We start from the raw sequence: 144,179 nt of genomic DNA on the forward strand, positions 1-144,179 counted from the left end.
TGTAGCCTGAACCAGTGTTTCCCAACCAGGGTGCCATCTGGGTAGCCGTAGTGTGCCACGAGCAGGGGACCAGATTTGCCCAGGATCTTGGGGGCTCTCGTGCATAGGGGGCCTTGGAAATAATGAGGGGCCTCTGATGTGATGGGGAGACCTCTGGCATGATGGAGAATCTCTGATATAGTGGGGGGCCTCTGATGTGAAAAAGGGACTCTGATGTGATGGGGAGCCTTTGCTAATAAGGGGGAGATCTGATGTAATGGGGAAATCTGATGTGATGGGGGAGCCTCTGAAGTAAAGGGGGACTCTGATGTAAAGTAAAGTGGGGCTCTGATGTGATGTTGGGGGGGGGGGGGGGGTTTCTGATATGAAGGGAGATTCTCATGTGAAGTTATTTTTATCAAGGCGGTTATGTGCATTGTCCCAAGCTCAGGTTTCCCATTAGTAAGTAACATTTACATTTTTTACATTTTGGATTGGGTTGCCTCAAGATTTTACATTGTTTAACCACTTTACCACCGGAGGATTTTGCTGTCTTACGTCCAGGCCACTTTTTGCGATTCGGCACTGTGTGACTTTAACTGACAATTGCACGGTCGTGCGACGCCGTACCCAAACAAAATTTATGTTCTTTTTTTCCCACAAACAGAGCTTTCTTTTGGTGATATTTGATCACCTGTGCAATTTTTACTTTTTGCGCTATAAACAAAAAAAGAGCGTAAATTTTGAAAAAATAATATTTTTCAGGTTTTTTTTTTATATGAAATTCCCCCCCAAAAAATTTAAAAATCTAAATTTTTTTAAATTTTTGGCCAATTTGTTCTCTGCTACATATCCTTGGTAAAAAAAATCGCAATAAGTGTATTTTGATTGGTTTGCGCAAAAGTTATTGCGTTTACTAACTAAGGGAAAGATTTCTGTCATTTTTGGTGGGTTTTTTTTAACGAGTAATGGCGGCGATCTGCGATTTTTTTTGCGGGACTGCGACATTGCAGCGGACAGATCGGACCCTTGACTGACATTTTTGACACTTTTGGGGGTACCAGTGACATTACTACAGTAATCAGTGCTATAAATATGCACTTTTACTGTAAAAATGACACTGGCAGGGAAGGGGTTAATTTTATTGGAGAGGGAGGGGTTAATGTATGCCTGGTGCTTACTGACGTGTGTGGGGGGGGGAGGTGACTGAGTGACACAGGGACAGATCGCATGTTCAGCTATGTTGAACCCTGCAATCTGTCACTGCCTGTTACTTAGGAGATCCGCCCGCTGTGTTTACACAAGCGGGCGGATCTCCACACTCGATTCCCCGACGATCGGGGAAGAGCAGCTGCGATCGCCGCTGCTCCTCCCCTGGCCCGACTCCCGCTGTGACTGAACACAGCGGGAGCAAGCCCCCGGCGGCGCGTGCGCTGCCCACAAGGGGAGGAGTCCAGCGACGTAGGTCTACGTCGCTGGACGATAACGAGCCACATTGCTGCAGTAGCAGCAATGTGAGCAGGCGACAAGTGGTTAAAAGGGTGCCATGACTGAAAAATATTGATAAATGCTTAAAGAATAAGAGGGTTTTAAGGGTTCTTCCATGGTTAAAAGTTTAAGGAGTCTGACCTAGGGTAAAATGGGAATCTGGATATCAAACATGCAATGTCTTTAAATATAATAATTATGTATAACATTTTCAGCAAGGGGAAGGGTCTTTTGTGAAGCTTACTTATACATTGTCATTATATATTTTTCTATAATATTTACATGGTGTTTTATAATATATATTTCAGGTTAGGAGTCGGACCATAAAACAAGGAGCGTTCTCTGTAAAAAAAAAACATTGGCGCTCATAGGCAATGAAATCACACCCTCTAATCATTGATATTAATGGCTCGTTTCCACTGAGCGGCACGGTTCGGTTTGGTATGGAACACAATTTTTGCCGTTTCCATTGTCAAAAGTTGTGAATGGTACCCTAATTCCGAACCGTACCGTACCAATTTTTGGGACCCTTTCGTTGAGGTACCAACCAAGCACAATAGTACCGTACCAACAGGGTGGAGCTACACTGTTGAGGAACTGTTGAGCTGAGGTACTGTTGGCGGTGGAAACGCAAGTCCGATCAAGGTATACCGTTCCGAATCGTACTGAGCTGTACCAAACCGTACCGCTTAGTGGAAATGAGGCATTAGAGACAATAAACTTCCCAAAAGAAAATATTGGTGATTAGTGGCAGAAAACACCCCCCTACCAAAGATATGTGATTATTGAATCTAACTCCCCTTCAACCTTAATCATTGATGATCGGTGTTATTAAAAAGCACCCCTCAGCATTGGTGCCCAGTGGACACGTATGTGACAGATATCTGTGTCCCATGTTCCAGCCTCATTCTTATTCCTCCTGCGGAGGCCACTGCTTGGACTAAATAAAGACACTACAAGTCAAGAGATCACTTTATCCAACAGTGTCTGACGGGTCCAGTGATGGGTACTGGAACAAATGTTGGTTCCAAGACATGTCCTGGATTTGGGGATTGTTCAGACCCTATAACAATCACGCAGGAAATGGGATGGTAGGGGGATCTGGTTAATGCAACATTATCTATATTTTTGTCTTAGAGTTTTTTCTTGTGGTAAGATTTATTGGGGTTGGTTTACTAAAGGAGTAGATAAGGGCTTCTCAACCAGAGTTCTATGGAACCCTAGAGTTCCTTCAAAGGTTCGTAGGGGTTCCTTTAACAATGAACATTTTCTGACTATCAGACAAGTTCACACTGACACCATTGATCTTTTTAGCTATCTGTAAGGGGGTAATTCTTCCCAATAATCACAGGTGTAAGGAGCATTCTTCCCACTGTCTATCACACTAATTTATCATGAGTTGTAGATATAGTAAGTTTTAGCAGGAGTTCCCTGAAACCAGAAAGTTATTTCAAGAGTTCCTCTTCTGTTAAAAAAAGGTTGAGAAGGGCTGGAGTAGAGCATGTTCCTGCTGCAAAGTAAATGTGTTCACACCAAGATGCAGCTAATTACCTTATATACCCCCCAAAAATTATAAGAAAATAGAAAAAAAAAAACACAATTTGTGTTTGAGCATAATTGGATAATGTAACGTGAACACGGCTTCACCTTGTATGCTAAGGCTGGCAGTGTAGTGACTTCGTGGTTAGCACTTTTACCTCCACTCTGGGGTTCTTGGTTCAAATCCCAATCAGGATACTATCTTCATAGAGTTTACATGTTTTTACTGTGCTTGCATGGGTTTCCTACTACACTTCATAGACATGGTACGTAATTTGGCCCTAGTTTCTGTATGCATGCAAGATAGGGACCCTAATTTTCAGTCTCTTTTAAGGCAGAGACTGATGTGAATGTACAATATGTAAAGCACTGCATACATTTTCAGTGCTATATCAATACCTGAAATAAATAAATTCTACAAGATACATCAACATCATTGAAGCTTACGCCCATTTATAAGTGACCAAAATGCTGGGGGCTTTGGTCCTGCTTGCATACTCCATCCCCTATGGAGCACCCACACGGCCAAGAACAAAAATCAAGATACGTGCCTTATTTTTCCCAAATGTCTTCAGTGAGGTTTGATAATGTCACTGGTCCTCTTGGACCTTTTTTTCTTCCCAGTGGTGGCCAGAACTTGAATACTGGTGAGAAAGGTGTGAAAAAAGATGTGGGGCTGTGTCCTGCAGTGCGTCCATGGTAGGGGGTAGAGCCTTGATGCCCAGGGCTAACATGAAGTGGGTTAAATGGGTATTTACAGGATGCAATGTGCCTAACATGAGCCAATATGAGGGCATAATAGCTAAACACTGCTTGCTGCCTAGATGGAATTTGCTGATTCCCTGCCAGGCCAGACTCTGATACAAAGGTTAAGCTCCCACCTGCTGATGGATCTGTTGTTTCATTCCTTCCATGGGTTGCCTGTCTGGCCTGGGATTCTTCGAATAGTCACTTTTTCAGATCCCTTTTGCAGCATATTGATCCTGTTGTGCCAAAGCCTGGTGGTCCGAACATTTCCCCCGTAACCAGTAGCCTCATTTGCCATAACAGCCCTGGTATTAGGGATCTTCCGAGGAGTGGCCGAGTACCATATGTACCTTTCCATGACCCGGGGACCCTGGTGATCGACACATTTCCTCTGTACCTGGTAGCTGCATTTGCTATAACAGTCCTGGAAGTAGCAATCTTCTGGGGAGTGGTAGAGTACCATTTGTACCTTGCCACGACTTGTTGCAACTTCAGATGCACAAGGGCAGTGGTCGCCAACCTTTTAGGGACCACTAAACTCACAGTTTTGAGTCTTGCAGACAACTAACATGAATTTTACATGCCTTATACACACACAATGCTCCAGCTCTCAGATATCAGTGTCCTTTGTCCATTTTCTTTAGTATGCTATATTCTAGCAGCAAAAAAATGATAGAAAAATAAAGAAAATTGTGCATGTATAAAATGTTTTCTCCGCCATTGGGTAATTTGGCTTGCTTGTATTTGTAGTGCACCAGTGGCGGCCCATCCATTGGGGGCGCAGGGGCGTCGCCCCCCTCCCATCCATGCGTCCAGCCCTCCTATTCTACATGCGGGGCGCTGAGCGCAGGGATTGCAATAGGGAATTTTTTTATCTTTTTTAAGCACGTGATTAGAGCCAGAGGCTCTAATAGGCTTCAAAAAAGGGTGGGCTCGGGGGGCAGAGCACTGCACCCTGAGCCCACCCAGTTGTATGGCAATAGCGAATAAATATTCACTGTTGTCACACTGACTCTCCTCCCAGCCAATCAGGAAGTGGGTTGTGAGACCCCTTTCCCGATTGGCCAAAAGGAGAAGCGATCTTACTTGCCATTGGCCAGGAAGTGGCAGAAGACACATGGCTGGAGGAGAAGCACAACTTCAGCCATCCAGCATTACCCGGCTCAGACAGGAGGAAGGAGGAGGTAAGGAGGCAGGCCATTCGGGGGGGGGATGTGTTGCCTGCCTGGGGAATGTGTTGCCTGCCTGCCGACTGACCGACCGACTGTCCGGTGGGGGGGGGGGATGCATTGTTTTGCCGCACCCCTCCCCCCCGAATTACCAAGCACCAGCCGCCACTGTAGTGCACTTATCCCTCCACCAGTATAATACTCACCTCACAAGATGGACCTAATATATATCAGGTCAAACATGATTTTACCCTTTTACATATACCTGTATCCTTTCAGGTAAGTATGGATCTTTCATTATTGGTGCATAGGATTCTTCAAGGTTAATCATCATCCTGGTTCCTCTTAGCTTTTTCTCCCATATAGGACTCAAAATAGGATAATTCTTATAGTGCCTATTGTTATTTTAGCTTTATGTTTTTTTTTTTTTTATATATAAGGATACACTCACAATGTATATATATATAAAAAAAAAAAATTGCCTGTATACATTCCAATGGATGCAGCCTCTGTGTACCTTTGTACCTCAAACAAAATGACGCTCTGCTCACTTCTGCTGGCAGTGTGATGTCTCTGTCTCCTGCCCCTATGCGTTACGTCACTATTCCACTTGAATTTGTCGGGGGTGACATAACGCGCATTTAGAATAACACTGATAACAACAATGGGCAGTAAACATTCTCCAGAATCCCTGGGGACCACCAAGAGTTTCCCATGGACCATGGATGGTCCATGGACCACTGGTCGTGACTGCTGCACTAGGGGACCCTTATTTGGGTAACAAGTGCCTTGGAAAGGCTTAGGTGCCAGCTGAAATGCAGAACAAGTCCTGGGGACCAGGAAAGCTACTTGGTAATGACAAGACACCCTGGTGTTAGGGTTCTGGTGCAATCAAATGACCCTAGCGCCAGTGCCCCAAGTCTTCAGATAACCCATGTTATCACAGCTTTGGGGTACCTGCTGTCTTGAGGGACTTGAAGTACTGAGTTTCAAACCTCTCCGAAAATACAGTTAACAGGGCCAAAAAGTCATGGCTTATAGATAGCATGTAAAGGAGAAAAAAATTACGATCCATGAAATGCTTTTGCTGCTAAACTCGAGATTGAAGTCAGAAAAGACACTTCTTTACATCTTTACAGATACAGTTTGAGCTAGCAGCCTACCAACATGAATGAGAAATGTTAAAATAAAGGTGTGTGTATGCATGTGAAAACCCGTTTTCGACAATATATTTAATTTTTACCAAGTGGGAGTTGAATGAATCCGCAGATAATTTAGCAAAAGCCAATAGTTTCATTTCTACATATCTCTGCTGTATCTTCCTCTGCCTAAGTAGCTGAACTTTCATTTTCATGTTCCTTGTTAATAGGTCATCTTGTGGTTTTTCACACTCTTCGTCTCTTCTTATATACAGTAGAGACAAACAGAGAGCGAGATGTGGGACTTTTAAGATGCAGTTTTTGGTAAGTAATTTTACAACTCTATTAGAAAATATAGATATTTATTAATCAAAAAAAATACAAATCTATAAAATCATTGGCACATCAAATGCCACTGTCACACACAAGTTTCCTGCAGGGGGGAGTATAAAGGACCAAACCCTACATAGATAAATGAACAGAGAATTAGAATAAGGCCAACAAGATATTAGGCTTGTAGTAAAGCTAAAAAAAATCCTACTGTAATCCATACTCACTTATTTAAGAATAAAGCTAAACAAAGGGGGAGCAAGGATGTCCGCTGGAGGCTTTAGATGTCTTGAAGAACGTTCATGGAAACTGTAACAACCTGTATATGTGTATATATATATATATATATATATATATATATATATATATATATATATATATATATATATACACATAATGTTCCAATGCTATAAGTAAAGGTAATTAGGGTTGCGTGTAGATAACGTTCCCAAAGAAGTGAATATGAATTTAGTAGGTAAACGCAACATATAGAGTTGCATACTTTATACATTTTCCAGCACAATAAGCTCCTATTTTACCCACAATAAATTGTTTCCCACTATACCTTTAATGGGTCAGTACTGGGCTTGGTCTATCCAGGATGCCAAAGTCCTCAGGAACCCAGCCGGTCCTATAATCCTAATGGACCCAGTAGATTCTATTGAGGGATAATATTACAGGCTGCACATTAATTCATCGTTATCTTAGTCCAGGGGTCTTCAAACTATGGCCCTCCAGTTGTTCAGGAACTACAATTCCCATCATGCCTAGTCGTGTCTGTGAATGTCAGAGCTTTACAATGTCTCATGGGATGTGTGGTTCTGCAACAGCTGGAGGGCCATAGTTTGAGGATCTCTGTCTTAGTCTATAGTTGTATAGGATATAGGCGTATAAGGTTAAGTTTTAACCTGCCTGCAGCGTATGGACCATCCAGCTCCCTGTGTTCCTAAAGTGTGGCCTCAGCCATGGGGGTCTATTTGTACCCCCCTATCCCGCCAGCGCATACACATCATGACAAGATGCGGATGCTAGGATGGGGGACCCCGCATGCCCAGGAGTGTCCCCTGCATGCATGGAGGCCCGTGACGCCGAGACACCCAGGGGCGGGGATACGTCACCAGCAAGTCCCGCCATGATGACCAGCCATACCCCCCCCCCCCAAGTGCTGACGCCCGTCTCCCACATACCTTAGGCCAAGACGCAGCGGGTCACACAGGACCCAGGCCCCCCACCTTGACATACGCCCCCCTATGGGCGGCATGTGGCTGCCTCACACAGGCAGGGAACCAAGGCCAAGGGTCTCCCAAGTAATGACACCCGGATAGTACCCTCACCTGCGAGCCAGACACATGCCTCAGGCGTCCGTGCGGGGACTCATGGCCACAGTAGGTGATCCCAAAGGCAGGCATTTCAAAAAAGGTTGGGAAATAGTTGATAAAACCCTGCTGGGTAGAAAGATATATAAACATTAAATAGTGTTTAAATCATTCCCTTTTTTGGGAATATTATCTACATGCCCCCTCATTACCTTTCCTTATGGCATTGGACCATCATGTAGATAGAGATATAGATAGATATATAAATATATAGATGTTGTTACAGTTTCCATGAACGTTCTTTGAGACATGTAAAGCCTTCAGAGGACATCCTTGCTCCCCCTATGTGTAGCTTTATTCTAATATAAGTGAGTATGGATTACAGTAGGAATTTTTTTGCTTTACTTCAGGCCTAATATCTTGTTGGAACAAGAGTTAACAGGCGCATTGGCTGCAGGCCCTAAATAAGTCAATTTAAAAGCCCATTAAGGAGGGAATGTTATATGGTAGTATGGTGAAAATAGGAAGTCCAAAGACAAACTAGGGGAAAGAAAAAAAAAAACAGTCAAGCTTGATATATGGAACCTGCCATTGCTGGTCTTCTCCAATAAAAACAGTCAAGCTTGAGATATGGAGCCTGCCATTGCTGGTCTTCTCCAATAAAAAAAAAAAAAACAGTCAAGCTTGAGATATGGAGCCTGCAATTGCTTGTCTTCTCCAAATAAAAAAAAATAAAAAAACAGTCAAGCTGAAGATATGGAGCCTGCCATTGCTGGTCTTCTCCAAAAAAAAAAAAAACAGTCAAGCTTGAGATTTGGAGCCTGCCATTGCTGGTCTTCTCCAAAAAAAAACAATCGAGCTTGAGATATGGAGCCTGCCATTGCTGGTCTTCTCCAAAAGAAAAAACAGTCAAGCTTGAGATATGGAGCCTGCCATTGCTGGTCTTCTCCAAAAAAAAAAAACAGTCAAGCTTGAGATATGGAGCCTGCCATTGGTGGTCTTCTCCAAAAAAAAAAAACAGTCAAGCTTGAGATATGGAGCCTGCCATTGCTGGTCTTCTCCAAAAAAACAGTCGAGCTTGAGATATGGAGCCTGCCATTGCTGGTCTTCTCCAAAAAAAAAAAAACAGTCAAGCTTGAGATATGGAGCCTGCCATTGGTGGTCTTCTCCAAAAAAAAAAAAAAAAAAGAAAAAGAAAAAAACAGTCAAGCTGAAGATATGGAGCCTGCCATTGCTGGTCTTCTCCAAAAAAAAGAAAAAGAAAAAAACAGTCTATTATCTATAGTCTGCTATTGCTCGTCTTTAAAAAAAAAAACAGTCAAGCTTGAGATATGGAGCCTGCCATTGCTGGTCTTCTCCAATAAAAACAGTCAAGCTTGAGATATGGAGTCTGTCATTGCTGGTCTTCTCCAATGAAAACAGTCAAGCTTGAGATATGGAGTCTGTCATTGCTGGTCTTCTCCAATGAAAACAGTCAAGCTTGAGATATGGAGTCTGCCATTGCTGGTCTTCTCAAAAAAAAAAAAAACAGTCAAGCTTAACCATTTACCGCATACTAACGTATATTTACATCGGTAAACTTTGCGGTAGTATACCGGGATGATGCCTCTAGCTAGAGACACCATCCCGGTACCATGGTTTAGTGTCAACGGTCGGCTTTCCGTCGGTAATGACCGATGCGGCTCGGGAGCCGCTTGATATTTACCCGGGTGAGCGGGAGGGGACGTCCGTGACTTTGCTCGGGGCTCCCGTCCCACCGGGAGCCCCGAGCACCCAGCCGGCACGTCCGCCGGCTGGATGGAGTCCCGATGAATGCCAGAAACGGCTTCGATCAGGTCTCCGATGACGTAACATGGAGGCGGCGTCCATGACGTCACTTCCGGGTTACTGTGCTGCAAAAGGCGGCAAATTTAAAAAACGTCTGTATGCAAAAACGCAGTTTTTGGCGTTTTGCATACATGGAAGTGTAGTGGAGGGGTCTAGGGTCTTTTAGACCCTCGATCCCTCCATAAAGAGTACCTGTCACTGCATATTGGTGTCACAAGGGATGTTTACATTGCTTGTGACAGCAATAAAAGTGATCAGATTTTTTTTTTTAAACAAAACCTGTAATAAAGTTAAAAAAAAATAAAATAAATAGAAAAAAAAAATTTTAGCAGCCCCCGTCACCGTTAGCTCGCACACAAAAAAAAACGTATACGGAAGTCAAGCCGCGAATGAAATCACTGTTCAAAACACACATGTGAGGTATTGCCGCGATCGCCAGAGCGTGGGCAATAATTAAAAAAAAAGAGCTACACTCTAACTCTAAACTGGTAACCGTTACATAAATTTAAAACGTCGCCTATTGAGATCTCTATTGACTGTAGTTTGTCACCATCCCACGGGGGGGGGCGCAATTTTAAACCGTAACATGTTGGGTATCTATTTACTCAGCATGACATCATCTTTCACAATATACAAAAAAAATGGGCTAACTTTACTGTTTAGTATTTTTTAAATGCAGTGAAATGTGATTTTTTTCCAAAAGATTGCGTTTTTAAAGACCGCTGCGCAAATACCGCGTGGCAAAAAATATTGCAATGACCGACATTTTATTCTCCAGAGTCTTTGCTAAAAAAATATATATAATGTTTGGGGGTTCTAAGTAGTTTTCTAGGAAAAAATACTGATTTTAACTTGTGAACAAAAAGTGTCCGAAATAGGGCTGGGGCTTAAGTGGTTAAGATATGGAGCCTGCCATTGCTGGTCTTCTCCAAAAATAAAAAATAAAATGCTTGTGGCTTGGCTGGGGTGATGATAGATTTCAATAGTTTGAATGTTCTAATGATGCTCATTTAGTATCTGTCCAATCTGTGGTCGCCTCTCTTCCTTCCTCCTCCAGTCTGACTTCTCTAAACTGCACTTATCTTTCAGACCTGCTCTGTCTACAACGTATATTGGCAAAAAAACTTCTGGTTCCTACAGATGCAGCATTGCAGAGACAAGCCGGAGTAATGTGCAGGCTGTGGGTTCAATGCCAGATAATCATCTTCATCTGTAAGTATAGAAACTATTACTCATATTATTACCAATTACTACTGGATTCTCTATGCCTTGTTACAAATGATTACAAATGCAATGGGGATTTTATGTATGCATATTTATTTTTTTATTCCTAAAGGCACTTTAAGCATTGTGGTTTGGGTTTGGGTGAGGTTTGGGTTTGCCCCTACCATGGTTTTGAGGTGAATCCTTTCATATAAAGTGCTAGTACATCAATATATGTAATAACCCCTATTCAAAATTCATATCCAAAAAACAGTACAAAGCAAAAATACCGCCTTACTACTGAAAGTGGTAGTGCAACAAAATCTGTGAACAAAGTGCATCAATACAATAATCAGAAAACAAAAAACTGTTATGAGCTCAGTGCGGTCTAAACAAATGAAAAAATATGAAAAAATATATATATGTGAAAAACCCAATTAATTAATCAATAAAATATATATTATTCATATGCAAATCAAAAAAACACATAAAATTAAAACGCAACAATAGCAATCATTAAAAATAAATCAAATAAAACACAGCAACGCTTAAGATGAAGCTCCCCTATCACTGGTAAATGGGGTCTTTAAAATATAATGTATTAAAATTGAAACATTAAAAAATTTAAACGTTTTCACATTCCTAAGAAAAACAAATAAAAATATTTTGTGAAACAGTGTCCAATATTCCTTAAAGTCCTCCGTGAGGATGTCCAGCGACGAAACTAGTAGGACGGGGCCAGTACGCCGAGCATTGCCCCACAGGTCTGTCTTACTCGCGGATTCAGTACACGGCCGGAGGCGAGGAGGAGGAAAACAAAATAGCAATGTTTTTAAACCCCCAGTGTCGGGCAGTGTGACTTTTTATGTTTTAATAATTACGTGGAGTTTTTTTTATGGAGTTACACTATATGGATTCTCCTTTCTTTCAAATTACTACATACCCTCACATATCCTTATAAAAAGTGCTTGTATGGGAAGATGGAAATTATTACTTTTTGAAATAGGATCTAACCTGCTGGAAATTTTATGTAAAAAGACGTATTTTCTGGTTTATAATCTGACCAACCACCCCATCTGGTGAGTCAGTTTGGGGGATATGGCGGAAGGATCACATCGGGTGTATTGCACGAATTGTTCACAGAAGAAGTTGTATATGATGTTATCAGATGTTATATGATGTTATAGACACCTTTCTTTGACACTTTTAGTATTCACTTGGGGGAATATTGGATTGACACTGTTTTACAAATTATTTTTAATTTTATGTGGTTTTTGATTTGCATATGAATATTATGTATTTATTGATGAATTAATTAGGTTTTACACATATATATATATTTTATATACATTTGATTTGCATATGAATATTATGTATTTATTGATGAATTAATTAGGTTTTACACATATATTTTTTTTATATACATACATATATATATTTTTTTTTATATATTTATATATTTTTATATAAAAATACATATATATATTTTTTTTTTTGTTTAGACCACGCTGAGATCATAACATTTTTTGTTTTCTGATTATTGTGTTGATGCACTTTGTTCACAGATTTTGTTGCACTAGCACTTTTAGTAGTAAGGCAGTATTTTTGTTTTGCACTGTTCTTTGGATATTAATTTTGAATAAGGGTTATTACATATATTGATGTACTAGAACTTTAAGTGAGAGGATAACATCAATAATTACCTACTAGGGGAGTATAAATTTGCGCTGATATATTTTTAATTAATTTTCAATGTGGGATCACCTGCAGTGAATTAGCAGCTTGGACTCCTCCGTAGTGGTGTATGACCATTGATTATCTTGGTGCCTGATCCTTCTTTGGTATAAATGTTATTCAGGTGAATCTTGCGTGTTTGAGATTTACAGTCCTGTTGAATTTTTTTGCAGATTCACTTGGAAGACTTTTTTTTTTTATTATTATTATTATTATTTTTTGTTTATAGCATGGAAGGGTATATTGAATTTTTAATTCTACTGCACTGTATGGCTTTTGAACCATGGAAAGCAAGATTATAAGGGCCAATAAGGGAGCGTTTTCATAAGTTAGTCCCCTCTCACTGTAAAAGGGGGGCACAGAGCAGCTATAGTGATCTTGAATTGAAACCTAATGTAGAAAAAACTGTTAAACTGCATAAGGAAAGATCAGGACAGTTAGGAAACTGTACTTTAATTCTGATCGCTAGTTCTTTTGACAATCAACCCCTGTGCTGCCTGGGGGGGGGGGGTGCAAAAATTGGCTTTTTTTCCAGGAGGGAGTAGTTTGGGGTTTTCAATTATTTAGGGGGGGGCTGTACCTGGTGGGAGCTCCTGCCAGGGTCCCCTCTTTCTGCCTGTGCTCTTTTCTGAGGCCTAGGGATCCCTCCTGGGTCCTTGGAAGCCTTGTAGTGTTGCACAGGGCCGCCATTTTCTTGTAGTCTGTGTGCGTAATGCACAGCGGGCATGTTTGTGTAGTCCGGCGGCCATTTTGCGGTAGTTTGCCATTGAAAATAGCGGCAGTCCTGACAGTGGAGCCCTCTGGGTGGCGATTTCAGCGGTGGGAGCCCCTCCTCATCCCCTGGTTCTGACCCCTGGATCGTTTCACTTCCTGATTGCGGCACGTGTAGTGCAGACTCACTGATTGTATCTGTGCATGAGACCTTAAAAATGGAGGACGCAGCTGAAGCTGCGACTGAGGCGTCGGTTCCCTTTGGCACTCCATCCAGAGCGGCAAAGGTGTTACCTTCCCCTCCTATTTTGACAGATTGTTGCTAAAGAGTGGGAAGGACCAATACGTCCCCTTGTGGTCCCTAAGCGATTTGCTAAGCGGTACCCCTATGAGGAGTCCCTTCCTAAAAAGTGGACTGTTCCACCAGTGGTGGACCCTCCAGTCTCCAGATTAAACAAGGCAGCCATGATTCCGGTTGAAGAGTCCCCAGATTTTAAGAACCCGGCTGACAGGAAGGTGGAGGCTGTGGCCCACAATATGTACACTGTGGCTGGTTTGGCACTGAGGCCAGTAGTTACCATTGCCCAGGTGTCGCAAACTCTGACTGAGTGGGCTAAGCTTTTACGCTGTGACCTTGAGTGGGAACAGCTCCCCCCTGCCTTTGCTGAGCTGGTGGACCAGTTGGTCCAGGGGCTGCAGTTTATCTGTGATGCCTCTTTGGATGCGGCACCCCTAGTCACTAGGCTCTCTGTTTCAGCAGTGGTCCTTCGGTGTATCTTTATTTGGCTCAAATGCTGGTCTGCAGACCACGAGTGTGCGCAATTTTTAAACCGTAACATGTTAGGTATCCATTCACTCAGCATGAAATCATATTTCACAATATACATAAAAAATTGGGTTAACTTTACTGTTTAATTTTTTTTTAAATTGAGTGAAGTGTATTTTTTTTCCAAATAAATTGCATTTGAAAGACCGCTGCACAAAGACCGCATGACATAAAATATTGCAATGACCGCCATTTTATTCTCCAGAGTCTTTGCTAGAAAAAAAAAAAAAAAAAAATATATATATATATATATACTGTATATATATATATATATATATATATATATATTTATTTATACATATATAATATTTTGGGGTTCTAAATAATGTTCTAGCAAAAAATACTGATTTTATCTTGTAAGCAACAAGTGTCAGAAATATAGAATAAAAAAGTGCAGCTCAATCATAAGACTACACGTTACAACAGCAATAGTAAAATAATAAATCCAAGTCCACTTTGTAAGGAGACAAAAACTCCAATAAATCATATAACAAATAAGTGCAAGGACTCCAGTCTGTAAAGTGCATAGTAGTAAGAACAGTCTTTCTGTAGGTAGTAGGAAGCAGAGACCAGGGTGCTGATGTGACAAAATCATGCAATGATTATTTTAAGTGCTCTTATCGTCCCACCACCAAGGTATTCTCTGCCTCTCACCTTCATATACTGACCCTACAGGGCCAACCAGCATTGAACCAGGTTTCCTGATATTAAATCTCTTCCTCTATTAGGGGTTTCTATCCCAGGGTTCCTCCGCAGTGTGTATATGCAGGGCGAAAGAAAAGATCTAATGCTCTCCGTATACTGAAGGGTATTTATTAAAGTTAAATATTGCACTTACATACAGAAGTTGAGTAAAAGCATCAAATAAGCAAGAAGAGTGTGCATCGGCATGTTTCTGGTATACTGAGATGGCTGCGGCCTGTGGGTCACGTGACTTCCCTCCGTACGCGTTACGTCCTTGAATGGGCGGGAGTTTGTTAGCGATGAAGTGTCAGAAATAGGCTTGGTTCTTAAGTAGTTAAAGAGAAACTTCACCCCCCACCCAGGTTAATTTTAGTATTAAGATATGTTTGAGTATAAGGTATGAAGAAACAAAATGCTTATTGGACTCCATACATTTAGTTTGGTGCTCCTCTCCTTCTAAATATTCAATTGGGTTTTCTTTAGAGGCCCTCTTGAATGCAGAGGAGCTGCCAGGCAAGGACACTGCACTCTTTTACAAGCAACTAACCATGTCCTACCATTTCGAAATTTAGAATCTGACGACTCTCACCCGCACCTTCTAAATTATTCTGTCCCTAGTTGAGGCCTCCTGTAACTTAAGAACAGTTTATGGTCTAAGTCAGCGTTTTCTTCGGGGACACTAACTTTTAGGCATAAACCGCTAATAGTCCTTGAGGATTGAACATGGAAATGCTGATCTGCAGTATAATCTGTAAAACAAATTATTTCTTCTCTTGCAGATTTAATGACAGAACACTCTGGTAAGTTTATGTTTTTCACAGGTTTTATTTTTTACTAGTAAAAATTGCAACTTCCGAAAATAAAAATAATCTTACATGCTTGTCACATGCTCATGAATCTCTTTTTAATCTATAGCTTTTTTTTAAAGGACCTTTCCCATCTTTAAAATAATTCTATGTATGGTTTATGTTTATTATTTACCCTGATTTTGGTGACATTTGGGTGGTGTGAAATCTATCAAAGTCTTCAGGTTTGCTTCTACACACTGCTTTTCTCACCCAAGGCTCCCAGTTGTAATCAAACGGAGCTTCAAGTAGTCATTTTATTGTGTTCAGCATGTATATATATCACCCATGGTTGACACCCCATGGGCATGGCCAGTGCTAAAGCCACACATTTGAAAAATAAACTCTTTGTCTCTTGGCAACCATTTTTGGAGCTTTTTTTTAGAACACGAGTGTGGTCTGACTGTGGCCTTTTTTCTTTTACACCCATGTAATGGAGGCTGTTAAAAGTAGCACAGATACTGGGCGAGTTGATTCTGCAAACCAACCTTTTTTGAAGTATTATTATTATATAGGGTTTATATAGCGCCGACAGTTACGCAGCGCTTTACAACTTGAGGGTAGACAGTACAAATACAATACACTTTAATACAGTATGAATCAGAAGGCTCTGCTCGTTAGAGCTTACAATCTAAGAGGGAGGGTCAAGAGATACAAGAGGTATAAACTGTGGGGAATGGGCTGATGGAGAAAATAAAAGTACAGTTGTTAGGTGGATGCCAGATAGGTTTCTCTGAAGAGATGAGTTTTCAGGGATCGTCTGAAAGTAGACAAAGTAGGAGATAGTCAGACAGATTGGGGTAGAGCATTCCAGAGGATGGGAGAAGCTCAGGAGAAGCCCTGGAGGCGAGCATAGGAAGTGGTTACAAGGGAGCTAGAGAGCAGGAGGTCCTAGCAGGAACGAAGAGAACGAGTTGGTCGGTATTTTGAGACCAGATTAGTGATGTAGCTGGGCGCCAAGTTATGGATGGCTTTGTAAGTTATGGTTAGTAACTTGAATTGAGTTTGTTGGTTGAGTGGCAGCCAATGGAGGGATGACTCTGCCTCCAACCGCCCCCCCCCCCCCTTCCCCTCCCAAGTCTTCCTCTCTTATCCTTAACATATTTTCTCTAAAACTTCATTGTTTTTACTTGACCTTGAATAAGACATTTAAAGAGGTTGTAAACCCAAATTTGTTTTTTGTTTTTTTTTCTCACCCTGAGAAACACATAATGAGCTAGTATGCATCGCATACTAGCTCATTATGAAATACTTACCTTAGAACGAGCCCCCGCCGTGCAGCCCGCTTACCTGTATGACGGGCGACATGTTCAGTCGCCCGTCTTCCAGAATCGCGGCATCCGGACATCTGATTGGCCAGAGCCGTGGGGACGTCACTCCCGCGCATGCGCGCGGGACCAGACGGTCACGGCACGGGGCTCTGAAGGAACGGCACCAGCGGCCGTTCCTTCAGAGCGCATGCGCCAGTGACGTCACTGGCTGCATGTAAGGTAAATATCTCCTAAACGGTACATGTATAGGAGATATTTACAGTACCTATAGGTAAGTCTTATCATAGGTTTACCTATAGGTACAACTTGCAGAGGAGGGTTTACTTCCTCTTTAACAAATATCTGCAGTTGTAGCATCAGATGGTGGTGATGGTTGGCATTGCCAACACCACCATCTGGCATCAGCATAACAGTTCTGCCATATTCTTCTGCTGTTCAGTAATATATCTCTTGTCAAATTCTACATCACATTCTAAATGCTATGGTAGTCAACCTCCAGAAAGTGGCTAAACTTTGCACATTTTTTTTGCCTTTAGCGATTATACCTGTTTAGGTTGGAATCGAATCCTGTTCAACCTATTCAACTATCCAAATTGTGTACACATACTTTAACTACCTTTTATGTATAGACAGGTACACTTTTTTCTTGTTGGCTAATGTACATTGTCTTGTAGGATATGCAAAGAGGCCTGTGGTGATGGTCACTCCAAACTATAATAAGATCCTCACAGGAGAGAAGATAATGATGACCTGCGATGTGGAGACTGATGCACCGGGCTGTTCCTGGTACCATAATAATATTCTGGTATACACAGGATGGGAATATGTCATTTCATCGGCTAAGATAACACACAGTGGAGATTATCAGTGCCAGAACCATGCTGGAGAGAGAAGTGAGGTTGTCACACTGAATATTACCAAAAGTGAGTTGATCCAAAGTGAAAATGCCGTACTCCCTGTTCCCAAATGCTTATCATTAAAGAACCCTCAGTGTTCATCTATGTGTTTTAGGAGTTGCTTTGAGGTGGGAGATGTATCATATAAGATGGCAGTGTCTAAAAGTACAAAGGTTTTGAATCAGAATTTTCACATTAGCCCAAGCTACAATTCATAATTGACCCAATTTAAATGTTATTATGTAAAGGGTCTCCAAACTTTCTAAACAGAAGGCCAGTTTACTGTCTATTGTCCTTCAGATTTTACAGGGCTGGATTGTGGCCAGTGGGAGTAGAAAATGTCCCAGTGTCAATGGGAGTAAACAATGCCTTAGGCTTGGTGGTGGTGGGTGTAAAAATGTTTTACCGGGGGTCAGCAGCAGGAGGAGGAATAGTGGCCCATAATTGGTATTAGTGGAAGGAATAGTGCCCCATCATAGGTGTCAGAGGGAGAAATAGTGTCCTATCATTGGTGTCATTGGGAGGAATAGTGTCCCATCATTGGTGTCATTGGGAGGAATAGTGTCCCATCATTGGTGTCATTGGGAGGAATAGTGTCCAATCATTGGTATCAGTGGGAGGAATAGTGTCCCATCATTGGTGTCATTGGGAGGAATAGTGTCCAATCATTGGCATCAGTGGAAGGAATAGTGCCCCATTGTTGGTGTCTGAGGAAGGCATTATTCCCCATCTTTAATGTCAATAGGAGTAATTGTGCCCCATCATTGGTATAAGTGGGAAGAATAGTGCCTCATCATTGGTATTACTTGGAGGAATAGTACCCCATCAATGGTGTCAGTAGGAGGACTAGTGCCCCATCATAGATATTAGTTAGAGGAGTAATACCCCATCATTTGTATCAGTGGGTGGAATAGTGCCCCATCATGGGTATCTGTGGGAGAAATAGTGCCCCATCATTGGTAGCTGCAGGAGGAATAGTGCCACCTTTTTGGTATCAGTGGAAATAATACTGCTCCATCATTGGTGTCAATGGGGGGAATTATGCCCCACTGCTGGTGTCATCGGGAGGAATTACAGCCCATCTTTAATGTCAATAGGAGAAATTGTGCCCCATCATTGGTATCAAAGGAAGGAATAGTGCCCCATCATTGGTATAAGTGGGAAGAATAGTGCCTCATCATTAGTATTACTTGGAGGAATAGTACCCCATCAATGGTGTCAGTAGGAGGACTAGTGTCCCATCATAGATATTAGTTAGAGGAGTAATACCCCATCATTTGTATCAGTGGGTGGAATAGTGCCCCATCATTGGTAGCTGCAGGAGGAATAGCGCCACCTCTTTGGTATCAGTGGAAATAATAGTGCTCCATCATTGGTGTCAATGGGGGGGAATTATGCCCCACAGTTGGTGACATTGGGAGGAATTACAGCCCATCATTGACGTCAATGAGAAGAATAGTGCTTAAAAGGGACAGATTAAGGCAAGCAAAGGGTCGCTATTTGGAGACCACTGCTTTATGCTATTCAGCCCTGTTGTTGTCCCTCAACATTTATACAGAGAAGTCTGAGCTTTGCTGTCATGTGAACACATAGAAATACATGAAAACATGCAGGGCAATTCGGAACATTGGGGAGGAAAAATGTTAAAGTTGGTTTATTGCTGAGCCTTTTCCGTTTACTTGAAATAAATAATTTCTGGATATAACCACTCATAATAAAAATAGCAATCGTCAGATTGTGGAAAACCATGACAATACCCATTGAAAAGGAAAATCTTGTAGAATGTAGCGAATTAAAAAAAGTTCTCTAGTATACTATAGAACACTCAGAAAATCTTTCAAAACTGGTTAAAAGCACCCAAGATAATTGTAATTGTAAAATTTATATGATTTTTCCCCAACAATTAAAATTAACTTTTTTGTCTGGTTTTGGTATGATACTCTTTTGTCTATATCTTTGGCTCTTGTAGAAATGTCTGATTAATGCATAAAAAAATGTTATGTATTCCTTACTGTACACATCAATATTGTTAATTATTTTCTTACAACAAAGTTAAATAGACAAATTAGAAATGAAAATGATAAATTTCTATTTGTTGAAAATGTTCCTATAATGCACTTTTTCCACAAATTTGCATTGAAAGGCTGACCAGAGTTCAGCTTTAGGCTACGGTCACATCTTGGCGTTGCTATTTACAGGCGTTTTTTCAGGCGCTTTTACAGGCGTTTTTGTGCAGGCGTTTTTAGATTGACAAGTGACCAATGGAAAAAAATAAAATCGCCTGTAATGTGCCCAATAAGAAGCTCATGTACTTTGTTGAGCGCTGGGCGTTTTACTTAAAACGTCAAAACCCTCAGATGTGAACAGGGGCCATTGAAATGAATAGGATTTGTCTTGTTGGGCGTTTTTTGAGCTGATCCTAGAGCAGAAAAACTCCCCAAAAATGCCCCAAAACGTCTAAATGTGAACTCAGCCTTAAGCTTATAAAAGTAAATCTGTTGCACTTGTGGCATGCAATACTAGGAGATTCTAAAGGGGTTAAAATTGTTATGGAACTTTGAATCCTGTATTTTCCCCTTTACAAAACCAAATTTATCCCTTGGTATTACTCTGATGTTACTTTTGTGAGATAATGGATATAACAGATATCATGCATGATGTGTTTCAGGTAAGGTCGTCCTTCAGGCTCCAGTCTATATATATGAAGGTGATGATGTGTCTCTTCGATGTTACTCTCCATATCCTGCCATACAGACAATATTTTACAAGAACAATCAGATGATCCCGACTAACGACTCTGATCTACTTCCTATAAAATCTACAGACTTGACTTCTAACTACAGCTGTTCAAAACAAATCCTGTCTACTTTCTATAATACTTATACTACTGATGAAACCATTATAGCCTACACAGGTAAGTATCATTATATTTGTTTATATATCTCTTTCCTAATGTGTTAAAAAGAAATGAAAATTATCTACTTAAAAACAAGAAAAATTATCTTTATGAGCTTATGAAAGTCAACAGACCAGGCTTTAACTCAAATTCTTTGCCATGATCAGTGCTAACAATAGGTCACCTTTGGTTATAGCACATTGCGACAAGGTACACTGTAAGCATGCCTGAATGAAGTTGGCAAATAACATCAGCACAACCCCATACGCCTAGTGCCAAGCGGGGCCCATTGTAGATGGGACTCAATTACCCATGATTATAGGGTAACCCATTTGTGAGACCCACTAGTGTGCAACTAGTGTAGGTAAATGTATTTTGTCGACTCCTGGTAGCTGTGTGAGTCTGTAATTGGGTAGGTTTAATCCAGATTAGGCTGGAGGGCGCTGCAGATCAGGTTCCTGGTGCCTCCCCCTGGTTCAAGAAGCTGAAGACAAGGCCGGCTAGTGGGGAAAGGAGGCAGCAGGTAAGGCCAACATCCCTAAAAATGGAACACAAAAGAGGAGGAACCCCCTGTGGGACTTTCAACTGTCTTTATCCTAATTAAAAGGAAAAAGACCATTGAAAGTCCCACAAATGGTTCCTCTCCTTTTGTGGTTCTAGTAGCTTGGAGAAGCTTCTGGAAGTTAGTGGGCACAGGGTAGGAGGTCCTGATCTGCATACTTGAGGCACCTTGTCTATATGCACAATTATTTGACATACCATTATGTTAAATTCCAAGAAGGCAGTATAAGGGCAGGCTAGGGTAGTATATAGACAGGTTTAGGTAATATACTGAATATAGACAGGCTAGGGTAGTATATGAACAGGCTAAGGTAGTATATAGACAGGCTAGGTTAGTATATAAACAGGCTAGGGCAGTTTGGGGGGGGGGGGCTAGGGTATTATATGGGCAGGCTAGGGTAGTATAGGGCCAGTCTGAGCAGCCTGGGGGGGGGGGGGGATTTTCATCATGACACACAAAACTGCTGGAAAAGAAAATCTGTGCATTCATTTGCTGGGTAAATAGAAGAGAAGGAGAGGTGGTTAGGGTTCAATTGTCTGCCCCTTTCAAAGTTCTACCTGGATCCAATGGACCCAGCGGGACCCCTGGTAGGGCTGGCCCACATACATAGTAAAGCTAACTGGTATCATAATATATAGGATGGACACCAGAAGTCAGGTGCAGAGGGTAGTTCTGCAAAAACGAATCAGGCACCATTGGGCACATAGTCCCATGTCTGGCGGAGTCTGTATAGGCCCAGCACTGAAGCCACTCTTCAGAGCTGTGGATTGGAGCTCAGGACCAGAAGCTGATTCAGATGAATATGTAGCATTTCCTTACCCCTTGTAGATGAGGGGAACCCTCAGATGGCTAGGTGGGCTAATATTTTAGATCTCAGGGCAGAATCCTTTACCTTGTGTGGGGTGAATAGAATTGGCTGCAAGTCACTTTAGTAGGTTCATAGATTTTAATAAAGCACGAATAATCTCAAGGAGAGAGAGCTAGGTCACAGGATACCTTAAATAAAAATTGTCTCCAGTTTTGTCTTCTAGCAACAGTCAATACAAGCTGTAGGCTTTTAAGACAATGCCTGCAATTTGTGTTGGTAGATTGTTAAACACCAACCAGGTAGAACACGTACCTCCCAGGATGAACACCCATAACCTCCTACTATGTATACCAAACTCTCCAGGACACTATTCATTGCTCCACACAGGCAGCCATCTTCCTGCTCCATTACTTCTATATGTACCCTCCAGCAAAGCAGCATAAATTCCCTAATTATTTGCAATAAACCTTCTAATTATTTGCCAGAAAATAATAGGTAGTGATAACTCAGGAATATGATTTCCTTTTGCTCTATCTGCCAGGGTCATTTCCTAACAACAGGCAAAAATAGGCAACAGTCTGGAATGCCAACAAACATAGAAAAACAACAACTAAAGCTCGGACTAACTCCAAAATAGCTCTCACAAAATTTAGAACAAGATCACTATGTTACTCCCACTAACCAACAGTGTAAAGGGGCAGAAAACACTCTGACCACTAATAAAAAGAAGCACAAGATCCACTGACCACTGATGTAGAGGGGGCAAAAAAAAAAAACAAACACTTCTCACCAAAGCAAAAGCTATTGACCACTACTGTAAGGGGCACCAAAACCACTGACCAACAATGTAAGGGGGCACCAAAACATTGGCCACCAATCTAAAGGGGCAATAAAATCACTGACTACCAATGTAAGGGGGCATAAAAACTACTTACCACCAATGTGAGAGGGACACCAAAACACTGACCACCCACTAAAAGAGGGAAACTACACTAACTAACTTAAAATGGGGCACTACAAACGTTTGACCACCAACTACAAAGGGGCTCTATACTGACCACCAATTAAAAGTAGTAAAGATAAGACCTCAAGGGCAATTGAGGCCAGCTAAAGTGCTTGCTAGGATTAAACCAGGGATGTCCAAGGTTTGGAGATTGGTAGGCGTTTATATAAAGTGCTATGTGCTAGCGTATAATCGGTCAGATAATTATATAGAATTAAAATAAACTCATGGAAATAAATGATTAAACCAGTGCTAAAAGTGGATGAAGGCAAAAATAAAATTCATATAAAGCACAGTAAAAATAAATGAATATATATATCATATGAGTGCCTTAGGTGCAAAATGTGCAAATTAAAGTCCAAGTAAAAAGTTCATATGTGACTTAGGTGAAAATACAAATAGATCTTGAGTGCCAATAAAAGAAAGTGCAGTGTGTTGAATCCTCCAATGATCCAATGGTACTTGTGGTGTCACCATGAGAAATAATAGGGGGATGCACTCACCACCAGAAGTAGTGGGTCTTATATACCATACGGTATTAAGACCTATATACGCCTTAAGGCCGCCTGGGCCAGGTAGGTCACTGCTGGGCTTTGTAGTACCATGGCGATCCGGAATCCCTCTCCTGGATGGCCTGGATTCTCAGGGTCTGATCAGGGTAAAAGGGTAAGGGCTCTTTCACACGGTCCGCCTCCGTAGGCGGATCCGTGTTGCTCAGCAGGGATCGATCCGCGATCCCCGCTGAGCCGGTGCGGATGACAGCTCCGTCTCCGCTTGCAGAGCGGAGAGGGAGGTGTCTCAGCACCCGCTGCCCTCTATGGGGGATCGGAGGAGAGTGGACCGCTTGTCCGCTCTCATCAGATCCGCTCCGCTCCTATTACTGAACGGATGGAAAAATAGGGTTTCCATCCGTCCAGATTTCACGGACAGGATCGGATGCGGATGTCAGCGGGTGTCAGCGGAGGTGTCTCCGCTGACACCCGCTGCCCCATAGAGCTGCATGGAGGATCCGATCAGATCCGCCTAAAAAACTGACAGGCGGATCTGATCGGACCGCCTGTGTGAAAGAGCCCTTAAAAAGCTCCAGATAGTGCAGTACCGTTAAAATAAATCTTTAATATGATAAGCAGGTTTACAGAACATAAAAATCGGGAGAATCGTCAGCCAAAAATGGTGCCTGTTGTTATCACAAGAAAGCCGACTGTCCGCCGACTGTCCGCTCTAAAAAATGGTACTGGGGTGATGCTTGCAGGCAGGACTGCTGTTAGAAATCACAGGGCCCCCGTAAAGCCTACCTGGCAGGTCCCGCCCTCCCCGAATTTATCAAGACAATATTTTTTACTAAAAATACACTAAAATCTTTATTAGCGGACACAAACATAACAGAGAACCTGTGTGAATTAGCCTTTTTTTTTATGTTTTTTAAATTTTAAAAAAAATTACACATTTTTTTTTTCAATATTAAAAATGTTTACAATCATTTTATTTTTCTATTTTTTTAATTATGTATTACTACATTTAATTATTATTATTTTTTTACAATTTGTTATCTTTTTACAGGACAGGGAAGCCTGCAGTGCTGCGGGAGGGAGGGTAGAGAGGGGGCACAGTGAAAGGGGGGGGCACACGGGGAAGAGGGAAACAGAAGCAGGCAGAGCAGGGAGGGGAATGATGCCCTGCATCTGTATCTATCTCTGCAGCAGCTGAAAGCTGGCAAGAGGGGGAGAAACAGGCTTTTTTAGCTGCTGCAGAGAGCTGCATAGGGCTTCTTTCTGTTATTGCCCCTCCTCCTGACCGCACTGATTCCCTATGCTGTTGGGGCCCCCCCTGTGTGCCCAGGCCCCCTACAGTAGTGAGTGAGTCAGTAGTAAGTTGTGACTGGAAATCTCTACGTTTTTGATCCCCTACAGTAGGACCGGTGGTCCCCCCCTTTCAGCGGTCCTGCTTGCAGCTGCAGGCATTACCCCGGAAAACAACCCCTTCAAGCCGAAGATCGCATATTTGCGTTGTATTGGAGTGAAGGGGTTAAATGTATTTTTAAATGCAGATTATTGTGATTTTAATACTGCTATTTTCTGTTTGTTACTACTTTACATGATTCTTCAAATATTTCTGATTTTGAATCATGATGAATCATTAATTTATACATAGATTTATCTGTTTCCTATGATGCCTTTAAACAGAATTATGTAATGTATTTTCATTATTGTCTTCCTCAGTGTCACATCCTGGAGATGGTGATTCGGTGACCTTCACACCAGAGTACAACAAGTTACTTACAGGAGAGAAAATAACGATGACGTTCAATGGAGGATTTGGCGTAACGCCTCACTGGTATAAAGATAATGAGAAAGTGGCAGAAGGACAGAGCTATACAATCACATCTGCCCAGGTTGGGCACAGCGGGATCTACCAGTGCCGGACAAAAAGCAGACATAGTGACAAATTCAGGCTGGATGTCAGTGATGGTGAGTTATTTACGTACTAATTCCCATTTTTTTAAGAACAGCTATTATTATAAAACTGTATGCAGAACAGCAGCGTTAGCTGAATGGGGCAACATTTTTAGACACATTGTTAGTATAACTTCCTAAAACCTTAAAGAACTTTTGTTTATTTATCACAGGGGTGGGGAACGTATGCGGCCCGCAAAATCATTTGGTCTGCCCCACCAATGGCACTGCAGGCAGCCGGGCAGCAGCACTATTTAATTATGTGAGGGAGGACTGTAGAGGCACACAGTGTCACGTGTTTGGCCTTCACCAGACATCCCAAGTCTCCCGTGTGCGACCTGTGGCTCACTGACACTCGAAAGTGCCGCGCAATATACTGGCTGTCAGCTGAGCTGTCAGATGGAAGTCCATGCTTCCTGTATAGTTCCGGCTCCATCCTGACAGTCTGAGGCACATGCGGAGTAATATCAAATGTCAGGACTGGCCGAGAGAAGAAGCATCGGCTCTGCAGCATAGTTCCTCCAGCCCGGTGCCGCTCCTCACACGCTCGCTCCGTTAATGTCATCATGAGTCTTGAGCCAGCATTTCCCACCAGCAGTACAAGCCAGCAGTAGCCACAAGCAGTACCAGCCATCAGTACGAGCCAGCAGTACCTACAGCAGTACCAGCCAGCAGTACCCACCAGCAGTACCAGCCAGCAGAACCCCCAGCAGTACCAGCTAGCATTTCCCACCCGCAGTACCCACCAGCAGTACCCACCAGCAGTACCCACCAGCAGTACCAGCCAGCAGTACCCACCGCAAGTACCAGCCAGCAGTACCCGCCAGCAGTACACACAGCAGTACCATCCAGCAGTACCCACCAGTAGTACCAGCCAGCATTTCCCACCAGCTGTACCAGCCAGCATTACCCACCAGCAGTACTAGCCAGAAGTGCCACCAGCAGTACCAGCCAGCTGTACCCACCAGCAGTACCAGCCAGCAGTAACCACCAGCAGTACCCACAGCAGTACCAGCCAGCAGTATGCACAGCAGTACCAGCCAGCACTACCCACAGCAGTACCAGCTAGCAGTACCAGCCAGCAGTACCAGCCTGCAGAACCCACAGCAGTACCAGCTAACATTTCCCACCCACAGTACCCACCAGCAGTACCAGCCAGCAGTACCCACCGCAAGTACCAGCCAGCTGTACCCACCAGCAGTACCAGCCAGCAGTAACCACCAGCAGTACCCACAGCAGTACCAGCCAGCAGTATGCACAGCAGTACCAGCCAGCAGTACCCACAGCAGTACCAACCAGCATTTCCCACCAGCAGTACCCACTAGAAGTACCAGCCAGCATTTCCCACCCACAGCACCAGCCAGCAGTACACACCAGCAGTATCCACCAGCAGTACCCATCAGCAGTACCTGCCAGCAGTACCCGTCAGCAGTACCACTGCTGAAAGCTAGGTACAACAACCTCCCACTGCTTGAGTTCTACAAACGTTACATAAGGAATGATGAATTCCCCACTTTGAGAAGATATGCATTAAAATATGCATCTGTGTTTGGAAAAACTTACTGCTGCGAGCAGTTCTTTTCAAAACTTACCGCCGCAAAGAGTTGACTGCGCTCCAGACTGACCGACGCAAACCTGGAAAACCAGTTGGCAGAAGCAACATCATCAATGCCAGCTAACATCACACGCCTCACAAAAAAAGAAGCAGTTCCAGCCATCAGGGGTGAGATAATTAAATAAACAGAGAGAGAGAAACCAGCGCTATGGATGTGAACTCCTGAGCCTCTGAGAATAATTTGGGTTGCAGCCACCAACCAACCCCTACAATAATAGGGGTTAGAGTATAATATGGGGGAGAAAGAGTTGGAAATGGCGCTACCCAGAGTATGTGTAGCGAATACACAAAATAAGTGGGTGTAATTTTGTGGAAAATTAAATGTTTGACCAAATATAACAGGCTAATTTTTAAGTTGATCATTTTGTATAGCCCGAATGATGTTATAAATATCCAAATGGCCCTTGGCAGAAAAAAGGTTCCCCACTCCTAATTTATCAACAAGTCTGGCAACTGTGATCTATATCTGCACAAAGGTACAAAGCTACAAGCCTACAGAGGCACACTAATGGTGGACATATGCTCTGCGCTAAAATGAATATTCAGTTCCACAAAACGATGACATTAGACATTAGTCGAGCAAGACCTGGCTGAGTGATGAATAACAGATAGTGACAAATTTGTTTGACCCAAGTCAACAGATAGTGTTGGAAAAATAAATTGTTCATACAGGGTCAATTAATGGCTTTTTTTTCACTCTTGTGAATCACTTATGATCAATGTACATGTGAAAGCATGAAAAATTCCATCAATCAACTCTGTAGAATACATTTTTTCCTTCTGCCGCAACGCACTCTACTTGTGTCTATTGAAACCTGTTGCTCATTGCTCTGACATGGAATTTTGTCTTACTCTATCCATGCCCAATTCAAATGTTTTGTAGAATCTAAGATCAATTGTTCAGTTTTATCATACCATGTATGACCACTCTAAACTCAATGCTTATCATATGTTTGAGGTAGAAAATGTATATTTTACTTGTACAGATCTTTTTTATTCCTCATAGAGCCCCTGGTCTGATTCTCTTGCCAACTACAATGTTCTTGTCACCAACACTACTAACCCTTCTGGCTCCAAGTCATCCCCTCCACTCATCTCCTTTTCTCCTGCCTGGTGAAAGTGTCCCAAAATTGGGAATTTAAAGGGTTAAATGTATGGCGTCCAAGAGATTGTATGGAGTGAATCATTTTCTAATTAAATCTTCTTGATCAGTTGTTGGCACTTGGGGGCTCACCATATCTGTTCTCTACAGCAGCTGTATTGATCTACTTGGTTTTCTTCACAGGATAGGTGTACATTTCTCATGTGCAATACACAATAATAGATGAGTTTTCTGTCCTTTCACCACCACCTGCAGTCTTCAACATCTGTTAGATATCAGTTTGGTATTACCATATGACGGCAATGGTTGTAGGTTCAGTTTTCATAAGCAGTGAACCTCTGTAGTTAGTGTCACCATAACCTTTACTCCAGTTTTCCAGAATGAATTTATCTATAATCTCTCCCATTGATACAACTCCATAGCAGGCATCATATGGCTCTTGTTCCATTCTATTAAAGATCAGTAGTCAGTGGGGTTCTAGTTAGGTAAAACGTTGCTCTATGTGATATTGCCAAACACAAGGCCCACGGCTAAATGCAGCCCGCCGGGCCATTTCATATGGCCCTTGCACCCACGGCTATTTTCAGCGGAACGTTACAGAACTCTGTGCCACCTCTGGCTCTTGCCCTCCACTCCCCACCCACCACCTTCACTTGTAGACACAAAAGCCTTCTGGGCTTTCATCGACAGCTTTCCTCTTGGTTGCTCTCACAGTTCCCTGCCTACCCTGCACTCATGCTGGGGACAAAGGAGATGCGGGTGCAGTATGGGTTGGGGCATCACATGGTAAGCTGCGCTGTGATCTATATCTGTGCCTTGGTGCAGAGATGCCAACCAATGACCTCCCTGAATGTGAGAGAGAGAGGCGGAGCCGCCTACACTGCCGGGGGATACTAGACCTGGGCCAGGTGGGTGAAATCCGAGGAAGCTTTTTTTTTGGGGTGGGGGGGGAGAGGGTTGTGTAGGGTGATGTGTGAAGTGGTGGGGGATAGGGGAGATTGGTGCAGAGGTCAGAGCTGAGGAGGGGTGGAAGTGAAATGTGGACAGTCTTTGAAAGAGAGCTGAACCCTGTATACTGTGCATAGCACACCCCTAAACCCTGCACTCTGTATGTAACGCACTCCTCAACCCTGCCCTTTGTACACATCACACCCCTAAACTCTCCATTCTGTATGTAGTGCATCCCTGAACTCTGCACATAGGCCACCCCTGAAGCTGCTCTCTGTACATAGCGCATCTCTGAAGTCCACATATACCGCACTCCTGATATTTATTGCCCCTTTAAGATCTTACCACTGTTAGTACAATTTGGCCACACCCACTGGTCGATGTGGTTCGGCAGGGGGGAGGCCGTGGTTGAGTTCCTGAACCTATTCTCTGAGCAAAAAAAGCCATGGATAAATGTATATAACCAGCCCTTCGAGGGCAACCATAATGCTAATGAGGCCCACCATGAAAATGAGTTTGACACCCCTGCTTGTTATACCTTATATGTTTGAGTATAATTTCCCAAACTATAATTATAACGTGTTTTTTTTAGTCAATCAAATTTCTTTTTAAAAGCATACACCAAGCGATATGAATGCAGACTAAATAGGGAATATATATTTATTCACAAGACATGTATTCTCAATAAATAGTTAGATATGGGTGACATAAAAAACTAAATAAAATCTTACGTATAATACAAAATTGTTTGCAACACTAGTTAATGGGTTTTGCTCAGCAATATAAATGAAATGAAAGGTTTCATTTCTCCCAGACTATGTAAAAACCATATACTGTAATATAGACATTAATTATCAGACGAAAGCGTTTGCGATTTGTGTAGCCAACAGTTACTCCTCTGCAGTCGGAGTGAGAGTCAAACTACGTAAAACGTAAAACTAGTTTGCTAATATACAGTATAAAATAAAGTTAACAAAAAATCTACGATGGTGGTTACATCTGGGGAATCCTAATCTAAATATCACGAGCACTCAATATTCAGTATTCAAATAATCAATGACAAAATCAATAAAACACATTCACCCATCCAAAATGGCTGCTGGCTCACAATGGTCGTTACCAGAGATGACTGCCTTTCCCAAAATGCTGGCTGGTTAGGAGGAGCTTGCATCTAGCGTCCTTAAAGTTTCGGAGTAGTGTGTGGATGTGTGTGTGTTTGTGTCCTGTGTCCTTTGATGAACAAGTATGATCTCCTATATACTGTTTTGGGACAATAAACTCATAAATATGATAATAAGAAGGTGGAACTTCTTTCCATTGGTTAAGGCAGATAAAAATTAACTTTCTTGTGTGATTAGGCATGGCCTCTTTTAACCACCAAGTGTATCCTATGGGAGAAATATGTGTTCTGAATTATTCTTATAAATGATTTGTTGTAAGAATGTCCATTTTCTCATGGTACAGGCATAGCCATATGATATTTCTAATATACAGTAATGTGAAATCTGATTGGCTGCTATAGGTTACTGTACATGCTCTTTGCTTAGCTTTACAGAATCAGCTTGCCTGTAATAGAGATGGTCTGATGATAGGTTTGTATTGCAGGTCCGCTCATCCTGCAGGCTCCTCCTCTTGTGTATCGGGGTGTTGATCTGGTTCTAAGATGTCACAGCCGTCCTGGGTATAGGGTCATCAATACGACATTCTACAAGGATGGTAATGTCACACAGACTTCAACTAATGATCTTGCTACATTTGTTATTCTACAAAACAAAAACCAAGTTGTAAGATACAGATGTAAGAGAACTTTATCCTGGGATAAATACGTAACTTACACAGATGAAGTGTCCCTACACATCAGAGGTAAGTGCTCATCACAGTGAGTGCCATGAAAGTGTCTGTAACAATAAATGTATTTCTGGGTCTCTGGTGTGAGCATATCCAACAATTGTTTCAACATATTGGCAGAATATGTAGGATCTACCACCTACCAGATTCCCAAATAAATCCTTGAGCCTCCATGTTTGAAAGATAAGAAATCCAACAAATGAAATAGGTGGGTCAAGGACAGTCAGGCAGGGGTCGAAAGGATTAGATGATCCTAGATATCCTAAAGCCAATAAGTGGAGCAGGCTTTAGCTTGCTGCAGCTTCTAATGCACATTGTGAGTAAGTCATTTCAGTACAGGACAGGAGCCCATACAACTGTACAAGACTGAAGGAAAGGCCGGGGGTCAGCTTTAAAGATAAAAGCCCAGTACACCAGAAAGATCATTATATCAACAAATGTAGATATTTAATTTATTTTCTCAAGAGTAGTAAAATACATTTTAACTCCAAAATTATACATTTCTCGTGACGACAAATTAGTCATAACTGTGTAGTGTTATTGTTAGGCTGATAAAAGACATACGTCTATTAAGTTCAACCCCAATAAAAAAGGAAAAAAACTGCCTTTGATCCAGAGTAAAGCCCCGTACACACGCAACGATTATCACCAGGAAGAGACACAGCGGCCATATTTCTGGTGGGATGCGCGAGCACCCGACCGCTCGGAGGTGGAATAAGCAACGCTCTCTAATTGCGGCAGTCCAGTAAGTGTATACTTATCCTTTGGGAGCAATAAACGTTTTAGCAGTGTACACTATGTGTTGGCATTTTGTTTCCTCACATGGGGAGCCTGTAAGGACCTAAGGACTGTCCGCTTGGTGGATGACATCCAATGAGGTGGAGTGAATGATCCCGGCTTTCCAGTGCTTGTACCATTGGCGTTTTTTGACCTTTGTGATGAGGGTCAAGGGGATCTGGTAAGGATCAGTGTGTGCGGTGCCTGGTGGTGGTTTCCCTTGCTGAGGATCTTCACATCTCTCCCCTTCTTTTGGAAGTTTTATTTCTATGCATGAGAAAGAACTTGAACTGTTGCTTTTTTATCCACTCATATCAAGGACATTTCTTTGATTACAGCTACCAGATTAGCGCCACATTTGTATTTATATTATTATTGATCTTTCTGTTCCAAAGATTTGTGTTGGCTGCTTTTCGCATACTGAATTTTTAATATATTTTAGCGCAGCAATTATATGTTTTATATTCCCTGGATCAACTTTACCTATAAATGTTAGTACCCATTAATATTATGTACACCTAGGAAAGAATTCAGGCCTTTTTAAAAGCAATCTACTTAGTTGGCTAGAACCACCTCTGGAGGGAGCCTATTCCACATTTTCACAGCTCTTACTGTAAAGAAACCTTTTCATATTTGGAGACAAAATCTCTTTTCCTCTAGATGTAAAGAGTGCCCCCTTGTCCTTGTCAAGTTCACTATATGGACCCCTTATGTATTTATACGTGTTGATCATATCCCCCCTTATCTCCTCTTCTCAAGAGAGAATAAATTCAGTCCCTCCAATCTATCCTCGTAGCTGAGCTCCTCCATGCCTCTTATCAGTTTGGTTGCCCTTCTCTGCACTTTCTCCAGTTCCCAGATATTCTTTTTGAGAATTGGTGCCCAAAACTGAACTGCATATTCCAGATGAGGAATTACTATTCATTATTGTACAGGGGCAAATTGATTTCGCTCTCTGCAGTCCATGCCCCTCTTAATACAAGAAAGGACTTTGCTTGCTTTGGAAACTGCAGCTTGGCATTGCATGCTATTATTAGGCCTATGATCTACCAGAACACCCAGATCCTTCTCCACTATGGATTCCGCCAGTTGTACTCCCCCTATTATGTATGATGCTTGCATATTTTTAGCCCCATGTGCATAACTTTACATTTATCAACATTAAACCTCTTTTGACACATAGTTGCCTTTTTCTTCTTACCACCTCTTAAGCCAAGTAGTGAAGGAAAACTTCCACAATGGTACACACAGAAAGCAAAAAATAGCCAGTGCTGGGACAAGATCCTTCATCAGGCAAAAAGGTCAATGTACACTCTTCATGATCTCTGAACTTCTGCAGCAGCATAGGTTGCAGGTCCTGCCCATTTTTTGCTTCCCTCCTGCTTTATCACCCAATGTGGCAGCCTCTTCTGCTCACCCCTCAGCCAAGCCCTGGATGTGTGACCTTTCTATTATTGTGGAAGAAATAAAAAAATAAGGAAGATTAAAAGCTGCTAAGACCAGGATGGGTGGTGGCTGCTCTCCCAACCATCTGAGTGCATTTGATTGTGTCTTTTTTAATATTCTGTGACATTCTGGAGCTGTATTGTTAAGGCTGGCTTGTTTAACCTTCTCTGACTGCTTGCTGGTGCAATCACACATGTACAAAGATGAAGTGGCTAGGGTAGGGTGACCAGACGTCCCCGGTTTCTGGGGACAGTCCCCCGGAATTACACTGTCCCCAGTCCAAGTCTGTCCCCGGTTTTGTCCCCAGATTCAGGGCCAGATTCATGTAGACAGGACAGCCCATGCTGGCTGAGAAACAGCCTGGTGGCTCAGATGCAGACGCCCCCTGCTGGACGATCTCACTGCCGCTCCTGCTGCTGTTCAGTGGAAGAGAGGCAGAGCCGAAAATTGACTGTGTGGAGGGCTGAGACCGGAAGAAGAGCAGATGGGGATGGGGAGGGGGGGGGTCTGTTTGTACACAGGTGAGGGCAGTGGGGGAGAAGGGGTCAGAGCTGATGCAGCTGCATGGAGAGATGGAGAGTTTAGCCGTTTGTTGGGGGAAGGGCTAAGAGGTGGCTGCAAAGATAATCTGTGAGAGGAGAGAAGGGTGCAGAGGTGAGCTATGGATGTGGGGACAGAAGTAAACCTCTGAACCCTGCACTCAATGCATAACACTCTCCTGTATTATGTAGTCCTGAGCCCAGCACTCTGTGTATTATGTAGTCCTGTGTCTAGCACTCTGTGTATTATGCAGTCCTGTGCCCAGCGCTCTGTGTATTATGTAGTCCTGTGCCTAGTGCTCTGTGTATTATGCAGTCCTGTGCCCAGTGCTCTGTATATTATGCAGTCCTGTACCCAGCGCTCTGTGTATTATGCAGTCCTGTGCCTAGCACTCTGTGTATTATGTAGTCCTGTGCCTAGCACTCTGTGTAGTGTGTAGTCCTGTACCCAGCGATCTGTGTATTATGTAGTCTTGTGCCCAGCGCTCTGTGTATTATGCCGTCCTGTGCCAAGCGCTCTGTGTATTATGCAGTCCTGTGCCATTTGCCAATAAAAAATTAAAAAATATGTCCCCAGATTTAATTTTTAAAATCTGTTCACCTTAGGCTAGGGGGCAAAATATGTAAAAGGAGCAATGTTGGGGGTGGGAGCTAAGAGATAGCTGCACGGGAGAAGGGGTTGGTGGGGCTACAGAGGGTAAGTAGTGGCTACAGGAGATTTACAAGAAAAGTGGGGAGTGCGTGGGGAAAAGAAATTGAACGTATATGAAACTTTATGGAATTTCTGTTGCTATGTAAAGTAGAACTACACCCATAAATTTAACTGTTTCTCAAACCAGTTACATCCAAAGCATGCCTGTTACAGTTGCTTGTGCTCTCAACCAAACTGTTAAGCCATCAAATGGCTGATGTCATAACTGATCACATGTGCAGCACGATGGCAACTGCAGATCAAACAGAGACTTAAGCCTCGTACACAAGCATCGAAAATCGTCAGGGAATTTTCATCCGACGACCGATCTGCCGATTTTCGGCTTGTTAGTATGATGCTTCCGACAACCAACTCCGACTTTTCGGCAGAAAAAAAATCTGGTGTGCGGGCTATAAAATTTTTGTCTGCCGTCAAAACACGTCCGATTTTCGTGCAGTCAGTACAGATTTTGACAGGGAAAAATCTTATGAGCAAGTCTGGGCATGGTCAGAGAAGAAAGAACACAAAGAAAGCAAACCAACACATGACATCACTTCTGAAGTAGAATTTTGTCATGCGGGAAAATTCGTGTGCAGTCTAGAGCACATTCCAACCAACAGACACCACTCTGGACAAAAGTCAGACGATCGGTCGGCCGATAATCGTTGCATGTGTACTAGGCTTAAGATGGTAGCAGTTTCCAATTCTTGCTACTTCTTGTGTCACTCTTTGCACCTGGTCCCCTGAGTCTTTCAGAATCCTATTAACTTCCCTGAAGGTGAACCTCATTTGGGAAAACATATCTACTTAGGTGGGATGGGGGTTAAATAGGTAAAATTTCTATAATTTATTTCTCAATTTTACATTTCCTTCCTAGAGCTCTTCCCAAAACCAAATATTTCCATAGAACAAAATCCAGTAAGAGAAGGTGATGACATAATATGTAACACAAGTCTATGTCCTCTTAAAGAGGGGACTTTACTGAAGTTTGCTTTCTACAGAGATGGACAAGAGGTGTCGGAATTGAATTCATCCAGTAAAGTCCTAAATGTCAGACTGGACGATTCTGGGAATTATTCCTGTGAAGTGAGAACTGCAAACAACACTGTAAGGAAAAGAAGTGCAGAATTATATATTCAGATAAAAGGTGAACCTATTGTTGTTCTTGAATACTCACTTTATTTGTAATTTATTGTAATGTATTGTGATATTAATAACTATTAATCGTACATAAAAAAATAAACTATAGTATCAAAATGTTTAGCACATCAGCTTATATACCTAGAATTTGCAAAATAACTGAAATAAAAAGCAACATATATAAAGTCCCGTGAAAAACAATCTTTACAAAAAACGAATTCATTGCAATCAGCAGACGGTATTCATATTTTGCTAAATCGTATATAATTCTTGCAGCATTGTCACACAGTTCACCATCAACTTAAAGGGTCAATTAAACTAAGCCTTAGATCTCTGTTTTTGGTTAACTTATAAGTTGAGACCATCACAAGATTTCCATCTCATTTATACTACCAGTCCAAAAAATAAAGATTATATTGATATACCAATTCATGGCAAAGTGGCCAAGTACAGATACACTGTTTCCAACACAAACGGTTCAGTACATCTTGTACCTAGACGTAATGGGAATTAAACATAGACACAGTGGCTCAACAGAAACTTCAGAAAAATGAAATCAATAATAAATCCCCAATTTAATCCCAATTAATTTACAAAACCATGACTACCATCCAAACTAGGGATGCACCGATCTGACTTTTTTGTTCCCGATCCCGATCTTTTGCTTTGTGAAATCGCCGATCCCGAGTCCGATCCGGAAGTACTGTTTTGTGAGCTTATGACAAAATAATACTTCAGGATCGGTATCGGCAGATACCTTATAACAATTGTGCATTCAAAATCTAAAATGTCATGGGTTTAGTCTTTAAGAGGTTAAACTTCCCTCCTCCGGCAGACAGAACGAAAAGATACATTGTAATCGTTGTTTACTTAACTGGGAGAGTTGAAAGGCATTTGCAGGAGGCTCTTTTTTTTTCTTTGACAGCTGTTCTCTGCTCCCTCACAAGCTATAAAGAGCAAAACCGGATCGGCCCGTGGATCTGTTAATTTTACCGATCCCCCGATCCCCCTATCGGGGCCGATATCCGATCCGAATATCAGATCGGTGCATCCCTAACCCTCTGAAATCTAGAAGCTCAGCATCTAGAGCAGCCATTCTGAACCAGGGTCCTTTAAATCCTAGAGTTCCTCCAGAAGTTACTAGGGGATCCTCAAGCTGTGGCTGATTAACATTCCATCTGATGGTGTTTACATAGATCCAGGAACTAACACCACTTAGCAAATCCTTTAGGTTTTCTTTAGGGTGGAATTTTGACCACTACTGTAAGGGAGGCATTCTTTCCACTGACCACTAAATATAAGAGTAATTCCTCCCACTAACCCCAAATTAATTTATTTTGGCAAGAATTCCCTAACACACATGTGTCAAACTCAAAGCCCGCGGGCCGAATCAGGCCCTCAAGGTCATTTCATGTGGCCCTTGCACCTCTCCTAGAGCTGCAGTAGAGCTCCAGCCCTCCTTTGGACCTCCTCGTGACCCTGCACTTACTACTTCCCAGCTCTGCCCCCAGCTTCTTCCCAGCAGCAGCACAAGGTAAGGGGTGCACTGTGATGTAAGGGAGGGGACTCTTGACATCTGATGTAAGGGGGTTGGTATACTCTTGACATCTGATGTAAGGGGGTTGGGATACTCTGGACATCTAGTATTACAGATACAGCCGGCCCTTTGAGGGCAATCATAATGCTGATGCGGCCCTCAATGAAGTTGAGTTTGACACCCCTGCCCTAACACCTGAAAATTATTTCAAGGGTTCCTCTGGAGTAAGAAGGTTGAGAAAGGCTGACCTAGAAAGGTTGTGTTGGAAGGTAGAGTCATGTCATCTGAATTTGTCTGAAAGTGTATCCCTTGTATAAGGTGATAGACTCAGGGCACACATTTGGCTGTGACCAATCAACAATAAACTTGCTTACATGTTCAATTTAATAAACCAACCCCATAATAAGAGATGTTCTTGGGGAAAACTCATGTCCTTGTAGACATTAAGCAAAACATAAAACATTGAAATCCGTGGATGCAGAACCTTCCAATAAAAGTGTTTTTTTTTAAACAAATTTAATTATACAATTGAATATTGCTTCATCAATAGCTAACAGAGATTTTAAGATCAGAAATCACGGTAGCTGTCAGTAGCCTCTTGTACCAATCATTGATTTAAAGACCCTCATGCAGCTCCCCCTATGCAGCTATGTATCTTAATAATAGTTTATATAGGTACATTTCGTAGTGGCTTTTCTTTTACATTTTTATCTTTTATAATGTTTTATAGAACTGTTTTCAAAACCAAATCTTACCGCAATGCAAAATCCAGTGATAAAGGGTAACAATCTGACCCTGATATGTAACACAAGTCTCAGTCCACTTAGACAGAGGACAGAACTTCAGTTTGCTTTCTACAGAGATGGACGGGATGTTCAGAGATACAATTTGTCCAATCAATATGAAGCTCAGTATACCCTGGAGCTGGAGGTTTCTGGGAATTATGCCTGTGAAGTGAGCACTCCGACCAACAGTGTAAAGAAAAGAAGCGAGGAGGTATCCATCCAGATAAAGGGTGAGATTATAGGGATCCTGGGATCACAGATAAATGGATTTACATCACGGGACACAGAGCCATCAATCATTACATATGGGTTATATAGCCACCTATAGGTGACACTGGCAACCAGTCAGAAATTATGTCCCCCCTCTATAACCCCTCCTACACAGGAAGTACCTCAGTTTTGTAGCAAGCAATAAAGGCCCTATAGAAGAAGGGAGGGACCTCTGTGTCCCGTGATGTACTTCAAGAAATGGATTTTACAGGTAAGTATGTATTAAAAATCCATTTTTCTTTTCGTACATCATGGGACACGGAGCCATAAATCATAACATATAACCACAAAAAGGACTACACAGCTGCCTGCAGAACACTGTGACCAGGTGCAGATTCCTCCTGGGTCCCAACATCCATTCGATAGAAAAGAGTGAATGTATGCACCGACGACCAGATCGCGGCCTTGCAAATCTGAGCCATAGAGGCTTGATGGTAAAGTAATAAAGAGAATGTGACCAGCGCTACGGACTATATGTTTGGGAAAAAAGATACCAAAGATAGAGGTGTAAGCTGCCCCAATCAAACCTTAAGTGTAAGGTGCAAGTGTTAAAAAATGTGAAGATTGGTGATGGCGCTACCTATGAAATAAAAGCAACCATATATAGTGCCCCTAGTGACGTGAAAGGGGATATATTGGTAGAGTGACCCACAAATGGTGCGATATCTAAAATTTAACAAAAAGGAAATGAGAAACCTTAAGAAAATAGTGAGAGATATGAACAGGGAGGAACTCATCAGGGATAAAGACAAAAAAGAAAAGAAGAACAACTATGAACTTGCCTTTATTACCGGCTTCAACAGACAGCACAAAGAGGTCGAGAGAATAATTAAAAAACACTGGCCCATTCTCGCAGCAGATAAAACACTGAAGAAAATTTTACCAAGGAAACCTACCTTTATATACAGAAGAGCCCCAACTCTAAGAGACAGACTGGTGAAAAATGTGATTAACCCTCCAAAACGGATCACCCTCCCGACTAGCCTCAATGGCTTCTTCAGATGTAAGAAATGTCTACCGTGTAGAACGAACAAAAAACAGCCGAGAAAGATCACCAAATTTACTTCCAATACCACAGGAGAGGTGTTTAGGATAAAAGATACTATTACTTGTACCAGCTCCTATGTGACATATGTCATTGAGTGCCCATGTCACTTACAGTACATCGGAAGAACTACCCGACAGTTGTACGTTAGGATACGTGAACATGTCAAAAACATTAGAAAGGGGTTTGAGAAACACACTCTTTCCAGACACTTTAAAGAGGTACATGCTCAGGACCCTTCGGGCCTCATTTTCTATGGGATAGACAAGATCAAAGAAGACTGGAGAGGCAGTAATAAACGCAGAATGGTTTCACGCAATGAAACCAAGTGGATTTACTTGATGAGATCTCTCCGGCCCGAAGGATTAAATACTGACATAGACCTGAAATGTTTTATTACAGATACATAAACATCCTAACTTTTTTACCTTTTATCCTCCTCCTACCCAATTTTATAACCAGATGTTTTATATACAGAAATGGGTTTTGGTTTTTTATCAGGTTTTTATTGATTTTAATCAATTTTTTCCAATCGTAGGACATACTGTTTTTATGCGTTTTTCATAATTTGTCCGATACACGTATGTCTCGACCACCCTTCTCATCCAGCATCCTCGTGATTCCTTTTCACCATCTTAAGTATATGCATTTCAGTGCTTCATCCTCATTTTTGAACACATCTTTGACTTCCTCCAATTATTACATCTATGTCCTCCTCTATATATTCATATGTTTTTAACAACTTATATTCCCCTTTTCACTTGGCACTTTATCGCTTTTAAACTATACAAAATACATTCTCCTGGTTTTTTAGTTTTTTCAGATTTTTTAGTCCTAAAAAATTTTTTTTAGGTTTTTACTTATAATGCTCCGCACTGCACGTCTTTATTTATTTATTTATTTATTTTATTTTATTTATTTTTTAATGTATTCACTATACTTCCCTCCCACATTAGCACCTACCTTTGGATATACATCCAGACTTTTTTGATATATTTTTTTATATTTTATTTCCCCTTTTCATGCCATTTGGCCCTCTCATCCAGCATCACTGCTCACTGAGACATTGGTGTATACCATTTACTTCTTATTTTTACCTGGTAGCAGGTTTTTCGTGTGTTTTTTGTTTTTTTGCCTTCTCATCCAGCATCATGAACATTGCCTTAATCTTAATCCTTGCCCAGTTAATATTAAGTGATATGGTTCTTATCCGTATTGAACTATCCTCACTTATGATGCTATACCAATATGGCATCTATTTTTGATTATGCTCCCTGTTCGTTTATACAGACCGCATTAGAACCTGTCCTGGATGGTTCGAGGAATTTTTTTATATACTTTTCATTTTTCTCTTTTCCTTTATACATTTTTTATTTTTATGGTATAGGTCTTTTATGGTATATATATATATATAATCCTTCTTAGAAATATATACTTCAGATATGGCCTTCCCGTTTTTACTATTTATTTGTATGGCCTTTCGTTTTTAACCTTTTTTATATTTTTCTACAATCAGGGCTTTTTAGCATGTTTTTTGAATGATCACAATAAAGTAATGTTTTAGAATGCTAAAGGCTCATAGCACACTCGGACTAATCAAATAGATCAGATATGATGAAGTATGGCCGTTCCCCTGCACATCCAGAATGAAGCTAGTGGCTGAGCAGTATGGCTTCCGGAGAGGGAGTAGCAAGATGGCGGTGTTGTTCCGTCCCCTCCGTTGCCTGGATACGGGCGGCTATAAATATTCCGGGAGTACGCTATGTTGACGCCGCTCCAGTTGACGTCATTGTGACGAAACGCGTAGGACGGAGTCTCCGACGTCAAACGTCACTTCCGGTTGTCGGCCGTGGAACGTGGAAGCTTCCCGGCGAGCACGATTCTTCTGATCCTGATCTACTGAACGAGTGAGTTTACTACGCCGCTTTTGTATGACTGTATGATTCAACAATTCACTATGGGGCATTCTTCTTTTCATGTGAGCATTCAGGGCACCCGCCGCTGACCTTTTGACTGCTCGCCTATTACGAAGAGGAATCTCCCCATACAACAGCATACAGGTTGTACGAACTTTCTAACGCCTAGTGGCCACTCGTGGAATTTCACCCATCCACTTTTTTTCACCAATTTTTTTCACTTATGTTTACACACATGTATGTGGCACATTTATAGTTCATTTGGAAATTACTCACATACTTGTGGTTGTGGGTATTTTGTCACGTTACCAGTTTACTTTATTTCTTGCATTTATTGGTTGATTTGAATAAATCTTTGTTCCCACTTTTCTATTTACAATTTATTTTAGATATCGCACCATTTGTGGGTCACTCTACCAATATATCCCCTTTCACGTCACTAGGGGCACTATATATGGTTGCTTTTATTTCATAGGTAGCGCCATCACCAATCTTCACATTGATGGTAAAGTGCCCTTAGAGGCACCTACTCCTCTGTAAGAATGTGCCTTTACAGGAAAAGTTGGAACCTTCCCTTCTAAATCATATGTCTGGGTAATAACCTGGCGAATCCAATGAGAAATCGTAGACTTAGATGCTGTCAACCCTTTCCTGGGCCCTTCTGGCAGCACAAACAAGAGATCGGTCTTACGAATCTGAGCTGATCTTTCCAAGTAAATCCTAAGTGCACACATTACATCAAAAGAATGCAATAACTTTTCCTCCTCTGAGTGAGGATCTGCAAAAAAGGAAGGTAGTATAATGTCCTGATTCAAATGAAAGGGGGACACCACCTTGGGCAAAAAACCTGGGTGTGGACGTAGAATCATCCTATTTTGATGAAAAATCAAGAATGGCTCTTTACAAGAAAGAGCTTCTAGTTCTGATACCCTTCTAGCCAAAGTTATTGCATTCAAAAAGACCAGTTTCCTGGTCAGAGGAACCAGGGGAACCTGCCCCATGGACTCAAATGCCGTTTTTGTAAAACTGCCAGCACCAAATTTAAATACCAAGGACATTATGGTGGCTTCATAGGTGGAAGCAAACATAACATTCCCCGGACAAAGGTCTGAACCAATGAATGGGAAGTTTTCTTCTTGGAAGAAAACCGATAAGGCTGAAATTTGCCCCTTAATAGTGCTTAAGGCTAATTTCATATCTACCCCTGCTTGAAGAAAAACTAGAATTCTCCCGATTATATATTTGTGGGGATGCCATTTACTGGCTTCACACCAGATAATGTGGGATTTCCAGACCCTGTAATAAATGTTTCTACAGACTGGTTTCCTAGCATTTATCAGGGTATAAACTGCAGGGCCAGATACACCCCGCCCCTTCAAGATTAGGGCTTCAATAGCCAAGCTGCCTAATTTAGAGACTGTAAGGCAGGGTGGAATATCGGACCTTGAAATAGTAGGTCCTGATGCAGTGGAAGGGCCCAAGGCCTTGTCACTTTCAGCCTTTGGATTTGTGCATACCAAACCCTCCTCGGCCATGTCGGAGCTACCAGGATTATTGGCTTCCCCTATAGCTGGACCTTGCCCAACAGACGCGGTATCAGCTGCACCGGAGGAAAGGCATAAATCAGGGAATACTCCTTCCAAGGAGTCACTAAAGCATCCACTCCAACTGCGAGTGAATCCCTGGTCTTGAACACAAATCTCTTCAACTTGTTGTTGAACCTAGATGCCAACAGATCTATGTCTGGGTCCCCCCAGTGTAGGCAGATTGATTAAAAAATCTCAGGATGTAAGGACAATTCCTCCGGAAACATCTGTTGACGGCTCAGAAAATGTGCCTGCCAGTTGTCTATTCCTGAAATAAAAACTGCTGTCAGGCAGGGCACAAACTTCTCTGCCCAGGACAGGATGACATCTACCTCTTTCTGGGCTGACTGGCTCTTTGTGCCACCTTGATGGTTGATATAAGCCATAACCATAGCATTATCATATTCAACCTGACAGGGTGACCGTGAAGTCTGGGCATCCAGCATTTCAAAGCTTGACTGACTGCTTGGATTTCCAGAATGTTGATGGGGAGACCTTTCTCTACACAAGACCATTTCCCCTGTACAATGGCTTCCTCCAGAACCGCTCCCTAGCTGAAGAGACTGGCATCTGTAGTCACCACCTTCCAGGTTACTGGAAGAAAGGATTCCCCATTCTCCAGATTTCTGGTCACCAACCACCAATTCAGACTCTGACATTCTCTTATTACCAGAGAAATGGACCACTCCGGAGACTGAACCCTTCCAGTCCATGTAAACAGAATGTTGTTCTGCAAGGGTCTGGAATGGAATTGAGCATAGGGAATTGCCTTGAATGCGGACACCATTTTTCCCAATAACTTCATGCAAATATGTACAGAAGGATATCTCAGCCTTACTACGGACTGAACCAGATCCTTCAGGTCTGTGACCTTTCTTGTTGGCAAGAATACCTTTGCCTGTTCTGTGTCCACAAGGAAATCCAGATATTCCAGACACTGGACCAGCTGTAATGCTGACTTTGCCAAGTTCAGAATCCAATCCAGACATTCTATGAACTGTACTGTCTGGAGGACATTTCGTCTTAGAGCTGAAGCAGATCGATCTATAAGTAATAGATCATACAGATATCCTTTACAGATATCCCTAGGGACCTTAGAACAGCCAATACTGGAGCTAGGACCTTTGTGAACACCCTTGGAATGGTGGCTATACCGAATGGCAGGGCCACAAACTGAAAATGACGGTTTTCTACTGCAAAGTGTAGAAACCCTTGATGAGTCTGGACTATAGGCACGTGAAGATATGCATACTTGATGTCTATGGATGCTAGAAATTCCTCTCCCTACAGGGAGGATATGACGGAATGAACTGACTCTATACGGAAAGTACGAACGTTCAAATACTGGTTTAGAGCTTTGAGATACAGAAAAGGTCTCACATCCCCGTTTGGTTTGGGAATTATGAACAGGTTTGAGTAAAAACCCCTGAACCTTTCATTCTCCAGAACCTCCGTTATCACTCTTTGGTCTCTCAGCTGGTCCAATGCCAGAAAGAGAGATCTTCTTTTTAGGGCATCTTGACCGGTATACTTGACCTTACAAACCGAGGATGAGGGAACACCCGAAATTCCAGTTTGTACCCCTGCGAGATAGTAGAAATAACCCAGTTATCTTGGATCATTTCAACCCAAAAACCTTCAAGAACCAAAGCAGCCTTCCCCCACCCAAGTGAGTGGGGGTGCCCCTTCACAGAGTAGGCTTGGAGGAAGACTTGGCTGATCTCTGGGCCCAGGGCTTTTCCTGTCCCTGCCCTGAAGGCTTGGTTCTGGACCCGGATGGCTGAGACCGTCGCCACCATCTGGAATTGCAAGCACTGGTAGTATGAGTGCTGGGGATCTTAAAAGAGGGGCGCTTGCTCTTCCTTTTTACAGGTAGCAATGTACTCTCCCCCCCCCAGATCTTTTGGATATACTTATCCAGATCGTCACCAAAAAGGTGTTTTTCCTGAAAAGGAGACCAGCCAGCAACTTTTTACATGGTAATTCTGCAGACAAACAGACAAACCAAAAGATTCTGCGCATGTGCACTGTCATCAGAGCAAACCGTGACATTTGCCATATGGAGTCCGTAAAAGCATTAACTGGGAAACAAAGTGAGAGGCAGATCTGACAGATCTTCCACAGACTCTCATTGAGAAGGAACTGTCTTGGACACTCGCTTCATATGGTCTTTAAAAAAGGTTGATAAACTCATATGGCCAGTAATGCTGGTTGTATCGCAGATCCTGAAACAGCAAAGGAGGCTTTCAATAAAGATTCCAACTTTTTATCTGCTGGATCTTTAAAAACCTAAGCATTATCCACAGGGAAGGTTAAACTCTTGTTAATTGAAGAAATGGCAGCATCCACAGTGGGTATATTCCATTTTTTAGTAAACTTTTCCTCCATAGAATACAACAGAGAAAACCTTTTAGGAGGTACAAAAGTCCTATCAGGATGATCTCAATCATTATACATTTCTGGCTCCAAGAGCGGATGTATGGGAAACATCCGAGGACTATGAGGACGGAGAAATGAACCTACAGAAGAAAAAGAGGCTTCAGCTGTCTCTAAGGGAGGAAATTTGTATCCAGACTGGACCATTTCATTAAGAGACTGAACTAAAAATCTCTGGGTTTGAGAGGCTGATAAAGATTCCTCTGACCCTGACTCCCTAGAAGTGGAAACCTCAGCTTGACCTTCCATAGGGTCATCATCAGCTACTTCTTCCACATCCTCTGCCCAATCCTGAACTGATTCAAGGGGTGGCTCCGGTGAGGGGGATCTATCACGTTTCCTCCCTCCTTGGGATTCTGCAATCATGCCAGCAATCTTACCCTCAAGGCTGGCTAATGCCGATGCCAAATCGTCCTTAGTGACATAGGTTGCAGCACAAGCACCTGGAGTGGCTACTATGCCTGACAACCATAATGGTTCAGATTGGCTAGTCGCCTCTGGCTCTTCAGGGGGAGTAGACACAGAGGAAGTATGGCTAGGACCTTCAAGGCCTGACCATTGCATCACAGTGCTCCTTCCAACTGTGCCCCCAGCCCTCTTTCGGGCAGACATTGCTTTATAGCAAGACAAACTTGAGGTATTAACTTCAGTGTAATCAAGGCTTTTGCCAAGCTTATACAGCTTATCACACACAGCACTGATTATCCCAAGATACAGGACCTGTTTGTGCCAGTAACATGCACCCACAGTGACTCACGCAACCCAGCTGTTCCTGCTCTGTGTCCCCTTTAGCCTCTGACAGAAGCTAGCGCATTGGAAACAGTTCCTTATAAATCATACCTATTTATGCTGTATTGCGCATGCAGCGCGTGCTACGTGGTGTCCACATGCACGCCAATCACGTTCAAACACGCCCACCATGCAGCATACGCCTGTTTTAAAAGGCGAAAATTTGCATGTGCATAAATGGGCCTTTGCCACTGACACGCTATTAAGGGAGGAGACTAACGCGCAGGCGCTTTCGCGCCAAGGCAAAAACAGGAATATGGTGTAAGAGCAGCTTAGGCCAAATTTGGTTTGTCAAAGCTCATACCTTTTAGGTGATCAGCCCAGGGTGAAAACAGTGTGTCAAACAAATAAGCGAAGAAATAATGTTTAAACAATGTTTGCATCAATCCCACAACTGCACAAGCTCATATTATCACAATTGGCATAATTGGCACATTTAATCCCTGAGGAAAAGCCAGATCTTTTAACAAGATGTATTTGCATAGCTTAACATCCATAGTCTTATGCAGAGACCCACATGGCACTGGGTCTTTGTTATGTGTAAATATTTTAAATTGAACCAGTCCTGACCACCACAGAATCCAATGAAGAAAAGTTCCTTTATTCACATAAGTGGTACAAGGTACAGCAGGGTAGGACAGTAGACGCATTTCACACGACTACTATGTGCTTGTTCACTAGGTTGCAATCTGAGTTTCAGCACCCACCTTGAATCGTGGACTATGACTAGCCTAAGCAGTGTTATCTCTCTTCAATGCCCAGTTATTGCCTAATGTCAATGTTATTTCTGCCTTCCCTTTACTAAAATGTATCTTTCTTCCCCACATGTGTAGAGTATGAGCACAACAGCACAGCAGCTAAAGTCAGTATTTTGGTTATCATCATTCTCCTTATCATCATCATCATCCTCCTAATTGTCCACAAAAAGAAATGCAAACCATTGATAACTTCTACTTGCAAAAGACAAACAGCAGACCCTCAAGAAACAGGTAACTGAAGACTTCCTCCAGCTTTAACATATATAAATGTACCCAAAAACTAAATTCTGTATATTAACTTGGGGTGAAGCCAACTAACACTATTTATTATAAATATAATGTATTTTTATTTGATTTCTAAGGAATTCCTCTCCCAATACATACAATATACACAACTGTTCGTTTCCTAATAACCACAAAACCGAGAATGGGGAAAGACATACAATAGAGGCAATTTCAATGTGCCCACAATACCATAATGATAAAAATGGAAAAAAGGAATAAAGATACATCAATGCCTACTTATATCCAAAGTAATGACTCATAGCATATTATAACAGGAAAATACTGTACATAATTCTAGACTGGCGTCATGGATCAAACTACATGATCCAAGACTGCTGTCATGGATCAAAGCGTTTTGCAAAAAAAAAAAACGTCATCAAGATCCACACTGTTCAATGACAATTGATGTAACTATATACTAGCAAAAAAATCTTCAAGCCAAAAGTAATCCGCAGCCCGGTTAAGATAATCAAGGAACCGTGAGATTTCAAGGAAACAATGAGCATTACGATGATGAAGCCCTCTGTTCAACATTTAGAGCTTAGACTTGTTAAAAAGGAGACTTGCCATTAATGATAAGTTAGCAAAAAATTTGGGGGAGCATACCCATGTATTCCTAAAGCTGCTGCAGCTATGAACCAAAAAACATGTGTATTAAAAAAGAATAGCGCGCAAATGCAAAAGAAATTACTACCAAATCTGAAGACAATCCATAAATAAAAATGGGGATTTGGTCCCACCATATGGCCATATAGTGCTCAAGCCCACTACTACGTCAAAGTACCCCATTATCAGTGGGTCCTACACTATCCATGAAAAACGATAAATGCTACGTTAATTGTGGAAAATATTCTCCACCAAAAATTAAGTTTAACAAATCCTGAAATTATACTTGCAAAAGGAAAATTAATTATTCTCATCTCATAGAGTAAACTAGTAAAGGGGTCCATTAATTCACTCACTAATTCACTCTGGGAGTCTACACATCCCAGAAAACATGCTCCTCATCCTTAGATATAGACCAGTTGAGTTGTGTGAATTTGGAGTAATCAGGTGAAGTGGCCCTTAAGAGAACCTTTAACATTAAGGGTCATGATGCTGTGAAAATGGTGTTATTTTCCAGTGCCCTCTGCAACCACATAAAGGTGGGATCCCATTTTTGATGGTGGGGGAAGGTGGGACAAGAAGAGCAACAAATTCTGCCAGCACTACTAATCTTGGGGTAGAACAAGAACTGTCAGAATAAGTATTATTATCTTTCAGACCTCCCCAGGAGCAGTGCGGGGCTTCCATCATTGCAGCTTTTGGTGCCCAGAATAACCCGCCTACTGCAGAATTACCCCTTTTACACAAAAAAATATTTTTTAATTGACCACTGCAGCTTAGAATATGTGATAAGTAAATTGTGGAAGATTTTCTTCACCAGTAGGTTCAAAGCCTTTGATGCCCAAACTAAAACTAACCCCCTAGTGTTAGGATAACCCCCTCCCCCCTTTTTTTTTATATAATCTTTATTTAGGAATAGCAAAATAACATGGTAATGATAACAGTTTTCATCAAAACAGTTTTATGATAGCGTAAAGGGGAGCTTGGGGGAAAAAATAAATATGGTTTCAGTATACTCATATCATTGTCCAGCATATCAGTACCTTATGGGTTCAACAACCAAAAATTATAACCAATTGCATTGCGAATCTGTCCCTCCTGCCATCCACTGAGGAGGGGGGCGTCAAGGCCTCCGTCATACCTCCTCTGACAAAGTCAAGTCTGGTGACAAGGGGGACCAGATTCGCCTTCATGTGCAGTTCTCCATCAGGCATAACTTCGACAGGGACCTTTCCTACAGTAGGTTATCAAAACATTTCGATCTGGTGATACATGAACAATCAAAGGGGGGGAGAAGAGAGGAAGGAAGAAAAGGAAAAAAAAGGAGGGGGGGGGTGTGGAAAGGGAGTATGAAGAGTATGGCACGTACCTTTGCTTTTGTTATGAAGGTATTACCAATCTCTCACACCTATGACCACCACTGCAGCACAAGGATGAAAGATGAGATAGCCCTTCAGAGACTAGGATACAGTCCCTTGTTCATGACTCTCCCTAAGTGTTGGTTCTGCCAGCTCCAGTATTGCTATGCCCAAAGTGGATGAGGTAGATGTAGGGTCAGAGTTATGCTCTGTCCAGGAAGCCCAGATGTGAGCACGTCGTTCTCTTGTGCCCCTGCATATCGCTACCTATTCCTCAGCCTCCCTTATCTCCTGTAACTTCCGCACCCCCTCCTCCCGACTAGGGACCCAAGTAGTCTTCCAGTGAACTGGAAGTAATTGTTGGCCTCCGTTCAGTAGGTGGGGTAGGGCACTTCTCTTATATTGGCCAACCGGCATTGGGGGAATGTGAAGGAGAAAGTGGAGTGGGGAAAACTGGATATCCAAGCCTAGGATTTCTTTTATCTGGTTTCTAATGTCTTTCCAAAAGGGCCTGACCACTGGGCATTCCCACCATAGGTGTATCATGGTACCCCTCTGAATGCGCCCTCTCCAGCAACGGTCCAAAACGGAGGAGTAGATCCGAGACAAGGCCGCAGGCACCCGATACCAGCGAGTCAATATCTTATAATTTGTTTCTTGTGTTTTAGACTCTATGGACTTAGAATGTGTGAGCCGGTATAGGTGAGACAGCTGTGCCTCAGAGAACTCCATCCCAAGATCCCTTTTCCACTTGCGAATATAAATAGGTTTAGTGTTAGGCGTGGCAGAGCTCAGCAACTGGTATAATTCAGAGATCATGTGTGGGATAGGTTCGTCGGCAATGAAAAGGTTCTCAAAGGATTTGAGTGTGGTGATATCCCTGATAGTTCGGCCCTGTGTGGCGAAGAAATGTCAGAGCTGCGTGTGTCGCCAGAAGTCCATGGGAAAGCTACCATGACACGCTCCCTGAGGGTCTCTAGAGTCGGGAGGCTACCATTCTCCAGCAGTTTGCCACAGCAAACGCTGCCATCCTCTGCCCATTTCCCAAAAAAGCCTACCTGTTCTCCAGCAGAAACCTCCAAGGGCCACATCGGGGGAGCCAAGGAATAAAAACCATTGATCCTATCCCACACTCAGAAGACCTGAGACATTAGGGGTGAGGTAGTACTTGACAGCCCTCTATGTTCCTTCAGTAACCATAGGTTTCGACCCACCATCCACTTTTCTAAGGAGACCCACATCTTGGATTTGTGGAAGTGCCAATTTAAAATCCTCTGTAGGACAATGGCCCTATAGTATCTCTTGTGCGTTTCAGCACCCGCATCGCTATCCGGGGTTTCTTGTCATTCCAGAGGAACCTGGTAATTAAACTAGCTTGGGTTGAGAAAAAAGAGGTCGGGTAGGGGAACTGGTAACATCTGCAGGTAAAAAAGCACCCTTGGGAGAACATTCATCTTAAGAATGCTCACCCATCCCAGCCAGGTAAATGCAATTTTTGACCAGCTGTCCAACAAGGTGGGATAATTACTATTATACAGCGTTTCAAAGCTGTCGGTCAGTTGGATACCCAGGTACTTAATAGAAGATTTGGCCTAAACAAAGGGGAACGCCGCTTGTAGGCTAGTGGCTATTGATGAAGCTGATCATGACGTGGGCTCAGAAGAACCTGTCCAACATTTCTACGGTGTACGTTCTGGGTGTTGAGGTCTTCCAGGTAGATTTTTTCTCTCGCTGTTGTCATGGTCTTACCTTCTTGCTGTTCTCCTTCGTTTGACATGTGCTGGCGGCCATCTTGGTTTCTGGGTTTCCTGTAGCCTCCCACCCTGCGGCTCCTCCTTCCCACTGGGAGGAGCTGGATGCCTAGCTCATATATATAGGAGGTCTGTGGCTTCAGTTCCCTGCTTGGTCCTCCTGTGTTCACATGCTACTAAGACTGCTGCTACTTCTGGTTCCTGTTCCTGGCTTCGTCTGACTACCCTGTTGGTTCCTGATCCTGGCTTCGTCTGACTACCCTGTTGGTTCCTGATCCTGGCTTCGTCTGACTACCCTGCTGGTTCCTGACCCCTGGCTTCGCAAAGACTCTGCATCGGTTTCGCCATCCGTTTGGACTTTTGCTTTATAGCTTGTTTTTCAATAAAGCTGTCTTATTTTCACTTATCTGTTGTTGTACGTCTGGTTCATGGTTCCGTGACATTAGGACCAAGCCATGAATTCTGACGGTACAGGGCCATCCTCGCTACCCACGCTGGTGGCCAGACTTGATCAGCAGGATCACCTGTTGGGTCGGTTCGCCGTGGCGTTGCAAACCCTGCTTGAACGCACGGTACCACAGGCCACGAATTCTGACGGTACAGGGCCATCCTCACTACCCACGCTGGTTGCCAGACTTGATCAGCAGGATCTCCTGTTGGGTCAGTTCGCCGTGGCGTTGCAAGCCCTGCTTGAACGCACGGTTCATTTCGCTCCCGTTGCCGATGGGTCGGTTGTCGCTCCTGGGTCCGCTCCTACTGCCGCTCCGGTTGTTGTGCCAGAGTCTACCCCGACACCTGTTGTTGCGCCCGCGGTGATTCGGGGTATGTCCGGTTCTGCCCCCCTTCCACAGCGCTTTGGGGGAGAGCCAACTCAGTGCAGAGGTTTCCTTAACCAGGTGGGCATTTATTTCGAGTTGCTGCCACATGCCTTTCCTACTGAGAGATCAAAGGTGGGCTTCTTAATCTCGCTGCTCTCGGACAAGGCCTTGGCCTGGGCCAGCCCTTTATGGGAGAACAACAATCCGGTGGTTGCCGAGTTTTCCGGTTTTGTTGCTTCTCTTCGGAAGGTATTCGATGTGCCGGCTCGTGCTGCCTCTGCTGCGAAGCTCCTTATGTCCATCAGACAGGGTTCACGATCCGTAGCTGAATACGCCATTGAGTTTCGTACCCTGGCAGCAGAGGTGGGCTGGAATAATGAGGCTCTGGTCGCTGCTTTCTCTCATGGTCTCTCGGATGCCTTGAAGGATGAGGTTGCAGCTAAGGACCTACCAGTGGAGCTCGAGTCTCTTATTTCTTTCCTGATTTTGATTGACACCAGACTCAGGGAGAGACCTTCCTTTAAGGAGAGTCTGCGGAGGCCTCCTAACAGATTTTGCGCCTACCTTTGTTGTCCCACCCGTGCCTCCCTCTCCTCCCACGCCTCCTGGGGATGACTTGTCTGGGGGTGAACCCATGCAGCTGGGGTTTGCTCGCCTGTCCGAGGGGGAGAGGGTACTCCGGAGACGCGAGGGCCGATGCATGTACTGTGGTCTCGGTGGGCATTTTCGGTTGGCATGTCCGAACCGTCCAGGGAAACGCTCGCACCTGAGATCCTGTCGGGGGCAGATCTTGGGTGGAGTCTCCTCGTCCCCGGTTTCCCGTGTTGACAAACCACTGATCACTGTTGTCCTTTCCTGGGTCGGGGGCTCGGTGACGACCCAGGCGTTGGTGGACTCTGGTGCTGGTGGTTTGTTCATTGATAGTGTGTTCGCTGCCGCCAATTCCATTCCTCTGCAGGCTCGAGGTTCTCCTCTGGCTCTTGAGGCGATAGACGGCAGACCCCTCCTGCCGCCACACGTGACTCATGAGACCCTTCCAGTGGGGTTAGCCATTGGTGCCGTCCACAGAGAGTCGGTCTGCTTCCAGGTTATTTCGTCTCCACACTACTCGGTGGTATTGGGGTACCCCTGGCTCCAGAAGCATAATCCGATTTTCGATTGGAGATCGGCCGAGATCCTTTCGTGGTCACCGCAGTGTGGGACTAGTTGCATCCATGGGCCTGTCAAGTTGCTGTGTACTTCCTCGGACTCTCTGTTGCCCCCTGAATACGAGGAGTACCGGGATGTATTCGATAAGGTGCGCGCGGTTGTCCTACCTCCGCACCGCCCATACGATTGTGCCATCGAGTTACAATCTGGTGCCGTTCCTCCTCGTGGCAAAGTCTATCCACTGTCGGTAGCGGAGAATGAGGCCATGGAGGAGTACGTGAGGGAGGCGCTTTCACGTGGACACATTCGCAAATCCTCGTCCCCGGCAGGGGCTGGATTTTTCTTTGTGAAAAAGAAGGGCGGTGAGTTGAGGCCTTGCATCGATTACAGGGGTCTCAATCGCATCACGATCAAGAACGCTTACCCGATACCCTTGATTTCCGAGCTGTTCGATCGCCTTAAAGGGGCCACGGTCTTTACCAAACTCGACCTGAGGGCGGCATATAACCTCGTAAGGATCAAGGCGGGCGATGAGTGGAAGACCGCGTTTAACACCAGGACCGGTCATTATGAATCCTTGGTTATGCCCTTTGGGCTGTGCAATGCGCCCGCAGTCTTTCAGGAATTCATCAACGATGTTTTCCGTGACCTGTTGCAGCAGTGTGTGGTGGTCTACCTGGATGACATCTTGGTATATTCTGAGTCCATGGAGACCCACATTCTGGATGTCAAACGAGTGTTGCAACGGTTACGAGAGAACAAGCTGTTCGGTAAGCTTGAGAAATGCGAATTTCACCGATCCCAGGTAACCTTCTTAGGTTACATCATTTCCGCTGAGGGGTTCTCCATGGATCCTGAGAAGGTTTCGGCTGTCTTACAGTGGCCCCAGCCCAGTGGTCTTCGCTCCCTGCAGCGCTTTTTGGGCTTCGCCAATTATTATCGGAAGTTCATCAGGGACTTTTCCATGCTAGCCAAGCCTCTCACGGATCTGACCAGGAAGGGCAGTAATTCCCAGGTCTGGCCGCCCGAGGCCATCCGAGCTTTTGAGGCTCTAAATTCCGCTTTTGTGTCGGCTCCGATTCTGTCGCATCCCAACCCTGGGTTGCCCTTTGTCCTCGAGGTGGACGCGTCTGAGACGGGAGTAGGCGCCCTTCTGTCTCAGCGTAGAACACCAGAGGGTCCTCTGCTTCCTTGTGGGTTTTACTCCCAGAAACTGTCTTCCGCGGAGTGCAACTACCAGATTGGTGACAGGGAGTTATTGGCCATCGTGCAGGCTCTTAAAGAATGGAGGCACTTGCTCGAGGGTTCGGTGGTTCCGGTCCTCATCCTGACGGACCACAAGAATCTGACCTACCTCTCTGAGGCCAAGAGATTGACACCACGTCAGGCCAGATGGGCTCTGTTCTTGTCACGTTTTAATTACGTGGTCTCCTACCTACCCGGTTCCAAGAACATCAGGGCTGATGCCTTATCACGGCAGTACTCCGACCTGTCCAGGGAGGAGTCGATTCCGACTTCGGTCATACCTCCGAATCAGATCCTGGCTGCCATTCGCACCAGCCTGACCTCTCCCCTGGGTGAGCAGATTTTGGCGGCTCAATCTGGTGCTCCCTCTGGGAGACCCAACGGCAGATGTTTTGTGCCTGAGGAGTTGCGCACTCGGTTGTTGCGAACCTACCATAACTCCAAGACCGCGGGGCATCCTGGAAAGAATCAGCTGTCCTGGGCTGTTTCACGTCTGTTCTGGTGGCCTTCCCTACGTTCCGACATCGCCGCATATGTAGCGGCATGCTCCGTTTGTGCCCAGAGTAAGTCCCCTCGGCACCTTCCGTTGGGCCTTCTGCAACCCTTAGCCACCGGGGAGCGCCCATGGTCACACCTGGGGATGGATTTCATTGTGGACCTCCCTGCATCCCGAGGCCATACGGTCATTCTCATGATTGTGGATCGGTTTTCCAAAATGTGTCACTGTGTTCCTCTCAAGAAGTTACCCTCTGCACAGGAGTTGGCCACGATTTTTGCCAGGGAGGTCTTCCGGTTGCACGGTTTGCCCAAGGAGATTGTGTCGGATCGGGGGAGTCAGTTTGTGTCCAGGTTCTGGCGCGCCTTTTGCTCCCAGTTGGGGATTCATCTCTCCTTCTCCTCGGCCTACCACCCTCAGTCCAATGGGGCCGCAGAACGATCCAATCAGGCCTTGGAGCAATTCCTTCGTTGCTATGTCTCCGATCACCAAGACAATTGGGTTGACCTCCTGCCTTGGGCTGAGTTTGCCAGGAACACGGCGGTGAACTCTTCCTCTGGGACGTCTCCCTTCATGGCCAACTATGGGTTCCAACCTGCCGTGTTACCGGAGGTATTCTCTCCCCAGGATATTCCGGCTGTGGAGGATCACCTTTCCGTCCTACGTGCTTCTTGGGTACAGATCCAGAAGTCCCTTGAGGTCTCTGCGCAGCGCCAGAGACTCCAGGCTGATCGCAGACGAGCGCCTGCTCCTTCCTACCAGGCCGGAGACCGTGTATGGTTGTCCACCCGCAACCTCAACCTTCGAGTGCCCACTCCCAAGCTGGCGCCTCGCTTTGTTGGTCCCTTCCGAGTGCTTCGCAGGGTAAACCCGGTAGCCTATGCCCTTGCGCTTCCTCCTGGCATGCGGATCTCCAACGTGTTTCATGTCTCCCTGTTGAAGCCTCTGGTGTGTAATCGTTTCACTTCCTCGGTTCCTCGGCCTCGTCCGGTCCGAGTGGGCAATCGTGAGGAGTATGAGGTGAGCAATATCCTGGACTCACGCCTGGTCCGCGGTCGGGTGCAGTTTTTGGTTCATTGGCGTGGTTATGGTCCAGAGGAGCGTTCCTGGGTTCCCTCCGCAGATGTCCATGCTCCTGCCTTGCTCCGAGCCTTCCACGCACGCTTCCCTCAGAAACCGTTCTTTACTCCGCGGAGGAGGGGCCCTTGAGGGGGAGGTACTGTCATGGTCTTACCTTCTTGCTGTTCTCCTTCGTTTGACATGTGCTGGCGGCCATCTTGGTTTCTGGGTTTCTTGTAGCCTCCCACCCTGCGGCTCCTCCTTCCCACTGGGAGGAGCTGGATGCCTAGCTCATATATATAGGAGGTCTGTGGCTTCAGTTCCCTGCTTGGTCCTCCTGTGTTCACATGCTACTAAGACTGCTGCTACTTCTGGTTCCTGTTCCTGGCTTCGTCTGACTACCCTGTTGGTTCCTGATCCTGGCTTCGTCTGACTACCCTGTTGGTTCCTGATCCTGGCTTCGTCTGACTACCCTGCTGGTTCCTGACCCCTGGCTTCGCAAAGACTCTGCATCGGTTTCGCCATCCGTTTGGACTTTTGCTTTATAGCTTGTTTTTCAATAAAGCTGTCTTATTTTCACTTATCTGTTGTTGTACGTCTGGTTCATGGTTCCGTGACAGCTGTCCACCGAACAATGAGTGTTTCCTTTAATGCGGACATCTTCAAGTGAATTCCCACGCTGGGAGTGAGCCTCAAGGTGAATCTTTTTGCCTTCCCATGCAATTACAAACTGAAGAAGTTTTACATGAGGGGCTAATGCCCCCATGCCTTTTGGATAGATGCTCTGGCCGATCAGTGGAGGTTGTGCAAGGCATGCCCATTCCCTCAGGTCCCTGTCATCCTCAAGTTCCTTCGAAGGCTTTATTTAGAGAAGGTGGAACTAGTAGTAGCTGTGAACCCATTCTGGCCGAACAGGCTTTGATTTCCCCTTCTTCTGCAGCTCGGTCATCAAGATCCGATACCTCTCCATCTCAGATAAGATCTTCTTCTGCAGGGGACATACAGTACCTACACCCATGTCCAGCTTGGCTCCACCTGAGGGTCTGGTTCTTGAAAGGAAGAGGTTAAGAGGCGTTGGCTTGATCCCCTGGAGTTGTGTCCGCCCTGGCGGGCGCTAGAAGAACCAGTACCAGTGGGGTCTACAGCAGAATCTGGATGAAGTTTGCAGAATTTGCCACAGCCTTGAGTAGGTCATATATCGCGTCTAAAGTACATGTCATTATGGATTTTCTCCAGTCCAGCCTGGATCTTGGCCTGAGCGTTAATTTTCGCACTATTCAAACCTATCCCCTCTCTGCCTTCACCAGCATTGCATGGTCAAATCATCTATTGGTGGACTGGTTCTTTAAAGGGGCAGTCAGACTAAAGCCTCAGAGAAAGCCAAGATTTCCTAAGTGGGATCTTCCTCTCATACTTGACTTCCGCATTGTACCTTGTCTCAGCACCAGGGGGTTCAAATAAGGACTTGTCTGTTAAAGCAGCATTCCTTGTAGCCGTCACCTCGGCAAAGAGGGCATCCAAGATTACATCTTTGGGGTGCAAGGAGCCTTTCCTGACCTTCTTTCCTGACCGAGTGGTGTTAATCCCAATGTTGGATTCAAAACCTAAACTGACGTCAGTTTTCCATGAAAACCAGGAGATTGTCCTTCTCATCTTTAGGACAGCGGAGAAGGGCAGTTCTCACCCCCTTTATGTGGGGGAAAAACTACAGGCCTCTCTGAGGGCCACAGCCTCCTTCAGACTCTCTGACTGTCTCTTTGTACTCTTTTCAGGGAGGAACAGAAGAAAGCAAGCTTTTTTTTCTAGAACCATTCCTGCCTGGATTGTGCTGGCCATCCAGCAAGCGTATAGGGCCAAGGGCTTGACTCCTCCAGAGGCAGTGACAGCGCAATCAACGAGGATGGTGTCTACTTCTTGGGCGGCCTCTCCCCATGTGGTTCCTGAATGGATATGCAGGGCGGCATTCTGGTCATCTAATAATACATTTTTGGATCACATTCACTACTGCATCAAGCCTGCATCTTTATCTTCTGTTAGCTTTGGCCTTAAAGTGCTGTCTGTTTAATGGTAGAAAATGAATCCGTTTTTTTATTCAGCAATTCCGCCTGTGTTGTCTGTGTGGCTAGTTAGTTCCCAAATGTATGCTACCATGAGAGCCTGTCAGGAAAATGGAAATTTCTAATCCTTACCGTAATTTTCTTTTCCTGATGGACTCCATGGCAGCAGGAGTTCCCTCCCAGTGTCATGAGTAGACTAGTTATAGAAAATGGCCTTTGGCTCAGCCTGAAAATATATGAAGGTGGGGTCCTAAGGGGTAGTAGCAAGGGCAGAGCTACCCCAAACATATGCTGCCATGGTGTCCATCAGGAAAGAAAAATTAAGGTAAGTATTGATAGGAAATTTTCTGTTATTTCATCCATTTGCTACATCCCAGTGTTGCTTTTTGCAGCCTCTCCCTGTCTACTTGCTCTCCAGCAATGGTTGCACAGCATTTTCAGAGTGGGTTTTCTGATAGTTACAGTAGTGGCCTGTATAATGTGACACTTGTTGTCTCCATCAGAAGTCTGTGACAGCTCATGAGCCTTATTGGGAGACAAGAACAGAGTGCTGTCACCCTTTGACCGGAAGTGCCTAATCAAGGACCTCCATGGTGTGGTCACCAGGTATTATTTTAAAGAAAGTGGCAGATTAAAAAAAAAATTGAAGATGGCTTTTAAAATTATATATGAGATTTTGGTGATTAAGTTTACATCTACTAGAGGTCTGTAATAGCAAAAAAACTTTTCCCCAATACAGGCTTTTAATATTGACATTATTACATAATAATAATGACATTATTAAATAATATTTGAATTTGTCGATTTATTTTTATAATCATCATCACCCTACTTAAACCTTGTAATAATAATTTTATTTCAGAGTCTCGCCCAGGACTCCCTGGGGATGGGGATGTGTGTTACGCTGATATTAGGTTCATCCACAAAGGTAGACTACTCAAGCTTTCGACAAATAAATGAATTAATTGCTTTGATGGCCTTACAGGTCTGGATTAAAGGGAGTATACGGTATAGTGTATTTTAACCAGACCGGAAGATTTCCCCCCTTAATGACCAGGCCATGTTTTGCGATACGGCACTGGGTTACTTTAACTGACAATTGCGCAGTCGTGCTATGCTGTACCGAAATAAAACCGATGCTCTTTTTTTTCCACAAATAGAGCTTTCTTTTGGTAGTATTTGATCACCTGTGCGATTTTTTTTTTTTTTTTTTTGTGCTATAAACAAAAAAAGAGCAACAATTCTGAAAAAAAAAAATATATATACAGTATATATATATATGTATATATATATATATATATATATATATATATATATATATACATATATATATATATATATATATTTTTTTTTTTTTTACTTTCTGCTATATAACATTCCCAATAATAAAAAAAAAAAATCAAATGTTTTCATCATCTTAGGCCAATTTGTATTCTGCTACATATTTTTGGCAAAAAAAAATCCAAATAAGTGTATACAGTAAACCCCCGCTCCATCGCGGTTCAGTTTTTGCGGTCCCGGTATATTGCGGTTTGTTCTGTAATGTTATTTTACTATATAAATCATTAAAAATTAAATATTTTTGTGTTTTCCATAGCTCTTGCTATGTCTCTCAGTATCTTTTATGTGTTTAAATGAGTTTCTATTGTTTTAAATGTGTGTTTGAAGACCTTAAAATGCTTTTAAAAGTACAGTGACAGTAAAAAACCATGCCTACAGTGTAATTTAATAGGGTTTTTCTATTTCGCGGATTTTCACTTTTCGCGGCTGGGTCCGGAATGTAACCCCCGCAATGAAGGGGGGTTTACTGTATTGATTGGTTTGCGTAAAAGTTATTGCGTCTACAAACTAGGGGAAAGATTTATATCATTTTTCTTTATTTTTTACTAGTAATGGCGGCGATCTGCGATTTTTAGCGGGACTGCGACATTGCGGCGGACAGATCGGACCCCTAACTGACATTTTTGACACTTTTGGGGGGACCAGTGACATTACTACAGTAATCAGTGCTAAAAATATGCACTGTCACTGTACAAATGACACTGGCAGGCAAGGGGTTAACACCAGGGGCGATCAAAGGGTTAAATGTGTTTTTAGGGGGTGCTTTATAACTGTGTGGGGGATGAACTTGCTGAATGAACACAGAGACATGTGTTCCTAAATAAGAGGAACACAGGATTCTTGTGTTCATTACTGACAGTACAATGGTCTGCCGTGTTTACAATGGCAGACCGCCAGTTCTGTCTCCATGGAGAGCGATCGCGGGGAACATCGCGCCCACCGGACCTGCTAATTGGCTCCCCTGGTAGCCAATTGGTGCATACGTGCGCCCCCACTAGCGGACCCATTACGTCGTTTTGAGGGACAGAGCCGACCTGCCGTATATGTACTGCTGGCGGTCGGCAAGTAGTTAAGTGGCTACATTTTATGTATTGAAGTGTTTAGGATTTTAAATGCTCTTTTTTTAAACTTTCCTATTGATACATTTAGGCTCCATGCACACTATCGTTTTTTAAGCTCCTAGAAGCTGTTATGTTTTTTTTTCCTGCTCCTACTCCTAGAAGCTAATTAGTGTTATCCGGGTAAGTGTCCATGCACACTCCATTAGGCTATTAGCATTTTTTTTGAGCTTCAGCATCCAGGAGCAGTTTTTGTAGAGTTTCTTGGAGTGTTTTCTCCAGCAGATACGCTCCTAAACGCTACTAATAGCGTTTTTTTAGCTTTTTTGCAAAAACGCTAATAAAACCATAATGCTCCAAAAAGCTCCTAAAACACTGCAAAAACCACACTACAAAAAGTTATTACCAGCTTTTTTTCATCCAGCATTTTTTCCAGTGTTTTTTTAGCTAGTGGGCATGGAGCCTTAGGTTTTTTTTTATTCCTAGAAACTGTATTCCCATAGAGAGTACTTTTTACATCCCAGTTTTTATTATAGTCATTAGTAGCTGGGAATAACAATTTGTATTCTTCTAACTTTTTAGCTCCTGCCGCACACACTACTTCCAATGAAGACTTATGTTATGTCAACTTTACAACCAGCAAAACGGGTAAGAAGCACTCGTGCATTATGGGTGGCTAATTATACTTTTATCTGGGTTATTATTTGCAACCGAATAGTGGAACATTCATTTTGCATGGATTTATTCCTTAAACTAAACCTGTCAGCCCTTTTTTCAAGTTTAAAGCTAAAAGTCCCCCATAAGGTGCCCCATGTTGCTTTGCAAACCATCATTAGGTCACTGACGGATCCTACTTGAAGGCTTTGCCATTAGGTTTTTAAATATGTCAACCCTTTTTTTCTTTAGTTTGAATCTAAAACTCACCAATAAGGTGCTCCCTTTTATTTTTTTTAAGCTTGGAAACCATCATTAGGTCACCAGGAAGGATTAGAGCAGGGGTGTCCAAACTTTGGTCCTCCAGCTGTTCAGGAACTACAATTCCCATGAGGCATTGTAAAACTCTGACCTTCACAGACATAACTAGGCGTGATGGGAATTGTTGTTCCTGAACAGCTGGAGGGCCATAGTTTGGACACCCCTGGATTACAGGAACTGAATTTATTCTCTCTTGAGAAGAGGAGATAAGGGGAATATGATCAACATGGTCCATATAGTGAACTTGGTGTTGAGTTATTCACTTTAAGATCATCACAAAGGACAAGGGAACACTATTTACCTCTGGAGAAAAAGAGATTTTCAAATACAGAAAGGTTTCTTCACAGTAAGAGCTGTGAAAATGTAGAATAGACTCCCTCCAGAGGTGGTTCTGGCCAACTCACTAGATTGCTTTAAAAAAAAGTTCTGGATTCTTTCCTAAATGTACATAATATAACTGGGTACTAACTTTTATATGTAAAGTTGTTCCAGGGAAAATCTGATTGCCTGTCGGGGGATCAGGAAGGAATTTTTTCACTTGCTGTAGCAAATTGGATCATGCTTTCCTGGGGTTTTTTTGCCTTCCTCTGGATCAACTGTTTGTATAGGATTGTGTATATGGGATTGTATGGTTTAATTGGTTGAACTAGATGGACATGTGTCTTTTTTCAACCTTATTAACTATGTAACTAAAGAAGCCCACTTGCAGACTTTGCCAACAAATCGTTGACATCCTTGACTTGAGAGTTTAGTCCCTTAGTTGAGTCCTTCCCCTTTCCACTATCCTACTATAAAAATGAGAATGACTTCACAGCCAGTGATGATGTTCTCATTGCAGAGTACCATGGCAGTAACTAGAAATGAGCTGGGGGCAGGGGCTGACTGGCAACTTTTGGCCCAGGGGGCCAGTACAGTCCAGAGGCCCATGGTGCATTCGGCCCCCCTCCCACTCTCCCTCTTCCCGGCCTCCTCCTGACCCGCATTCCAGGCTGAAGCTCTGTTCCAGGTACTCTCTACCCATTGGCCTAATCCAGGTCCCCAACCTGGCCAGAAGGGGGGTGTTTGGGGGAAGCTGGGACATCCAGGTTGGGGCTGCCTGGGGAAGGAGAGTCTCCAGTGGGGCATCATGGAATCGGCTTCTGTTCAGACACAGTTTACACCATCCATGCTGGGGGGGGGGGGGTGTGCGCTTTGTCCTTGTCTTCATCCTGCACTCAGAAGGGTCAGCAGTGGGGACTTTTTACTTCTCTTCACCAGGAACCATTTAGGCATGTCTGTGGCAGAAGCAGTGCAGCCTTTTTACAGGGCATCAGAGCGGCCCAGGGGGGAATTGCCCCCCTGCCCCCTGGCCCAGTCCTCCCCTGGCTGGGGGATGAGGGGCTTAGCCCAAATGTTGGGCAAGTCAAGGTCTTAGTGCTGTGGTGTGCAGGAGAGCTCCCCCAGTGCACCTAATAGGGTTTCAAGTTACAACAGGATAAACAATTAGTTCCAAAAAATTTAAGAAGGCTGAAAGGTTCACTTGTAGCTTAAAAGAGAACAGAAGTCTAAATGTTATCACCTTATATGCTCTTTAGTACTGAGCTCAGCATGTTCAGAATAAGATCTGAACCTGTGTTTGCAAGCCCACCAGGAAGTGGTCACCTGTAAAGGCCAATCATCTGCTGTTGGGGCATTCACAAAAAAAAAAGCTGGAAATTTGTGCCAGGGAAGGAACTTAGAGACAGATAAGCAGAGAGTTTGTCTATTCACAGCACAGCTCTGCATGTTTCTTCATCTCTCTGCCTATGTGGAGGGGGGAGGGGCGTACCTTTCCTCCAATCAGCTCACACACAGTGTAAGCCTAGACTTCCCTCCCACTGCTGGAACAGAAAGAGACGTTTCCAACGCGATGTACACTTTCTAAAGAATATAGAAAGCTGAAGACAGCAGATATACGTCGATTTGTCTAATCTCTGTGTATCATCTGAGACTGTACACTTTGCTGGGTATATGTGAGGGTTTACATCCAATTTAAATTGGCAGCTGTGGACAGAGTCACCAAAGAGCCCCTGTCCAACACCAATTTTTGGGGCCCCCTATTCAATCATTGGCCAAGTAATGTGTATTGATTGATTGCTAGATAGACGTGAGCCATGTCAAGGTCTTTATGACATTGGAAGAGGTCCTAGCACCTATCTGATCTACTTCTAGTATAAATGGGCCCCTGAAGCCCAAGGGTCCCTTTTTCAGCGACACGGTCTACAAAAATGATATATCCACACCTGTAATTTAGTTCTGATATAACATTCTTCTTTGTCTTTTTGTAGCTTCTTCCCCTAAAGTTGCTGAAACAGTAAGTAACATTATATATAGCTATAGTGCTAAAATATATATTTACATATTATTTGGATTTTGAATACAGCTACTGTATTTATGATTCTCTGGATCTTCTACTCTGTAAATAGGATTTGTAATAATTTCTTTCATGTATTGCACATTCACATCAGTCCTTACCCTCAATGAACTTACAATATATGGTCCCTTCCTCAAAAGTTTGCATATCCCTTAACCACTTAAGCCCCGGAGGATTTGGCTGCTCAAAGACCAGGGCCTATTTTGCGATTCGGCACTGCGTGATTTTAACGGACAATTGCGCGGTCGTGCGACGCTACACCCAAATGAAATTGACGTCCTTTTTTTCCCACAAACAGAGCTTTCTTTTGGTGGTATTTGATCACCTGTGCGATTTTTTGATCATGCGCTATAAACAAAAAAAGAGCGACAGTTTTGAAAAAATAACAATATTTTTCACATTTTTTTTTATATGAAATTCCCCCCAAAAAAATGTAAAAATCTAATTTTTTTAACATTTTAGGCCAATTTGTTTTTTGCTACATATTTTTTGGTAAAAAAAAAATCGCAATAAGCGTTTTTGGATTGGTTTGCGCAAAAGTTATTGCATTTACTAACTACGGGAAAGATTTATGTCATTTTAATTGTTTTTTTTTTAACTAGTAATCTGTGATTTTTTTTGCGGGACTGCGACTTTGCGGCGGACAGATCAGACCCCTGGCTGACATTTTTGACACTTTTGGGGGTACCAGTGACATTACTACAGTAATCAGTGCTATACATATGCACTGTTATTGTAAAAATGACACTGACAGGGAAGGGGTTAACTTTATTAGAGATCCAGGGGTTAAGTGTGTCCCTAGGGGCGTGCTTCTAACTTTAAAGGGGCGTGACTTTTGATGTAACCACAGAGACATACGATCCTACATAGCAGGATCGTATGATCTCTGCAGTTACACCAGGGAGAATGACAGGCGGCTTTGTTTACATCAGCCGCCTGCCTTTCTCCCTCTCCAGCGGGAGATCGCAAGTGACCGGCGGACATCGGAGCCGCTGGTCACTCGCGCGGTGATGGCAGTGAACGAGCGGGGGCGGGAGTGCGCCTCCTGCGGCGGCGCTCGCCCCCTACAGGCTCCTGGGCGAATGACGTAGCCCTACGTCGGTTTGCCCAGGATCGGCTGACTGCCGCAGTAAATAGTCGTGCGGCTGTCGGCAAGTGGTTAAAAAGAAAGACCAGTTTGCAAAACTTGTCACGTACCTGTATGTGTGCACAGTATGTATTTTTTTTTACAGTTTTAAGCATATATACAGTGTTGTGAAAAAGTATTTGCCCCCTCCCTGATTTTTTTAATTTTTTTTGCATATTTGTCACACTTAAATGATTCAGATCATCAAACGAATTTTAATAAAGCGCAAAGATAATCCAAATAAATGCAAAATGCAGATTTTAAATGATGATTTATTTTATTAAGGGAAAAAAACTGTCCAAACAGATCAGAAATCAGGAAGCGGGCAAATACTTTTTCACAGCACTGTATAGTCTATTATTAACATTAGATTAAAATTTTTCCTTTTTACTTCTCTTGCTTGTGTTAGGACAGGCTTTTGAAGGATTCTTTTTTCGTAAGAATATTTATTGGTATTATTAATAATGATATGTATTTTTTTTTTTTTTTTTTTTAGAATAATAATAATAATGCAATCAGTAGTATGAATATTAGAGTATGAATATAATTAGAAACACAGAAGAGAAAAGATGGGGCTTTCTAGGCCAATTGGGAGGAGGAGGAGGATCAAGAATACCATACAATTATAAAAAATATATTTTTATTAAACACATATTAAAAACATGTATAACCCCGGGGCATGAATCCCGTACACATATACAAGAAAAATTAAAAAACACAGGTGCAGAAATACTTTCCCATAAGGGAATGCCGAAACTCAAATTAGATGTTACAGGGTCTCTGGTGGAACACGGTCTAGGGGTCCCAGCAAGCCGACGCGTTTCACATGGGGCTTCCTCAGGGCCAGAGAGACCAGAAAAGACCAGTATTTCCCACTGTGTATAGGACCATGGCGGACAAAATAGACCGACGGACCACTGAATTAGGAACTGCAACGGTGATGACCGCAGATTGTGAGATCGCACTAATCTAGAAGTCTTCAGATATGGAAATACATCTTTACATGCTTATACTCATATTGAAAATTTCTCCCATTTATGCTACCAGGGATTAAGTGGTTACTTATGCCTCGTACACACGCATTGATAGTTGGCCGTGAATTTTCAGCCAACGTCCGATCGGCCGACTTTCTGCTTGTTGGTATGACGCTTTCGACAACCGACTCCGACTTTTCGGCCGAATAAAATCTGGTGTGCAGGCTATAAAATTTTTGTTGCCCGTCACCACAACGGCCGATTTTCCGTCAGTCAGTACAGATTTCGGCAGACAAAAATCAGATGAGCAAGACTGGGCATGCTCAGAGATGAAAAAACACACGGAAAGTAAACCAACACATGACATCACTTCTGAAGTAGATTTTTGTTGGCCGAGAATATTCGTGTGCAGTCTAGAGCACATTTCAACCAACACAACAACACTGGACAAAAGTCGGCCGATCGGTCGGCCGATAATCGTTGCGTGTGTACGAGGCATTAGTCTGCGATATGGGCAGCATATAATCACAATGTATTGGGGTATTTCATTCGAGTTTTGCAAATCCGACTAACAGAGAATTAGACATAGCCAAGTACTCCAACCCGATAAGTTCCAAGGTTAGTCTGAGGCAGGTAAATTCAATGTATCATCCTCATGATATATTATAATAGACACCAACTCCCGCACTATACGGCAGAGTGAGGCTGGTGTATGGGGTTTCTGTCGGTATGCCTGCCTATGAATATAATTACCCTTTCAATATTAGGCATCATATCATTATTTAGCACATGTGCAATATACCTTTAACAGACCTTATTAGGTACAATAGACCTTCAACAAATAGGTTTAGCATACAATTTACACCAGTGGTTCTCAAATCCGGTCCTCGGGACCCACTAACAGGCCAGATTTTAAGTATTACCTTGGGGGATGCAGACTAGAATACTGCAATCACTGAGAAGCAAATGAGATCACCTGTGATGTAATTTAGTTATCTTGCAAACCTGGCCTGTTGGTGGGTCCCGAGGACCGGATTTGAGAACCACTGATTTACACAACTGGTACACTAGGGTGAGTCAATGGCCAAGTCTAGTGACCGAATATACTGAAGCTACTGTATATTCACACTAGAGGTCAGTGACAGAATGGAAGAGTCCACCATTTGTATCTATCCACAATCTTCTCTGTTTTCCAACAGGTTGTCTACTCTGAAATAAAACCCAGAACAGAGACATGAAGATCATCTGGTGATGGTGTCTCTACCAGCGCTTGGAGGCTTCCAGTAAAGTTCAAGATTCAGCATGGCGTACTCAGAATCACCGGTAGATTTTCATTATGAGATTTAACCCCAAAACTCAAAACTGAACAATGTACAAGTCGTAGACACAGGTTAAAGATCGGTTCTGCATCGAGTGATTGCTTATTTAGAGCAGTTTTCTCAAAACTATGGCCAGTGGTCCAGTTGCGGCCCTTTCATTTCCCTTATCCAGTCCTAGAGACGCTATTCCTATCACTGACACCAATGATGGGATATGATCCCTCCCACTGACACCAATGATGGGATATGATCCCTCCCACTGACACCAATGATGGGATATGATCCCTCCCACTGACACCAATGATGGGATATGATCCCTCTCACTGCGACCAACAATGAGGTACGATTACTCCCACTTACACCAACAATGGTCAGTATTCCTCCAATTGATACCGGTGATAGGGTATTGTTCCTCCTCCTCCTATTGACTGAAGGGGCTATTTAATTTTTTATGCCCCCTGATCATCAAGCTGAAGGTATTAGGTACTGACACCGGGGCTCTTACTACTCCTTTGGGCCAGTCTGGGCCCCAATATATGTCTGAGAGATAATAACCTGGATCTTTGTTTAGAAAGTGTTAAGACCACTGGTCTGGAGGAACATGTTCCATAACAAGGAATTTCTCGTTCAGTCTTTTTATATGCAGGTCATATGCTGATGTAATTTAAAGTTGAATTCTGTGCTAACTCTAACTCAGGGCTTTTTTTCTCAGAGAATAGGTTCAGGAACTCCTCCCTTTCGAGTCACCCTTTGATCCCGCCCCCTACCCACCTCCAAGCACCGTTCCTTGGTTCCACCCCTTACCCACCTCCCAATGCCGTCCCATTTTAGAGAGTACAGACCCAAGTATTTTGTGATGCTAAGTATTTTGTATGGAATTTGTTAATGATAACAAGAAAGACAGTAAAATAGATCTAGCAACAATGGACACTCCAATAACAATAGATCCACCCCAGCATCAATAGACCCTGCAGCAGCCAGCAACAAAGACCCCCTGCAACATAAGATCCACCCCCAGCAACAATAGATCCCTATCGGCAACAATAGACCTTCCCAGCAACAATACCCCCCCCCCCTGAAAAAATAGATCCCTTACAACAACTAAAGGTTTCTCAGTAGCCAGCATTAATAGACCCTACAGCAGCCAGAAACAAGACCCATCCTCAACAGTAAATCCCTCCCAGCAACATAAGACCCACCCTAGCAACAATAGACCCCTCACAAGCAACAGAAGAACTCCCCAGCAACAATAGACCCCCCCTTCCTACACAAAAATAGATCCCTCCAGCAACAATAGATCCCTCATCAGCCAGCATCAATAGACCCTCCAGCACACCCCAGCACCTGCTATTACATGCATTCAGTGCTGGAGGTGCCGGAACTGCATTCCACCGAGTTCCCCTGAAAAAAAGCCCTGCCCTAAATACTCCCAAAACTGACCCTTCACCCCTCCTAACACCTATGCTCACTAACCTGTGTAAGCAAAAATGTATATACTTACACATTTTCAGGCTGCTCTGGTCCAGTCACATGATCTTCCATGTATCAGACAGCAGTAGCTGCAGGGGAGAGGAGAGAGCACTCCAAGTGTTGTCATCCATAGGCTTCAATGGCCCACTTGTTGCCTCTGCAGCAGTGTTGGCTGACATAGGGGATCTGTATCACGGGACCGGACCAGGGTGGCCTGAAAATAGCTAAGTATATACATCTTTTTTACACAGGTTAGTAAGCAGAGGTGTTAGGGGGGGTAAGGGGGCAGTTTAAGAGTAGTTAGGGTTATCACAGAACTCAACTACATTACATTAGCATATGACCTACATATAAAAAGACTGAAAGAGAAAGTTGAGTAATTAGGGTTATCCCTGAATTCCACTTTTACCAAAGATATGATATGAGATATGTTTTTCTAAATGCACATGTAGCCTTGTTTTGTGTATGTAATTTATATAGTTTGGTTTAATAAAAGGCATTTTTGGCCATTAAACTCCAGTTTTGGTGTCTTGTGTATTACTTGGGTAAGGTAAAGGGGGGTGTGTTGGTCAAGCAGTCATAGTGACAAAATCATCTTTTATACCCCAGTCAAGTAAGGCCTGGAGTAAGGAAAAAGAAACCTAAAACGGAGGGCCAGCAAGACAGGGATAAAAGGAGGTTTGGATCGGTAGGTTTTAAAGTAAATAATGAGGGGACACCTACTGGATTGGAGGAGTGGAGAAAACAGGAGGGACTGCAGGGGACGACCTGTAGAATGATCTTGATGGGGTCTTCACTCAGGAGAAAGACTGGGTCGGGACAACTTCTCAACCTCCCTCCCCTTTTGTGGTTAATTTTTGGGCATTTTTTGGGCTACTTCCCTTGGTGCAAAACATAAAACCGTAATCTAGGGATACTAAACATCGTCCAGACCAATAAGCTGGAGGATGGTACTTCCTTGTGTCTATGTACCATATGGTCAAGTGTATTGGTGTGCCCCTTTATCCAGATGCAGGTGCAAGTCCCTTTAACTCAATTCCCCACAATCCTCTGGGCTCCCAGCATCCCCTGAGTTCCAGGACACACCCAGGGAGTATAAATGCCAGCTCCGCCCAGCTTCCTGTGCTCAGAGAGATCCTGCCTGATGGAACAGCAGTGACTGGGCAAGTGAGCTGTCCCCAGGTGCTGGGTCCTCATTCGACCAGTCTGGTGTGTGGGCCACCAGCAGTGAGCACAAGAGCACGCAGCATCTATCCAAGCCCCAGTCACTGGAGAGGACTCTGTTACAGTCCATGTGGAGAAGTTGTCCAAGCAGTCGGTTGGTCCTATCTACGGCCCCCAGAGCCTCCTGACCGAAGTCAGCATCAGCAGTGCCAGTGTTAAGTCTGTGCCAGCAGGAAATCCCCTCAGCTCACAGTCTGCTGAATGAACGATTGATCTATGGAACAAGTGAGAATCTTCTGCTCTTTATCCTATCAGTAAACTGAGCTCAGAGCACCCTACTGCCATCTAGTGGCCATTAGTAGAACTGCAATAGAATTGTTTTCATGTGTGTTATGCCTGTTTCTCCCTTCCTCATATTGCTGTTTTGTACTACAAATCCCTGTCCACATTATCTCCTGTGTAATCTATGTTCTACATTGTTAAGTAAAGTAGAAATTGCACATCACCACTGGTCTGATCATGTGGTTGATACCATTATATAACACTAGTAAAGACTGGGGAACCTAGGAATCCAAGCATTATAGGTACACAATGGAAAAAATAGAGGTGCCAGACTGGTCACCCGTAGAGAAGGTTGCAAAAAAAGGCTCTACTCTGGTTAAAGAAATGCAGAAAAAGCTTTATTGAAAATTGCTGATTGACAGAGACACTAAAAAATCTACAGCTGACTGGTAAACCCCCCCCCCCCCCCCCCATAAACTTGACGCTGCAGATAAACCTACATTCACTCACATACACACATAAACAGGCCCCGGTACTCCCACCCTGAACCTCTTCTAATGCTTTTTCTGCATTTCTTTAACCAGAGTAGAGCCTTATTTTGTAACCTTCTCTAGGGGTGACCAGTCTGGCACCCCTATTTTTTCCATTGTGTACCTACTTTCCTTGGTGGCTTGTCATGGCAGGTGACGGGGTACAAGGTCCATGTATGCGCTTTAAATGATAAAGGGACACGTCTTGGGTATGGATCCCTTTAGTTTGTTTGGGTTGTACCTGCTAGTAGTGGTGTTGTCTTCAAGTCTGTGTTTTTTGCAGCTGGAGGCCTAAGTTTGGTTAAGCAGGTACTTGAAGTTGTGGTGCCTACAAGGACCTTGGAGCTTCATATTTTCGCACTGTACTGACTGTTTGTATATTTTTTATATGTAATTTATACAATTTGGTTTATTAAAAGGCTGCTTCAGTTTCCTCCTGTACAGGTACGGTGATTCGCAGGAACCTGCCGACCTGCCACTGTATAACTGCGGTGGCTGGTCGGCAAGTGGTTAATTAATTCTGTAAGTAACCAAATATATTCACATAATTGTTACAAAATACTTAGTGATTTATAATAGAACATGGACACATTTTACTCTCTCTAGTGAAAATGTTCAAAGCCATAAGTTGTTTTCATACCTAGTTTATTAGTATTAGTAACCACAAGCTCAAAAACCATTTGTGCTTTGCAGGCAACAAGCCACAAGTGTCCCTTTTTGAAGCAGTTGAGGTTAATTTACGAGAAGTACAGATGAGTTACCAACACATCTTGCACAATAATAGGAACGTGTAAGCCTTCCAGTGGTGCACGGCATTGCTTTGCACAGCTAGAGAAGATCTCATGCACAATGGGCATTTAGGTCAGGTGCATGAGGCTTCAACCTTTAGCTGCGGGCAAAGGACACAAGTGCCCTGTTGAACTCTATGGAAGGCTGCCAACAGCTATGAATGGACAGGGATGGACGATGCACCTTACATTTAGGGCAGTAGGCACTCAGGAACAAATGCTTGTAATACAAGTAGTCCACCTTCTGAACATTCCACCCTGGGTGCATACTGCCCTAAATGTAAGTACCATGTGGTGCACTGTGCAGCCCTAGAAGCTAGAAAAAAAAATAGTGCATACATGGAAGGAGTGCCAGACCAAAGGATAAAAGAGTCCAATTTCATTTACTGGTAATATGCCAAAAGACAGCCAACACATGTCGGGGGTCAAAAAAACTCCCTCTTCATCAGGGCTCCAGTTAAAAATGAGAACCTTGAATGGACTTGAAGTAAGGCTTCCTTGTGTGAAGGGAAGCTAATTCCTGGATTCAGTGCCGAGACAAGGACATTTAGCTCCCAGGGTGAAGATGCCAAACTGTGCCCCCCACTGCACACACTTAGCCCCTCCTTCACTTGTACACATGCTGCCCCCCCCCACCCCATGCACACACATGCAGGTCCTCCCACACCTGCACACACTCAGCCCCCCCCCCACACACACACACACATACAGGTCCTTCCACACCTGCACACACTCAGCCCCCCCCATACACACACACATACAGGTCCTCCCACACCTGTACACACTCAGCCCCCCCCCACACACACACATACAGGTCATCCAACACCTGTAGACACTCAGCCCCCCCCCACACACACGAACACATACAGCTCCTCCAACCCCTGCACACACTCAACTCCCCCTACACACACACATACAGGTCCTCCCACACCTGCACAAACACATACAACGCCTCCTACACACGCACACACTCAGCCCCCCCCCCCACACACACACACACATACAGGTCCTCCTACACCCGCACACACTCAGCCCCCCCACACACACATACAGGTCCTCCTACTCCCGCACACACTCAGCCCTCCCCACACACACACACACATACAGGTCCTCCCACACCTGCGCACACTCAGCTCCCCCCCCCATACACACACACAGGTCCTCACACCCCTGCACACACTCAACCCCCCCCATACACACACATACAGGTCCTCACACACCTGCACACACTCAGCCCCCCCCCATACACACACATAAAGGTCCTCCCACACCTGTACACACTCAGCCCCCCCACACACACACATACAGGTCCTCCCACACCTGCAGACACTCAGCCCCCCCCCCCCACACACACACACATACAGGTCCTTCCACACCTGTACACACTCAGCCCACCCCCCCACACACACACATAATGGTCCTCCCACACCTGCACACACTCAGCTCCTCACATACACAGTACTGTGTATAAGCTGTGTGCTTTCAACCAATGACAGCTTACTACACACCATTCTATTTCCAGGGAATTACTTGAATCAAACCTGAGCACATTCATTCTAGTCTTGGAGTTTCAGGGATGGAGTCTTTCAGGTCTCAGTGGCTGTTTTACCACAAAAAGTTCTAAAATTACAACTCGCCGCCATTGTTTTCCTATGAACAAGCCTCATATTGGGTGTCAAAAATTGGGTGGACAAGCAGAAGCTTCAGATTTTGTTTTTAAGAGAATACATGTAATGTCTACGTGCAATGCCATGTGATTGACTTTAAGTGACACCTCCCTTACCCTGATGAAGGAGAGTTTTTGCTCTCTGAAACGCGTTGGGTGGAGGAAGTTACAACTTCATCATCACATCCTTCACAGTTGGTGTATTCGCAGTCCATCGTAATATCTATACATTGTGTCATGTGAACATTGTCATGTATTTTTTTGTATTTGTAATAACCAATTTTTTAACATGTATTAACCACTTCTGGACCGGAAGGATTTGCCCCCTTAATGACCAGTCCATTTTTTTAACATTTTTGCTTTGTGCCATCATAGTTTTGCTGTTAAAATTCTTCTGAGCCCTGAGATCATAGTTGTTGGAAGGTGCCAATTGTTGTCACTATGTTGTATGCTAATACCAGGTAACTGTAGGGTTAGCTGTGTGCAGTGCCTAGGTCACTTCCTGTCAAAAGGGTATAGAAAGGATAGGAAATGTGTCCCAGAGTGGTTGGAAGTCATGAGAAGCTGAAGGAAGGCCATAGATGCTGCAATGTAGATGTTAACATTGGGTGTAGATAACCCAATACGGGACCCAAATTTGGGAAAGTGCACAAAGACAGCCAGCCAAGTAAATGGGAAGCATCAAAGCTAAAGGTACGCATGCCACGGCTTAAATGCTTGTTGCAGTCTAAGCCCTATTATGAAGAATTTGTACTGCTTCTGCAAGGTTTTTGTTAGAGTAAAGTTGGAAACAGAAGAATTTCTTTGATACTGAACTATGTTAATGCCTTGTAGCATGTCAAGATATGGTTTTCAGTAAAAAAAGTTTGGTCTATTCAAATGAGTCTGGTCTGGTCACTTAATAGGGAAAGGTATTGGTAACTCTTACAGTGTATGCTAAAAGGGGAACAGAGTGTAAGCAAGTACATTGAACAGACTAGTCAGAGTGTAACATCTATATAGAAGGAGAAACACCCAGTTCATAATGGGGACGATGGTGACCAGTGAAAGAAGGTTGCAGTCAGAAGGGTGGTTTAGTGCTTGTTTAAATATGCCCATTCCCAGCAGGGGGTCCCTATCCTACGGAGCTTTTCCAAGGACCAGGTCTGCACCATGGAAGAATGGAGGCCTCGTAAGTGAATGGTGTCCCTTTCCTTGCCTACAAGTAGGAGCAAGACAGATGTGTTGTGCTGGTGTCCCTTTCCTTGCCTACAAGTAGGAGCAAGACAGATGTGTTGTGCTGGAGAACTGGTGGAGGATAGCTGGTATTCTGCACTGTTAACATGAAAATGTCTCTGTAGCTAGTGTTGAGACAGGTAGGAACAAGCTGGAGAGAAGACACTCTACTTCTGGTGTGAGGCCTTGTGAAGTGATATGGCCTCTGTCAGGGATTCACTATTATGCGCAGGTGCACTGGAGCCGCAAAACAGTGAACGCCTATGCGCATGCGCGTACGCAGAGGCGCCTTGAATAGTTAGAGGCTACCATGGAATAGTTTGAGGCTACCATGGAATAGTTCGAAGCTGCCATGGAATAGTTTGAGGCTACCATGGAATAGTTTGAGGCTACCATGGAACAGTTGGAGGCTACCATGGAATAGTTTGAGGCTACCTATCATAATTGGCGCCAAGCGTCCTATTTAAGGGCAGTGGTCACATTGAATCTTTGCTGTGTGATCTTCAGCTCTCCTGTACCTGAAATTACCTGCTGTTCCTGATCATCTGACCCGGCTTGCCTTCGACCTTGATTACCTGCTGCCCGCCCTGACCCCGGCTTGTCTTGACTACTCTTCTGCCTCACCCTGATCTGCTTATCCGCTACCCACTATTGGACCTGGACCTGCTCTTGGCCTGGCTGGGGAATCCGGAGGACCGTGACCTGGTGTTAGCATGCAGCCAAATCCATCCCCACCATCAGGGGCCCTGGTGAATACCGGCTAGCACTTAGCCTCTGGTGAACCTGTGTCCTGCTAAGATATCCTGTCAGCATCCCTGTCCTGGGATCGCACATAGTTCCAGGCTCTTCATCCGGTGAGACATTCCTCTACACATCAGGCTCTGCCACGACACCCCTGACAGCCTTTGACCACAAGATGACAATAACTCACATGAGAGCAAACATAAAACAATGGTATGTTGGCTTCACCCAGCCCCCAACCCCCCTTTCATGTGGCCACCATGCCAACAGACTCTAATGGCAGCCAAGAACAACAACATGCGTACTGTAATGCTATGAGCTAGAGTTTAGCAGATAAGAATATCCTCTGATAACCAGGGAGATAACCCTGAGTTGGCATTACAATATCAGGTGTGCCAACTCAATGTCAAGTTTAATACCTGCTTTGTGGAGCACCATATTTTATACTAGGTAACATATTTTACATCCAAGTATGCATGGATTGCTGAATGTCAAAAAATTATTTTGTAAAAAGAACTCTGTAAAAAACTCTTTTTTTTTGTAGAAACTTTTCAAGGCTACAGACTTTGGGGTTGAGTTACTAAAACTAGAGAATGCAAAATCTGGTGCAGTTCTGCATAAAAACCAATCAGCTTCCATTTTTTTTTGTGAAAGCTTTATTGAAGAAGCTGAAGTTAGAAGCTGATTGGCTACCATGCACAGCTGCACCAGATTATGCAATTTCTAGTTTCAGTAAATCAACCCCTTTGTGCATTACATCATGTAGTGCCCTGCCCTGGGCTGGATATGTTTAATATATAGCTCTGCTGTAGCCAGATGAGCTGTAATTTACTTTTTAAGTCTGGTCAGGTCTATACCTAAACCAGGGGGTTGATTGCTTCTGCTTGTCTCTGGAAGAACATTTCAGAAATAGTGTGGAAGGATCAATCCCTGGGCTATGAATATTTATTGGACCCTAGCCAATCCATGGGAGGTTGTCCCAGAAGGTGTAGAGCACATGTGTCAAACACAAGGCCCGCGGGCTGAATTCGGCCCTCTGGGCCATTTCATGTGGCCCTCGCACCTCTCCTGCAGCTGCAGGAGAGATCCAGCTTTCTTCCGGATCCTGTGCTTTCTGCTTTCCAGCACTGGCTCTATCTTATTCCCAGCAGGAGCACAAGGTAAGGGTGGTGCACTGTAATGTAAGGGAGGGTGGGGAACTCAACTTCTGATGGTGGGGAGGCTCCTGACGTCTTATGTAAGGGTACGGGATGCTCTCGACATCTAGTCTTACATATATAACCGGACCTTTTGAGGGCAATCATATTGCTGGTGCGGCCCTCAAATAAATTGAGTTTGACACCCCTGGTGTAGAGGGAAAGGGGTAATTGTTTGAGTTGCCTGATAAGAGCTCTCTCTCCTGGGATCTCCTACGGGAGGCAGCATGTGTGTGGTGCAGAAAAATGACTGATGTTAGGCATAAGCCTGTGCTATGGCTGAGGTTCTGAATGAAGCTGGACTGAAGAAAACTTCCTGGGAGTACACTACCTATAGGAGCTGGGCTGGAGAGGAAACCCTTTTACCGAAGAGAGTGTCAAATGGGTGCTGGTTGGGAGCTGCCTCTGGGCATGGTGAGTAGGACCTTTCGACCATAGCTCCAGGTGTGCAAATGCTTTGAGGTTTAGACACCAGAGCTTTCTGCAAGGACTGTGACTGCTTTTATAGAGTCCCAGATTAACTGACTGTTCCCTCAACTACCAGCATTACTTTGAGGCTGCTACTGAAGGGCCTAACATTACTGAAACAGGACCTGCTTGTCTTTTTTGGAGTATCCTGCACCCTCAACCTTCCTTATTGCCCATTTTCAAGATCTGTTTTTTTTTTGGTTGAAAATGTAATCTTTATTTGCATAAAAGATATACAAAAAACAATACTTTTGTCGGGGTACATTCTCCCCTGTACTGCGACGCAGCGCGTAAATACACTACATTACAATACATTTCCGGTCATACTAATAAATACATTCAATCACATACATTCATTCTGCGGTATGATGCCTGATGTGGTGTGCGGAGTAAGGATACCCCGTGCCATCACATCATGCATGACGCCGCAATACCCCTGAAGCATGAAACTAAATAACAGTGTCTATACGTTACGTTACTCAAACTGTATCAATACTAAAACATTTCAAAAAAGCAACAGGTGTGATGGGGGTTGGGAGAGTGGGGGTAGGGGGAGGGGGAATGAAATCACAGGCCCGAAGCTTTATTGAATGGACAAAGACACACAAGGGAGAGTGGGGGAAGGGGAAATCTTCAGACCTCCTCTTCCTCCATGAGATCCATCAGGTTATAGTCTCTGAGCAGACTGTGGATCAGTCTGCGACAGTCCTTAATGGACATCCTCTCCCTCTGGTGGATAAGGCGCTTTCTGGCGCACCATAAAGCGTCCTTAAAGCAGCACAACACCCGCCAGGCGTTGTCAATGTCCTCTTGGGAAAAAGTCCCATGAAAAAGTCCATTCAGCACAGCAAAATGTGTGATGGCAGTCTGTGGGACAAAGTCTCTCAGTTCAGGTTCCAAGGCCCTCAACAGGCTCTGTGCAAATGAGCACTCCCAGAAAACGTGAAATGACGTTTCCTCATGGATGATACAAAAGGGGCAGTGCCTGTATCTGCACAAGTTTCTGGCATGCATAAATGTCCTGAGTGGCAAACCCCCCTGGACAGCCATCCACGCCAGATCTTTATGCCTGTTGGTGAGTCCCTTTGAAGAAACATTCCTCCAGACCACTTTGCAAGTGGCTGAAGGGAGGCCTGGAACAGTCTCAGCAATGTCCGATGCTCTGATCAACTTGTAGATAGTTTTTGGCTTCCACAAGTCGGGCTTAACTCCATGCAGCCCCAGCTCCTTGATGAACTTGAAAGTGTCCAAGTAGTACCAAGGAGTGTCCCAGTTGTAGGGGATGGAGCTGTCCCATTTGTCCCATCCAAGGGACCTCCAGAGAGGCAGGAGGAAAAAACGGGACATGGAGTTGCCTCCAGAGTCCGAAGTTCTGTCAATCAAAGTTCTGCGGATGCAGTTGCAGGCAAAGAACACCCCCAGTAACGTTGCGATGTCGGGCACGCCCTTACCGCCCTTGAGGGGTTCCTTGAACATGACTGCTCGCTTCACTCTGTCCATCTTGGAGCCCCAGATGAAGTGGAACACCGCCCTGGTGATGGCCTTGCAGGTGTTGACCCGGGGGGGCCAGGCCTGGGCGAGGTACTGCAACACAGGGAGGATCTCGCTGCGGAGTACCAGTGTTTTCCCTTCGATGGTGAGTTCTCTGAGGCTCCATAGTCCAAACTTTTGTCTCATCTTGGACAGTCTCTCCTCCCAAGACTTCAGGGCTGCGCCCTCAGCTCCAAACCAAACTCCAAGAATTTTGATGAAGTCCGCCTTGATGCTGAAAGGGATTGATGCAGAAGAAGGCAGGAACCACTTTCCGAAGAGCATGATCTCTGACTTCCCGCAGTTGACTTTTGCCCCTGAAGCTTTGCCGAAGTCCTCACAGGTCTGGACGAGCGAGTCGATGGAGCGTTGGTCAGCACAGAACACCGTTACGTCGTCCATGTAGAGTGAGCACTTGACAACCCTTCTGTCCGGTCCCGGTGCGGTGATCCCTCTGATCTCTGGGTTCTGTCGGATGCATTCGGCAAAGAGCTCTATACAGCAAACAAAAAGCAGAGGTGAGAGAGGGCAGCCTTGTCTGACCCCAGAGAGAACAGGGAAAGGGTCAGTTTTCCAGCCATTCACCAACACCGTACTACAAATGTCATTGTACATCACATTCACATACGAACAAAACATGTCCCCAAGACCAAACCTGCGCAGAGCTCTGCACATAAACTCATGGGAGACACGGTAAAAGGCCTTTTCCTGGTCAAGACTGACCAGGGCCGCGTGCACACGGCGGCCTCGAATGTACTGGACCGTGTCCCGGACAAGATCTGTTATAAAACTTAAAAAAGACACCCCTAGAGTGAGCCTAAAATATGTTGAGGTGCTTCTGGAACTGGGACCAGGGCTGGCAACCTCTGAACAGGTAAGGGAGACCAGTATATTTTTAGCGGCCCATCCAGGGATTATCGCTACAGATACAAATAATCACACTTTGCCAATTCAGTGGAGGCATCATTTCCTAGCGAAGGGGTTGGCAGACACCTTACCAGACTCCACAGACAGGAAGATGGGTTTCAGCCAAAACCTATGAAATGAATTTAAGGTGCAAGACTAACCAACATGGATTTCAACATTTTTAGTGGAGTGGGATTGGTTGGATCACAAGTTTTTTACAGCTATCTGGGATGTCCAAGATGATATCTCTGCCCCCACCCAGCATGGCTGTTACCAGTGTCACCCAAAGACTGAGAATCCACTACAGAGTAGCTAATGAAGCAGATACAGTATGTTAGGCCATACAGGACATGGTTGATAAATTTCCTGGCAATGTAGTACAATATCACCTGATCCCTGAGCGGGCTCAGACTAACCCACCAGAGGAGCGGGGGATCCACCATTAGACCCTTGCTACATTCGTAAAAGGAAGCGCAATTGTTTTACAGGGCCTCATTGTGTTGTGAAGAGAGCCTGAGACAGCAGAGCAGGAGAAAGGCAGCATTGTGGTAGCCCATACTTGGGTAAGTAAAGCCCTTGAACACCAATGCTGCATTTATATGCAAGAACAGATAATAAGACTGAGACGCAAGGGCTGCAAGATTTTTTATTTTTTTTTGCACCCGCTGACACCAATTCTGGCACCACTCCTGGGGGCTTCTTCCTGCACCCACTGGCTACTTAACGCTGAATTAGGGAATTAGTTATATCTATATTTTATTTTCACAACTACTACTGCTATGAACTGGGGATTAGCAGATAACGAACTCCTCCACTCTGATCGCTTGTGTTATAATAGAGGGGCCTGGGAGATATTTCTGAGCTGGCATTACCATTTCAGCGATCACAATGGAGTTGTGTTTACTGCAGTACAGATGTGTAATACCGAATACCTCTAATGTGGGGATAAAGATAAAGAAAGATAACATGTACTTAGGGTCAAGTGTAATTCCTGATGGATGCCAAATGAGGTTTAATGTGGAGAAGTGTAAGGTTTTGCACTTGGGGACTAAAAACATAAAAGCGCAATACACTTTAGGGGAGGAACCTTTGGGGGAATCAAAAATGGAGAAAGATCTGGGAGTCTAGGTAGAGGACAGACTAAGCAATAGCATGCAATGTCAAGCGGCAGCTGCCAAAGCCGGCAGAATATTAGCATGCATAAAGAAAGGGATGTATTCCAGAGATAAGACTATAATCCTTCCACTTTATAAAACTCTGGTCCGACCGCATCTGGAGTATTCTGTCCAGATCTGGTCGCCAGTCCTCAGGAGGGATGTGTTGGAGCTGGAGAGAGTCCAGAGAAGGGCAACTAAACTAATTAGGGGATTGGAGGACCTTGATTATGAAGAGCGTCTTCAATCGCTTGATTTATTCTCCCTGGAGAAGAGACGCCTGAGAAGGGACATGATAGCAATTTATAAATATCTCAATGGTGATCTCAGCATAGAAAAAAAGCTATTCAGTCGAAGGGATTGCATGAGGACTCGAGGGCATACAATGCGATTAGAGGAGAAGCGTTTTAACCTCAGGCAACGTAGGGGGTTCTTTACTGTTAGGGCTACAAGATTGTGGAATTCTCTATCACAAGAGGTGGTTTCTGCGGGAAGTATGGTGGCTTTCAAAAGACTCTTAGACGTACATCTCAAGGATCAGAACATTCAGGGGTATGAGAGATGATTACGGCCACACACACCTACACAGGTTGAACTGGATGGACTATTGTCTTTATTCAACCTCACCTACTATGTAACCTACTATGAATGGTGGAACTTCACAAATCACACTAGGTGAAGCTATTTTAAATTCAACAATTAATGGATCATTGAATGTCTAAGAATCCAATTGTGGGTAATAAATAGGGATGATCGAAAGGTTCGGGTCAACCATCGGTTCGACCCGAACATTGGATGTTCGATATTCGGCCGAATACCAAACTTTTTGCGGTAAAAGTTCGGTATTCGTCCACCAGAACCGCCCAAAATGCACTGGGACAGGAACTGGGCTTTAAAAGCCTGTGATTGGCCCAGAAACGTCAGCAAAAGTGAATGAGGGGGCAGGAGTCTCCTAGGAACGTGATTGGAGTGACTACGGGGACCAGAGGCCAATCAGGAGTGAATACGCCCCACAGTATATAAGATAGCCCCGCCTAAACCCTAGCACAGTGATACGTAGCCTGTTGAAGAGAGTGGAAGCATTTCTCTGACTCCTGCTTTGGAACACTACATTTTCTGCATAAACGAGTGGTTCTAAAGCTCCATATAGCAGAATTGTATTTAGTTTACAGCCAGTGTAGTTAGATACAGCGATTGTGCTGGTTTTTTGAGTTACAAAAAAAAAAAAATTTAAGGGACAGTGTCAGTCTTCTGCTGTATGGAGCTTTCTATTTAGTGCGAGGAAAGGGATATCTAGTGTAGTTAGGGAACTTTGTACTACAGTAGTTAGATGTAATAATTGAGTTTCTGTAGGGAAAGTGAAAGTGTGAGGGTTCTGTGTAGTGAGCACGTTGCACAGTGCTGCTGAATTGATATATCTACAGCAGGTATACGTGCTTGCTAGGCAGCAAAATACAGTGACAACTTAACGCCTGTTCTTGAAAGCGTTAGGTCAACTGTGCAAAAGCCTTTGCAACTGTGTGTGACACGCATCTGCTGTGCTGTATTCAGCGAAAACTGTGGGTCGCATAGCAGTGTGCGTTTTTCACCGCACACAGTTTCCAACGCCTCAGTGACAACTTAACGCCTGTTGTTCAAAGCGTTAGGTCCACTGTGCAAAAGGCTTTGCTACTGTGTGTGACACATATCTGCTGTGCTGTATCCAGCGACAACTGTGGGTCGCATAGCAGTGTGCGTTTTTCACCGCACACAGTTGCCAACCACTCAGTGACAGATATGCCTGGTAGACCAAGAAAAGGCATACGTGGCCCTGCTGCGGAAAGGGGCACAGCTTCTAGGGTGTCTAGAGGCAGGGGTGGACGTGGTGGTCAGTCCTCAGCCAGGCCACCATTTGGATTGTTCTCCGGCAGTGGCCAAGCTATACGTCCACAGTATGTACAGGAGGTGGTGGACTGTATGACCAAACCCTCATCATCGGCATCATCTGCAACTACAGTGACCCAGGCAGAGAAAAGTGGTCAGTCTTCTGCAGTTGTCAGAACAAATACAGATGAGTCCATGTCCACCTCACGTCCTCCCTTAGACCCAACTTCAGACATGGCAGAGGAGTCAGCTGAGCTGTTTTACCACAGTGTCGGCCATCTACTCCAGCCTGATGCTCAGTCCTTGATGGAGTCAGATGTTGGGTCTGAGTTTGAGAAGGAGGCAGAGCAAGCAAGAGGGGAGAGCAGATGGCCCGCTCCATCTAAGGCCACACCTGTTGTCTCCCGGGCCAGGCCTGATGCTCAGTCCTTGATGGAGTCAGATGTTGGGTCTGAGGTTGAGGAGGAGGCAGAGAAAGCAAGAGGGGAGAGCAGACGGCCCGCTCCATCTAAGGCCGCACCTGTTGTCTCCCGGGCCAGGCCTGATGCTCAGTCTTTGATGGAGTCAGATGTTGGGTCTGAGGTTGAGGAGGAGGCAGAGCAAGCAAGAGGGGAGAGCAGACGGCCCGCTCCATCTAAGGCCGCACCTGTTGTCTCCCGGGCCACTATACACACCTCTTCTTGCTGGGCCTTTTTTGAGACATCCCATGCAGACAAAACAGTTGCGATCTGCAAGATTTGTAAGAAGGGTATTAAACGTGGCAAAAATGTCAACCACCTGGGTACAAGCTGCCTAAACAGGCATTTGACAACCCACCACTCGGCCCATTGGCAGGAGCATTTGAAGAACCCACAAAAGGGCCAAAGATCGGTCAGTCGGCCTCCTAGTCCTCCTCGCGCTCCTCCTCGTGCTCCACCTGCTCCACTTGCACATCAGTCTCTTCCTGGCCCTGCTATAGTCACTCGTCACCTGTTGGCAGCCTCCACTGACAGGGATGATGATATAGCAGGCAGTGTCGCATCTACCTCCAGCACACCACCAGCTGTAACATCTAGACGGCAAATTTCGATTCCACACATGCTGGAACGAAAAAAAATGTATACTCCCTGCCACCCACATGCCCAGCATCTAAACAGTAGTTTGGCAAAACTACTGGCTCTGCAACTATTACCATTTAACCTGGTAGAGTCTGCTTCCTTCCGTGACTTCGCAAAATGTGCAGTTCCACAGTGGCAGGTGCCAAGTCGGCATTACTTTGCCCGTAAGGCCCTGCCATCCCTATACCAACATGTGGAAGGCAATGTAGTGTCGTCCCTGGCCAAGTCAGTCAGCCATAAGATACACTTGACGGCTGACACTTGGTCAAGCAAACATGGGCAGGGACGGTACATTTCTGTCACTGCTCACTGGGTGACACTGCTTGCCAGCGGAAGGGATTGTAGCCAGGGCTCGGTGTTGCAGCCAGTGTTGCCCCCACGTCTGCAAACAGCTGGTGGTGTCGCTGATCCGGGTAGATCGATCACTTCTACCCCCTCCTGCTCCTCCTCCTCTACCTCCTCCATGCCCTCCTCTGCAGAATGGTCCTTTGAATATGATGAGGTACCACGTAAGCGTTCAAAGGGCTATTCTATGTCTCAGGCCAAAAGGTGTCACGCAGTGCTGCAGCTTGTGTGTCTAGGGGACAGGCAGCACACTGCCCCTGAGATTCTTGGGGCTCTGCAGGCATAGGCCCAGAGGTGGTTGACACCACGCCAGCTGCAGCCAGGGATGGTGGTTACTGATAATGGGTCAAACCTCCTGGCCGCCCTTCATCAGGGAAAGTTAACCCATGTGCCATGCCTGGCGCATGTCCTGAATCTCGTGGTACAGTGGTTTTTGAACTCGTACCCGGGAATGCAGGATGTGCTAAGGATGGCAAGAAGGGTGTGCAGTCACTTCAGGCGGTCGTACAGTGCCACTGCACGTTTGGCCGAAGTGCAGCGCGAGTTTCAGCTGCCGGTACACCGCCTCGTCTGTGACATGCCCACCCACTGGAACTCCACCTTGGCTATGCTGCAGCGCCTGTACACGCAGCAGAGGGCCCTCAATGAATATCTATGCGAGTACGGCACCAGCACTGGCTCTGCGCGCCTGGGCTTCTTTTCACCACGGCAGTGGCTTTTGATTAAGGATGCAAGCGCTGTCCTCTCGCCATTTGAGGAGGCCACAAGGATGGTCAGCCGGGACAGCGCATGCATCAGTGACACCCTACCGGTACTGTTTTTGTTGGAGCACACTCTGCGTGGCATTATGGACAGGGCACTGGAGGCAGAGCAGCAGGAGGAAGAGGAGGACTTCCTTGCCTCTCAAGGCCCCCTTTATCCTGAGATTCCTGACCCCATTATGCCTAGCTCCCAGAGGCCCGAGCAGGATCCAGGGGTGGAAGAGGAGGAGGACGATTCTGCGGGAACTTTTGCAGGGTTTGAGGAGGAGGAGGAGGAAGACATGCGGCAATCTGGAAGGCCTAGTTTGACTCCCTCGGGACACTTTGGAGTAGTGCGTGGCTGAGAGGAGGAGGAGCCCGTTCAAGATAATGTTGTTTTGAGTGACCCCGAGGAGTCAGCTTCTGAGGCCTACTTAACCACCGGTACAAGTCAAAAGTCTCTGAGCTTTTCCCATCCACCGAGAGAGTCCACAGGATCAAATCCCTTGAGGACAGTCTCAAGAGGATTCTGGTGAACACGTTCCCCGTCTCCCGTAGGGTGCAGGGGCGGGGACAACCTACCATGGACTCTACTGCGGGTCACGAGAGCAGTGTTGGAGAAGGCGCGCGGTTGACAGGTGCCTTTCGGTCTTTTTTTAGTCCTCACCGCCCAGGCCTCTCAGCTGCCACATCGCATCGACAGCATCTGCATCACATGGTGGACGATTACGTCAGGGCACAAAGTGACACAGAGGGCTTTTCATGTGACGAAGCCGATCCACTGGCATACTGGGTCTTAAGATTAGACCACTGGCCAGAACTGGCCCAGTATGCCATGGAGTTGTTGGCCTGCCCTGCTTCCAGTGTCCTATCGGAACGGGCATTCAGCGCAGCAGGAGGATTCGTCACAGACCATCGAACGAGACTCTCCACCGATTTTGATGCACCTGATGCAGACCTTGTAGACTAGGCTATCGTTGTGATGTGGCTGCTGAGCCTCAGTTTAAGCCTTGACCATGGTGCCACCCTCAAACCCTCCTCTCATTCTCTTTACGTTCACAGAACCTCATTTTGGTTATAACAAAAATACCATGTTTGCGCACCTGTTCCACAGGTGCACACCTTTACAATTTTTGGGCCTCCTTCAACACCAGCTCTTTGGGGTTATGGTGGGGAGGCAATGCTAAACAAAAACTACCATGTTTGCGCACCTGTTCCACAGGTGCACACCTTTACAATTTTTGGGCCTCCTTCAACACCAGCTCTTTGGGGTTACGGTGGGGAGGCTATGCTAAACAAAAACTACCATGTTTGCGAACCTGTTCCACAGGTGCACACCTTTACAATTTTTGGGCCTCCTTCAAAACCAGCTCTTTGGGGTTATGGTGGTATGGCTCCGCCAACACCCAAACAACAATTTTTGCGCACCTGTCACACAGATGCATATCATTGTAATTTTTTTCCTTACAAAGGCAATTATTGCCTTCATTACCAGCACTTTCATAGGGATATGGTGTCAAGGCATCGTCTGGCACCACCAAAGGCCAAATTTTTAAGCATCCTTTACTTCTATTCAAAGTCAAGAGACAACAGTATTCATCCAAAACATCTCTAATCTTGTTCACTCTGCACTACATTGTGGCCCCTACCCCTAACCCTAACCCTCAATGTATCCGTGCATATATGTCTGTTTCTTGTGAGAATTCAAGTTAAAGTGCACCAAACACCATTTTACATGAAATAAAGTGCAACTACATACATCTTTGGACTCTATTACATACATTTGGTAATAATAGCCCCATTGTGGAAATACACCCGTTAATTATATGCACATTTAAAGAGACAGCACCTTTTTCCAAAAAATTCTCTAATCTTGTTCCCAGTGCACTGCATTATGTCCCCATCATACACATTGGCTGTGCCGTTGATTAGGAGCAAAAGGAAGGTGCGGTTAAGCAAAAAAGTCATTTTTGAAGGTTTGGTATGCTATAATGGAGGTGATGGCGCTGCTTATTCTATAAAGTGCAAATAGGTGCCAAAATATAGAAATATGATAAAGGAATAAATATGTAAACATGTATTATGAAATGAAAAAGATATAAAAATGTATGATAATTATTGTATGATTACATCATCATACATTTTTATATCTTTTTCATTTCATAATACATGTTTACATATTTATTCCTTTATCATATTTCTATATTTTAGCACCTATTTGAACTTTATAGAATAAGCAGCGCCATCACCTCCATTCTCACATACTTATATGGCCTTTCGGCTATAGTTCAAGTGAGGCTGCAGCTTATTAGTGCACATTAATTTATCCTTTGATTCCTTAGCGCGGATTTAATTATCTACTTGGTATGCTATAATTCTGGTTCTGGACATGCTACAGAGCTGAAACTTCACAGGTACACATTTTAGACCCCCCCCCCCCCCCCCCCCCAGACACTAAATCCAAAGAAATCTCTTTTTTTTTTTTTTAATTTTTTCAATTATTGGCTCTCTATCAAAAACGACAATTTTTAAGAACTTTTTTTGTGTGATTAATAGTCCCTGGGGCATGACCCAGAACCCTAGGCACTTTTTAGGGGCATTTATTGGGTTTTAGGGCTTCAAAATTGTGTTTTTTGATTACCGAAGTTTGGGTCCCATGGATTTCAATGGGGTTCTGAAATCTGGGCCGAACTTTCGGGAAGTTAGGGTGTTCTGGTCGAACCGAACTTTGCAAAAGTTCGATCATCCCTAGTAATAAACTCTTTTTGAGTGAACATTTCAAGGATATAGTCATTTTGCTTCAGATCAATAAACACACGCACACACACATAATACATTTCACATTTTTTTATTTAACAATTATTGAAATAATACACAATCTTTTGTAGAACAGGGTACATAAGCTTGGTGATTTCTATGAAAACAACAGAAATAGAAGCACAATATATCTATGTTCAAATCCAAATAGCTTTACATATATACTGTACATAACCCATCCTGTGCATCAACTCTCTGCATACTGCTATATACTCTTACACATTTCTTGCAAACATGGCATGAAAAAAAGGGATTTTGGTTCATATGCATTGCAATACAAGTTTAGGCTTGCCAACTGCATCAAAGTAATCCCTCTTTGGCCAGTCCCTACATTACTCTATTCTACTTTACTCTCTCTACTGGAAATATTACTGGCACTTATATAGCACTGTCAATTTATGCAGCGTTTACATATATATTATACATTCACATCAGTCCCTGCCCTTAAAGAGCTTACAATCTAAGGTCCCAAACTCACATACATACATATAAGGAACAATTACTCTACCAGTATGTCTTTGGATTTTGGGTGGAAACCCACACAGGCACAGGGTGAACATGCAAACTTCATGCAGGTAGTGCCGTGGTTGAGATTCAAACTGGCAGAAGTACTAACCACTATCCTATCCTCTACCCTCCCCTCCCCAGTTCCTGACAGTTTCCCCCTCTAAGGAGTGGCCTCTGCATGCTCCAATCAGACTGTTTCATATAAGTCCATATGAGAGATCCAAATGCCAAAAAGGTCCAAAGAGAAAATCTTCCATTCTCAGAAGACTTGCCAGATTCCCTACTTCTGAAGTCTGGAAACAAGCATGATGCTCTGCCATCAGAATTATATTACAGGCTAGATGCCCCACTACGGGGATCTGGCAACTGGCCTGGTGCCCCACTACGGCCGTCAGGCAACTTGATGGGTGTATCACTGCCAGGGTTTGTGGACTGGATTCTCACAGAGATATAAAACTCAATACTGCAAATCCCTCAATAGAGCAGGTACCCCAACTCTGGGATACCATGGTTATCTGAAGACCTAACACTAGGGTCAGAAAAGGCACATCATGGTGTCTTTTTATAACCAAATAGCTTGCCTAGTCCCCTCAACTTGCTCTGCATATTAACTGCCACCTAGGTCTTTCCAAGGCACTGGTTACCCAGCAAAGGTCCCCTAGTCCGCTTGAAGTTGCAGCAAGAGCATCTGGAATGTGGCAAGGTATATATGATACTCGACCACCCCCCAAAAGATTGCTATTTCCTAGGCTTTTATGGCAAATGCAGCTTCCAGTTACCGAGGGAATGTGTGGACCACCAGGGTCCCCTAGTGCACCTGAAGTCACAGCAATTGCATCTGGGTCGTTGTAAGGTACATATGGTACTCGACCACTCCCCGGAAAATCGCTACTGCCAGGGCTGTTATGGCAAATGCAGCTACCGGTTACATGGAAATATCTGGACCACAAGGCTTTGGTGCAGCAGAAGCCATGCGCTGCAAAATGGACTTGCATAAGAAGACTACTAGAAGAATCTCAGGCCAGACAGACAACCCGTGTAAGCCACGTGACAACAATGGATACATAGCACGTAATCTTGGCGGTTGCTTTATATACAGTCTCTGTAGAACAGGGCACATGAGCTTGGTTGTTGCTTTATATACAGTCTCTATAGAACATGGCACATAAGCTTGATGGTTGCTTTATATACAGTCTTTGTAGAACATGGCATGTAATCTTGGCGGTTGCTTTATATACAGTCTCTGTAGAACATGGCACATAAGCTTGGTTGTTGCTTTATATACAGTCTCTGTAGAACATGGCACAGCTGAGCCTTACTGTGCCCGCAGTCCATTAAAGTCCTTGTTCAAAGGTAAGTGTCCTTTCCAGCACAAACATTGGTATCCAAGTTCTTAGGGACAAGCAGCCATGCTCCCAGATGCTTCCTCTAATGGAGACACCCACCCTCTCACTGAGATCCAGGTCCAGCTGCCTTAAACAAGGCCTAGCCAGAGACCATGAAACTGTGGTCCATGGAATTGGGAATCTGTCCCACCCAAAGCGCTATCAGATTCCCAGTAAAACCAGCCCCAGAACAGACTTTACTAATAAAGGGTAAAGAACTAGCACTCTTTACCATAACATCTTTTCTGATTTTACCTTAGATCGAAAAATCTAAGAAACCATGGACGAAACTTAGATCCCATCAACCACTTTCCCCGACATTTGGAACTCTTTTACCAGCACCCTGCTACATAGTCTCTGTAGAACAGGGCACATACGCTTGTTGTTGCTAAATATAGTCTCTGTAGAACAGGGCACATATGCTTGTTGTTGCTAAATACAGTCTCTGTAGAACAGGGCACATACGCTTGTTGTTGCTAAATATAGTCTCTGTAGAACAGGGCACATACGCTTGTTGTTGCTAAATATAGTCTCTGTAGAACAGGGCACATATGCTTGCTGTTGCTAAATATAGTCTCTGTAGAACAGGGCACATACGCTTGTTGTTGCTAAATACAGTCTCTGTAGAACAGGGCACATACGCTTGTTGTTGCTAAATATAGTCTCTGTAGAACAGGGCACATACGCTTGTTGTTGCTAAATATAGTCTCTGTAGAACAGGGCACATACGCTTGTTGTTGCTAAATATAGTCTCTGTAGAACAGGGCACATACGCTTGTTGTTGCTAAATATAGTCTCTGTAGAACAGGGCACATACGCTTGTTGTTGCTAAATACAGTCTCTGTAGAACAGGGCACATACGCTTGTTGTTGCTAAATACAGTCTCTGTAGAACAGGGCACATACGCTTGTTGTTGCTAAATACAGTCTCTGTAGAACAGGGCACAAACGCTTGTTGTTGCTAAATACAGTCTCTGTAGAACAGGGCACATACGCTTGTTGTTGCTAAATATAGTCTCTGTAGAACAGGGCACATACGCTTGTTGTTGCTAAATACAGTCTCTGTAGAACAGGGCACATACGCTTGTTGTTGCTAAATACGGTCTCTGTAGAACAGGGCACATACGCTTGTTGTTGCTATATACAGTCTCTGTAGAACAGGGCACATATGCTTGTTGTTGCTATATACAGTCTCTGTAGAACAGGGCACATACGCTTGTTGTTGCTAAATACAGTCTCTGTAGAACAGGGCACATACGCTTGTTGTTGCTAAATACAGTCTCTGTAGAACAGGGCACATACGCTTGTTGTTGCTAAATACAGTCTCTGTAGAACAGGGCACATACGCTTGTTGTTGCTAAATACAGTCTCTGTAGAACAGGGCACATACGCTTGTTGTTGCTAAATACAGTCTCTGTAGAACAGGGCACATACGCTTGTTGTTGCTAAATATAGTCTCTGTAGAACAGGGCACATACGCTTGCTGTTGCTAAATATAGTCTCTGTAGAACAGGGCACATACGCTTGTTGTTGCTAAATACAGTCTCTGTAGAACAGGGCACATACGCTTGTTGTTGCTAAATACAGTCTCTGTAGAACAGGGCACATATGCTTGTTGTTGCTATATACAGTCTCTGTAGAACAGGGCACATACGCTTGTTGTTGCTAAATACAGTCTCTGTAGAACAGGGCACATACGCTTGTTGTTGCTAAATATATTCTCTGTAGAACAGGGCACATATGCTTGTTGTTGCTAAATACGGTCTCTGTAGAACAGGGCACATACGCTTGTTGTTGCTAAATATAGTCTCTGTAGAACAGGGCACATACGCTTGTTGTTGCTAAATACAGTCTCTGTAGAACAGGGCACATACGCTTGTTGCTGCTATATATAGTCTCTGTAGAACAGGGCACATACGCTTGTTGTTGCTAAATATAGTCTCTGTAGAACAGGGCACATACGCTTGTTGTTGCTAAATATAGTCTCTGTAGAACAGGGCACATACGCTTGTTGTTGCTAAATACAGTCTCTGTAGAACAGGGCACATACGCTTGTTGTTGCTAAATACAGTCTCTGTAGAACAGGGCACATACGCTTGTTGTTGCTAAATACAGTCTCTGTAGAACAGGGCACATACGCTTGTTGTTGCTAAATACAGTCTCTGTAGAACAGGGCACATACGCTTGTTGTTGCTAAATACAGTCTCTGTAGAACAGGGCACATACGCTTGTTGTTGCTATATATATTCTCTGTAGAACAGGGCACATAAGCTTGTTGTTGCTAAATACAGTCTCTGTAGAACATGGCACATAAGCTTGTTGTTGCTATATATATTCTCTGTAGAACAGGGCACATAAGCTTGTTGTTGCTATACTGTATATAGTCTCTGTAGAACAGGGCACGTAATCTTGGTGGTCTAGGTGAAACTAACCAGTCCATTTAAAATGGTCCCTTATATTTGTTTGCTGCTCCACAAACAAAGTGCCTTCTTGATGCCAACTCTGAGACCGTTGTTGAAGACGTCCAAACCAACATTCGTAAGGTGAACCCCATCTCAACCGATGTATGATGTGTCCTTTTCCAATAAATGGTTGCGCACCACCACTCCACCAGTCTCATGAACAAAATAGGAGATTGTCCTGTTCACTACGATTCTGGCATGTGAAGTGGCCTCGTGGGATTTGGGCCCCCTCCAGGACACCCTTGGGACAATCTCCGACCATACAAGGACAAGGGATGGGTACAGTTCAGAAAACCTTGAGAAATCACTCTTGATCTGATGGATTAAGGTTCCCGTAGGCACGTTGTGAAGGTCATTTCCTCCAGCGTGAAAAACTAAAATATCCGGGGGTCCCCACCGATGCATTTTATCCTGTATGACAGGGCGCAGTCTTTCCCAGGTTGCTCCTCGGATTCCGATCCAACGTATCTCCACCTGACTGTCATCCAATCCGAGAGCATGCAGTCTTGATCGTCGTTCAGCCCAGTATACGTAGGAGTGGCCTACCACCCAAACGATGCATTTTCTTTGGGGAACACTAGGTTGTGAAGCCCCAGAAGGATGACCAGCTGTCTTTTCCAGTTTTTTTGCATTAATAACATCACTTAGGTGTTTCGTGTCCGCGAAATTGGCCTAAAAGACAAGACAAAAAATATGTTATACGGTGAAGTCATAAACAAAACAATAGCCTAGTCTCTATATATGTAATCCTTAACAGATCTAATGTCTACTGCATGTTTAGTGTGAGATGGCTAGGATAAAAGTAAAATAACTTCACATTGCCATTCTGTTAGGGTCCTTTCACACGGGCTTTCCACCGGGCGGACTCCGTTTTACTCAGCGAGGATCGATCCGCGATCCCGGCTGAGCAGGTGGATGATAGGTCTATCTCCGCTTACTTTGCAGAGACAGACCTGCCAGAGCCCCGCTCTCCTCTATGGGAGATCAGATGAAAATGGACCGCCTGTCTGTTCTCATCCGATCCAATCCGATCTGATCCTCAAGACAGATCGAAAATAGGGCTTCCTTCCGTCTGGAATTCACGGACAGGATTGGATCGGGTAGCAGCGGGTATCAGCGGACATGTCACCGCTGACATCCCCTTCTCCATAGAGGTGCATGCGCATCCAATCAGGTCCGACTGAAACTGACAGGCGGACATGGTCGGAAAGCTCGTGTGAAAGTGGCCTTAATATTATGTGACCAGATGTTGATACTAGGTCATGTTACTGGCCTCCATGGAAGCCCACGTCTGTGGATTCTTTAGGCTAGGTAGGTACTTCACCCCTTCTATTATTCTTACTGCATTTGCCACAGCAAGGCAGATTACATCCATTATATATAAAATAATAGTTTTGGGTGGAGTTTATCTTTTTAGCCCTTGTAGACATTAAAAACCATGTTTTTTGGGCAGAGGCGTAACTAGAACCTTCAGGGCCCTGGAGCAAGAAACCATGAAGTGCCCCCTGGATCCCTGGTCGGGGCCCTTCCCTTCAAGCCTGGGGCTCTTCCCACTGATCCTGGGGCCCTCTACTCTCATTATGGTCCTGCAGTGGGCTCCCTTCCTGCCATCTTGGGGCCTCCAAACGGTGGTGGAATGTCAGGGTCTGGTTGCAAGTGTGACCTTTGCGATCCTGGAAGTTCACCCACTGGTGTCAGTAGTTTTTAGTTTTTGGTATTTTATTTGCATTATTTTTTTATCATTTTATTTTATTTTTTTACAATGTCACTGACTATGACTCTGTCCATTCAGAAAAGGAAGGAGCTGGTAAATTACATATTTACTGACCCCTTCCTGGTTCTCTATTGTGACACATCCCCTGCAGCAGTCAGCAGGAGAGGGGAGGGAGCACAGTAGGGGGGCGGGGGGAGCACAGTGGGGGGGGAGGACCAGGGGAGCACACAGGGGCTCAGAAACAGCAGAACACAAGTGAACTGGATAGGAGGAGAGGAGGGGGCAGCATACAGAGGAACCAATCTCCTCCATTTTCCTCCTGCAGCTACAGGAGGAAAAAGGAGGACAGTGATTTCTCTACATGCTGCCCCCGCCGCCCCTCCTATCCAGGTGTACAGGGGAGCCACAAATGCCCCCTGGAGCATGGGGCCCGGTTGCAATTGCAACCCCTATAGTTACGCCCCTGTTGATGACACCCAGAAGATTCAAAAATATCTACTTACTTTCTGCTTGATGTTAAAGTTGTGATGTTTTCTGTCCAGTCCGATGGGAAATGGATCATTTGGACGTCGGCTTCCATCACCGTTGTAGGGTCTGATGAAGGAGGAGACATAAAAATAATTGATTAGGTTTAGATTCATTAGCAGTGCTAATAGCAACATACCAAAAAAATAGAGTCCTTAATAAATATTTACTACACCACATCGCCAGATCCAACATGCTAATACCAGTAAGGTCATGGGAGTTTGAAAGAAGAACTTTAGTCCCATGCGATCCGATTCTGGTGCGGACCCAATAAAGGGTCCTGTGCGAGTTGTGTCCGAATGCGATTCAAATTCAACCATAAAATCTGTATGGCTGAATTTGCATTGCACAGACATCTCATGTGATTTGCAGAGCAGTACACCACGAATAATATGCAATGTCTGTCATCGCATATATGTGATCCGGCCCTTAGGCTTTTTTTTTTCGTTTTGGATAGAGTAACTCCTATCATGTTTTTTTACCATTGGGGGGCTCTCCCTTCACTTCCTTCCCCATAGCCAATACAGGAAGTGAGAGGAAATCCATTGGGCCCATCCAGGTCAGCAGAACTAGTGTCCCCATTGGTGAGAGTTCCCCTCTATTACTGTTCTGGTGACAACCCAACATTTAGGAATTTCTTTCACTTTTAGTAAACAGGACAAATAGAGAGGGTGAATCTCCATAATGGGGGGGGGGGGGGCACAAACAGCAATAAAAACTGACAGGTGTTCTAATCCCTCTCCAATCCCTACAACACTAAAAATACTTTTTCCTTTACGTATACTTTAATGTAGAAGTCCAGACTAATACTATCTAAGCTTAAACCTGCTCCCACCTCCATTCTAATCCCTATACTAACCCCCCTCTAACGGCAGGGGTAGGCAACCTTGGCTCTCCAGCTGTGCTGAAACTACAAATCCCATCATGCCTCTGCCTTGGGGAAGCATGCCTGTGGCTGTCAGAGTCTTGCAGTGCCTTACGGGACTTGCAGTTCTACAACAGCTGGAGAGCCAAGGTTGCCTACCCCTGCTCTAAGGGAAAGATGTCTATACTTACCTAATCTAAGGGTGCTTTGGTCTGGTCATGTGATCTCCCCTGCGGTCGGCTTCAGAGCAGAGTAGTGGAAACAGCTGCAATGCCTGGCTGTTGACGTCACCCATAGGCTTTCTATGGGGCATCCGTGGTCAGATGTTCCTCCTTTACACTGAAGCCAGCGATGGAAGCCAATCACGTAACGGGACCAGAGAGCCCTTAGATTAGGTAAGTATATACTGTATATATATATATTTATATATATATATATATATATATATATATATATATATATATAGTATGTCACAGAAGTGAGTACACCCCATCCGCCGCCTGGATGGAGCCCCGATCAAAGCCGGATACGGCTTCGATCGGGTCTCCGATGACTTAACCCAGAGGCGGTGTCCATGACGTCACTTCCGGGTTACTCTGCTGCAAAAGGCGGCAGTTTTAAAAAACGGCTGTATGCAAAAACGCCGTTTTCGGTGTTTTGCATACATGAAAGTGTACTGGAGGGGTTTGGGGTCTTTTAGACCCTCGATCCCTCCATAAAGAGTACCTGTGACTGCATATTGGTGTCACAAGGGATGTTTACATTGCTTGTGACAGCAATAAAAGTGATCAGATTTTTATTTATTTTTTTTAAAAACCTGTAATAAAGTTAAAAAAAAATAAAATAAATAGGAAAAAAAAAATTTTAGCCGCCCCCATCACCGTTAGCTCGCGCACAAAAAAAACGTATACGGAAGTCGAGCCGCGAATGAAATCGCTGTTCAAACCACACATGTGAGGTATCGCCGCGATCACCAGAGCGTGAGCAATAATTTAAAAAAAAGAGCTACACTCTAACTCTAAACTGGTAACCGTTAAAAAAATTTAAAGCGTCGCCGATTGAGATCTCTATTGACCGTAGTTTGTCGTCATCCCACGGGGGGGGGGGGGGGGCGCAATTTTAAACCTTAACATGTTGGGTATCTATTTACTCGGCGTGACATCATCTTTCACAATATACAAAAAAAATGGGCTAACTTTACTGTTTAGTCATTTTTAAATGCAGTGAAATGTGATTTTTCAAAATTTTTCCCAAAAAATGGCGTTTTAAAGACCGCTGCGCAAATACCGCGTGACAAAAAATATTGCAATGACCGCCATTTTATTCTTCAGAGTCTTTGCTAAAAAATATATATATATATAATGTTTGGGGGTTCTAAGCTCTGGCGATCGCGGCGATACCTCACATGTGGGGTTTGAACAGCGATTTCATTCGCGGCTCGACTTGCGTATACGTTTTTTTTTGTGCGCGAGCTAACGGTGACGGGGGCGGCTAAATTTTTTTTTTTTTTTTTTCCTATTTATTTTTTATTTTTTTTTCAACTTTATTACAGGTTTTTAAAAAAAAAAAAAATCTGATCACTTTTATTGCTGTCACAAGCAATGTAAACATCCCTTGTGACAGCAATATGTGTGGCAGGTACACTTTATGGAGGGATCGAGGGTCTAAAAGACCCTCGACCCCTCCACTACACTTCCCTGTATGCAAAACGCCGAAAACGGCATTTTTGCATACAGCCGTTTTTTAAAACTGCCGCCTTTTGCAGCACAGTAACCCGGAAGTGACGTCATGGACGCCGCCTCCGGGTTACGTCATCGGAGACCCGATCAATGCCGTTTCCGGCATTCATCGGGACTCCATCCAGCCGGCGGACGTGCCGGCTGGGTGCTCGGGGCTCCCGGTGGGACGGGAGCCCCGAGCAAAGCCAGGGAAGGCGGCGGGAGGGGGGGGGACGTCCCCTCCCGCCCCCCGGGTAACGATCGAGCGGCTCCCGAGCCGCATCGGTCATTACCGACGGAAAGCCGACCGTCGGCTTCAAACCACGGTATCGGGATGATGTCTCTAGCTAGAGGCATCATCCCGGTATAAACCCGCAAAGTTTACCGACGTAGGCCTACGTCGATATGCGGTAAGTGGTTAAATGAACCCTTACAGACAAACCAATTATAATTATAATGATCATCTTTTATTCAAATATGTAAAACATTTATCCCAAAAGGGGAAATAAAACTGTAGCTATAACTGCCTATTAATAAGTGTTAGTTGGAGTTCAGATTAAAATTGTTAGTCACTTATGTAAAGTTCATTAAGGGGAGAGGATATGGGGAGAGGAAGGGGGGGGGTGATGTCACAATCTCCACCTCATCCAATCAAAGAATGCTTTGTACCCATTGAGAAAATATAAAGTGATCTCTGGATCCCACACCTGCACACACTCAGCTCACCCCCCCCCCCCCCACACACAAGCACACGTCCTCCCACACCTGTACACATACAGTAGGGTGACCAGACATCCCCGGTTTCCAGAGACAGTTCCAGGACTGAGGACACTGTGCCTGGACCAAGTCTGTTCCTGGATTCAGAGGAATACCTGTTGCTGACAGCCTAGCAAGGACATTCAGCAGTGTGACCATCCATCCAGCACAGGCAGGGATTGGTGGGCAAACTGGGGGCGTACCGCTACAGTGAGAGTGGAGCAGAGCTGTCAAATCGAAGCTCTGATGTTGGGAATGGGTGGTGCTAATATATGGAGCTTCTCCTCCCCCATTCCATCTATAGCCAGTCAGCAGGCAGTATAACCTTCCTCCCCCCGCCCCTCTCCAGCCCACCACATTTGACTGTAAACAGGTACTGGAGCAGGGCTGAATGGGGGCGACGGGACGGAGATACAAGAAGGTATGACCACTACAGCAATACATATCCTGATAATACTGATGTGGACTGGGTAATGTGTTAGGATCTATACTGGTTTGGACTGGGTAATGTGTTAGGATCTATACTGTTATGGTCTGGGTAATGTGTTAGGATCTATACTGGTATGGACTGGGTAATATGTTAGGATCTATACTGGTATGGACTGGGTAATGTGTTAGGATCTATACTGGTATGGACTGGGTAATGTTTTAGGATCGATACTGGTATAGACTGGGTAATGTGTTAGGATCTATACTGGTATGGACTGGGTAATATGTTAGGATCTATACTGGTATGGACTGGGTAATGTGTTAGGATCTATACTGGTATAGACTGGGTAATATGTTAGGATCTATACTGGTATGGACTGGCTAATGTGTTAGGATCTATACTGATATGGACTGGATACTGTGTTAGGATCTATACTGGTATGAACTGGGTAATGTGTTAGGATCTATACTGGTTTGGACTGGGTAATGTGTTAGGATCTATACTGGTATGGACTGGGTAATATGTTAGGATCTATACTGGTATGGACTGGGTAATGTGTTAGGATCTATACTGGTATGGACTGGGTAATGTGTTAGGATCTATACTGGTATGGACTGGGTAATGTGTTAGGATCTATACTGGTATGGACTGGGTAATGTGTTAGGATCTATACTGGTTTGGACTGGGTAATGTGTTAGGATCTATACTGGTATGGTCTGGGTAATGTGTTAGGATCTATACTGGTATGGACTGGGTAATATGTTAGGATCTATACTGGTATGGACTGGGTAATGTGTTAGGATCTATACTGGTATGGACTGGGTAATGTGTTAGGATCTATACTGGTATGGACTGGGTAACGTGTTAGGATCTATACTGGTATGGACTGGGTAATGTTTTAGGATCGATACTGGTATAGACTGGGTAATGTGTTAGGATCTATACTGGTATGGACTGGGTAATATGTTAGGATCTATACTGGTATGGACTGGGTAATGTGTTAGGATCTATACTGGTATAGACTGGGTAATGTGTTAGGATCTATACTGGTATGGACTGGCTAATGTGTTAGGATCTATACTGATATGGACTGGATACTGTGTTAGGATCTATACTGGTATGAACTGGGTAATGTGTTAGGATCTATACTGGTATGAACTTGGTAATGTGTTAGGAATGAAAGAATGCCACATCGTTTGATGGAAATGAAAATGATCACCCTACGAATTCTTTGAGACCCCCCGAAAATCAAAGTGAAAAAATTATGCAGCAGGCTAGTCCATTTTGCTGAAATTTCATTGCAGCAACTCAGAATTGTCCTCACTAGTTTGTATGGCCCCCACATGCTTGTATAAATGCCTTACAACATAAGGGCATGCTCCTAATGAGACGATGGATGGTGTCCTGGGATATTTCCTCCCAGTTCTGGACCAGGGCATCACTCAGCTCCTGAACAGACTGAGCTGCAACCTGGCAGCATTGGATGGACCGAAACATAATGTCCCAGAGGTGTTCTATTGGATTTAGGTTAGGCGAGCGTGGGGGGCATTCAATGGTACCAATTCCTTCATCCTCCAGGAACTGGCTGCATACTCTCATCACATGAGGCCGGGCATTGTCGTGCACCAGGAAGAACCCAGGACCCACTGCACCAGTGTAGGGTCTGACAATGGGTCCAAGGATTTCATCCCGATATCTAATGGCAGTCAGGGTGCCATTGTCTAGCCTGTAGAGGTCTGTGCGTCCCTCCATGGATTTGCCTCCCCAGACCATCACTGACCCACCACCAAACCGGTCATGCTGAAAGATGTTACAGGCAGCATAATGTTCTCCACGGCTTCTCCAGACCCTTTCACGTCTGTCACATGTGCTCAGGGTAAACCTGCTCTCATCTGTGAAAAACACAGGGTGCCAGTGGTGGACCTGTCAATTCTGGTGCTCAATGGCAAATGGAAATCAAGCTCCACAGTGCCGGGCAGTGAGCACAAGGTCCACTAGAGGATGTCGGGCCCTCAGGCCACCCTCATGAAGTCTGTTTCTGATTGTTTGGTCAGAGACATTAACACCAGTGGCCTGATGGAGGTCATTTTGTAGTGCTCTGGCAGTGCTCATCCTGTTCCTCCTTGCACAAAGGAGCAAATACCGGTCCTGCTGATGAGTGAAGGACGTTCTATGGCCCTGTCCAGCCCTCCTAGAGTAACTGCCGATCTCCTGGAATCTCCTCCATGCTCTTGAGGCTGTGCTAGGAGACACAGTAAACCTTCTGGCAATGGTACGTATTGATGTGCCATCCTGGAGGAGTTGGTCTGCCTGTGCTACCTCTATAGGGTCCATGCTACCAGTAGTGACACTGACCCTAGCCAAATGCAAAACTAGTGAAAAACAGTCAGAAAAGATGAGTAGGGAAAATAAATGTCAGTGGCCTCCACCTGTAAAACTATTCCTGTTTTGGGGGTTGTCTCATTGTTGCCCATCTAGTGCACCTGTTGTTAATTGCATTAACACCAGAACAGCTGAAACTGATTAACAACCCCCTCTGCTACCTAACTGACCAGATCAATATCCCAGGAGTTTAATTAACTTGATGCTTTACTCTGATTAAAAAGTGCTCCTTTGATTTTGTTGAGCAGTGCCAAAGAGATCAATGATGTCATTGGGAACTTATCTGAGAGGCAGAAATTGCTCATTGCTCAAGGAACCCCTACCAACCTCTGAAGGAAACCCTAGTGTCCCATAGAACCCAGGTTAAGAAACCCTGATCTGTAGTATGTATGCACCATTTCTCACCAAATGGGCTAAGAGCTATGAAACGTGTTCGCAGTTTAATCTAAAACCCAAAACAAAAATGTAATATATTACAGCTTACCAGTACGTAGATAATGGTGGATGCATTACCTGTCATTTCTTAGGCTAAGACCATTTTTAGCAAGTACAGAAAATACTTGAGAAATGCAGAGTCCCTGTCTCTTCCTGTTAACTTCAAAGAAACTCAAAAGAACCATATCATTATTATTAGGGGAACAAAGGCAGATACACTATATTACCAAAAGTATTGGGACGCCCACACATGAACTTTAATGGCATCCCAGTCTTAGTCCGTAGGGTTCAATATTGAGTTAGCCCACCCTTTGCAGCTATAACAGATTCAACTCTTCTGGGAAGGCTGTCCACAAGGTTTAGGAGTGTGTATATGGGAATGTTTGACCATTCTTCCAGAAGCGCATTTGTGAGGTCAGGCACTGGTGTTGGACGAGAAGGCCTGGCTCGCAGTCTCTGCTCTAATTCATCCCAAAGGTGTTCTATCAGGTTGAGGTTAGGACTTTGTGCAGATCAGTTAAATTCCTTCACCCCAAACTAGCTCATCCATGTCTTTATGGACCTTCAAAAAGTAACACTGGTGTGTTGTTCTCCTCTTGGGGGGGGGGGGGGGGGGGATATTTAAGGCAATCAAAGATAAGAAAAGAGAAAGAAACAGCAAAATATGTAAAAATATATAAATATTTATTAATCCAAAATTGATTTAAAATGACACTGAACCAGACATGGACGGTTTACATAACCTCATCCCAATCCCATGGCCAAAAACGAAAGAGACCAGAGTTGGTCATGGGCATCTTGGGACCAAGGAAATACACAACACAATAGCAAAAAAAAGGGAAAAGGGGAAGAGGGGAAAATGGCGCCATTATAGCCATAGCCATTGCTCTCCGCTCTCCCCCGAGGTAAGGAGGCGGATCAGCTGATTGTAGTTCATACTTGGATTCCACAGATCGGGGTCGCGCTGCTTGCAACTTTACATGGACTTTGCCATACTTGAAACCCAGGATACAACCCTATGAGTTTTTTGCACCGCATCTTAGGGGTTTCTTTATATCTGTACACCCTGACCCCACTGGGAGTATCAAGTTTTTCCACCATATTGGGGTTGGATTGGTCTTTGGCCTCCCCTCCCCTTCTCTCTGTTACCAGTGCACCAAAATACTTGAATTCAGAAGAGATGGATGAACTAAGCTGAAACAGGAGATTTGAAAGGGGATCACAACATGTAGACATCCCTGATGAAGATTTGAACTCAAAAGTTCATCAATTATTTCGAAACGAGTTGGATTATCTACTTTCCCTCTCTTGGGGGTCCTACCCGAGGGTGGGAGCTGTGTACCCCCTCTTCCCCTTTTCCCTTTTTTTGCTATTGTGTTGTGTATTTCCTTGGTCCCAAGATGCCCAATGCCCGTGACCAACTCTGGTCTCTTCCGTTTTTGGCCATGGGATTGGGATGAGGTTATGTAAACCGTCCATGTCTGGTTCAGTGTCATTTTAAATCAATTTTGGATTAATAAATATGTATATATTTTTACATATTTTGCTGTTTCTCTTTTCTTATCTTTGATTGCCTTAACCCCCCCCCCCCCCCCAAGAGGAGAACAACACACCAGTGTTACTTTTTGAATGTTTCATGGGATGACGGCAATCAATGGTCACTCACCATCTGGGATCATTTTTCTATGTCTTTATGGACCTTGCTTTGTGCACTGGTGCGCAGTCATATTGGAACAGGAAGGGGTCATCCCTAAATTGTTCCCACAAAGTTGGGAGCATTAAATTGTCCAAAATGTCTTGGTATGCTGACGCTCCCTAAGAGTTCCTTTTACTGAAACTAAAGAGCCAAGCCCAACCCCACGCCATAATCTCCCCTCCACCAAATGATTTGGACCAGTGCACAACCTCACAAATGCGCTTCTAGAAGAATGGTCAAACATTCCCATAGACACACTCCTAAACCTTGTGGACAGCCTTCCCAGAAGAGTTGAAGCTGTTATAGCTGCAAAGGGTGGGCCAACTCAATATTGAACCCTACGGACTAAGACTGGGATGCAATTAACGTTCATGTGTGTGTAAAGGCAGGCGTCCCAATACTTTTGAAAATATAGTGTATGTTTGAAGTCCAATCGGTGTGACAACCATGGCTGCCCCCATAGATGCAATGAGGGAATGTCGGTAGATGGGACAGGAAGTGTTATTCACAGGATAACCAGGTGAAAATAAAGGAAAAACGAATGTAGCCACCGCATCTACAGACTAGAAAGCAGTACTATATTACATTTTAGCCTTTTGGTTTATATACGTTTTAGGATCTTTTTTTTTTTTTAAATGTCACTTGTTGCCAAAATGAATCTACAAATAAAGGTTATTTCTAAAGAAAATATATACTTACCTTTCCTACTGCCCATGCCACCAAACCGGAAACCCCTGGCTAAAGTCTCTTTAGAAAATGACACTCTTGGTCTCCTATTGCTCTTAGTGGTTCCTCCTACAGACCTCTACATCACTACTGGACATCATGAAACATGGATAGGAATGAGCTTGGTGTTTAGATTGAACATGCGTTCAACTGTAGCCCAGCCTGTTTGCAGTTTGGCGAATGGGCCAAGAAACTAGCCATATTTGGGCAGTTCGCCCATCCAAATCTCTGGACAATGTAGATGGAAGAATGTCATTTAGTGATTGTAGCCCTAACTCATTAAAATGAGAGATCCCAGCTGGCTTCTATTGGAAACAAGTCGGGTTGTAATCCTGGGTGATACATTGATCAAGTATGGTTACGACCATAATTGATCAATGGCGTCAAACAGGATCCTGTAGATCCTGCCGAATTGGATATTTTCTGGCAGTGTGGGATTTCTTGGTCCCCCCCGCATGCTGTTCTTCCTTCCGCCGGCCCCTTTATTACTTCACCTCCTCGTGCAATAGCAGTCTCTATGCTGATAAACCCATTGCAAATGGCCCTAACCATAACACAATGACCCTGCAGTGATGAGGTTCTGGATTGCTTTACTTTAGAATTGGATATTTTCTGAAAGAGTTGGATTCCTTGGTCCCCCTGCATGCTTTGCTTCCTTCTGCCGGCCCCTTCATCACTTCACCTCCTCACGCAATAGCAGTCTCTATGCTGATAAACCCATTGCAGGTGGCCCCAACCATAACCCAATGACCCTGCAGTGCTGAGGTCCTGTGTTGCTTTACTTCAGAATTGGGTATTTTCAGGAAGTGTTGGATTCCCGGGTCCTCCCGCATGCTGTGCTTCCTTCTGCCGTCCCCTTCATCACTTCACCTCCTCACGCAATAGCAGTCTCTATGCTGATAAACCCATTGCAGGTGGCCCCAACCATAACACAATGACCCTGCAGTACTGAGGTCGTGGGTTGCTTTATTTCAGAATTGGGTATTTTCTGGAAGTGTTGGATTCCTTGGTCCCCTCGCATGCTTAGCTTCCTTCTGCCGAACCCTTCATCACTTCACCTCCTCGTGCAATAGCAGTCTGCATGCTGATAAACCCATTGCAAATGGCCCTAACCATAACACAAAGACCCTGCAGTGATGAGGTTCTGGATTGCTTTACTTCAGAATTGGATATTTTCTGGAAGTGTTGGATTCCTTGGCTCCCCCGCATGCTTTGCTTCCTTCTGCTGAACCCTTCATCACTTCACCTCCTCATGCAATAGCAGTCTGTATGCTGGTAAACCCATTGCAAATGGCCCTAACCCTAACACAATGCAGTGATGAGGCTCTGGATTGCTTTACATCAGAATTGGATATTTTCTGAAAGTGTTGTATTTCCTGGTCCCCGCATGCTTTGCTTCCTTCTGCCGGAACCTTCATCACTTCACCTACTCGTGCAATAGCAGTCTGTATGCTGATAAACCCATTGTAGGTGGCCCCAACCATAACACAATGACCCTGCAGTGCTGAGGTCCTGGGTTGCTTTACTTCAGAATTGGATATTTTCTGGAAGTGTTGGATTCCTTGGTCCCCCTGCATGCTGTGCTTCCTTCTGCTGACCCCTTCATCACTTCATCTCCTTGTGCAATAGCAGTCTCTGTGCTGATAAACCCACTACAGGTGGCCCCAACCATAACACAATGACCCTGCAGTACTGAGGTCGTGGGTTGCTTTATTTCAGAATTGGGTATTTTCTGGAAGTGTTGGATTCCTTGGTCCCCTCGCATGCTTAGCTTCCTTCTGCCGAACCCTTCATCACTTCACCTCCTCGTGCAATAGCAGTCTGCATGCTGATAAACCCATTGCAAATGGCCCTAACCATAACACAAAGACCCTGCAGTGATGAGGTTCTGGATTGCTTTACTTCAGAATTGGATATTTTCTGGAAGTGTTGGATTCCTTGGCTCCCCCGCATGCTTTGCTTCCTTCTGCTGAACCCTTCATCACTTCACCTCCTCATGCAATAGCAGTCTGTATGCTGGTAAACCCATTGCAAATGGCCCTAACCCTAACACAATGCAGTGATGAGGCTCTGGATTGCTTTACATCAGAATTGGATATTTTCTGAAAGTGTTGTATTTCCTGGTCCCCGCATGCTTTGCTTCCTTCTGCCGGAACCTTCATCACTTCACCTACTCGTGCAATAGCAGTCTGTATGCTGATAAACCCATTGTAGGTGGCCCCAACCATAACACAATGACCCTGCAGTGCTGAGGTCCTGGGTTGCTTTACTTCAGAATTGGATATTTTCTGGAAGTGTTGGATTCCTTGGTCCCCCTGCATGCTGTGCTTCCTTCTGCTGACCCCTTCATCACTTCATCTCCTTGTGCAATAGCAGTCTCTGTGCTGATAAACCCACTACAGGTGGCCCCAACCATAACACAATGACCCTGCAGTACTGAGGTCGTGGGTTGCTTTATTTCAGAATTGGGTATTTTCTGGAAGTGTTGGATTCCTTGGTCCCCTCGCATGCTTAGCTTCCTTCTGCCGAACCCTTCATCACTTCACCTCCTCGTGCAATAGCAGTCTGTATGCTGATAAACCCATTGCAAATGGCCCTAACCATAACACAAAGACCCTGCAGTGATGAGGTTCTGGATTGCTTTACTTCAGAATTGGATATTTTCTGGAAGTGTTGGATTCCTTGGCTCCCCCGCATGCTTTGCTTCCTTCTGCTGAACCCTTCATCACTTCACCTCCTCATGCAATAGCAGTCTGTATGCTGGTAAACCCATTGCAAATGGCCCTAACCCTAACACAATGCAGTGATGAGGCTCTGGATTTCTTTACATCAGAATTGGATATTTTCTGAAAGTGTTGGATTTCCTGGTCCCCGCATGCTTTGCTTCCTTCTGCCGGAACCTTTATCACTTCACCTACTCGTGCAATAGCAGTCTGTATGCTGATAAACCCATTGTAGGTGGCCCCAACCATAACACAATGACCCTGCAGTGCTGAGGTCCTGGGTTGCTTTACTTCAGATTTGGATATTTTCTGGAACTGTTGGATCCCTTTGCCCCCCTGCATGCTGTACTTCCTTCTGACAACCCCTTGATCACTTCACCACCTGCTATTGCAGGTGGTCCTAACCATAACACAATGACCTTGCAGTGCTGAGGTCCTGGGTTGCTTTACCATTATAAAAAAATTTAGATGGGATAATGCTATTTTTCTGTGGGTGACCCATTTTCCTTCTATGTAAGCCAAACACATATTAGTAGACTAACGTCTGCTTTCGTAAAAACTGCCCCTAGATGTTTCTGCATGATTGTGGTAAGTAACATGTTAGCACCTTCTGGCACAATACGTGATATGAATGGTTGTATTTCTTCGCAATGGCTTGAGTCCATCCTGCCTGCATGTTGTTTTGTGGTCTGGGTGAGCGGATGAGAGATCAGAAAAAAAAATTGGCCCCCCCGGCGAAAGCAGACATTCAGTTTCACTGGCTGAAGGAACCATGTCAACTCTGGTATTGCTCTTCTTAGTCTGTAAGTATTGCCATTTTTTATATCTTTTATATCCCTCAATTGTAGCTACCAACTGCCCCTAAAGCTAGAACACATAAGGATTAGATCATTCTTTACATTTCATTCATTCGTAACTTATGTTTTCAATCAATTTAATTTTTATTTTTTTTATTTTATTAATTTTTTTTTTTAATTATTATTTTTATTTATTAATTATTGTGCTTATTGTATTTGTGTTGTTTTGACGTGCATTTTTTTTTGCCTTGCAAAGTATACAATCAGACATTATTCCTAAATTCGTTTTTAACTTAAAACTGAATTTTTATTTTCAACCACTTCCATATCGGGCTTCTTCTGGCACTCCTCTCCTACATGTAAAAATCTTAATTTTCTTTTTTGCTAGAAAATGACTTAGAACCCCAAAACATTACATATTTTTTTTTTTTTTAGCAGAGACCCTAGGGAATAAAATGGCAGTCGTTGCAACTTTTTATGTCACATGGTATTTGCACAGCAATTTTTCAAACGCGTTTCATGAATTTTTAGCAGAGACCCAAGGGAATAAAATGGCGATCCTTGCAACTATTTATGTCACACGCTATCTGCGCAGCAATTTTTCAAACGTATTTCATGGATTTTTAGCAGAGACTCTAGGGAATAAAATGGCGGTCGTTGCAACTTTTTATGTCACATTGTATTTGAGCAGCAATTTTTCAAATGCGTTTCATTATTATTATTATTACTATTAAGGATTTCTATAGCGCCGCAATTTACGCAGCACTTTACAATATTAGAGGGAGACAGTACATATACAATACAATAAAATACAAGAGGATTTAGAGGGCCCTGCTCAGAAGAGCTTACAATCTATTTCATGAAGTTTCATAAATTAAAAAAAAAAAAAAAAAAATACAAAAAGAGAGAGGTGGGAAAGCTTATTGACTCGAGTATAAACCTAGGGTGGGAAATGCAGCAGCTACTGGACCCAACTGGACCACCAAGAGACCCAAAACAGGGGCTGCGGGCATGATGCAGGGGCTGCGGACATGGTACAGGAGATGCAGGGCTGTGGGCATGGTACAGGTGATGGTTCAGGCATGGTACAGGAGATGGTAAAGACATAGCACAGGGGATGGTACAGGCATGGCACAGGAGGTGGTACAGGCATGGCACAGGAGATGGTTCAACCATGGCACAGGAGATGGTACAGCCATGGCACAGGAGATGGTTCAGCCATGGCACAGGAGATGGTTCAGCCATGGCACAGGAGGGGGTACAGGCATGGCACAGGAGGTGGTACAGGCATGGCACAGGAGATGGTTCAGCTATGGCACAGGAGATGGTACATGCATGGCACAGATGGAACAGGCATGGCACAGATATGGCACAGATGGTACAGGCATGGCACAGATATGGCACAGATGGTACAGGCATGGCACACATATGGCACAGATGGTACAGATGGTACAGGCATGGTACAGAAGATGCAGAGCTGCGGGCATGGTACAGGAGAATCTCCTGTACCATGCCCGCAGCACTACATCTCCTGAGGAAATGCAGGGGTTGCGGAGGAGTCTCACTTACCTTTCCACCTTACATTTAAAAATGGTGCCGTCCGGCACCAAGACATCACTGCGCATGCTCCCTCTGCCCGGGAATAGCCGAACGTGTACGGGCTTTCCCGAGTGGTGGCGGCGCATGCGCACTGACCGGGGAAAAGGTAAGTGAGACCGTGACTCGAGTATAAGCCAAGGGGTGCTTTTTCAGCTTAAAAAAACATGCTGAAAAAGTCAGCTTATTGTATACTCGAGTATATATGGTAATCAAATGTAAAAAACATTTAATAATTAGTTCATATGTATATACAGATCAAACAGTAACCAAATAGCATAACACAGCCCATTCACGACAATGAAAAAACTAATTTGTGTTAAAGTCTTCCTTTTTGAGCTTGTAGACAGATAATATATAGTTACAGAAAACTGCATATAAAGCAGACGTAAAAAAGCATAAATATGGCAAAAATGCATCAAAATGTCTTGACGTGTTTCGTAGAGAACGCTCCACTTCCTCAGGAGCAGGTGCATAATGCATGAATGCACATCTGTAACAAAATGCATATATATGTATAAACATCAAAAGTATTCTGCTTAACCAAAAACTGGAGGGAGGGGAAGAGGAAAAAGGTGGAAAGGGAAACACCCCCATGAAAAGATCCCTTCCCATTGAACTTACTAAGTACAACATGTGATGCTTTGAACCAAGGATTGCTGGGAAGATCTGTGCTGGGAGCTGTGGCGGTGATATCCGTGACCAGCGAAAAACACAAAATAGATAGCTTCAGAAGAAAGAATAGTGACTCACTCGTCCGCAATTGGTGTTAATATAGCTAGCAGTTCCAACGATTGTCTAAAGAGGATATATGGGTGCAAAATATTCATGGTAAGCATAGAGTATTTAATATATAAATATAAATTCTATATTTAAGATATAAATATATAAATATAAGTATTTAATATATAAATATATAAATTCAATTATAAATGGTGGCTGCTAGTTAAGTCTAAGCAAAGACAGTCAGTCGTGGGGTGAAGATATCCTGCCATCCTGGTACATCTTATCCCCAGGGAGGACAAGGATGAAATAAAGTGTGAGTGACTGAGATAAAAGCCAAAAAGGGAAGGCGAAAATGCAGCAATTAATCTGCCACCTGGATGAGAAGAAAAAAATTAGATAATGTGGAAAATACCACCAAGTAAAGGGTGATGTAGATTTTTTATCTACACCATTATTATCCCCCCCGATAATAATGGTGTAGATAAAAAACAATAAACAAGAAAAAGCAATAAAATAAAACACTAAAGTTAACACTAAAAAAAAAAAAAACACTAAAGTTAGCCCAATTTTTTTATATAATGTGAAAGATGATGTTACGCTGGGTAAATAAATACCTAACATGGCACGCTTTAATATCGCCAAACTTCGGTACTTAAACATCTCCTACAGGTGACGCTTTAAAACATTTTTATAGATTTAGAGTTACACAAGGGATCCTGGGCTAGAATTGTTGCTCTCGCTCAAACGTTCGTGGTGATACCTCACATGTGTGGTTTGAATGCTGTATACATATGTAGATGCGACGTACGTATGCTTTCACTTCTGCGTGGGAGCAGATTTCTATTGTTTATTTTAATATTTTTAAACTTTCCCTTAATTTTTTTTTATCATTTTTATTTTTATTACAAGGAATGTAAACATCCCTTGTAATAAGAATAGGCCATAACAGGTCCTCTTTATGGAGAGATCTGGGGTTTATAAGACCCCACATCTCTCCTCTAGGCTATAAAGCCTGAGATTTAAAAAAAACAACAAAAAAAAACACTAAAGTTAGCCTATTTTTTTTATATAATGTGAAAGATGATGTTACACTTTCCCTTTAATTTTTTATTTTTTTTTTATCATTTTTAATTTTATTACAAGTAATGTAAATATCCCTTATAATAGGAATAGGGCATGGGAGGACATCTTTATGGAGAAATCTGGGGTTTATAAGACCTCACATCTCTCCTCTAGGCTATAGAGCCTGAGATAAAAAAAAACACTAAAGTTAGCCCATTTTTTTTATATAATGTGAAAGATGATGTTACGCTGGGTAAATAAATACCTAACATGGCATGCTTTAACAGCGCCAAACTTCGGTAGTTAAAAATCTCCAACGGACGACACTTTAAAATTTTTTTATAGGTTACCAGTTTAGAGTTTACAGAAGGGATTCTAGGCTAGAATTGTTGCTCTCGCTATAACGTTCGCGGTGATAACTCACTTGTGCGATTTGAATGCTGTTTACATATGTGGATGCGACGTACGTATGCTTTCGCTTCTGCGCGGGAGCAGATTTTTATTGTTTATTTTAATATTTTTAAACTTTCCCTTAAATTTTTTTTTTTATCACTTTTATTTTTATTACAAGGAATGTAAACATCCCTTGTAATAGGAATAGGCCATAACAGGTCCTCTTTATGGAGAGATCTGGGGTTTATAAGACCCCACATCTCTCCTCTAGGCAATAAAGCCTGAGATAAAAAAAAAAAAACAAACAAAAAAAAAAAAAAACGCATAATGTTAGCCCAATTTTTTATATAATGTGAAAGATGATGTTACGCTGGGTAAATAAATACCTAACATGGCACGCTTTAATAGCGCCAAACTTCGATACTTAAAAATCTCCAACGGACGACGCTTTAAAAATTTTTATAGGTTACCAGTTTAGAGAATTACTGAAGGGATTCTAGGCTAGAATTGTTGCGGTTTGAATGCTGTTTACATATGTGGATGCCACGTACGTATGCTTTCGCTTCTGCGTGGGAGCAGATTTTTATTGTTTATTTTAATATTTTTAAACTTTCCCTTAAATTTTTTTTTTATCACTTTTATTTTTATTACAAGGAATGTAAACATCCATTGTGATAGGAATAGGGCATGACAGGTCCTCTTTATGGAGAGATCTGGGGTTTATAAGACCCCACATCTCTCCTCTAGGCTATAAAGATTGAAATAAAAAAAATAAAAAACAATCTCAGCCTTTCCAGCCAAGTCCATGGCAGTATTTACAACAGCCAGGCCAGACATGACTTCAAAAAGTTGTGCCCGGGGCCTCCGAGAGTCAAAGAGACTGCCGGGGATCATCTGGTCCTCGGTATTCTCTATGGTGAACTTCCTTGGCAGATTCCTTCTTCAGGTTGCCTATCACACAGGTGAACCGGTAGAAGCAGCTGGAGGTGGGGAGACATCCCCTCCCACTGCCAGTAAGAACGATCAAGTGGCTGAACAGCCGCTATGATTGTTCTTACGGTGCAGGGAATCGTCGGCAGAAAAAGATGATATCTGAATGATACCTGCAGCTGCACCCATCATTCACATATCTCCACTCAAAGTCCATGACGTCATATGATGGCCTTGGGCTGGAAGTGGTTAGTTATTACCAAAATAAATATCACAATGGCTAAAGATTTGCAGACAAAGTCGCATGTGATGTTTAGTAGAAATTGTTCTTTTAATCGTGTTCCTATCTCTTTTTCCCCATGTCTCTATGAATGGAGGCCTTCTCAGACCTGCTAATTCAGTTAACATTTTATATATCTATGAAATACCATGTTTTACTTTTATTTGTGGATTACAAAGTTTTTCCACTAGGTTCAAATCCTTCTCCGTCCTAATGGGTCGTAGCAGGGACTCCACAAAATGTTTTAACTGGGAATATCTCCATTCATTCAGAGTTCTCCCTCTTAGCTTTGAGTTGGTGGTATGGCCTTAATTTCCCTCTCGTGTAATGCCTTTTAGCTGCGTGTTTTTGATCCAGTTACCAAATTGTGTCTCGTTCCCTGGGGCAAAATAATTTGTGGCTTCTAGTGATATTAGTGGTGAATTGTATACCTACAGTATTTAGCTTGTCTACATATCATGTCCCATGTCTTAAATATGACTCTAGTTATTTCTTGTATATATTCATGTGACTCCCTATATTTAGGTGTAATCCTGACATTCTTATCTAATTATCTTACATTTAATGTGGTTTTAATCTTAACCCATCTGAATTTATTTTTGCCCAATCTATAATTCCTGAATTTGTAACTACGGTTTAATATCTTTAATATCTGGTGCAGCTAACCCCCTTGTCCTTACTAAGTACCATGTACTGTAACCTTGGCTTCTTTCCTTGCCAAATAAACTTTAGTATCATTGTTTTAACTACCGTATTTATCGGCGTATAACACGCACCTCACATTTAGGAGGGAAATTTTAGGAAAAAAGCATTGAACTCAGAACTATTTTTTTTAAATCAAATGCAGTCTTACCTGTGCCCATGAATGCAGCCTCATCAGTGCTGTGTCCCCAATGTAGCCTCGCCAGCGCAGTGTCCCCAATGCAGCCTCGCCAGCGCGGTGTCCCTAATGCAGCCTCGCCAGCGCAGTGTCCCCAATGCAGCCTCGCCAGCGCAGTGTCCCCAATGCAGCCTAGCAAGAGCAGTGTCCCCAATGCAGCCTCACCAGCGTGTTGTCCCCAATGCAGCCTCGCCAGCACAGTGTCCCCAATGCAGCCTCGCCAGCGCAGTGAAGCCTCGCCAGCACAGTGTCCCCAATGCAGCCTCGCCAGCGCAGTTTCCCCAATGCAGCCTCGCCAGCGCAGTGTCCCCAATGCAGCCTAGCAACAGCAGTGTCCCCAATGCAGCCTCACCAGCGTGTTGTCCCCAATGCAGCCTCGCCAGCACAGTGTCCCCAATGCAGCCTCGCCAGCGCAGTGCAGCCTCGCCAGCACAGTGCCCCAATGCAGCCTCGCCAGCGCAGTTTCCCCAATGCAGCCTCGCCAGCGCAGTGTCTCCGATGCAGGCTCACCAGCGCAGTGTCCCCAAAGCAGCCTCGCCAGCACCATTACATTGCATTACATTACTTTTTAAAAAAAGCCGGGCAGCGCTGAGGCAGAGGGGGGCGGGCCGTGCGAGGAGAAGCGAGTACGAGCCGCTGCTGTTATCTGACGTCCCGGCGCCGTTCCGTGTCCCGGCATTGGGCCACTGTGCTGTGTATCATAGGAGGCGAGACTTCCTATGACAGCAGCCGCTCGTCCTTCCTTCTGCTCCCCCCGGCCCGCCCCCCTCCTCTTCCTCTCAGCGCTGCCCGGCTTTTTTTTTTTTACTATATCGGCGTATAACACGCACTGGTGCTTTGCCCTTCATTTTTAGGGAAAAAAAGTGCGTGTTATACGCCGATAAATACGGTATTTTAAAATATGTCTGTGAGATAGCTATTGGTAACATTTGAAATTTATATAAGATTTTGGAAAGAATTACCATTTTGACCATATTTATTCGACAAAAGCACAAACAAATAACCAGGCGCTCCTGGAGTGCCTGTTGGGTGAAGGATAAGAACCGGCCAGTGGGCCACCAAGGAAGTCACTATGCTGCCGACCAGTAAAGCATGGGACGGATGCTGGAGCAGGAAAAACCATGTGATGGCAGCGTATAGGGACAACACAAAGGGATCCAAGGGAATACAAGAGAGATGTCCAATAAAATGAAATTCAGTTTAGTGATATAAAAAGGGGAGGGAATCACCAATGTACATACCACCCTGGGTCTGGAGTCAGGCAGGGGCACCGTCAGAGTGGAAGACTGAATGGCCGATTGCCACATGCCGCTGTGTACTGAGTAGTTGAGATCCTTGCCAGAAACCAGCCGGCGTGAGGATGAACCGTCACTACTCTGCTCTGATGTGACGGCCGGAAAGACATCACTCGCCTTGCAGGAACCAGGGTGGAACGCAATCTTCCTCCGAACTGAACTTCCTTTTATTGGACATATTTCCTTGGATCCCGTTTGTGTTGTCCCTATGCGCTGCCATCACATGTTTTTACCATATTTATTTGGCCCAACCATGAGAGTGGCCGTGGTGATATTTTTTTAATATCTGCTTTTATCTCATTAAGTAGGGGGATGAAGTTGGTGTGGTATAAGCTCTTTGTCGGAGAGACTATTTTTATTCCTAAGTATTTTAATTCTGACTTTGTCCATATAAACGGAAATTCCTTCTGCAAAGCTAGCTCTTCTCTCTTACCGAGCCCAGTGTTCAAAATTCCTGATTTTATTGGGATGATCTTAAAGTTTGAAACTTCCCCGGATTTTTATAGTTCTTTTATTATGTTTGGAAGTGTTATTCTAGAGCAGCCTTTTTCAACCAGGGTGCCCTAAGCTTTCTTCAGGGGTGCCTTGGCAAATTACCTAATCATTTCACAAAAAATGTATATAAGCCAGCAGGTGGATCAAGCCTGCTCTTTAGTTGCACAAAGACAGAGGTTTTATTGTGCATCATTTCAACCTTCCAGCCACTGGTGTCGTAAAAACCAGTGATGTCATCGGTGTTGTTAAAAAAGGGTGTTGATTGCCAGCATCCTTGTTTTACCCTTTCTGCCAGAGTTTTGTGGACACATGACCTTCCGACCTGCTGTATGGTCAGAAATCTGTGGATCTCCATCCATATGATTAGGTTCAAGTTTTTCCAGTGGAGGGAACTATTAGTTCTACAACAAGAAATACATTTTAGATAATTGTATGCTTCGGACCTCGTGGTAACAGTGTGAGGAAAACCCTTTTCCAGCATGGAAATGTGCACATGTGCCCCTGTACAGATAACCAGCTCCAAAATGCCCTGGGCTGTTGAGTTTGATGTGGAGGAACTCAAGTGGCTGCACAGAGCCCTGACCTCAACCCTACTGAACACAGGGGCAGACTGGCAACTTTCGGCCCAGGGAGCAAGTACAAACCAGAGGCCCATGGGGCAGCAACTCTGTCTCCGTCCCACTTCCCCTCACCCCCATCTCCCAATCCTCCTCCTGATCCCCATTCCAAGCAGTAGCCCTGCTCCAGATACTCTCTGCTTACCGGCTGAATCCAGACTCCCGTCCTAGCCAGCAGGGGGAGGTTGGAGGGAGCTGGGACAACTCGGTTGGGGCTGCCCGGGGCAGAAGAGTCTCCAGTGGGGCATGGAACCGGCCTCTACTCAGACACAGGTTGCACCATCCATGCTGGGTGGGGGGGGGGAGGCCTGCGCTTTGTCTTCAACCCACACTCAGTAGGTCAGCAGTGAGGACTTTTTACTTCTCTTCACCAGGAATCCTTTAGGCATGTCTGTGGCAGAAGCAGTTCAGCCTTTTTACAGGGCATCAGAGCAGCCCAGGGGGCAATTGCCCCCCTGCCCCCTGGCCCAGTCCTCCCCTGACTGAACACCTTTGGGATGAATTACGAGCCAGGTATTTTCATCCAACACCAGTAACTCAACCTTCCATATATTCTTTTAGCTAAATGGGCAAAATTCCTACTGACACTCAATTATCTTGGTTAAAAGCCTTCCCAGAAGAGTGGATGCTGCTATAGCCACAAAGGTGGGCCTCTTCATAATAACGTCCATCATTTTGGAATGGGGTGGCCAACAAGCTCATATAAGTGTAATGTTCAGGTGTTCACACAGACCTTGAAGATATGGTAACAAGTCTGTTATTACATTTCACCAGATAACTGTGTATCAGGAGCAATAAACAAACCTTTTGTGACCTTCACGCCAAACTGGAACAAGATATTTCAGAATGAAGGAATCACTATCAGGTGTAACATGGAATCAACAGAGACAAGGAATGGAAATTACAAGTGGTACAAAAATGGTGTTCAACAAAGCACAAGACATCAGAGCATTTACATTGCTTCTGCCCTCCCCCACAACACTGGAGGATACCAGTGCCAGATTGATGAGAGCATACGAAGTGACCAGGTCAATCTAAATGTCAAGAATGGTGAGTTCAGCAGTGACTGCATTAGACAAAACTTTTACAATAATGTTTTGAGATCAAAGAGCAACTTCACCCTAAAGGGAAAGTTCTGCTTTATGCACTCCTTCCCTCCTCCTCTTTTATCATTGGCACTAATTTGGGGAGGGGTAGCGGGTACCTTGTTTTGATAGGCACCCACTTCCACTTTTGGTTGGATAGCCACCGCAATCCACTGGAAGTCGCCCCCATTCCACAACCTTCTGGAACATATACACAGTGAGCAGCCGGCTTTGAAGCCACACAGACTCACAGCCGATAGTAAACATGCCGGTGCCAGGGACCCGAAGGCAGGCGAAGAAGAGGTTTTGGTGAGCACAGAGTTGGACCCTAAACAGGTGAGTGTCCTTTTAATAAAAGTCAACAGCTACAGTATTTGTAGCTGCAGACTTTTAATTTTTTATCCAAAAGGCTGAAGAACCGCTTGAAGCAGAGGCTTAAAGGTAGTGATTGACTGCTGCCAATTATTCTGAAACCAGAACTAAAGTCTTCATTAAAAAGCTGTATTGGGATTTGAATTCGGCTTTAATATAGTGTGTAACGCAGTAAATTGGAATACCCCACCCAGCACAGGCAGGCACACCGAATTTCCACAGGCACTCGAGTCAGAAACCAGTCCATGACCTTGGTTTTGTTATTTATTGAGGCTAATAACTTGGGATGGGAGGTTATGGGATGCTCATTTGACTTCAACAACAACTTCAACAACAGTATACAGCTCCTTTTCTTCACTCACTTGTTTGCAAAACCTAGCTGGAACACTGTGAATACCTGATAGCTACTCAGTCAGATGAAGCAATGGCCCAATACAGGCAGGAACCCAAGGCCCCTTAGGTGTGTAGTAGAATTTCATTGATCCCAGCACCACCTCTTCAGACACTGCCAACTGACCTGGCCTTTCACTAGCCCACCAGGCTTACTTTTCCCCACAGCCCTTCAGACTGACATTCACCAGTCCACCCAGCTGACTCTCAGGAGATCTCCCAGACATGCTAACCTTCTCCTGCTGTCCTCTGTCCTTGCTCCTGTGCCTCCAGGAACGTCTTTCACTGTGTGTTTTGGTAGGAACCTTCCAGCACCTGAGCCCCAGGCCTGAGGTCACCCCCCCCTCAGACTAGGGGACCCCCTCAAGGGCCATTGACAGCCTCCTCAGCACTCCATCTCCATCTTTCACCCTTTCGCTCCATCTCTCATGTTTCTGCCCCTCCCTAGCATAATTCATGCTTATTTATGAGGTGGCCTGACCCCTGCCAGCCCATTACTAGGGATTGGCTGAGGCCCTCATAGATATTTGAAGCAGCTCCTCCTAACCTCCACCCAAGGTCTAGAACATTCTTATTATGGAAAAAAAAGGAACATTCCCCAAAGTCCCAGAGAACAGGGGGAGGTACCAGGGAAACCGCTAGGATGAGTCACCCAGCCCTAAGTCACTAAACCCTGACCCAGATTCATAGCCCAGGCTTGCCCTGAACTAAAACTAACTTTTACCCACACTAACAGCAAAACCTATCTTTATCTAGAACACTAGAGGATAATACAAGTGTAATAGAGTTGGTCCCAGCAGTTCCCAACTCCTGTGTATTACCAATACCAGGAGCTCTTACTTTAGATTTCATCTGCAGCTCCACTTAGTGATGCAATCTGGTACTGCTGTAACTTTACTAATCATAGCAACAAACGTTCTCCGAGCAACGCAGGAAAAAAAAAAAAGAGGGTTCTGATGTTTCTTATATTGGGATTTTGGAATAGGTATCGTGTCATGGAGAGTTCCAATTTTCTTGATATTCTGTTACAAAGCTGCTTATTTTTGAATGTAAGTTATCTAATGTATATTTTTTACAGAAGGGGTCATCTTGCAAGCTCCTATCTCTGTTTTTGAAGGAGAATCACTCCATCTCAGATGTCTCAGTTTTCCCGGATATAACTATGTTGTTCAGAATATAACGTTCTCCAGGAATGGAAAGATCATACAGACATCAAACCAAAATTCTGATTTCTATGTTAGTAGAGTGGCTGTGGATATGACTGGCAAATATCGCTGTTATCAGAAATTGAACTATTCTTCCGATCAAATACATTTTGATGAAACATATATTAATGTCAAAGGTAAATCTTTTCTAAAATCGGGAATTTCCATAAATGGGATACAAATTGCACAAAGGAGGTTAATTTATGAAAGGCAAATAGGCTGTTCACAATAAAAGAGAAGTTGCACTTTGCAAGGTGATTTTTTCTAGAGCTTAGGGGATGTGATGAATCCTAACTTTGCAAAGAATACCAATCATGTACAAGGAAAATACAAAAACAGAATTCTGCTTCCACATTGGATGATTTCGATAAAAATAAAGGAACGCAATGTGACTTTTGAAATATGGATCTTTAATAAAAACTAGCAACATGTACATGTATAAGCAGCAAACAAAGAAAGCCAGCATCCCGCTATTCAGAAACTTTGATCTAACATATCCACTCCTGGAAATATTTCCCATTAAATAGTACTCAGCAACAGCCCTGAAGAAGGGGGTGTCTATTCCCCCGAAACACCTTGGCTTGATGTACATGTGGCTAATTTTTATTAAAGAAGATGAACTATACTTTAGAAGTCACATTTCTTTGGACCCTGCCCGTTCCTTTCTGTTTATCTTGTGCCTCGTTTCCACTGAGCGGCACGGTTCGGTTCGGTTTGGTACGGTACGCAATTTTTGCCGTTTCCATTGTCAAAAGTTGTGAATGGTCCCCTAATTCCGAACCATACCGTACCACTTTTTTGGGAACCTTTCGTTGGGGTACCAAGCACATTAGTACCGTACCAACAGGGTAGAGCTACACTGTTGAGGTACTGTTGAGCTGAGGTACTGTTGGCGGTGGAAACGCAAGCCTGATCAAGGTGTAACATTCCGAACCGTACTGAACTGTACCGAACCGTACTGTACCGCTCAGTGGAAACGAGGCATAGGTCTACACGCTGAAACAACCCCAAGGTCGCACATAAAAGGCAGAAGCCCAATTGCCCAGAGGGCCCATTGCCACCTTCCATCACTGGGCACCATCCACCTGAAGACATTTATTCCTTCTGCCCACACGAATACCCACTCAAGACCAGTGACCTGTCCAGTCAGTCCAGCATGGACTCTAACACAAGCCAGATACAGGATTGCATGATGGAACTTAGCAGAGCTTTGCCTCATTCGCCAAGCTCTGAAGAGAATTCCCTTACAGAGTGCAACTTCCCAAGTGAATAGTCTATATGCCTTTAGTAAATCAACCCCAGAATATTATTTTACAGTTGTGTTGTTCATTACTTATTTTGGGGGTGTGTTGTCTTTTAGAGGTGTTCTATTCTCCTGAAATGAAAATACCATATCCAAAGCTAGAAGGTGATCTTGTGACCCTAACATGCGACACGAGCCTCAGTCCTCTCAAACAGATGGTGGAACTAAAGTATGCTTTCTACAGAGATGGAGAGAACGTTCGGAGATTTGGTTTATCCAATCAATATGAAGTCCAGTCCGCTCAGCTGGAGGATTCTGGGAATTATTCCTGTGAGGTGAAAACGTCTGATGACAGTGTAACAAAGACCAGTAAAGAAATATATCTCCAGATTCAGAGTGAGTTATAAAAACACGCAGCTTAGATATCACAAATAGTCATTCTTTATATGGATTATACGGTGTGGCTTTGGTGCAGTTTTATATGATGATTTGTTATTTTTTAGGTCTTTTTTCTATGCCAAAAGTAAACACCACTTCCTATCGGATCATAGAAGATGACAACATGACCCTGACATGTCATACAAGTCTTTCTCCATTAGGACAGACAACTGAACTGCAGTTTGCGTTCTACAAAAATCACCAAATTGTTCAAAACTTCAGCAAATCTGATCAATATGAAGTCCAGTTGGCTCAGCTGGAGGACTCTGGGAATTATTTTTGTGAAGTGAAAGCTCCAAACAAAAATGTGAAGAAGAGGAGTGATGTGTCAGCAATAGCTGTACAAAGTAAGTATAAGATGAGAACCATACCAAACAATACGTTAGTTAGAAATGCTATTCAGCAAGCACTACAATGACCTTTACTGGAAAATTTTGTTTAAAAGTTTAAATTAGCAGTTTTTGCTGGAAAATTTCTTAGAACCCCCAAACAGTGTATATATATAATATATATATATATATATATATATATATATATATATATATATATATATATATATATATATATACTGTATATTCATACATGTGTGTGTATATATATATATATATATATATATATATATATACATATTCTATATATATATATATATATATATTTATATATATATTTACTTATTATTTTATTTATTTCAGGTATATATATATATATATGTATATACATACATGTGTGTATATATATATATATATATATATATATATATATACAGTATATATATATGTATACATATATATATTTATTTATTATTTTATTTATTTCAGGTATATATATATCTATATATATATATATATATAGATATATATATATATATATACGGTATATATATAATTTTTTTTAGCAGAAATCCTAGAGAATAAAATGGCGATTGTTGCAATATTTTATGTCACACAGTATTTTCACAGTGGACTTTTAAACGCAATATTTTTGGAAAAAATACACTTTGACCACTTCAATACTGGGCACTTTTATCCCCTTCCTGCCCAGGCCAACTTTCAGCTTTCAGCGCTGTCACAGTTTGAATGACAACTGCGCAGTCATGCAATGCTGTACCCAAATGACATTTTTATCTTTTTTTTCACACAAATAGAGCTTTCTTTTGGTAGTATTTAATCACCACTGGGTTTTTTATTTTTTACTAAAAAAAAAAAAGAAAAAAGACAGAAAATTTTGAAAAAAAAAAAGTTTTTCTTAATTTCTGTCAGTAAATTTTGTACATAAATATTTTTTCTCCTTCACTCATGGGCACTGATAGGCTGCACTGATGGGCACTGATGAGATGACACTTTTGGCCACTAATGAGGTGGCACTGTATAGGAGGCACTAATATGCCGCACTGATGGGCACTTATAGGTGGCACAGATATGCAGCACTAATGAGCACTGATAGGTGGCACTGATGGGCACTGATAGGTAGAACTGATGGGCACCGATAGGTGGCAATGATGGGTACTGATAGGCGGCACTGATGGGCACTGATAGGCAGCACTGATGGGCACTGATAGGTGGAACTGATGGGCACTGATAGGTGGCAATGATGGGCCCTGATAGGCAGCAGTGATGGGCACTTAAAGGGGACACTGGTAGGCGGAACTGATGGGCACTGATGGGCAGCACTGATGGGCACTGACTGGCATCATCAATGGGCGCTGATTGAGGTCATTGTGGGCACTGACTGGGGTCACTGATTGGTGTCACTGATGGGCATTGATTGGTGTCACTGATGGGCATTGGTTGGTGTCACTGATGGGCACTGTTTTTTCTTTACTGTAATCAGGGCACGGATGATCAGAAAGCCCACGTCTACTGTTGGACCTTTTCTATGCTCATGATACCAAGAGTTGAAAAGAACAATTAGTGGGCTATGTCATGAAGAGCCATTTTATGTGGCCTTCAGATACAGCTTTGGTGTTGGGGTTACTCCAAGTCAGGCACCCTTGAAAGTCATGACCCAGGAGCATCCCATAGCAAAAACCCCTCTACCTCTTGTCATGGTCTGCTGGTTAGGAAGGACTAGATGCTTCTAGACTTCACACTACAGAAGGCCCATATCTTTTGTTGGATCTTTTCCATACCAATGACACCAAGAGTTGAACAGAACAATTTGTGGTATAAGAGCCATTGTGTGTGGCCTTCATATACAGCTTTGGTATTGGGGTTACTTTTTTGACCATAATATTTGTAAAAATATAGAAAACTAATGGGAAGTATCAGAGAAAACAAATGAGATGTGGTCATGACATGGTCTGTAATGATTCCTACATTTGCTTGTTCACAAACATTTCTGCATGTAAGATAGATAATATTAATTGCTTTAAATCCTTGATTTTGTTTTTAATTTTTCTAGGAAGAAAAGATGGCTATAATCTGCAAAATGTTATCCGAATGGTACTATCTGGCCTCATCATAATTGCACTTGCCGTTATCCTGACTGATTATGTCAAGACGAGCTAAACCTATTTTACAGAAAGTAGACATAATAGATTGTGAGAATGTTGGATAATTGGAACTTCTGATATCTACTCGACGTATACAATACCATTGGAACGAAGCATTTTATCTAGATTGTTTTTTCATTGACGGCTTTGACCTTATGTGTAAGGAGAAGAATGTAGACCTCGCTCATATAAAATGACATGGTGAAGGTTTGTTCCACCAAGCAGTACAAACTAGGGATCGACCGATATATCGAGGGCCGATATGCACTTTCCCCGATATATCGGAATCGGCCCTGGAGGTTACCGATATTGCCGATATTGTCGTGACATCATTGAGTATGTTGCGCTACGTCCCTCAGTGCACTGGGACAGCTTCTGCCTTCTTAGGCTGCCTCCCTCAGCCTCGTCTGGAATCGGGGAGTCTTGGGACAGTGAGTGTACAGTGCACACAGTGTGTTTAACACAGCCGACACATACATACATCCACCCACAGCTGCCCGGTGCCAGCCAGCCACCCACAGTCTTACACACCCACAGGCCTGTGCCAGCCAGCCAGCCACAGGCCCTGCCTGTACCAGCCAGCCACCCACCACACAGGGTTCCAGCCAGCCACCCACCAAAGGGTGCTAGCCAGCCAGCCACCCACCACAGGGTGCCTGCCAGCCACCCACCAAAGGGTGCCAGTCAGCCACCAAAGGGTGCCAGCCAGCCACCCACCACAGGGTGCCAGCCAGTCAACCACCAAAGGGTGCCAGCCAGCCACCAAAGGGTGCCAGCCAGCCACCCACCACAGGGTTCCAGCCAACATGAACATGTTAAGTAAGAGATTTGTGTCGAAAATTGTGTTTATTTTGCAAAAATTTAAATGTTCAAAATATCGGCCCATATTGGCCGATACCGATACGCAATGGCCTCAATATCGGTATCTGCAACGAAAAAAAACGATATTGGTCGATCCCTAGTACAAACTCTATTCAAATCATACACAGAGGAGCTCACTTGAAATTCAAAGAATGACTTAAAAAGCATAATTGACCAGCACAGAAGGCAAACATTACATTTTGGCAAATGGCCAAAAGGAATAATTCAGTCCCAAAAAATTGAAAGCCCAACTTTTTTAATTTAATTTTGAAAAGAAAGCAAGAAAGGGCCTTGAGACTCTTTAAGGTGGTTACTGCCATTTGTGCTCCTGGAAAGAATGGGAAATCTCTCCAATGGGACACAAAATCAAACTTTTAGTAGAGTTGGGGGGAAGTTAGAAACATCTGACAATGCTTTTATTTCTGTCTATGTATTCATGTGTCGGGGACAACAACATCCTTCCAGTTTCTTGTATAGGTGTCACAGGACCAGAAAAGAGTGGTCATATTTTTAAATGTTTAAAAAAAAAAGCTGCAGAAAAACATTTCACAAAGTGTTAGACCCAAATCCAACAGTGTGGACTGCGACAAACAAGCCATGTGGAGAAAGCAACCCGAGAATCCCTGACTTGTTTCACCATAATGGCATCATCAGGACCGCGGAAATGCTGGAAAACGCTCCTTCCTGCAGCAGACTAATTCCATCATCTCAGCCAAGGCAAAGTCACCTGACTTGAGCTCAAGGATTGCTTTTCAATGGAAAGGGGTACAATTAAAAAAAAAAAAAAAAAAAGATGCTGCATATTTTGACATGTTTGTAATTTATTAATGCGGAAGTTACCGAAACAACTGTAGGATTGTCACCCATTTCGGAGACTAAAAATAGATACCCTAGCTGTTCTTACAGTTCTTACCAAGGGTCTACATCAGTGGTGGCTGGTGCTCCATAGGCCGGGGGGTGGGTGGCAGACGAACCACACCATACCCCCCCCCCAGCTCCAGCCCTCACATCATACCCCCCGGTCACTGGCTCACTCATCCTGGACTGGCAGGCAGCAGCGGCAGCGGCTTCCCCCTCAGTCTCCTCCGTGGGTAGGGCTTCCCCTGTCTCTTCTCCCTCCTCCTCCTTCTTGGCCAATAGCATGGCTTCTCCTTTCGGCCAATCGGGAAATGGGTCTCAGGACCCGCTTCCTGATTGGCCAGGAGGAGAATCCGTGTGACAATAGCGAATATTCATTCTCTATTGTCACACAACTGGGTGGTCTCAGGGCGCAGTGCTCTGCGCCCCGAGCCCACCCCTTTTTAGAAGCCTATTAGAGCCTCTGGCTCTAATAATGTGCTTCAAAAAAAAAAAAAACCCCATTGGAATCTGAAAGAAGAAGCCTCTGGCTCTAATAACGTGCTTCAAAAGAAAAAAGAAACCCGATTGGAATCCATGCGTCCGGCACCCTCAGATTGTAGATTAGGGGGCCGGACGCATGGATAGGAGGGGTGGCGCCCCTGCGCCCCCAATGGACGGGCTGCTACTGGTCTACATCTTCTGCACAATGCAGAGAGAGAGAACAGATGAAGAAAGCAAAAGCTTGTTTATATATATGGTGTGCTCTGTAAAGCGATCTACAGTGGAATGTTTGACAGGCAGGAGGGAGGCTCACTCCAGAGATGGACTATGGGATTTGTAGTTAACTGTTTGTTCCAAACTAAAGGAAGTGAAGGGGAAAAGGAGAGGTTTGAACAACAAGGATTTAATGAAAAACAGGTCACAGGGCCATTAAGTAGTGGATTTGTGTGTGGGAAACCTTTCAGTGGCAGGGAATGTTGGGTGGAGGGGGGGGGGGCAGTAAAAATAGGAGGAAAACTATTATGTAGCCAAAAAAAAATTATTCTACTTACAATACTCTGTAAATAAAGGTATTTTTTATTTAAAGTTAGTTCTACTTTTTTCTTGTGTATTATATAAATAAAATGCTTTCGTGTTTTTGTTTTTGTCTTTTTTTTTTTTTTATATATATTTTCACTCTTAATGGTGTATGAACTTCAAAGTGGGTGGAATTTCAGGGTCATGGCCATATTATGCAGAGTGTGAAACAAACACAAACGTGTTACATTTCTGCATCTCACATGGGCCAATAATATACTTCCTGCCACAATATAACTTTTATATACTGTATATATATATATGTATGATCTCACAAAAGTTAGTACACTTCAAATCTGTAAAGAAAAGCGCACGCAACCTCGGGCAATAATGCTTTAATAAAGGACAATAACACAGTACATTGGAATTGCACTCACACTTTTCCTATAAGACAATCGCTTTACAGCATTCCAACAGGAGCTACTCGCTCCTCCCGTCCCTCCAGATGGTGACTCTGCGGTCTCCTCATTCGCGGCTGCCGCCACTGTTTCCCCGCTCTCCTTCACTTCCTGTGTTGCCTGGTCACCGGATGCCGGTTCTAGTGCGCCTGCGCACTATACCAACGTAATCTACGGCGCCTCAGGAGAGCCTCAGCCAAAGCCGGAGCCACAAGTTGTACGGAGCTGCGAGGTGGGAGATTCAAGACACGGGTGCACTACCTCTGCTGTTACTACGGACAACGCGTTTCGGAGGCGGAGCCTCCTTCCTCAGAGGCTCCGCCTCCGAAACGCGTTGTCCGTAGTAACAGCAGAGGCAGTGCACCCGTGTCTTGAATCTCCCACCTCGCAGCTCCGTACAACTTGTGGCTCCGGCTTTGGCTGAGGCTCTCCTGAGGCGCCGTAGATTACGTTGGTATAGTGCGCAGGCGCACTAGAACCGACATCCAGTGACCAGGCAACACAGGAAGTGAAGGAGAGCGGGGAAACAGCGGCGGCAGCCGCGAATGAGGAGACCGCAGAGTCACCATCTGGAGGGACGGGAGGAGCGAGTAGCTCCTGTTGGAATGCTGTAAAGCGATTGTCTTATAGGAAAAGTGTGAGTGCAATTCCAATGTACTGTGTTATTGTCCTTTATTAAAGCGTTATTGCCCGAGGTTGCGTGCGCTTTTCTTTACAGATTTGAATTGTTTTGATCCGCCCCCCCCAGTGGAGTGAGAGAGGAGCAGCAGCAACCAGGACATTTCAGCTATAAAACATACAAACAAAGGAGGTGAACACATGGACAGCGCCATGGGCTGGTGAAGTACTCCTCTTTGTACTTGTTGTATATCAGCATGTGCAGGATCTGTCCTTTTTGATTGTTATCAAAAGTTAGTACACCCCTCACATATTTGTAAATATTTTATTCTATCTTTTCATGTGACAACACTAAAGAAATGACACTTTGCTACAATGTAAAGTAGTGAGTGCACAGCTTGTATAACAGTGTAAATTTGCCGTCCACTCAAAATAACTCAACACACATCCATTATTGTCTAAACGGCTGGCAACCAAAGTGAGTACACCCCTAAGTGAAAATGTCCAAATTGGACCCAATTAGCCATTTTCCCTCCCCGGTGTCATGTGACTCGCTAGTGTTACAAGGTCTCAGGTGTGAATGGGGAGCAGGTGTGTTAAATTTGGTGTTATCACTCTCACTCTCTCATAATGGTCACTGGAAGTTCAACATGGCACCTCATGGCAAAAAACTCTCTGAGAAACTGAAAAAAATAATTGTTCCTCTACATAAAGATGGCCTAGGCCAGTGATGGCGAGCCTTGGCACCCCAGATGTTTTGGTACTACATTTCCCATAATGCTCATGAACTCTGCAGTGTAGTTGAGCATCATGGGAAATGTAGTTCCAAAACACCTGGTGTGCCAAGGTTTGCCATCACTGGCCTAGGCTATAAGAAAATTGCCAAGACCTTGAAACTGAGCTGCAGCACGGTGGCCACGACCATACAGCGATTTAACAGGACAGGTTCCACTCAAAACAGGCCTCACCATGGTCGACCAAAGAAGTTGAGTGCACGTGCTCAGCATCATATCCAGAGGTTGTCTTTGTGAAATAGACCTATGAATGCTTCCAGCATTGCTGCAGAGGTTGAAGGGGTGGGGGGTCAGCCTGTCAGTGCTCAGACCATACGCCGCACACTGCATCAAAATGGTCTGCATGGCTGTCCTCCCAGAAGGAAGCCTCTTCTAAAGATGATGCACAAGAAAGCCCACAAACAGTTTGCTGAAGACAAGCAGACTAAGGACATGGATTACCGGAACCATGTCCTGTGGTCTGATGAGACTAAGATAAACTAATTTGGTTCAGATGGTGTCACGCATGTGTGCAACCAGGTGAGGAGTACAAAGACAAGTGTGTCTTGCCTACAGTCAAGCATGGGGGTGTGAGTGTCATGGTCTGGGGCTGCATGAGTGCTGCCGGCACTGGGGAGCTACAGTTTATTGAGGGAACCATGAATGCCAACATGTACTGTGACATACTGAAGCAGCGCATAATCCCCTCTCTTCAGAGACTGGGCCGCAGGGCAGTATTCCAACATGATAACGACCCCAAACACCTCCAAGACGACCACTGCCTTGCTAAAGAAGCTGAGGGTAAAGGTGATGGACTGGCTAAGCATGTCTACAGACCTAAACCCTATTGAGCATTTGTAGGGCATCCTTAAACGGTGAAGGAGCAAAGGTGGAGGAGTGCAAGGTTTCTAACACCCACCAGCTCCGTGATGTTGTCATGGAGGAGTGGAAGAGGACTCCAGTGGCAACCTGTGAAGCTCTGGTGAACTCCATGCCCAAGAGGGTTAAGGCAGTGCTGGAAAATAATGGTGGCCACACAAAATATGGACACTTTGGGCCCAATGTGGACACTTTCACTTAGGGGTGTACTCACTTTTGTTGCCAGCTGTTTAGACATTAATGGCTGTGTGTTGAGTTATTTTGAGGGGACAGTAAATTTACACTGTTATACAAGCTGTACACTCACTACTTTACATTGTAGCAAAGTGTCATTTCTTCAGTGTTGTCACATGAAAAGATAGAATAAAATATTTACAAATATGTGAGGGGTGTACTCACTTTTGTGAGATACTGTTTATATATATATATACACACAGACACACTATATTACTAACAGTATTGGGACACCTGCCGTTACATGCACCTCGTTCAATTTATTTATTGAAAAGATTGCAGAATATACATAACAAGAATAGTGCTGAAAGCACATGCAATCGTAAATGAAACAAAGAGGTTCACAAGTATTAACAAAACAGTAGGAAATAAAAACTGACACACCCATGCTGTATTTTAACCACTTGCCGACCGCTCACTGAGCTGGTACTGCGGCAAAGTGGCTCGTTATCGTCAAGCGACGTAGGCCTACGTCGCTGGACAACGCCCCCTCTTGGCCGCCAGAGGCTCGCTCCCACTGTATTCAGTCACAGCGGGAGTCGGGCCAGGGGAGGAGAGGCGGTGATCACCGCCGCTCTTCCCCGATCGTCGGAGATCGAGTGAGGAAATCCGCCCACTTGTGTAAACAAAGCGGGCGGATCTCCTATGTGACAGGCAGGGACAGATTACAGGATTCAGCATAGCTGAACCTGCGATCTGTGTCTGTGTCACACAGTCCCCTCCCCCCACACACGTCAGTAAGCATGAGGCATACATTAACCCCTTGATCACCAATAAAGTTAACCCCTTCCCTGCCAGTGTCATTATTACAGTAACAGTGAATATTTATAGCACTGATTACTGTAGCAATGTCACTGGTACCCCCAAAAGTGTCAAAAATGTCAGTTAGGGGTCCGATCTGTCCGCCGCAATGTCGCAGTCCAGCAAAAAAAATTGCAGATCGTCGCCATTACTAGTAAAAAATAATAAACAATAAAAATGACAAAAATTTCCCGTAGTTAGTAAACGCAATAACTTTTGCGCAAACCAATCAAAATACGCTTATTGCAATTTTATTTGCCAAAAATATGTAGAAGAAAACAAATTGGCCTAAAATGTGAAAAAATGTTGTTATATATCAGAATGTAAAAAATATTGTTTTTTTTTTTTCAAAATTGTCGCTCTTTTTTCCAAAAATTAAAAATCGCACAGGTGATCAAATACCACCAAAAGAAAGCTCCATTTGTGGGGAAAAAAGGACATAAATTAAATTTGGGTACATCGTTGCACGACCACGCAATTGTCCGTTAAAGTAACGCAGTGCCGAATCACAAAATATGGCCTGGTCAGGAATGGGGTAAAATCTTCCGGTCTTAAAGCAGTTAAAAATATGCTCATTGAGAATTTGTTTGTCAAAGACATGTAGCTAAATACATTTTGGACTAAATATATGACAAACATTGAATATATTGGATATTTTTTAACTGTCAAAGTAGAAAATGTCAATTTTTTCGCAAAATTTTCGCTCTTTTTTTATTAATATCGCAAAAAATGAAAAGCGCAGAGGTGATCAAATACCACCAAAAGAAAGCTCTGTTTGTGGGGGAAAAAAAGGACATAAATTTCGTTTGGGTACGGCGTTGCATGACCGCTCAATTGTCAGTTAAAGTCGCACAGTGCTAAGTTGCAAAAAGTGGCCTGGACGTAAAGCAGGAAAATCCTCCGGTGGTAAAGTGGTTAATTTGAGGGTCCACCTCATCTGGTAAGAGTACCCCTGTTGTTTTTTCACGGTGGTGGATCATCATTCTACTGTGGGAGTGGCTTCCTGTCATCACTTCCTCATCAATTTTTCTAGAGACTGTGTTTATTTCCAGCAGTGTTTCCATACATGTGTACACCACTTACGAGGATTTTTTTTCGTCTTGGGAGACTGTTGTCATTTCATCTCCTCTATTGGCTTCTCATTTACATATGCATATATGTGTATTAGCATTTATCATCAGGCGCTGCACTGTTCTTTTTAAAGTGTCTGAGAAGGTGTGTAGACCAGAACAATTGAAACACGTATATACAGTAGGATTAGAGCAACGGATCAAGAAGTGAGGAATGGAGGTTGGAGCATTGCTGAACAGCCCATGGCACAAGCGAGCCTCCGGCGGTGCGCAAGCTGCCGAAATCACTGGGAGTCCAGCGACATAGGTCTACGTCGCTGGACCCAGGGGAGCCGCACTGCCGCAGTAGGATTACTGTGAGCAGCCGGCAAGTGGTTAAGCTTGTGGTTCCTTCAAGTGTTTATGGGTTTTTCCATGGATTTCCTATCACCTGGTAAATCTAGTTATCTTCCATACCAAATCACTGGGAGTCCAGCAACGTAGGTCTACGTCGCTGGACCCAGGGGAGCCGCACTGCCGCAGTAGGATTACTGTGAGCAGCCGGGAAGTGGTTAAGCTTGTGGTTCCTTCAAGTGTTTATGGGTTTTTCCATGGATTTCCTATCACCTGGTAAATCTAGTTATCTTCCATACCAAATCACTGGGAGTCCAGCAACGTAGGTCTACGTTGCTGGACCCAGGGGAGCCGCACTGCCGCAGTAGGATTACTGTGAGCAGCCGGCAAGTGGTTAAGCTTGTGGTTCCTTCATGTGCTTATGGGTTTTTCCATGGATTTCCTATCACCTGGTAAATCTAGTCGTCTTCCATACCAAATCCCTGGGAGTCCAGCAACGTAGGTCTACGTCGCTGGAGCCAGGGGAGCCGCACTGCGGCAGTAGGATTACTGTGAGCAGCCGGCAAGTGGTTAAGCTTGTGGTTCCTTCAAGTGTTTATGGGTTTTTCCATGGATTTCCTATCACCTGGTAAATCTAGTTATCTTCCATACCAAATCACTGGGAGTCCAGCAACGTAGGTCTACGTTGCTGGACCCAGGGGAGCCGCACTGCCGCAGTAGGATTACTGTGAGCAGCCGGCAAGTGGTTAAGCTTGTGGTTCCTTCAAGTGTTTATGGGTTTTTCCATGGATTTCCTATCACCTGGTAAATCTAGTTATCTTCCATACCAAATCACTGGGAGTCCAGCAACGTAGGTCTACGTTGCTGGAGCCAGGGGAGCCGCACTGCGGCAGTAGGATTACTGTGAGCAGCCGGCAAGTGGTTAAGCTTGTGGTTCCTTCAAGTGTTTATGGGTTTTTCCATGGATTTCCTATCACCTGGTAAATCTAGTTATCTTCCATACCAAATCACTGGGAGTCCAGCAACGTAGGTCTACGTCGCTGGAGCCAGGGGAGCCGCACTGCAGCAGTAGGATTACTGTGAGCAGCCGGCAAGTGGTTAAGCTTGTGGTTCCTTCAAGTGTTTATGGGTTTTTCCATGGATTTCCTATCACCTGGTAAATCTAGTTATCTTCCATACCAAATCACTGGGAGTCCAGCAACGTAGGTCTACGTCGCTGGAGCCAGGGGAGCCGCACTGCGGCAGTAGGATTACTGTGAGCAGCCGGCAAGTGGTTAAGCTTGTGGTTCCTTCAAGTGTTTATGGGTTTTTCCATGGATTTCCTATCACCTGGTAAATCTAGTTATCTTCCATACCAAATCACTGGGAGTCCAGCAACGTAGGTCTACGTCGCTGGAGCCAGGGGAGCCGCACTGCGGCAGTAGGATTACTGTGAGCAGCCGGCAAGTGGTTAAGCTTGTGGTTCCTTCAAGTGTTTATGGGTTTTTCCATGGATTTCCTATCACCTGGTAAATCTAGTTATCTTCCATACCAAATCACTGGGAGTCCAGCAACGTAGGTCTACGTCGCTGGAGCCAGGGGAGCCGCACTGCCGCAGTAGGATTACTGTGAGCAGCCGGCAAGTGGTTAAGCTTGTGGTTCCTTCAAGAGCTTATGGGTTTTTCCATGGATTTCCTATCACCTGGTAAATCTAGTCATCTTCCATACCAACCCAGCCCTAAGTACGTCTGTATGATTGTGGTACAGGTAGTAAAACGTACAAACTTATAGCTGGAAAAAGTATTATGGTTTCATTACTTTGAAAGAGCTGAATCATTCTGCTTGTGGTCAACGTGAGGAACAGACGTTGGATGGAAACTTGTCTCAGTTATAGAAGACATTCATCTTCTGCAGGTTACAGAAGCTATGCCACCTCTGGTATTGCTCGTCCTATTCTGTAAGTATTGGAATTTTCTATATATTTTTTTACATTTCTTTGAAAAGTAGTCCCTTCATCCTTGATGGAAGAATTTTCTATATTTTTATATCCCGTAGTTTTATCTATGAAATGCCCAACAAAGAACGATGAACAATAATCTTCTAACAATGCAACTTATTAAATTAGATTGTTTTTAGAAATATATTAAGCTCATTGATTTAAATACAAAGCCATCAGTAATTAATAATTTATGTTTCATACTATTGTTTTTATTTATTTATTTATTTATTTATTTATTTTTAGTAAAGACTGTAAATTATGTCTCCCAATAATTTAACCACTTTCAGACCGGAGGATTTTCCCCCCTTAACCACTTAAGCCCCAGCCCTATTTCGGACACTTTTTGTTTACAAGTTAAAATCAGTATTTTTTTCCTAGAAAACTACTCAGAACCCCCAAACATTATATATATATATATATATATATATATATATTATTTTTTTTAAGCAAAGACTCTGGAGAATAAAATGGCGGTCATTGCAATATTTTTTTGTCACGCGGTATTTGTGCAGCAGTCTTTAAAACGCCATTTTTTTGGAAAAATTACGAAAAATCACATTTCACTGCATTTAAAAAAAACTAAACAGTAAAGTTAGCCCATTTTTTTGTATATTATGAAAGATGATGTCACGCCAAGTAAATAGATACCCAACATGTTTCAGTTTAAAATTGCGCACACCCGTGGAATGGCGACAAACTGCGGTCGATAGAAATCTCAATAGGTGACGTTTTAAAATTTTGTAATAGTTACCAGTTTAGAGTTGGAGTGTAGCTCTTTTTTTTAAACTATTGCTCACGCTCTGGCGATCGCGGCGATACCTCACATGTGTGGTTTGAACAGTGATTTAATTTGCGCCTCGACTTCCGTATATGTTTTCTTTTGTGCGCGAGCTAAAGGTGACGGGGCGGCTAAATTTTTTTTTTTTCTATTTTTTTTTTTTTTTACTTTATCACAGGTTTTTTTTAAAAAAAAATAAAAATATGATCACTTTTGGTACCGGGATGGTGCCTCTAGCTAGAGGCATCATCCCGGTATAACACCGCAAAGTTATCCGACATAAATATACGTTACTTTGCGGTAAGTGGTTAATGACCAGGCCCTATTTTTGCTATTCGGCACTGCGTTAATTTAATGGATAATTGCACGGTCATGCGAAGCTGTACCTAAATGAAATTGAAGTCCTTTTTTCCCCCCACAAATAGAGCTTTCTTTTGGTGGTATTTGATCACCTGTGTGATTTTTAGCTTTTGCGCTATAAACAAAAAAAGAGCTACAATTCTAAAAAAAAAACTATATTTTTCACATTCTGCTATATAACATTCCTAGTAAAAAAAAAAAAAATGTAAAAATCTAAATTTTTCGTCATTTTAGGCTAAATTTGTACTCTGCTACATATTTTTGGTAAAAAAAATCCCAATAATCGTATTTTGATCGGTTTATGCAAAGTTGCACGGTCGTGCGACGCTGTACCCAAATAAAATTGATGTCCTTTTTTTCCCACAAATAGAGCTTTAATTGGTGGTATTTGATCACCTGTACAGTTTTTATTTTTTGCGCTATAAAAAAAAAAAGAGCGACAATTTTGCAAAAAAAAAAAAAAAAAACAATATTTTTCACAAGATCTTGGTGAGAAATGAATGCAAAACTGGAGGGAAATAAATCTTGTGACATTGCAGAAGCTTATCAAAACAATGCCACAGTGAATGCGTGCCGTAATCAAAGCCAACAAAATATTAGAGTGTGTGACCTTTTTTTGTGGTGGCGACTTTTTTTTGGCCAGGCAGTGTATATACATGAAATATGAGGGCTTATTTTTCACTGAGAGCTTCTGTGTGCGGCGCAAATTTAGAAACCAATCATTCTTGTAAGTGCCATTTCAAATAAAGCTGTTCGTGTGAACAACTGACCACAAACATCTTTGTATGCATTGTAGACAACTGACCACAAGTGTTTGGGGTTTTTTTTTAATACAAGTGGGTCAGGCCAACTTATAATGCAGTGTTTTAGCTTTAGGCAAGATACATATACTATATATGCAGCAAATAAAATAAGTATTGAACAAGTCACCATTTTTCTAGGTAAATATATTTGTAAAGGTGCGATTGACATTACATTTTCACCACATGTTGGTAACAACCCATGAAATCCATGCATACAAAGAAACCGAAACAAATAAGTTCCGAAATGAAGTTGGAAAATGGAATGGCACAGGGACAAAGTACTGTATTGAACACGCTAACTGAAATTTATTTAATACTTTATACAAAGTATACGATCCTTTGTTAGCAATGAGAGCTTTAAGAGTCCTCCTGTATGGAGAAACTAGTCGCATGCTTTGCTCAGGTGTGATTTTGGCCCATTCTTCCACACAAACAGTCTTTAAATCTTGAAGGTTCCGTGGACCTCTTCTATAAAACTCTGATCTTTAGTTCTTTCCGTAAATTTTCTATTAAAATCAAGTCAGGTGTTTAGATGGGCCATTCCAGCATCTTCATTTTTACATAGTTACATAGTTAGTCAAGTTGAAAAAAGACACAAGTCCAAAAAAACAACAAAAAACAGTATTGAAAACCCAACCATACAATCCCATATACACAATCCTATACCCGTTGTTGATCCAGAGGAAGGCGAAAATAAACCTCAGCAAAGCATGATCCAATTTACTACAGCAGGGGAAAAAAATTCCTTCCTGATCCCCCGAGAGGCAATCGGATATACCCTGTATCAACTTTACCTAAAAAAAATTGTAATACCCATTAATATTATGTACACCTAGGAAAGAATCCAGGCCTTTTTTTAAAGCCATCTAGTGAGCTGGCCAGAACCACCTCTGGAGGGAGTCTATTCCACATTTTCACAGCTCTTACGGTGAAGAAACCTTTCCGTATTTGGAGATTTTATTTGAAACCAATTAAGAGTTTCCTTGGCTTTATGTTTGGGATCATTGTCTTGCTGAAATGTCCACCCTCGTTTCATCTTCATCATCCTGGTGGGTGGCAGCAGATTTTAATGAAGAATGTCTTGGTACATTTTTCCATTCATCCTTCCTTCAATGATATGAAGTTTGCCAGTACCATATGCTGAAAAACAGCCCCACACCATGATGTTCCCACCTCCAAACTTCACTGTTGGTATGGGGGTCTTTTTGGGGTGATGTGCAGTACCATTTGACCTCCAAACATGATATGTAATATGGCATCCAAGGAGAATAATTTTGGTCTCATCTGACCAGACTATATTGTCCCAGTATTTCACAGGTTTGTCTAAATGTTGTGCAGCAAACTTCAAACGAGCTTCAACATGCTTTTTCTTCAGCAATGGAGTCTTGTGTGTTGAGCGTGCATACAGGCCATGGCGGTTGAGTGCATTACAATTTTACCTGCCAGGTCTTTCTGAAGCCCTCCACAAGTGGTCCTTGGCTGTAGGGATGTATAAAAAGGGGATTCACTCCAGAAATAAAGAGATTATTCTCCCTCTCTACAAGACTCTGGTCCGGCCACATCTGGAGTATTCTGTCCAGTTCTGGGCACCGGTCCTCAGGAAGGATGTGCTGGAACTAGAAAGAGTCCAGAGAAGTGCAACAAAAATAATTAGGGGAATGGAGGACATCAGCTATGAGGAAAGACTACAAGCACTGAACTTATTCTCTCTGGAGAAGAGACGATTGAGGGGGGATATGATATCAATGTGCAAATACTGTACTGGCGACCCTAGCATAAGGAACAAACTATTCAGAGAAAGGGAATACAATAATGGCCACTCACTAAAACTAGAGGAAAGGCGGTTTAACCTTAAAGTACGTAGGGGGTTCTTTACTGTCAGAGCAGTAAGGATGTGGAATTCTCTTCCGCAAACAGTCGTGTCAGCAGGGAGCATCGATAGTTTCAAAAAACTATTAGATGGGCACCTTGAAGACCACAACATACAGGGGTATACAGTGTACAACATACAGGGGTATACAATGTACAACATACAGGGGTATACAATGTACGTTAACAGACACACACACACATCATAGGTTGAACTGGATGGACTGATGTCTTTTTTCAACCTCACTAACTACAGTATGTAACTATGTAATTGGCTCTTGGACCACTCTTCTGATAATCCTTTTCACTCGTCTGTCAGAAATCTTGCGAGGAGCACCTGGTCATGGTCAGTTTAGGGTAAAAATTATGTTCTTTCCACTAACGGATTCTGGCCCCAACAGTGCTCACTGGAACGTTCAGAAGTTTAGAAAACCTTCTGTAACCAATGCCATCAGTATGTTTTGCAACAATCAGGTTTTGGAGGTCTTGAAAGAGCTCTTTGCTTTTATCCATCATGAGATGTTTCTTGGTAATGAGAAACCTTTTTATAGGCCATCAGTTGAGACTCAACCAGCTGATATTAATTTGCACTGACAAGGAGCAGGATTGCTTTCTAGTTACTGATAGTTTTCAGCAAGTGTCATGGCTTCCTTTGTCTGTTTGCACCTCCCTTTCTTTATGTGTTCAATACTTTTTCCCTGTGTCATTCCAGTGAGGACTGTAGGAGACACTAGACAAAAGGGTGGCATGACTAGGGGAGGAACAGGGTCAAGGAAGGGTCAGCTAGGTCAGTGTAGTGTGAAGGGGAGTAGGCCTTACCTGATTGGAAGCAGAGGTTGGTGGGCAGGGTTCAGATGTGTAGGGGTCTGCGCAGGTAGACGTCCATCCAGTCAATCTGAAGAATTTCAGGAGAAGAGGTGACTTCCCTCCTTTCTGCCCTTGGGTTAGCAGTTATGGAAGTATATGGGGGGTGGTAATGTTTTTTCTTTTGTTTGGTGTCAGGAACGTGGATGTAGGTTTTAAAAAAAAAAGAAAAACGGGAAAAATGGAAAAAAATCAATTACTAAATCAAAAAATAAATAAATTAATTAAATAAATAAATAAAAATAAAATATATAAAATAAAATAAAATGGAAGAAGTGAAAAAAAAAAAAAAAAATTATTTGTTTGATTTGTTTGTTTAAATGATGCAGTTTTTTACACTTTGTCACAGCAGCGGCGGGTCAAGGGGTCTTTGGGGGGGTCAGTGAGCAAGTAAATTGTTAAAAGAATTGTGGGGCCCATCTAAGGTATGGTGCTTTCATTTGGTTAGTGGTGGTCCTCCCAGGAGCTAGGTCCCCTGGGGGGGAAAAATTGGAAGTATGTGTGGTGTCGTAACGTCTTCGAGCCAGTTGGGGCACAACTGAGGACATGGACGATTACAGTTACAATCGTGTATAAGGACACCCAAAGACCCCTTCTGGTTTAAGCATTGTTTATGTTTTTATTTATTATTTGGTTAATAAAAATGGCTGCTATGGCCGTATTAAACCCATGTCACACAGTCCATGTCCTTATTTTGTAGTATTAAGGACCCCAGGTTGACGAATCATTTAGCCAAGCTTATAACACATAACTTAATTTCTGAACTTAATTGTTTAGGTTTCTTTGTATGTGTGGATTGCATGGGTGGTTACTCATGTAGTAAAAATGCCATGTCAATAGCACCTTTAGAAATAGATTTACCTAGAAAAATGGTGACGTGTTTAATACTTATTTTACCCGCTGTGTGCAAATATATATATATATATATATATATATATATTTTTTTTTTTTTTAATATTGATATTAAGTTTACTTGTATACAACCACTTCCACTGACCACAGCTTAGCTTAGACTCGTAACTCAAAGTGTAAAGGAGATAGAGGAGATAGAGGAGATAGAGCGCTTCCTGCCACAACAGCAAAGCTTTTATCAGGAAAAATCTGCAACAGGGACATATACATCAATACAAATCTACAACAACATCCTCAAAGAGGTGCGGGGAACTTTAAAACTTGCACATTTGGACATACGAAGAAAAACTTCGAACAAGCTTTGAAGATCTGGTGAAGTGGTTCCTGCACAGCAAGGCTTCCCTCAATGGGCACCCAACAGTACTAAAAGAAGATCCAGACAGCCCCACATCCTGAAAATCCCCTTTATTCCTAAAAATAGTAAAACAGCAACACAGGCATTATTATTATTACTATTATAAAGGATTTATATAGCGCCAACAGTTTGCGCAGCGCTTTACAATGTGAGGGAAGACAATACAGTTACAGTACAATTCAAAACAGGAGGAACTAGAGGGCCCTGCTCGTTAGAGCTTACAATTTAGAAGGGAGGGTCAAGTGGAACAAAAGGCAATAACCGTGGGGGATGGGTTGATGGAGAAAACGGAGGTACATTTGTTAGGGGTTGGTAGGATAGGCTTCTCTGAAAAGGAGGGTTTTCAGAGATCGCCTAAAAGCTAATAGAGTAGGAGATAATCGGACAGATAAGGGTAAGGAGTTCCATTGGATTGGAGAGGCTCTGGAAAAGTCCTGGAGGCGAGCATGGGAGGAGGTGATGAGGGGGCTAGAGAGCAGGAGGTTTTCAGAGGAACGAAGCAGGCATCAAGCAGACTGATGATTAACCACTTCTGGACAGAAAGGATTTGCCCCCTAAAGCCCCGTACACACGTACCGATCGTCGTCATACAAACGTTCGTCTTTTCTCCCCGGGATGTCGATGTCTGTTGAAAAGTGCAAAGACAGCACAAGAATTTTGTCCGCCGACTTCAGCTGACTGCAGAAGTGATGTCATGTAATGGTTAACTTTCCCTGTGTTTTTTCTTTTCTGAGCATGCCCAGTCTTGCAAATCTGCGGTCTGTCGGCTGATTTCTGTACTGACAGGCGAACAATCGTCCGTTCTGGTGTCGGCATACAAAAATTTTTATGTTTGCAAGAAAGACTCTTGTCCGCAGAATGTGCGCAGACAGCTGTCGGAGGCACCATACTAACAAGCGTACAATCGGCAGATCTTTCGTCCACCGACGTTTGTATGACGACGATCGGTACGTGTGTACGGGCCTTTAATGACCAGGCCATTTTTTTGCGATTTACCTAAAAAACATTGATGTCCTTTTTTTCACCACAAATAGAGCTTTCGTTTGTGGGTTTTTGATCACCTGTGTGAATTTAAATTTTTTGCGCTATAAACAAAAATAGGGCGACAATTCTGAAAAAAAAAAAAAACAATATTGTTCACATTCTGCTATATAACATTCCCAAAAAAAAATAAAAATAATTTTTTTTTAACATTTTAGGCCAATTTGTATTCTGCTACAAATTTTTGATAAAAAAAATTGCAATAAGCGTAGTTTGTATGGTTTGCGCAAACTTTATCGCGTCTACTAACTACGGGAAAGATTTATGTCATTTTTAATGTTTTTTTTTTTTACTAGTAATAGCGGCGATCTGCGATTTTTAGCGGGACTGCAGCGGACAGGTCGGACCCCTTACTGACATTTTTTACACTTTTGGGGGGACCAGTGACATTACTACAGTAATCAGCGCTAAACATATGCACTATCACTGTAATAATGACACTGGCAGGGAAGGGGTTAACACAGCGGGTGATCAAGGGGTTAAATATGTACCTAGGGGAGTGTTTCTAACTGTATGGGAGTTGGTCTTTTGAAATGATCATAGAGACCTGTGGTCCTATATAGAAGGAGCTCTGTGATCATTCCAGAGAGAAGAACGGTCAGCTGTGTTTACAACATCTGACCGTTCTTCTCTCTCAGCGGGGAGCAATCGCGGGTGTCAGGCAGCAATCGGAGCTGCCTGCCCCGTGCATTGGAGTCCCCACTGCCAAATGGGGGCTGGAGCGCGCCGCCGGCAGCGCACGCTCGCCCCCTAGCTGCCTGCACGCGATCTATGTATACCTACGGCGATTCGCGCAGGAGCGGCTGCCTGTCGCAGTATAACTGAGGCGGGCAGTCGTAAAGTGGTTAAAAGAAGATCCAGACCGCCCCACATCCTGAAAAATCACCTTTGTTCCTAAAAATTGTAAAACAGCAACACAGGCATCAAGCAAATGGATGACTAAGCTGGGGGGGGCGGAGCGAAACACATTGAGGTCGTGGTCTGGCGGGATCCCAGGCTGAGGTTGAAATTTTAACCTTTGAACACTTCTATAGATGTGCGGCACCGGGGGTTTTTTCCTCTCTATCAAGCAGAGGGAGTTGGGCAAGAAGCTAACGTGTTTCACACTTACCGAGCGCTTAGTCATAGCCTATTATTTGGGCACCCAGAAGTAGCTCCAACCATAAAAATGCTTAAAGGAGCTGCAGACCAAAGCTAGATGAAAGAATCTAAGATCATTTTAGTTGTTTGTAAAAAAAAACTCATAAAAATAGCCAAAGCGCTTCAGGGCAACGCATTTCAGGACAACGCCACTCCCCTAGATCAGGGCTCAACACGGGATAAAACTTGGATGGATGTATATTAGAACTAGTAACTTAAAAAGTGACTCTACTTTTGTTAGGAAAACAACATCCCCCCTCTGGGTGATCTACTGTATGCACTGTAGTACTGCCCCCTCGAGGGCCGCTGGATTTCTCACCATTTCGGGTCCCTCTGGGTTACCGGTAGCAACCGCATGTAGAACCTTAACACATTACTCTCTGGCTCAGTCAATAAACAGTCTAGGGTTTGTTGTTTTATTATAAATAGGGATGGGAGAAGGGAAGAGTGGGATACTCCAGAACTTGAATTATTCACAGTGCTGAGGACTTCTATCTGAAGGTGCGGCAAGGCCGCAGTTTCACCTTGCCAATAGATTAATCTGAGGTAAAGTCTCTGAATATAATGGTTGCTTAGCACTTATCTTCAGGGTACTTGTCTAGCACCCCCTTTCACTCCACCAGCTGACACCCGTCCTTTGGCCTCTCTACTACAGGTTGTCCCCCTTCCTGGTCAGGCCCTTAAACACGATCCCCTGTATTCACAATACTGTTTTTCCAGGTTCTCCTGTGTCTCAACCCCTCTTAGTCAGCTCTCCTGGACCTCTGGGTTCAGCTCCTGCCCTCTGGCTCACCAGGCCGACCGCCTGTGACCATACTCCAACTGCTGCAGAAGAGGAGGCAGCCGCCACCCTCCTTCCGGTACTCTGCTCACCAGCCAAAGACCCCGAGCACATGTGCTCCTGGCTTTTATACCACACGCCATAATGCACCAAGACCATCAGTCTGTGCCAGTCACTGGGGCTGTACCAAAGCCTGTGTACCTATTGGCCAGGTTTCCTCCAAAGTGGTTGTAAATGCCTAAAGTGATACTAAACACACACTGTTTAACCACTTGTCGACTGCCTACCGTATATTTACAGCGGCAGGTGGGCTCTATTGTGCGAAATGACGTACCTGTACGTAGTTTCGTGCAATAACCACAGAGGTTATGGTTGCGTGCTGATTGGACACAGAGGATGCCAATCAGCAAGTTCAGTGGACCCCATGTCCACCGGCCAAATTACGTACCTGTACACAGTTTCATGCAATAGCTACTGGGTGGAGCACGCGTGTCGACAGAGTTTTGGTTGCGTGCTGATTGGACACAGAGGATGCCAATCAGCAAGTCCAGTGGACCCCATGTCTGCCGGCCACCCGCGATCGTTCCCGGGAGAGGCAGAATGGCGAACTGCCTATGTATACAAGGCAGATCACCATTCTGATAGGGGTGAAGATGGAGATCTTGTGTTCCTGCTGAGATATGATTTATATGAATCTATGATTTATATGAATATACGATCCACGCTACGGTCTTGGCACCTGCCCCAGAAGAGATCTTTCCTTGCATGTGCAGCTGGTCAGATAAGTAATGTAAGGTTCATATAGTGCTGAAGAAGCTTGCTGTGAAACGCGTTGGCTTTGAAGACCTTCACCACAAGTTTGGGTTCTGTACATTCACTTATATTCTGATTTGGAATGTATTGTCTTATCACATGTATTTGATTTTTTATCTCTTGAATGAAATTGATACATTTTATATAATTGCAAGCACCCCTACTTTTGTGGCCTTTAAAGTCCAAATTCACCTTCTTCTTTTCTAACTATGCAACTATGGATGATGGCCTATTAGATCACGGGAATTTTTTTTATATATTTTTACAAGGCTTAGCCCTGTAGATGTTAGATCCAGGGCAGTCTGTAGGGGTTATATATAAGAATTGACAGTTATTTTCTTTGAACATGTAAAAAGAGTATGTTATTACATTCTGCCAGGTACCTGCGTGTCAGGAGCAATATATCGACCATTTGTGACCTTCACACCAAACTGGAACAAGGTATTCATTTATGAACGAATCACTGTCCAGTGTAATGTGGGATCATCTGCTCCAATCAATGGACAATACACTTGGTATAAGGACAGTAGACAACTGGATACAAGACATCAGAGCATTTCCATTGGTTCTGCCCAACCACACCACAGTGGGAGATACCAATGCCAAATCATTGGCAGTGCACTTAGTGACCCGGTTAGCCTACATGTCAGTGATGGTGAGTTCAACAGTCCGTACAAGTACGTACAAATTTACATAGGTAAAAAACATTTATAAAATAAAATTTGAAAATTAAGCAGAGTTTAACAAGTAATGTCTCGAAAAAACATGCAAAAGATTTAGACCCTCTTAATATAGTATGTAGCACTACCCCCCCCCCCCCGCCCCCCGTAGAAGTTGCTGATCCCTGGGTTCCCCACTGCTACACAGCCAGTCCCACAGCATTTGCTTCTTGCACTCAAACTCTGAAAACAGTCTTTTGGTTTGGTTTTGTTGTTTCATTAGTGGGTGATAATTTGGATGGGGTAAGGTGTTATGGGATGCCCAACTAGAAAATGTCCAAACACAAAACTAGGGTCATCTTCATTCCTATTTACAGATTCCTCTTCTTCCTTCCTCCTGCACAAACTTGGTTCCCCTTATATCTGGTTCCCATCAGCTGACCTGGCTGCTTTTTTCTCCCAGTCTTCCCGACTGACACACACATTCCGAGGGGCAAGGTTGGATGAAGTTTTGGCACACCGCTGTCTTCAATAGAGCACTGCTATAGCTGGCAGTCTCTTTGCTTGTATGTCCCTGCACCATACTGATCTACTTACTGTCTCTCCATGCTCTCTCCGCTGCCACTCTGGCATGAATCCCTTCAGCTGCCTTCTGTGGTGGGATTCTTCCAGTAAAACCCCTCCCTGGCAGGGGTCCCTCAAAGGCCACCAACAGCCTCTTCTCAGCACTGCTTGCCCATATTACACCTAACTACCCTGCTGGCATGGCTCATTCATATTTATGAGCTACTCAGTCCCCTGCCAGGCCCACTCCTGGGGATTGGCTAAGGGCTCATAAATATTCAAGGCAACCCCTCCTAGCTTCCGCCCACTATCTTCCAGAATGTTCTCCAACATTCTAGAAACAGGGGGAGGCACCAGAGTGCTGCCAGGATGAGACATCCAGCCCTAGGCTCTAATATCCCTGACCCAGATTTAGTGACTCAGGTTTATCTATGGGCCAGGCTATTGTTTGCCTACTCCATTCTAGTAACACACACTAGAGCAGGGATCCTCAAACTACGGCCCTCCAGCTGTTGCGGAACTACGCATCCCATGAGGCATTGTAAAACTCTGACATTCACAGACATGACTAGGCATGATGGGAATTGTAGTTCCTGAACAACTGGAGGGCCATAGTTTGAAGACCCCTGCACTAGAGGGTGCGCAGAATATAAAAAGGGGTGTCTGACTTTTCCCAAACCAGGAGCTGAAATTGCAGACTTAACCTGCAGTGCCATCTGCTGAGGACATCTAGAGTTTCTGCCACTTTACTAATCAAAGAGACTTTAGTCCTCCAAGTGATGTTATCGCCAATTTGAAGAGGCTTTAGCCTTCCAAGTGATGTCATCACCAATGAAATGAGCGTTTTCCTATTGCTTATACAATAGTATTTTGGGTTGCATGTTCTAATATTTTTTCCTAGAAATGCTTTTTAGCTTCTAAAGAAAGTTATCTAATATTTTGCTTTTTTTTCCAGATGGGGTCATCTTGCAGGCTGCTACCCTTCTTTATGAAGGAGAAATACTACATCTCCGATGTCACAGTCTCCCTGGCTATAGCTACGTTGTTAAAAGAATAACATTCTCCAAAGACAGAAAGGTCATACAAACATCAGAGAAAAATTCTGATTTCTACCTTAGTAGAGTGACTGTGGATGCAACCGGTACATATAAATGTGAAAAAAATATATTTTATTCCTCTGATCAGACACATTCTGATGAAAATCTTATTGTTGTTAAAGGTAAATCTTTTCCAACATCAGGAATTAGATATTATTTTTAGGTCGTGTTTATTCATTTTTTTTTATGTTTTTTTTTCTTCTAGAGCTTTTCTCTTCTCCAAAATTAAGAATGACCCCAAATCCCATATTAGAAGGTGATCACCTGACTCTGACATGTGATGCAAGCGTCAGTCCGTTCAGACCGAGGACAGAACTGCACTTTGCTTTCACCAAAGATGGACGGAATGTTCAGAAATTCAGTTCATCGAATCAATATGGCATCCAGTCCCTTGAGTTTGAGGATTCTGGGAAATATTCCTGCGAAGCGAGAACCTTCAATTACAACGTAGCAAAAAAAAGTGAAGGAATTTATATTTTGACGCAGAGTGAGTTACCAAAACATTCAGCCTGGTTACAAAAGATTTTCTTGGCATAATGTCTATATGGACTGTATGTTTATTGGGAAACCTCCCGGGCTTTATTTCAGCAGGAACATTGGGGGGACACAGTTCTGGCACCCCCACCACTGAATGTATGTAATGGCAAGGTTTACTGGGGTGTGCTGAAGTGTTTACTGATGTTGACTGCCGGGAGATCTATTGTAGCCAGAGGGGGATTATTGTTACTGGGGAAGTCCATTGTTACTAGAGGGGGGAAACTGTTATTTCCAGGGGTGGGTCTTATATTGAAGGGGGTCAGTTTTGACTTGGAGAGATCTACTGTTGAGGGAGTGGTCAATTATTTGGTTGCTGCTGGAGGGTCTATTGATGTTATCTGTGGGGAGATCTGTTGATACTAGGGTGGTCTATTGTTGTGCTGGGGGTATTTTGTTGAGGGTTGTCCATTGTTGTTGGGGGGATTTATTATTGCTAAGGGTCTATTGTTGTTGATGGCTGCAGGGGATCTATTTTACTGCTGTTTTTGTTA

General features: G+C 43.8%; 1 protein-coding gene across 1 annotated transcript; it reads left to right on the forward strand.

Moving 5' to 3' along the window:
- Window positions 1-10,626: 10,626 nt before the first annotated feature.
- Window positions 10,627-119,180, forward strand: LOC309569109 (uncharacterized protein; the record flags this gene model as incomplete). Its single annotated transcript, XM_082274873.1, has 17 exons — window positions 10,627-10,746; window positions 17,483-17,731; window positions 20,373-20,618; window positions 25,193-25,441; window positions 30,697-30,954; window positions 35,270-35,539; window positions 37,800-38,084; window positions 46,730-46,885; window positions 58,341-58,406; window positions 60,460-60,525; window positions 63,159-63,184; window positions 105,528-105,546; window positions 105,657-105,761; window positions 114,804-115,079; window positions 116,955-117,218; window positions 118,442-118,720; window positions 118,828-119,180. The coding sequence occupies exons 2-17, from the start codon at window positions 17,506-17,508 to the stop codon at window positions 119,178-119,180; spliced, it is 3,144 nt and encodes a 1,047-aa protein (XP_082130999.1). The 5' UTR covers window positions 10,627-10,746; window positions 17,483-17,505.
- Window positions 119,181-144,179: the final 24,999 nt, after the last annotated feature.

Source organism: Pelophylax lessonae, assembly GCF_965119305.1.
Source record: "Pelophylax lessonae genome assembly, chromosome: 13".
Classification (NCBI taxonomy): domain Eukaryota; kingdom Metazoa; phylum Chordata; class Amphibia; order Anura; family Ranidae; genus Pelophylax; species Pelophylax lessonae.